A 144,179-nucleotide genomic window follows, 5' to 3' on the forward strand; every position below is an offset into this window, starting at 1 on the left:
AGAAAAGCAAAGCCACACAGGTCCTGGATGTTAAAAATATACTCATCTATAAACTGTGCATTCCTGTTGGGTCAAATACATAATCCCTTGCTGAGGTCTGGCTATCTTGTACTGTTTTGTGAGATATTTTTGCATGGAAAGAGCTGATATAAATGATACCTCAGAGAAGCAAATGAAGGAACTAAGATCCTGATCATGTTCTTCTACAAGACACCTAAGGAGATGGAGCCTTAATGAAGATCCTTAAAGTGAGAGCCAAACTTAAAAAGTATGACTTGGGAGGAGGCAAGTTGAATATATCCAGATTCTCATGGATCTGCTACATGAGATCCATATGCTTTGCTGCTGCTTCCCTGGTAGCATAGAATAACTGAGACCTCATGCAATATTCTCCTGCTACTCTCAAAACTCCACTTTTATGCAGTCCCACAGTCTGGTGCCATTCTGAAGAAGAGTCCTATTAGGCCATAATAGCAGCTCATGGTGACACATGAAAGCTTAGGGCAGCAGCATACTTGCCACAAGGCACAGTTTAGACAATTTGTACACTGTGAACATTAAATAATAACAAAACAGATTGCATGTAAAATGCAGGAATTGCACTTCTCACAGAATGGAGCATTGCTTGAGGCTTGGTAATACCAAACCCCTCAATGTGGATGTGGTGGCTAATGATTTAATACTCAGCAGTTCACCTCTGAAACAGCTTGAAAATGGAGGCATGTTCAGGAAGGGTGTTGCGCTGCTTTCTTTCACCATCTTACTCTGTAGGAGCACTCCCTTATCGTGAAAGTCATGAGTGATCTGTAAGATAAAAGAGGTGGCAAATGTGTGTGGCAAAGTAATACACTGCTACTGAAGCTTCTGCAAACATTGGAGATGTGGGAGGCAAACCTCCCCCTGCACCTCTGCCTGGCATAGGTAGGAGATCAGTAAAGACAAAGTTGTTGCCTGCAGGCAAACTGTTGCAATGACCCAGCCTGTATGCTTTGTACTAAGATTCATTAGGTTTGCTGACATTGTGTAATACTCTTCGTGTGGCAGTAAACCACTTCAATTTTCCAGCTTTGCATCCACCGAGGCTTTGAAAAATCCTGTGAATTTATCTCTAGTTGATTGCAAGGACATTTTAATGGAGGAAGAGACATCATTATAGATTTATTTACCTCAAAGAACAGGGAACCAGGGCACCCACTGGCAAACTACAAAGCCAGAAACAAGGGAAAAATTCTGTAGGGGACCAGGAAAATAGTGTTCTGCCTAGAGATAATACTTTTGATTTAAAGCTTTTATTGTCTAGGTTTTCCAACTGAGGCTTCTGCTGTGTGAGAATGGGCTACATATTATGTATGTTTAGTTTTTTGCAGTTGTTTTCTCAGGGATATTTGGCATCCTAAAAGAATATGCAAAGTACAGATGGTGCCCAAAGCAAGGAAATGTGGAATGTAGCTTGGAGTGTGTCACAAATGAAGCATCTGAAAGCCTCCTGGTCTGCTCGTGCAGACCAGGGGAGCACTGCAGGGTAGCAAGACTCTTTGCTCTTATTGTGTTATATCGAATGGTTTGCTGAAATGCTGTTCATTTACCTTTTGTTTCTCTCCATTGCCCACCCAAAAAATCTAAACATTTAAAAGCCCAGTTTGAATAATGGGATGTGTTGTACATTCTTGTCTCGTTTGATGGGACAGTGTCTGTGCCATGGGGGGTTGATGAGGTAATTCTTTATTGACCATGAGTAATTCCAGGAGCATATTGTATAAAATTCCAATGAACTGCATTGTGTCAAACTATGCCTTATTTAATATCTGATTTAATTAACTTTTTTATTCCCTATGCTGAACTATGGTAACATGGAAAGACACCTCCCAAATTGTAGCCAATGCATTTCATGGGTTATGCTTGCTCTCCAGTGGCTTAAGCTTTTTACATAATTATTTTGGGTTTGGATTTAAGAGTTTTTACATACATTTAGAGCTCACTTTTGAGCAGCAAATGCAATTTTTTTAAAAAACAGTGGTTTCTTGTATTGTTGAAGAAAAATGAAAGTCATTGTATCTTTGGGATTTAGTTATTTTTTACTTTTGCTTTCATTTGTCAAAAAAAAAAAGGTGTATTGTCTAAATGAAGACATCATAAATCGTGTGTGTGTGTGTGTGTGTGTGAGCTAGCTCTTGTCTGCAATACCATCCTGAGGCATCTGCCATTTCTTCTGTGCTAACTGTGTTTTCACCATGACTGCAACAAAACAAACAAGCACAGATGATTGGAACATAAACGCCTTATCTTGTAAAAAATATCAAGACTGTGTAGAAAAGAAACACTTTGGATCAAGATGGAAACATAGGCTCTTTAGTTATTTTTAAGAAACTAGATTCTGAAAAATACATTATTTTCTCCAAAAGTTTTTTCAACATTTTAAATAAAATCAAAACTTTCTAAGGTGAGGCATATCCAAATGGAACTTTCAGACACTTTCAAACTCAATTGTTTCTATTTCATTAAATAATTTGTTGGAAAGGATGAAATAGTCATGCAGCTATCATCACAAACCCGCTTTCAGAACCCTTCATCCTAAAACCATATAGCCTATAACATTATGCAAGATGCCGGCTTTTTTTTTTTTTTTTTCGTCAGCTGCAGTGGCAGTGGATCAAGGATAAAAAAGGTCAAATAAGGCATGTGATGTAATCCAAGCATAAATATTTTAAAAAAATTATATATTCAACTTTAGGAAAGTTGAAGCTGTGTAACACTGCTTGTATATGATTTAACACCTATGTGGTAGTAATACAATGAAAGAGGAACCAAGGGATTTAAATGCAGTCAGAACATGAGGTTGCTGATGTAGTAATGACATTCGATCGTATCTTAAAGATGTACAACTTCTGCAATACAAGTAATCAAATTTGTTAGATAATTTAATTCAGATGTTTTGTGGTTACTGGAAAACAAACAAAGACCACAAACTGAAAGAGAGGCCTAAATATCCTCTAATGATTTATTAGGAAAACTTTCAGCCTACATAAATGATCCCATAAAATTGACTTAATAACTGAGATATGGAACACAGTAAACCCAGAAATTTTTGTCTTACTGTTCAGTGTAAGCATATCCTGCAGGAACATTCTGAAAACTCAAGCAGATTTTTTTGAAGAAGTTCTTTCATGAAACATGCTGCTCTTTTCTTTTGAGAGGAAATGTTGTTTTGGTTGTGCTGTAATGGAAGATACTTTACTGACTTCAGTGGATGGCAGAAAGAATACTATAACCATATTGATCAAAGCAGACATTTTTAGTTCAAAAGCAATAGTAATAATACAATTGAAGACCTTATTGAGATGAAAATTTATTCCTTGGTAAAGCTCCATAGCTGTAACCGCAGGAACAGTAAAATGTTTGTTCTTTCTTTGGGGCAATGCAATGCAATGCACTGATCCAAAATCCCAGTCAGCATGCCGTGGCACCCAGCTGCAAGGTAAGTCAGAAAAACACTAGAGTGTGTATTCTGAGTGCTCGTCCCATTGTTAACGTGGAGTGGGTTCTCTGATAGATACTTCAGTAGGCCTGTCTTGGTACCATAGGTGGAAAGAGGGAGACTTGTTTCTCTGGATATTATCAGGGTACCATGTTACAGTAGGAGATTATGTACAAGCCTAATTTAACAAGTGTGTAAGTGAACGAAAAAGACCCCCTACTGATTTCAGTGGTCTGGTACTTTACTGAAGGATTACTTACCTTTAAAACTGAGTTACAGTGCAGAAGAAATAGCCTCAGTGAAGAGAATGATGGAATATTGACAACAGTTCCCTTAGTCAGGGACCTTTTCTTTCCACACTGATTAAGGACAACTGTATTTTACAGCAAGAATTTCACAAATGGACTGTGAGAGTACTTTATCTGCTCATAGGCTGCAACAATAGATCCACTCAACAACATTCCTTGCCTCCAGTGTTTTTTGAAAATCCTTTGTGGGCAGGTGGATTTAAGGCTGTGTCAGCTAGCTGGGTAGGAAGTCAATTTTCGAAAGCCTTTTTTCTTTTTTTACTCAAAAAGTGAAATTTTCAAAAAGTTGTACACAAAGCCTAAAGCTGCCAAGTAACCTGGGAAAAGCTCCTGGAGTTTAATGGGGATTTTGATTTAACAAATTATCAGCTTTTCAGATCTTTAAAGATCGTACCATGCTGAGATGAACAACTGATTATTTAAGCAATCAAATCTCAACTGATTTGTTGGCTATACTGATGTTCAACTCTCTTGAGAAAGACTCTTCTGTGACATGTCCTTTGGCAATGGACTGTATTCCAGGTCCTGCAGAATGCTAATGGCAGTGTTGTGATCATACAGTGGAATAGATGATAATATTAATCAGTAAAAGATCATCTGCTAGGCTGGAAATATGGGGAATACTTAATTTACTCATTAAAAGATGACGTTCACAATTATTATTAAGCAGACAATGAATATGAAAAATTTGGTGTCAGGTTGTCTGTAAAACAGAGGTGATATTTATCAGTAAGAAGATTCATTGTGTTGATGTACATAAGAAAGTGACAGATAAGAGCTATGTTATCAGAAATGTATTTTCCCTGTACAATAACAATAACTTAATTAGTACTTCAATCTAATTTTTTTGCATATGCTACTGTTTATAATAGCTATCTGCACGTGCTCCCGAATACAGCTCTATATCCTTTTCATGCATTAGTCCTATAGGTTGACTGTCAGTTCTTGCTGCAAATTCTTTTGATATTGGGACTGGGTTTTGCCTGTAAGTGTGCAAATTTCCATTTGATTTTGATTATTAAAAAAGCACAAAGATAGCTTTAAGCTCTGACCTGTTTTCTATATATTTTTCAAAGAAAACAATAGCAAAACATTTACACTCTTCTGATTGAAACACTGTAGCTATAGTTACAGAGCAGCAGCTACAGCATGTTGAAATTAGTTTTTATTACATTTGGTATTACCAGTTTCCAAAACAGGTGAAGTCCACTCTTCAGAAGTGGTGCAGAAAGCGATGAAATTCCTGTTTCTTTCTCTGCATGGAAAGCACCAGTGTAACAGCCTTACAAGAGAGTCAGTGCTTTATTTTAGCCCATCAGAGAAAAGGTATCAATGGCACCAGTAATCAGCAATATGGTTGAACTAGAGAGAAGACTCCACATAGGGTGTGTGAACACACAGATTAATTTCGCTTAAGACATTGTGTATGGGGCACAAAGAGGTTCTGGTTAAAATTCCCAGTGCGTGGGTTCACATAATGTCGCTGAGTGGGAACATGTGGCTGTAGTCTTCCACAAGTTTTGCCTCCACATTCTTTTTATTGTTCCAGTGTATGATCTCCAGTTTGTTGATGGTTGATATGATTTCCTTCTCTATCACTGGTTGGAATGAATAAGCTAAAACCTTTTGTCATTTAGTGAAATAACAGTGATTTATGTTCTCTTCTTTATGTATTGACATTCATTTCTGCCTCAGGGATGTTTTATATTTGGTACCTGATATATTTAGTTTTCAGCTCTAGGAAACCTGTTCAGTGATGTCTCTGAGCCACATGTCTGTGATGTAGGAGCATAATCATGGCATGAACATAATAATAGAGAATTTCACTGGAAACAACTGTTATTGTAGGTATAAAATGATGTAAGTTAATTGCCATCACACACTAAGGCTGCCCCTGACAAGCTGCTGGAAATATGGCAAGAAACAAGCATCTATCAACCTCTGAATTCTTGTAATGAAGGTACTTCATAAAAGTATTGGTATTCGCTTTTTACTTATGAGATGAATAGAAATTACTTGCTTGAGTTCAACTGGAATGCATGTTATAAATGATGTACCGAGCACCTGCATCTGTGCTCATTTCTGTAGTCACATATATTTTAGTGGAGGTATTCATAAATGAGGCCTTTTCTAGAAGAAAAAAATTCCACAGAGACTTTTTTTTTTAAAGTACATGCAGAAATTCAAGTGAAGAGGTTTTCAAAGACGTTCCCAATTCCTCTATGTAATAAGGTTGATAAATGGTAAATTTGTATTTAATCTTTTGAAAACAACTTATGAGAAAAAGTTCAGAAAGCTCAAAAGCCCCTAAGATTCTTTCCTCTAGAAACAATTCAGACTGTTTGGGGGAGTTGTTTGTTTAATCATCAGCATCAGACATCTCTTTTATGTGTTTGGCAAATCGTTACCATTTTTTTTTTTGCATTTCAATTTGATTAATTAGACCACAATGAAGACATTGGAATAAAATGGACTGGTTACTTCTTCCTTTGTTTGAAAAATAAACATTTGGTTAGAGATCACATTTTTCCACTTGAGTGCATGAGAATATACTTTTGTGGGCCTTGATTTTTGAAGATTTATTTGCAAAATGTCAAACACATTTCTGTTTAGCTTTCTTTATGTACACTTATTATTTCTTTTTTATTAATCTTATTTTTTGAGCCATGTTCATATTCTTTGGAATATACTGTTTAGCAACCTTCAACTATTGAGCCCTCTGTTAATAGAACATTGAGAAACTTGTCAAATTCATGAGGAAAAAAGAAAGAGAAAACATACCAATTTTTTTCAGTGATTTTAAATCTTTCCACCTCATGGCACACAACTTGCACAATCATTAAAGAATTCTGTGACATAACCATGTGAAATTATGAAAATATATGGGATGAGAGTATTACAAAGTGATGACAGCTGATTCTTAATTTCATCATTCATTATTTTTCTTGTCTTTATGAACAGTTTGAGATAAGCTGATTTTTGTGGTTAGGGTATTCATAGTTAACATGTTGCTATATTTCTCGAGACATATGTACACTGCAAAATATTTTAACCAGTGGAAGCGCCTGTCTGAACTAAATAAAGATAATTTAGGACATGATGAACCTATGCAGAAATCCCCCTTCCCCCTCTTCTGTATCTGCATAAGGAATGAGCCATGAGTCAAACCAGGAAAAACAAGTTTGACAATGCTCCATTTGAAGGCCCACGGAATAAAATGGAGAACGATGGAGTGAAATAAGGAAAAAAACCCCACCTACAAACAAAAGTTTAGATTGGTTGCCTCTTTTGTCTGGTCTGTAAGTCAGGCTAATTTAGCACTGTATATTTAAGAGCCAGAAAGGAAGAAAAGGAAAAGCCTCACCAGTGTCCTTTGACATGACATTTGCACTCCACATTAATGTAACTTGAGTATTTGTTGGTTATCAAAGTAAGGGGTAGTTCTCCAAAGCCTCATTTCAAAATGCTATCTGCTTGCTAGATTACATCTTGTTATTCAGTGATAACCTATGAAAAATTACTGAAATAACAGTTGAGAATAAGTCAGTTCTCCATTGTTAGCTTGTTCTTCTATTTTAAGATTTTTATGTATTTTATGCCGTGTAGCAACTGTTTCCATATTAACATTTAAATACTTAACTTTCTATCTCTGTAGTTTAATCTTATTCTTATATCCTTCAGCCTTTCATGACATTAGAGTTACCTGATAAATGCACAGTTCTCTGTTTCCATTGAAGCAGTGAATTATTATACAGTATGGACTAGATTATCCATAGATTATCTTCCATGCAATACAAATCATGAGATTCTCGAGAGCCTGGGCAAACACTCTACATCAAGCTGCAAGGTCTGGTTTAGTACTTGCTCCAAGATAATGGAACTGAATTTTCCTTGGCTGGTTTTAAGAATTATCTCTAGCCACAGGTGCCTGCAGGCAGCATATGAGCTAGAATCTTCACAAGAAACAGCATTTAGTTTGTTTTCTCTGAAGAGTGATTTCATCATCTGAAAGCAAAAATTGTCCCTGCTCTAAGAATACTCAGTCAGTAATAAAATGAAGTTCCAAATTCGAAAATTTTGCTTTTCAGGTCCAAGATTTGATGCTAATTATAAACCTGAGTGATGATAGTAAGGAGGAGGTAATGTCCCAAGTTCCTTGTGGTCATTTAAGAGTATTACCTTGCATCTAAAAAGAAGAAGTTTCTGTCTTGTAGTTGTAAAAGAAGGCTAAAGTCTATGAAAATCCAAAGCAAATAACCTGTGCACAACTGAATTCTGCTGCATAAACCCTCATGCAAACATGAGTATGTAATGATTTAATAACTTTTACATTTATCTCGTGATTTTTAAGATGGCTGTCATACATCAGATTTTATGGAAATGCTAGAGTTAGGACTGGAATGGTGCCCCAGCCTTCTCTGCATTCTGGTAACGTGGGTATCTGGATAGTAAGAGGTGGTCTAAATATACTAATAATTAGCTTGAGGAATACATACAAGTGAAACATACTTCATCTATACTCAAGACTACAAAATCCAAATGTGTGAAAATTAATGTTTCCTATAGCATCTCAGAATCCAATATTCTAAAATAAAGAAGGGGTGTGGGTGTGGGTGGGTGGATAAAGAAAAGGTGGGGAAGATATGTTACCATCCAGAAGTCTAAATGAAGAGGGGTGTTGTCTGAAGATTTATGAATGCTGCAATCCTGTTACTTGGGCATCATCAAACTCTGTGTTATTCACAGGAGCTGCTGTGAAAATAATTTTACAGCAAATAGCAATAACTCCACTGTACTATTCAGTTTTCTGTTTGGGGAAACTGTTCTGTCTGCATTGTACATAATACCTCTGGTTTCCTTAATGGATACCTCCAGTGGACTGATCTGTTCTTGTGCTGGACAATTGTTTATAAGCTTATGGTCCATGCCCATTTCCTAATAAGTTTTTCCACTCCACAGAGTCAGATGGTGCCCTTAAGAAATGTGTGATTCAGGCACTCCAATTCTCTTTTAATTATTAATTTCCACTCTTCATTTGTATTTCATTGAACTGCAGAAAACCTCCAGTCATCACAGTGCCATTTCCATCTCTTAACAGCCTGAAATATTTATTAAACTCATTAAGCTCCTGTCTTGGTAGCTAATTACAACAAATGTATGTTTATGGAAACAAACGTAGCCATGAAGATTAAATTTAAATGAGTGCTAAAAACTCCTTGCCTTTGGAGATTTTTGTTTTTCCTCTTTTTAATTTGTCCTGCTGATTTGTAAAGCTTCCTCGTTATTCTGATAACATTAGCACTGTTGATAATAACAGACACTGTTTGTCTTGGAGGAGTGCCAGTATTCTAAGTACATATCTAATTTGTCCAGACAGTTTTAAAGTCTCTTGAATTTAAATTATAAGTTTAACCTGAAGAGTTACAACAGCTAATTACAGATTAAAATTTAGAATGAGATTTTTTAAAACAAAACGAACTACCAGAATTCTTTGAAGTTAAGGGCACTGAACAAATTCTACCCCTTTTGTATAATGAATGTCACCCACCCATGTATACAAGCAGAGCTCTCAGAGGGTTGAGCACGTGGACTTGACGCTGTTTAAAGGCTTCAACAGACCTTGTATAGCTGATTTTGAGGCCACTGCTAGACCTAAATCTGTGTGTGTATATTTACTGGGGTAGAAAAACGCTGTGCCATTGCTGGAGGGTCTTCTGGAACACAGTCCAAGTTAGACCTCCTCTGAAGCATCCTCTGGAGGACTGTCTTCCTCTCCAGAACTGGATAGGCTACCGGAATGAGCTCTTTAGGCTGTCATAGGTGGCATTCTAGAGTAGTCTTCAATCTTTCATTGTCTTCCACAACAGAATCCTCAGTAATGTGCTATTTCAGCAAAGTCTTCCCAGGAAGATAGAAAAGTGTGTTTAGGCTGCCGTAGCAAAAGTGTTAGCTACTTGGATACTAACTCTTACTCGCTAAAAGCGATTGCCTTCATTTTTACTTATGAGCCTTTCTGGAAGCTGTCCCCAAAGGTACCTACACAGTGACTCCCCAAGAACCATTGGAATAGTTCTGTGTACATAGGCTGTATAAAGCTTTCTGTGAGAGCACTCTCCTCTCTCCTTCAACAGAAAGGGAGTAAGCTCTTTCCCTGAAGAAATTCTGGCCGTAGGATTTACTGAGTATTACAGTTTGTTTATGGATATAGACAATATGAGACATCCAGACTGGATTAGAAAACCTTTTGGATTGCTTTATATTCCCTAGACAAAATTTGTTATTGATGCAAATTGCTCCAGTTCTGTTTGATTTGTTACACTCTGAGCTGGTCTGAAATTGTGTCTAGCAATAGGTTTCAGCAATACGTGACTTCAGTTGAGCTATACTGGTTCACAGCAGCAGAGACTTTTGGGAGAATCTGACCCCTGTTCACAGGAAGGAGCCTGTGAAGTCTCACTGATGCTTTTTAGTAAACCGACACTCTGCTGTGAAGTGGTGTGAAATTCAGAGCACTGCATAAGAGTTGTCAGTTAAGTGGATTAACAGAACACAAGTCAGGAAGATTCTCCTCTGAATGAGGAAGATAGTGTAGGTATTTTTTGTTATTTATAGACTTTCATTTCAGTTTCAGTAGAGTAAAGGATCTGGAGCATGTACAAAACTGAGCCCATCGTGACTCGGATGATGGGAGTATAATGCCACCCTTCCATTTCAGTGATACAATGCTTGCCATTACAGAATTGCCATGATTCAGAGTTATATAGTAGCATGAAATATCTAAAAACCTTAGCTTATACAACATAGCAGCAGACCTAAGAAAAAAAGGCATAGAAATAGAAGTTATAGGCTGAAACAATAGTTTTAAATAGCATCTTTCAGCTTGAGAGTCAAAAGGTGGAAGCCAGAGATTCTTAAATGACAAAACGCCTCTCCAATAATCACCCTTGCAATAGAACTATTCACTTTTTTATCATTATTTTTTTTTTAAATACAGCTGTTTCCTTCTTGATGTATATGTTGATGACTTTGTCTTCTAGTGTTTGTATAAACTGAGTTCAGTAAATGCCCTTGGAGGAACTGCAGAAGAGTGTGTAACCTGAAGACGGGTGTGCAAGGCTTGCTGCCGATATCTGCAGGAAGGAATTTCAGGTTTACTGGCAAAAGGAATTTTGTCTCGACTTGCTTCTTGGCTTCAGTGGAGTCAGGATATAAAATGTTATGGTGGTGTACAGCAGAAGAATTCCTTTATACACATACTAGGTCTAGCAGATCCTTCAGATGTGCATAGCAAGTTCCACCATTTCCACACTGACTGCTTTTCAGGCTAGAGCATGCAGCATGCAAAAGTCACCAGATAAGTGCTTCAGGGTTTGTGATTGCCTGAATCCTACCCTTTGAATTTAGAAAAATTGCTTAGCATTATTTTCATACTGTTTTAAAAAATACTTGTGGGCATGCATTGAGTTAGTTTGTTTAGACAGATAAGCTTGGACTTGAACATGGAGTGTCCCTCTGATATTGTATGCTGTCATTAGACAGATTTTAGGAAAAAGTAACCCTTTTTTGTTATTTTTTTTATTCAAAGAAACAGGAGTCGGATAAGATATCGTAGCTTGATAGCCATCAGTGTACGTTGCCAAAAAAAATCAGACGTCTTAAAGCGTTTCTGTAACTGCCAGTAAGTATGTGCAGAACTCGGACCATGGTACAATGACATTAGACAGGGTTCAGAGAAGTAGGCATACAGACAGTACAGCTTTTTAAGCCATGGTTGTTCAGCCACACTAGAGTAGCAGGTTGCACTAACCATTCCAAAACCAGTAATTTCCTCTAGTATAATAAATTATTAATGGTACATTGCTGAGGGTAGAATTACTTCATCATTTGACTTTCCAGTGTTATAGTCTAAGACAGTGAATGTGTGGATGTACAGCAAGTGTACATTCTGGAGTTCCCAACATTGCAGTGACCCTGACTATGAATGAATATGAATATGAAGGACTGTCTCCCCAGCTGAGGACTGCAGAGCCTGCTTAATATACAAATAAATTGAAGTGCATTTCCAAAAGTTCTTAAAGTCCTTAAAATCTATGGTTAAGGTCAAGCTTTTTAGTGTGTATTAATCAAGCACATCTATTAGACTGGAAAAGAAATGGCTTATTGGATTTTTAATGTTCCAAGGAATATCTCTCCCTCTCAAACACCAAAACTTACTTCTGTCCCTTTTTAGACAAGGGTGGACAATGACATATTTTTCTAATCTCACTCCACTGAGCACTCAGGGCAATAAAATGGAATTCTCCATTTCAAGTATTTGTGGATTCAGTTCCTTTTTTTTTTTTTTTTTTTACCTGATACGAGTCATAACTTCAGACGTTTTTATAATGATACCATTAAGCATATCAAATGAAACTCATACTTACACAGTTTACCTAGAACTGCATCTGACTTTCTCCAGGTATGTCCTCTTTTTCTACCTAGATACTTTGTCCAGGAAAAACTGAGGTAATGTGATGCCTGTTCAGGACTCCGATGAGCTGATCAAGGCCATTTGCAGACATATCTGTTGCATATGGTCAGATCTATTCTACAGTATATGAACAATGGATCCCATGAATTCAGGGTGCATGAGATCTAATGTGTGTGCACTGAATAGGTAATCTGTGTGAGCACAGTAAATCCAATTCACACTGAATTTACTGTATAAATCAAGGATGCATCCCAGACACATTAGTCTCACTGCATTTCATTTCGTCTGGGAAAACCTGGACAGAAATATGGTAGCCCTAAGCTTCCCACATTCCACACTCCACACACACACGTAATAGGTTCAAATCTTGAACCTTTAGTCTCTCTTGGGCTTTCCATTATTGTTGATACAACACATAAATCTCAGGATAAGTGTTCTCCTGACTTAGCAGTTCTTTGTGATTTTCCTATAGGCCCAACAGTCTTTAAATCCTTCCGAGCTGCTTATTAGATTTTTAGGTGGGAAATAACAGGCGACCCTTGATTTAGCTCTGAGGATGTTACTCTCTCTGGGTAATGTCCTGATATCTGACAACCCACTGCAAGTGATTTCTGCAGACATGGGCATTGTTCTTTCTGTTTAATGTTCTCTGTTGTTTTCTTAACCAAGTTGCTTTGGTATTTATTAATTGAGAGTTGTAAGTAATTCAGTTAATCTAACACTTGATCAGCTATTTCAAATCTACATTTGAGGGGGAATATGCCCTAAGGCAGTTGCTATTTATTCTGGTCAGGCAATTCTTTTCTGGGTTGTTTAAACACCAACATGTTTTCTGTAACAGTGAGGCTACCCAACTTAGGAAAGGAGTTTGCAAAAGTCTGCCTTTCTGTTTCTTTAGAAGTTTAGCTAAGTACACTGCTTAGTGTGATATTGATAATCAAGTATTAAGATGGGCAGACAGCAGCATCATTAAGAATATGCAACACTGCAATATGAAGTCCAGGCATCTGGTAAGGATTAGATTTGCTGGTTATACAAAATCATGAAGATACAAACCGTTTTGACAGATCTGATAGGGAGAAGAAAGATGAATACATTACCATTTAAGCTGCCCTTGTAGCACTGAGAAATCCTGTAGTGCTTTCCACATAAAATATTTCAACATCCAAAGCTAAACATTTGGTTCACAGGGAAAAGTTCTCATATTTACGTGTATCACACACTGCTAAATTCTCCCTTAAGTATTTTAAGTATTTTTATTCCTCTGTGGAGGAAATATCGACTATACTGCTCACATTTGGATTTTAAGAGATTTCTTTTCTCCTTTTGGAGTATTAAAAAGTCTGACTTGCTGTTCCAAGAAAGTCCAGTAGTCATGAAGATCCATAGTAGAGTTGCTTCAAGGCACCCCATAAGAAAGAAGTTAGAATAATCTCACTGAAATATGAAAGACTGAGCTGTAATAAAAGCACTGTGATAATTCAGGGGCTAGCATATACAAGCCACATTTGTAGTTGATAAACAACCGAGCTTTAATCGCTGCAAGCAGATTGCTCCCTTTATAGCTATAAAAAAGTGCTTTGGCAGTTAAGCAGCACAGGCATTTAGTGAAAACTCTGATATTACAAAGGTTATACGTTGTCATATTTATCGGCAAGGAAAAGACACAGCACAAGCCCCCATTCTTCCTTTTCTTCCTTCTCCCAAGAACAACAACCTGCACACTACCAAAGCACTGAGCTCTATTTAGTGAACTGTTAGAGTAGGGTTTTCCTGGACCTAGTAAGGCAAGTGTCTGCAGCTCCAGAATAAAGTGGGAAACTGAAGAAAGCTTTGAATTTCAAACATCTTTCAGTAAGGAATTAGTTTTAAAAGACATACAACAATAAGCCATGAAATAAGTCCAGACACCATAATTCAGGGATAGAATATGCTATGAAACTGGCAGGCATCCAGGCCAGAGCCAGGTGCCTGTTTTGGATCAGATTCAAGTGGCCTTAGGCCACCTACAGAGCTTTCAGGTAAAATCTGGAAGCTGCTCACCTCAATATGCCCTACCTTACTTCTATTTCAGGTACTTGTGAAGGATTCCCAGATGGCTGGCCCTTGTCCAAAACAATATGCTTTCAGATTGCATTGTCTCTATACTGTGAAGAGGCAGGTTTCAGAAAAAATCTATGTGGAAAACAGAGACTTAATAAACTGCTCATTTTGCTCAGTTTGCACTCAGAAAATCTTACTTATGAGAACAGCATTTACATTGTGCTGCTTTTGACACCCTTAGCGTGTGACTGCAAATGAGCAAGCCACAAGTGCATATATATAATCAAATGGACACAAAAGGTGGATCCTGGGAAAAAAAAATATTTGCAGTTTAGATTATTATAGATTATAAAAAATAGAAGTACTTCATCAATCTAATTCATATTTTACCTGTCACATTTTTTTGCTTATTTCAGTTCTGTTTTATTCTGGATCATGAAAACAGGCCAAGGTAACTTAAGTTGTAGATGTTAGCATGTAGACTTCTGACTGCAAATAGTTTTTGCTTGACTGTGACTAAATCCTAGACATGCGATGCCTTCCGTAGTCATCTGAAAGATCCTGTGCATATCCCGGTACACATCATGCGGTGTGGGACTCCAATTTCACACTATGAGGGCAGCAGGCAGCGCTAGCTGGCCTGGCAGAGCTGAAGTCAGCGCATTTCTTCCTGCTAGATGCAACTCAGTAAAATTATCCTGCGAGCATGGGTAAAAAATAATCAGGTTACCCTCAAACAGACTAATCAGTTTCAGTTTCTGGTTATGAAGCTGTAGCACAATGTTGCAGTGTCTGTGTTGCCAAGGCAGGTTAAATCTCATTTAAATTCAAGCTAAAAACCCCTGCTCTCATTAACAGTAAAATGATTGAAAAGGCCATGAAATCACTTTTATTAATGTTACACTGTTGAAGAGTTCATCCATGGAGCAAAACAACACCACTTCCACAGTATTTGGTATTTCTTAAAGGAGAGGAAGGGTAGGATTTTGATTATAAGGCACCTCCCAGTCAGCATGAACATACCTGGCATTAGACTCATAAATAAGGGTTGGCTGAGTAAAGCTTCAACCTGCAAGAATCTGATTTTCATGAATATTCTGTGTTACGTTTCTCTTATTGTAATATGCCTAAAAATGACCTCTTCTTTAAATCTACCAGATACCTTTACATTTGTGCTCCACTAGAATGCTTGTGCAAGTTCAGAATTGCCACCATAAATATCCAACTCTACCTTTATTGAATTCAGCTGAAGAGGGGCTGTTAATTTCAATGTTACAGGCGTACAGCCTAAAATGATTTCATTCCTTTTTCTTCCCAACATCCATCTCTACTGAAAATAGACAAAAATCAAACACTTTCCACTCAGTACACACTCACAGTAAGATATTATTAAATGTTGTCACAGCAACCAATGCAACACTGAGTTTGTAAAACAACTGTTTGACTCCTCAACATGCTGAAATCACTTTGGAAATCAACACCACAGTCAGGGAATAGTTTTGTTTGCAAATTAGGAATGCAAAGAAGGCTGTGGTAAATTAAAAACTGTAAGCTGAGCTCTTGGGATAGGGACCAATTTTCTGTTCTGCATGTGTTCAGCACCTAGCTCAAGGGATCCTGTACAACTAGTGCTACCATATTCTTCATCTGTTATCATCATCTTTTGGTAAGAAAAATAGTGGTAAAAACACCCTTCATTGCAGAAAATAAAAGGTAAGTCATGAGGGCCTTGTTTTCCTCGGGAAAGAGTATAAAGCAAGTTAAATATTTAGAGTTAATACCCTTACACAAAGCAGGGAAGTGATTGCTCACCGCCATTGTGGTGCAAAATAGCCTACAAAAAATGAGAATCTGTCCCTCAAAAGATATAGCTAGCTTTCCAATGTCTAACACAAATCCCACTCTTGTTATGGTACAAGAGTTTGAAGTCTTTCAGTACACAGCAAATAGAGTATCTATGCAGATTTATTGGACAACGCTGCCTTTGTATAGTATTGCATGGTGCTGTAAGCTCTTTCTTATAGAAGCAAATATGGAACAGCTCCATAATTCTTTGGGAGACATTCTCCTGTTTGATTGCCAAGCTGTAGTTAAAATTCCCACTGAGAGGTCCATTTTGAGTAAGAAAGAGATGAAGGTGGTGGGTCTGGGCAGCCAACAACAAAGGGAAGATGAACACACACTGAACCAGAAGTAAAAGCACCTAATTTTCATAGGGAATGGGCTGATACTTAATTGAAAATGGTAAAACAAACTATTTGTGGGGAAACTGCAACTGTTACACAGAAGGGACTGAAAAGGCTCCTGAACTTCTATGCAATCTATGTTCCCAGCGAGAAGGCTGAAGTAACAAAGGCTCATTGATGTGAAAAGGGAGGGAAGTTTTTAATAGAGGAATCCCAGGAGCCAGCCAAAGAAGCATTATCTTGTATTAAAAAAATCTGCAAATAATGAAATTCAGAGGAGAGAGAAGCCAATTTTCTTCTTTGCTTGGCCCATGGAATTAATGGCAAATAAAAGAAGAAACACATGTAAAAGGGACTGAAGACTAAATCTTCCCAGCAATATTCTTTTTAGGGTATGTTGTTCAAAAGAGTATGGGGTTCATGTTCAGAAATACTGAGCAGGTTCAGTTCCTCCTGATTTCAGCTGGAGCTGTGAATTTGTGGTACTTTGGAAAATTGAGCCCCAAGAGTGCACTTGAAACTTTCATCCCAGAACTCAGACTTCCACCCTGAAATGAACTGGGTACAAGCAAGAAAATTTTCATCAGTGATCTTATCTTACAAAGCAACGCAAAGTGATGCTAGCACTTGTGGGAACAAGTCACATCAGCAGAAGTTACCTTTCCAGTCCAGAAATAAAATTAAAAGGGAAGATAATATTACAGGCTTAGGTGAGATGAAGCAGTGCTGCTAGGAATAGGGGGGGAAAAGAACAACTTGTAGGCTCCATTGAATGAAACAAGTATGTTTTGTTCACAGAGATGAAAAGAGGAACCAATAAGAAATAAGTAAGATACCATTTCATCCCAATGCCATTTGGGAGTGGAGTAACTTCATGCATTCCTATTATGGAAGACAGAGGTTGAAACTTCCACATGGATTTTCTTTCTTGGCCTGGTTTTTCCTTTTCTGGGGTGCAGATGCTGGCTGGCTGTAACAGAGACTGGGCTTTCCTTCCTGCACGTGATGCCAAAGTCTGTCTGAAACCAATACTAGTGTCTTAGAAGTAATTTTCAGAGGTTTTAAATATGTCTTTGTGACTCCATAGGCTACACAGCCTTCCGGGTATAGTGCAAATCAGTATTTATAAAAAGCATTTTTAAAGTGGATCTTTGAACCTGCTGGACTGCATGGTTTCTCCTGTGCCATTTTTGATCCATTGTATAAATACAAATTTTGGCACGTGCACAACATTATAAACTGCATAATTGTTTTTATTAGAGTTCTGTGAGTTTGGAGGTACCTGTGCTTTAATTACTCTTGGCAATTTTCCAGGAAAACTCTTCTAAAATGTAGTGCTTGCAAAGCCTTAGTTGGGCCACCCACAATGACAGCTTTTATTTTTCTTCTATTAGTGATGGACATTTTCATTTAATTTTGGTCTGGGTGTGACAGAGCCCCCATGTACTGAGCTGCAGCTTCGCCCTGTTCACTTTTCAGCCACAGAGTGTGTCTGGACACTGTGGCAGCAACTTGTGACATTTGGATCCAAGCCAAATGAATGCTATTTGTCAAGTTTTTAGGTTCTCTTTCTTGCTTTCTTGGTCTCCCCCCTGCCCCCCCATCCCTTTAAAAATTGCTGGTGACACTAGAAACGCAAGTCAGTTAATCTCTTCTAAAATCTAAGCATTAGCCTACAGCACCAACTGCAAGAGAAATGCAGAACATTGCTCTGTGAAGTTTCTGTATGTCAGCCGTAAGCACCCAGCATGGAGGTGGTTTTAGTTCCGCTCCTGAGCCCAAATCTCGTGTGTCGCAGGATAGAGCAAGTACAATGGTAACAAGTCAGCAGGATAGCTGGAACTTCATACTCCATGCCAGAAAGTAGGATGTCCAGCTAGCACAAATAAATGTGTAGAACTAATCAAATTAGGATGGACATGCTGTGCAATACAGAGAAATGCATGTAAGCAGAAAATTGTGTTTAATATTTGTAATCAAAAGCGTTTATTTGGGACTATAACAGCCCAGTGCTACGTGCAAATTGGGTGAGGAAAAAATGTAAACAGTGTTTCTTTGATTTCGTTGGGAGTTAGGCTACAGCAGGAATGCTGGATCAAGCTCCTTTTCCAGTGGCTGTGATTAAAAAGCTATGTGAAATGAATTTAGGGGCTTATTGACAGAAAATATTACTGTAAATGGTGGTGAAAACCTATTCCACAGAGATTACTCTTTATTGCATGGATTTCACCAGAATTTATACGATGCAAACTGAAAACTGTGGGTTTAGAGACTATGTGAGGACATAACTTTAGTCCTAACACCACATTTTGAGGCTTCTGCAGAAAGCAGAATTTAATACAGAAACTGGTGAGACAGTGGAATTTTATTCTGTGAACTTTCAGGCCCTTAAGGAACAGGAATTAATGGAGGAACCACACTAAGTCAACCAGTAGATATTTTTGTTACACAGTTTCCCTGTCAGCTGAAATATAGTTACCCATAAACAGAATAACCAGTGACATCGTATAGCCCATGTCATGTGTCACTGAAGAATGCAATTAGCCATCATGCAGAAGCAACTTTATTATAGTAGCTCATATTATAAACTGAACACTGCTTAGAAATGCAGATGGGAACACACTAGACGAGCACTTTCCATTCCTGACAATGCTGTAGTTGGCTTCAGATTTCACAGAAGTAAACAAAGAAGTTCTTACTGTTTCTTTTTATGACAGCAGCCTTTCAAAATTTGGGGAGGGGGGAAGAATCCAGCGTAGGAGTGGATCTGCAGTTAGTAGGCATTACAATACTGTCTAGTACCTTATCAACCTTCTCTGTACAAGAAAGAGCAAGTGCTAATGCTGTTCCAGCTGCAGGGGAACCTGACCAGTGTCCTCAGACCATTAGTCTGTTAGGATGTGTTCCGTTCCAGCTGTGCCCCCGTACCATACCTGAGGTGCTCCCTATGGCAGGGAGGTATGTCACAAACTCTTCGTTTACAATCTCCTTTCCGCACAAGGGATCTTTCTGGCAGGAAGGACAGAGTAGACTATCTTCTCAGGTTTGGTAGCTCAGCCAGATAGAGGAGCTATGATCATTTATGCCAGCTGAAAGGCTTTAGCCTCTTCCTAAACTGTATGGTATTGAGCAGGTTTAGATAACCTACAGACAGCCATGCAAATGGAATTTGATACCAGATGACTGCATCCCTGAAACTATACTTAGTCTATATGAACCCTTCCATGAGTTCTTTTTCGAGTTGCTGGTATTTTGTTCAACTAGAGGTTTTGTCCTGCTACAATGGAGTAATGGTTGCTGAACTCTTTAGACAAATTATATAAACTCACAAAATACCTTGAGATAATTGAATGACAAATATAATGGGGAAGAACAGCATCCTTAGCAGTTGTGGTATGTATGGAGCATAACCAACTTTGGAGCATAACTTCACTTTGAAGCCTCTTCAACTTCGAACAAAGATGAACTTGATGGGTTTTGAAAACTACCAGCTCATTCTAAAGAGGGTCATTATCATTTGTAAAGGGGCTTCCATGAAGACTTCTCTGCAAAGAGTTTAACCCAGCATGTGGTTAATTACCACTCACTATAAATGAAGGCAAAGGGCTTCTGTCCTTCACAGGATTGAAACATTTTCATGAGGATAAACACAAAGAGAGCATAAAGATTGAGCTGGAAGAATCTTATGAAGTGCTTACATGTATCCTGAATAACCCCACAAGTATGTTGTTCTATAAGAAATAGTCACAGAAATGGTCAAGTAGGAATGGACAGTTGCAGAAACTGAATGCTGAGTTAGCAAAAAACATATCTGCTCTGATTCTACTATGCGTATTCACTCACTATGATGTGACTACCTGATTAAAACAAGCCCTCACTGCACCATTTTCCCATTGGAAGTGCTCTGCTTCCAGGTATCCAATCATATATGATTAAAATATGATATAAATTATTCACATTAATTTCTAGTACAAATATATCTGGAAAAATAATCTAGATTGACAGAGGAAGAGGTGACTGCTGTCAGACAACAGACTCCTGTGAGTCATTCACTCATCTCAGTGGTCACAAATGTCTCATATGATAAAGAATTTGCTTTAACAAAGATGGCAAAACAAACATAATGGCATTTTAATTCAGGGCTTATTTCTTCTGCATGCCTGTCAGTCATGTTACCGATAATGTGAGCTCTGCGCGGTGCTAGACTCTATCACGATGGCCACCACAGCATAGTTCTTGGGGAAAAAAACTCAGTAGAAATCCATGAGAAAAGAGGGATTCAGAATTAGAAAGAATAGAGTTATTAAAAATAGTAATCCATTTTCTCTGATAAGCTGGCAAGTGGAAACAAGAACATGCAATGTGTTTGCATCTGGACATCAAACCAATGGACACTCTGCATGCAGGTGTGATCTGTCTGGAGCGGGTGGATGAGAAACCCTGGTGAAACTGGGGCTGTGCTCTTGTGAGGTTCAGTGTGTTGATGAGGTGATAGTGAAGCAGTAACTCGCTGCTGCTGTAGGGCAACAAGCCCCCTACTATCCCTTGCAGATACGAGAAAAATCCTGACTTCCTGGGTCATGGCACACAGTGATCTCTTCATGCTGGAGATCCCTCCCCAAGAAGGGTACTGTCTGTACTGCAGAGAAGCTGCAGCTGGGTCTCCATGCTTTCTTGTATTCACTGGTAATGGAGAAATGTAGGTGGAACACAATGCCAATGGGTGGATAGAAACAAGTAAGGGAAGAAAAAGACCAACTGAAAACACAACAAAACTGGTAAGCATGAAAAGTGTTAGGAGCATCTGATCTGACAGCTTAGGGACAATCGAGAAGAGTCCAGTAGCAGACTGTACTGTGGTAATGATTATCTCTGAAGGCATATATGCTTGCTGGTCATCTGAGGTGGGAATTGCTGGGGAGTGGGGGGAGGAAAAACCCCCTCTGACTGCATTGTTTACTACACTGCTGGCTGTGGAGCTTTATTTCTCTAGTGTTTTGCATGGTAACTATGTTTGCACATGGTAACGAGCTGCCTGCAGGATTCTCTGATGTTTATGACCATCACTGCTGGGATCTTGATTGACTCAGGGAGCAAAGTTTGATGTTGTCTGAGCATATTAACTGATCAATGTTGCTGCATACAGGCCAAGAAAGACTGGGGTCCCCTGCCTAATGCCAGCTCAGATTTGGATGCATGTCATTTATAGTCATGCAAAGCAATGTCACATTCTTTTCTTGTCCTTTGATCATACTCAGAAACTATAAATCCCCAGGGTGAAAACTTAACTGCACAGAAATCAAGAGCAAAACTCCCTTCAGTGGTGCTAGGTTTATGGCGAAAGTTGTCTTCTTTCTTAAACGTTCTTGTAATTGCTAGAGAACTGTATTTATTTCCCTCCCCTCACAGCAAATAAAATGTCAGTCTACGCAGTCAGGTAGTCGACCGAAAACAGTCAAGTTCAGGGTGTTGTGGGCCAATGATAAACGTAGAGCCCAATAATTTTGTATTTTTCTCCTATTATCTGCAACGCACAGCGTGTTTTATGTGTTCTGCTCCACTGGGACCATCGTAAACTTGTTATTTCATTTGAACATACTCAGTGGGAGGTGACAGGTGCACTATTACAAAAAGATCTTGAAACTTTATCATAATATATTCAGCAAGGTGATAATGTAAAACCTACTGGGAAATAGAGAGAGGTGAAGGAGAAATTCCACACCTGGGGACTTATTTAATGTTTAAAGACAGAAAATGATTTAGAAGGGAAAATATCTCTGATCTGTCTAATCCACTGCCCCAAACCAGTTACCACGAAACCCCTGGTGCAGGAGGTAGATAGAGGAGATGACCTCCAGCTCACCTCAGCTTCCACTGCGCTCTCCAGCTTGTGTGCCAACTGGAGCAGCAAGGCACTTTAAATCGACACAGCTACCACTTATTTTCATGGTGTGACCTGGGACAAGGGAGATTTTGAGTGAGATTGGACTGACACACACACTGGAAACCCCTCTAGCACAAAAAGGGAGATCATGAGGTGAGGGACACTTCTCCAAGTGTAGCCAAACCCATCAGAAACAAGTTCTGTATTGATTTCCAGCTGGGACCAGTCCCATGCACTTTAATACTTCAGTTTCCGTATAGATTATTTAGATCTTGGATCCTTTACTGAAGCTTTCTGTAGAAGGGAAAGCATAACCAGAACCGACATTGGGGTCAAGACATGTGAGCCACTGTGTGACAGCTCCTTTACGGGCAATATTTAGTAACTGGCCATGGCTATCACAGCTGTGTTTTCTTCTCGGGCATCCTCATCTTCGTTTGATTTGTTTGCTTGCTTTCCCGCGCAGCTACCTTTAAAGATGAAGGAAAATAACCGTGTATTCTCTCCAAGTGAATGGTGCTTTGGAAGCGGAATGGCTAATGCTGGACTCTGCTCCTCCCAGCATCATCACAGAAACTCTGGCCCGCCTGATGAAGGCCCGTGGGTCACCCCCTCCCCCCACTTTTGCACCCCCCCTACCGCGGTGAGGAGTCCCCCGATCTCGGCAGATCGCCCCAGGTGTGCGAGCAGCGGCGCTGCCCGGCTCAGCCCAGCCGCTCCCTTGCTCCCCCCGCGGCCGGGGGGCCGCACGCCACCGCCTTTCCCAGGTGCTGCCCCGCCTGCGCCCGCCAGCCCCGGCCCGGCCCGGCCCCGCCGCCTCTCCATTGGTCCCGCCCGCTCCGCTCCGCTCCGCGTCGCCCCCCGGCCGGCGGCCGCGCCGAGACGCGGCGCCGGAGGCAGCGCTGCCCTGCGGCGGCGGCGGCGGCGGTGGCGGCGGCTTAAAGCGTGCGCGCCGGCGGCGGCGAGGGCGCGCTCACCTGGGCGCCGCTCCATGGGCTCCGCCGCCGCGCACGGCGGGGGCGCGGCGCTGCGAGCCGGCCGCCGGAGCTGCTGCGGGGCAGAGCCCAGGTGACCATGCGGGGGATCCGGGCTCGCCCGCCGCACGCTTCGGGGAGCAGGTAGCACGCCAGGTGCACGGCGGAACATGGACTGTCTCCTGCTTGTCGTCTGGACTTTACCTGTTGCGATTCTCAGCGGCAGATCCATGCAATTCCCGGCTCTCCTGTGGCTTGGAAGCACTGTAAAGGCAGGTCGAGAGCACTTTCTTTTGCAGTTACCTAGTGTACTTTCATACCAGGTTACTGCACAGTTTCTGGTGCCTTGTCTTTCTGCCTTCCCTTGTAAAGTAAATCTCGCCCAATACTCCTTTTTTTCTCTCTCTCTTTTTTTTTTTTTCTCTTCTCTTGCAGACCCTTCAGCTGTGCTGCCTCTGTTGCATGTCTCATGCAGCAACTTTAACCAGTGACAGCATCAGTGAATTGAACCATGGTTTGTATAGCTCTTTCTGTCTGTGTATATGAACATTTGCATGGATGCTTTTTTTGGTGGACTGAGCGTTTAAAGGGAAGAAGCCACGGTGTTCGGGGAACATAAAGTAAAAGCAAGTTGGCTGCTGTAAAATAGCTAACTATGGGCAGATATTAACTTTTTAAGCCCTGTGTGCAAAAGCTAAAAGGAACAGTATATAATAGCAAAGCAAATGAATGAGATGGTAAATACATCCCACGTTTACATGTGTGTTTAGAAAGATGAATGCGTATGTAGCCACAACAATAAAACCTCATGTTTCTGTTATGGAAGCAATGAGACTAAAGTAATGAAAAGATTTGGGTGGGAGAGCGGAAGAAGCCGTGCAGTGCACGCTAAGGGAGAGCAAACCTGGAGAGAAAAGACTCCCGAGTGAGAGCTCAGGAGCTGTTTGTTCCCAGGTTGCAGAGACTAACACTTAGATGCTGATGACCTGGGGAAGTTTGAAGTGCAGTGTATGCTTTTTATTGGGTGTGAGTGGAAACAAAGTACAACAGGGAACCACACCAGGGTGCAGAAAGGAAAACCGTCTTGCACCCTATCCTCTCCTCGCTGGGGGATTCCCTCTCTCCAGCAGCTGCTTGCATTTTTTGGCCACCAGCCTGCTTAACGTCCTCAGCTTCTGCCGTTGATTAACACCACTTGAGGAAAGTGAAAGCTCTTGATGTATTGTTTCCACTGTCTAAGGAAAAACAACCTATCACTGGTTATGTTTTTGGCTTAACGTGTGACCAATAAAGTCTGTCCAGGCAAAGAGATTGATAGTTTTTGCAACATCTGTTACAACACAAGGAGTGGGTTTTCTTCTTTAGCGGTGGTGTTTCAATTTAGGAAGATAAATGAATTCTTTTACTGTCAAATACATAGACATCTTTAAGTATTCATAGAGCAATACAGCTCAAACACTAAATGGGGCTGGGAAGCAGTTTATTCAGCATAATTACTCATGTAACCAGGAATAGGTGCAAAGTTACTACCTCAGCAAATGGTAAAATTCAGACCCAGCTTCCAGGATACAAGTAATCCCTGTATGGGTTGATCAACAACAATGGTTATATACTTTAAGCTAGGCACCTGCTTATACAACCAGCTGAATTGTGGCCTGAATCTTTTTCCTTTCTTAGGTGGTTATGAGTAGATCTTGGCCTTCTCACAAATAGTTTCGTAATTTTTCACATACTTTGTCCAAAACAGTAAACTTCCTTGACATGCAATTAGCAATGGCTGACAAAAGGTTATTGGGTAGGATGTAATCTCTTTCTGCTGAAGGTCAGTTACAATTTGAAACCCGGTCTAATCAAGTCACTACAAAGAGATGAGGTCTCACTCAGTTAAGGCATTAATAAATTAATCCTTTAATCCATTTGAGCAAGTGGTACAGTTCTACAAAGTCTCAGTCATGGTTACCCCTACAGTGATGTAATATTTGCTGATTCTTAGGGAAGCAAAAAAAAACCTCTCAGAGTGGCCTTCACATTTGACAGCAATTAATACAGGGGGAGGGGAAAAATCTACAGATCTGCTGGTGATGACAAATGTCTTCAGAAGAGCGATTGTGGGAATGTTCGCAGCTATGCTAGTTAGTCTGTACCTCTCAGTGGGGCAGAAAGGAAACAAACACAGTTTGAGAGCCTGTGTGACTTACAGGGGTAAGACTATACACACATAGCCTGCGGAGCTTTCGGGCCATTCCCTGAATGAGGAAATTGTTCCTGCCATAGTGAAAGCCTGATGCTTACCATGTTAGAATGATGCTTACCTTATTTGTTGGATACAAGAGCTGATGGCTAACTTTTTATCGTTACAGATTATGTATTTGTGACACCTGTCAAAGTGGATTCCAGTGGATCGTACATTTCACATGATGTTTTGCACAGTACTAGGAGAAAGAGATCAACTCAGAGTTCAAAGAGTTCCTTGCACTACAAATTTTCAGCATTTGGACAGGAACTTCACTTAGAACTTAAACCTTCGACCATTTTAAGCAACAGTTTTATTGTCCAGGTACTCGGGAAAGAAGGAGTCTCAAATTCTCAGGAACATGAAATTGAGCAGTGTTTCTACCAGGGATTTATAAGGAATGATAGCACCTCTTCAGTAGCAATATCTACATGTGTAGGCTTGGTAAGTGTTTCTTTAAAAAAAATCAGCATTGAAAATACTTTCATACATGGAATAGTAGCTGAAGGTATGCAATTCATACAATATCCAGGATACATAATCGTATGATATTCACCATTTGGTGATTATCGTAATGCTGCTAGTTACTGTAGCATTTAGCAGAAGAGGTTTAGTTATAGCCAATGAGCTGCATCATGCACTTTTATTTTTCTTATCACAGTCTTTCAAGGAAAGAACCCAAGAAGACTGTCTGGTAGTCCTAGTAATTATCCCATAGCAATTTTCATTTGTTATAGTTTGTGATAGTTTCTACATTTTTTGCTTGCTCTTAAGGAAATTCTCTTCCTGCCTTTGTGTATTACTATGAATAAAGAAAAAATAAATCAATCCATAAGCTTGTGAGAATAAAATATTATACCCAGGTTTGTCAACTGCTTTAAGAAAGGGTGAATTTCCTAGCTCAGCAGGAGTTATGAACCAATTTCCCTTTGTTTCCTTTGACAATTCCAGTTTTATTTGGGTTTGTAATTCTTGATTAGTTGATCTCTTATGGATGTGGTAAATGTTATAGTTGCATTTTTTCCCTTTATGGCTGTCATCCAAGTTCATGAAAAAAATTATTACTCAGAAATGTTTTTTTTCAATATACATTTGATAGTGCTTATTGCCAGCAGAGAAGTCTTTACTGATGTAATTCAGAAGAATCATCTACAGAATTAATAGTTATTGATGTTTCTTTAGGCTTAAGCCCTTGCACAGCAATCTTCTGTGGATGTAGATTAAGGCTGTGACATTTACATGTTAGGTATATGAAGCTATCTGTATGCTTTGTGGTTGACTAAGGTCCAGAGGATATGTTGGGTCACCCTCTAGAAATCTGTTTTGCAAAGGCACTTGTCCATAAGGGCTATTAAACTGTGTGACAGGACCAAAAAAGGAGTACTTGAGACACCCAGTGTTTCCTTTGAAATTATAATCAGTGACTTGAGAAGACTGTTCATTAGGGAGAGCTGCTGAATACTGATAACTAGTTGAAGTAGTCTGGATTATATTTTGAATGGTCTACTTGTTTTCTCAGCAAGTTAGAGGAATTAGTATTTTATAGTTCATTTGAACAGTTGCAAATGTGACTTTGGAGCAGGTGCCATGAAATGAAGCTTGCTTTTGTTTTTTGAGCTGTGTTTGTAGTGATGAATTGTTAGTATCAGGTGTGCTTAGTTGTTGCTGTGGATGCTTGATTTTCACAACTGCTAGCTTTTACCATATTTATTCAGAACAAAAACTGTTTTCACTTGTTGCAGTGCTTGTCTTTTCCTCTAAGAGAAGTGCTCTATCTACACACAGCAGTTACAGTTTGGGTGATCTCCCCCATTTGGTCCCGTTTTGTTTTTTAACATGCTTTATGAGCTAAGTGAAGTTGGGCTTGTTAAGTCTTGTCTGGAGAAGGAAGGTTCAAGTCTGCCTCAGGTCACAGAGAAACAATGTGGTGATCTTAACTGAGACTGAAATGGATCTTTTACCACTGTCTCGACATAGAGATTGTTATGACTGGTAAGCTTCACTTAGAAAAGATCCAGAAACTGATCAAAAGAGAGTAAGTATTGTGGCATGAACAAATTAATTATGGCAGTACTTAGATTATCACCAATTAGAATCTCTGTCTTCCTTTAAGCAGTTCCAAGGTTCAATAGATTTCACTTTAATTTGTTATTTTAAACTGATAAATGAAGTAAACTTTTACTTATAATTATCTCCTGCAGAGTAGGTATCACAAATAAAGTATAATTGTTCCTTTCTCTGTATCCATTTCTTACTTTCCGTGCACCTAATGAAGCCCAGGCAAGTTATCAATAGGATTCTTAGTCTTTGAGTTTGCAAGGCTGCCTTCTTAAAAGTGTGTCGTCAGCTGTCTGTAATGACAACTATGTCATTTTTTACTGTGATCCAAATTCAGTAATCATATGTTAAGTCTGGACGCTCTGCTCTGACCAAGAGAACCTTGTGAATAGCTTCTATATCCTCTTTGCACCAACTACTTTTGTCACTTGGTTGCCCTTCTTTCCTATTTGCTTTGTTCACTGCAATTAAACTGAAAGTGGTGTTTCTTCTATATGGTTGGTAGCACTAATCTTTCCATTGTTCCTTTCATTAGCAATAGCTTCTCTACAATAAAACTGCAGTGACCCATTCTTTCAAGCCTGGAACACCACAATGTGATTTGGAAGCAATTGCATTTCAATAGACTACAGGGACTCTTTGATCTAATTTTTTGGATGACCTAGAGTATTCAGTCATTCAGCTGTCTGTTATCTGCCATTGCCTGCAGAGTAGACTTTTGAGAGAGTCTGTATGAAATGGTTTGTTAGGCAGGATGACCTTAACTTAACACTGGAAAGGAGCAAGAATTTGTTGCTTTGGTATAGATCTATTAAGAGATGTGTGTATCTTACGTTTTAATAGCTTGGTTGACAGTAAGGCCCCACATTTTTGTGCTGATTTGTTGATTTGAGACCCAATGTTTCCATCAGTCAACACAATTTTCTTGATGTGTCAGAAGGCAAAACTGGATCTATGCTCTTTATCTGAGTAAGTACTCTAATTATATTAATATTTTAGGAGAATGTATAAGTTTGCTATGAGTACTGTCTCTTGCCTTTTCATCATCCAAGTGTTTAGGTACTTTGATTTTTGACAGGAAACTTGCTTTCTTCTGTCTTCTGCTCTCTCCTGCTTCAGTCAGCATCCTTTACTTGCTCTGGAGCATCTGTTAGGCAGCAACAAAGTGTGATTTTTTTTTTTTTTAATGAAATTAACTTCTATCTTCTATGCATGAAATCTTGTTTAGATCTTCCTAAGTGTCTGTTTCACTATCAGGCATTGAGTAATAGCATCAAACTTACTGACAGAGTATGACAGATTTATTAAAATTCAGGTTTACATTGTACATCACACAATGTGCTCAGACTTGCAAAAATTCTCAAAAGACGGATATACTTTGTACATCAATGGCTCAATGAGTTCATTTATGTTTATAAATACAAATTAGTTTCTCTCTCTGGCATCATCTTAGTGTGGCCCAAATAGAAATTAATGCAAAATTTTCAAGTCCTTTCTCCACTCATATATTCATTATTACTTTTAATAGAACTCTTCTGTTACTCCAGCATGCCTTCTTGGAGTTTCCTTCAATCCCTTGTGCTCTCCCAACTGATATATGTGGCCCACTGGTTTGTCTTGCTGCTTCGTCCTCTGCTTGCATTCTCCAAATCAAGCTGTTAATTCTTCCCAGATTCATTTTTTCCCCCAAAACTCCTGACTTGAGCTGATTCTTATTCTAATTATATGTTTTTACTACTACGATTATTTAGTAATATGTTCTTACTTATAATTGCCTTTAGCTATCTAATTGGGAGGGAGACTATGCCAAATCCACAGAATGTTGGGTTTTTTAAGTTTTTCTGAAGGAGGTGGTGCTGGCCACTGTTAGAGTAAGAAATTGTTTTCAGGACTTAGCATGGTCATATCTGTTTTCCTACCTCATTCCTTTTGCCCATTCTTATCCACATGTTGTGCTATGTCATCTTCATTAAAACCGGATGATCTATTATAGGTTCACCATCTTTAACTCCACTTTCATGATGACATTGTCTCTAAAAGCCTTACTGCTTGCTGTCTTCCTTGTCTGTGTATAAACTGTGTGTTGCCTCTCTTTATATGCTAGTTTTTGTCTCTTTTCTGTCTCCTTATGTTATGTCTATGTATACATAATCACTCTTGTATAAAGTGAGGTGTTTGCAGTCACACAGTAAATCAGGGTAAAATACAAGAGAACCCCAGAGTTCTCAGTAGTCCAGCTGTGTTTTAGAGACATTCTTAAAAGTAATTTATAACTGTGCATTTAGGAGAGGTCACATTCCCCTTGTGAACAAGAACTCTCACTTACAAAGTCAAACAAGTTCACAGTATAGTCCAATACACAACGTAGAAAATAGTGAACATAATGAATGAGTAATCTATTATATAGGATTTGTGGGGGTGATGTTGCTGTTTTATGGAGGAGACAGGTGAGGGCATATAGTAAGTGCAAAACATGTGCCCAGAGGAAAGAAACAGACATACAACAGAAAGAAACTCGTTCTACCATTACATCACAGAGGATACATGCATGTGTATTTTGGGTCAGAGAGAAAATGAGTACAGTTCAGTGGAACAGTTCAGGTCCTTTAAAACTACATGATACACAGTTTTATTGTTCAGGCCAAATTTAGCCCTAAACAACACACTACATGGAGGCCTGAGAGGCTGCACCTGCTTACGCTAGAGGTGGATGCGGGCCATTCTCTCCCTTGTATTTATGTATCTCAATTAAAAGAGTGGAGTCAGCTTCATGTACTAGCTAGTGCCCTCCTTTGTTTTTGGTAAGATGTGATTGAATCTTTCATTATAAGGGGCCTCTTTCTCTTGTCTCAAGTTCTGTTATGTTTGTTAGTGTCTAGTCAAGGGAAGAGAAAGAAGAGAGAAGGATGAATCATGTTACACTCACTGAGCTGTCAGAGGAGTCTACAACTGGAAAAAGGGTTAGATGCAGCACTGAGAGATAAACAGGAGATGCATTAATTCAATGGAAGTTGTGTGTGCATGTCTGAGGGCAGGACTTTGTGCTCAAAGTATCAAAGAAGCCACAAAATTAAAGCTTCTTAATGCAGTCTGGCCACCAAAGAGGCAGGCAGGCTAGGCAATTCATATACCCATTCTTTGTAGTCATTTAATTGCACCCTGTATTAGCATTAAGTTCATGCTAACAACAGCCTCTTATTCCTAGAGCTCACACTTTAAGTCCAATTAAATATGTTAAGACAAATCCCAAGGTTCTTATGCAGACAAACTCCCATCAAAATCAGTAAGCCAGACTGCTGGTAAAAGTACAAAATAATTGCCGTTTGCAATGAGGTTCCTTTAGAAACCTACAGCTGTAAAAATAGGACAAGATTTGGCCCACTGGGACCCTGAAGAAAAACTAAGTATAGAACTGGTGATTTGACTTATTCTCAAAACTATTTTTGGTCTGCCCACAAGCCAATATACAAATTCTACATCTTCTGCCATTATACCAGCACAACATGAACAGCATCTGGTGTATGAGTTCTTTGACTTTCTTTATATTTGCACACCATTACATCTCCATTCTTTATAAAACACAAACTGTGTTTTACAAGTTCATAATTTTTTCCACTGTTTTGATGGACATTTTGCCATAATATGGTAACGATGAAAATAAAACGAAAATACAGGAAAATGAGGTGACAATCAGGAAAAGCCATATTCTTGAAGATATTTTGAATTCTAGTAGACAGATACAAGACACTGTTTCTAGTCTCTGCATTGAATTGACTGTTGATGAATTGTGAGATTAGATTATTGATTGCCCTTCTCCATATCTGTCTGATAAGTTTTATGTTTTACTCCAACTTTAGCTCTGCAAGACATAGACAGTTTTATCCCAGGCATTTTGACCCTACTGATTCCTGAATGGGTGAGAAATGGAGTTGAAGAGGATTAATGATGGAGAAATAATCTGCTTCTGCAGACAGGAAAAGTAATAGAGGTTGCATTTCCTCCAGTTTTTATATTGAAAAATTGAAAACCTGGAACATACGTGGAGGAATTACTACGTGACTGAGAGCACTTCGGCTCCATCAGCCTGACCACAGTGGGCTGTGGATGCCAAACAGCTTACAAGAGTGCCCACAGGAGCTGGTCCTCTCAGTCATTTTCCCCTGTTCTGTTCCTGCTTAGCTGGCAGGAAGAGCATGGAAATTGTTTGCTTGTCTATTTCAAACCAGACTTCAGGCTCTTGCGAGCACCGCTCCTTGCACCCATAAAGTAGTTCCAGAAGCAGAGAGCCATCCATTTGTACATAGATCTGCAGGTCATCCTGGCCTTTCTTGTTAAGCAGCAGTGTTATCATGGTTTCTAAAGGAATTAGTGGACTCCCTCTATACTTGAAACATCAGCACTTTTCTTGCTGTAGCAAAGTCTTTCCATAAAGCTTAGTTCCCACACTTCCCCTACTCCGTAAGAGAGAAGCTTATAGTCAGATGCCTTCGTAAGGGTCAGGAGAGAATGACCTGTCTGCACAGACTTGACCTCTTCATAACGGGATGCCTTTGATGTAAATGAGGATTTTTATTTTAAGCGCCACTATTTTCATTTGGACTGTACCATCTCTGCTGCCGAGATGCAACATAGTCTCTTTTGCACAGCTGTGAACTGCTGAACGTCTGAAGTATTTCTCTTTCTAGAGGCAGATTCTAATAACTAATAGCAGCTTTTAGTCGCTAATAATTAACCTAGACAAGATTTTCTTTCTGTCATTTTCCTCTTCTTTCTCCACTTCAGAGGTGTTTGAAGAAGATACTAGGTTTGCAGACCAGGAGTGTAAAGGCTTTTATTTACCCAAAACACAATGACAGTCTGTGAAACTAGTTCAAATCCAACTCAAGCAGCCCACTCCTAGAGCTCTGTACCTGACACATAGCTGTAGAGTGGAAATCACAGGAGTGTCTTGGCTGTGCCCTGGCCCTGCTGCACAGTCCACTTAATTTGAGCAAACAGTGGTATCAGAACTGTTCTTAAACTGTTTTGGTTGTTTTTTTCCCGCCAAGCTTACTCCCTCCTTAGCCTCTCTGCAAAACCAGTGCTCTGATTATAAATGACAGCTGTATGATTTGCACACTTGTACTTGGTTGGGAACTTTGTTTCAACAAAGGCTGCCCAGTTACAACTGGTCTGAATCATCACTGGGAGTTTGTTACCAGCTCTCTAAGTCCCTCAGTCATTTTGGCACCTACTGTTTTTGTGCGTCACAGCTGTGTTTAAGTCTACAAGATATTTAAGATGATAATGTTTTCTAATTTGCAACTGTTTAGGGAAGGGTTTGTGTTTCTGATGCACGGCATGTCCCATACTCTTCGAAAGAGATGGTAGATTGATCACTGGGACTGCTGTCCAGTACTGCCAACAGTGAGAAAAGGGTGGAGGTCTGAAGACTGTTTTCAGTCAACTGTCTGTGGTTTTGAAATTTGCCATCCATGGAGGGAGGCAAGATAAAAGCTGGGACCATGCTAGACAAAGCCATCAAGAGCTGTGATGCCAATAATGTCTGTATCTGATTTCATTCCCTCCTGAGCATCAGTAATGTTGTTGGCTAATAGATATATAGCTGTCTAGGGATTTCCTAGAAAATACCTGCTTTCACTTTTTGGAAGCTGCAATGTCAAGTGATAACCCAATAGCAGCCCTACCCCCACTAAAGTCAGCAGCCTTTTCGGTCATCAGAATTGTTCCCTCTGACTTGACTCCTGACCAAATACAAAAGCTGTTAGCTCTATGTGCCTCACTTTGTAATGGCCTTCTCACAGTGAGCTGGCAGGACAGGGGTTAAACTTAGTTATCGCTGCAGTGAGAGGTAGCAGTGGAGCTACAGTGAATTTTATCAGCTGAAACTTGGACTTCAATATCTTTTTTTCTAAAACCCAGTGATTTGGTGTTAGGAAGGCTCTGAATAGTCCTTAAATGGTATCTGAATTGAACTTTAATGGATAATTACATTACAAACAAGGTTTTCCTCTGTCTTTTTTGATCATGTCACTGGGAGCAGAAATGTTGGTTCTTTCTTGCCTTTTCTTATCCTGTTTTAATCCCAGTTCTGTTGCTGCAGGTCTACCATAAATTACAGTATGCTAAAGGAATTTCCCATTGATTTGCTCTGACAGTGATTTGACCAGCTATGTGAATAGCTGATGGAAGCAGAACTTATCCTTGGTTCAGACAGTACAGCATTGACTAAAGCTTCAAGGTAAACATTTACGGAAGAAACCTGAAATCATAATGCCTTGCAGCTCAGCACAATTTACAAACATGTATTAATTAAGCATCAGTAGTGGCTTTACTGTGTGTTAGATGAGAACAGCATCCTGGCTTATAATAGGCTGACATCGGTAACCTTTTACTGTTTATCATGCTCGGAAGTCACTAAGAATGAGGGTGAAGAAATGTCAAATAATCAGGTCATATGCAAGTGAATGAGTCTTGATGGTTGAAGCTCAGTACCGTGGGAACCATTATTGTCCAGAGTAATTTCTGGAACATGCAAGTTAATTTCTTTTTTACAATGTTAGTTCATAAGCTAGGGAAATCTGCAAACAAGTTGTGTAGTCAGATGAAAGCCTTTTCCTGAATCTTGTGTATGGCTGCCCAGCTAGTTCCTGCCAAAAAATAGCAAAAGTAAAAAGTTTGATGACAAAGATAATAGGTCTTGAAGTTATTCTTGCTGGAATAACAAGGCCCAGCACAAACTTGCTTAACAGAAGAGGAAGCTGAGGCAATAAAGTGATATTTACTTGCACAGACAATAGGGCATTGCCTTTTCACTCTTCTGTGGCATTACCATTTCTAGCTGCTTCACTATGTACACAGCGCACTCATGGCTTTATTCTTTGAGGACTGGATTCTTGCTGTTCACAGTGGGATCACTTGAATACTTGTGCCTGCCTGCCTAATATATGTTAATTGAAGGACTTTTGTGTCTCAACATCTTTATTAATATTAATGATATGAGATTTTTAATGGACCTATGCAAAATATGCTTGACCTAGCTTGAGCCCTCACTTTTGTTTTTATACTCTGCAGCACAGTGTGACTTCCAACTAATTTAAGAATGTAATACTATATTCTGTGGCAGAATACACAAAATAATGAAACGTAGATTACTCTTCAGAGCTGCAGTTTCTGTGCCATGAGATATAGAATTTATATAACACCAGAATATAATTAGGTTTTTTAAATCTGGAAATTAAAAACAGATTTGCTTTTTCTTTATGCAAATTATTGCACTTCAGTAAAAAGAGTGAGCATTTTAAAATAATTCTATCTTGAGCAGGCTTGTCTTATGCCACACGCGTTCTTTTTTTAGGAAGAAGTCATCAAAACAGTTAAGTCTATTAGGCTAGACTAAACCTCAAGAAATATTTCAAGTCAATATTGTAATTGAGGTGTAAGCTGGTCATGGTAAGGGATAGGTGTAAGTGCTGTGACACAGTATTGGAGAAGAAAGTCTAAACTGTTCTAAAAATCTGGCTACCCAGTTTCATTTCCTGCTAACACTTGACAAAAGTCATGCTATTTGTTTTGTTGAATACAAGTATAAATTAGATGTTTAAATACCAATCTTGGGCTAGGGCTGAGGTGAATTTTTTGCAGCCCACTGTGAATGATTACAGTAGGGCCAAGTAAAATGCTTCTGTCACTTTTGCACTTTTTTTGCTACTTTGTCTCACAAAGGATCATTTGTTATATTCTGCTCTATGTTACATTGTTTGCAATAGATGGCTGTGAAATCACTGTACAGACCAGCCTACTACAGCAGTATCTCCAGCCTCCAGTAGGTTTTCCTGGTTTGCTGGCTTCTCTTCATGCTACAAACCACGCTGAAGGCCATATGGATATTTTTTTTTCCCACTCCCAGCATCATGTACTGATGATCAGATAGTTATCTTGCCTCTAGCAGCAAAAGCTTGAGCAAAGGGGTGGAAAAAGGACAATTTGCAGGCTGAGACTGAAGTGAGCAGCTGATGTCTACTGATTTGTGCAGCACAATATCTTCCACTCTCATTAACAGGTATTTGCTGATTCATGGGCTTCATCTAAAGCTCGTAGTGAATAAAAAGTTTTATGCTGGCTGCTTTAGATCAGAAACTGGCCTCAGGAGCCTTTTCTTCCTCCCTGCGTCATCTTGGCCTTTGAGTCAAGAGGCACACCATTTCTTTGGGAAACATTACTCCAATTACTATGTCGTTTAGAAAGACATTTTGCAAATGGAGAGTACCACTGGCTCGTCAAGAAACTGAAGCATGTCTGCTGCTACTGGCAGGCCCCAAAACACATCTTGTAAGTAATCCAAGGTGGTGCTGTATAATCAAATTTCACTGAATCAGAAGTGAGGTGGAAGAAAACAGCCTACTTGAAGGGCAAAGAAACCCATCTGCAGACTGACCCTATGCTGTTCTTATGGACCACTTGGACTAGTAGCAGCCAGGAGTGAAATGAGGCAGGAGTTCAGGCAGTTTCCCAGAGAACCAGCTGCTGCTACTACTGCTAGAAAACACACTGAAGTGCTTGGCATCTGGTGCCTGCAGCTGCCAGATACATTTCGGTGTACTAATGCCAACTGTTTTCATTCTGCTGTGCTGCCAGAGTATTATGACAATGAAGGAGTGAGTGAAGCAAGATGGCCATCAAAAAATGTGAGGTCAAGAGTAAATGTAAAGAGGTTACTTGGCCTAATCCCAATCAAGTCCTGATTAAGTCAAGTCTGATATTGGGAGTAAAAGAAGAAAGTAGCTTTTGAGGCTTGTTTCCCTTGTTAGACAGGAGATGGACTTCACAGTTTTTGATCTACAAAAATTTGTAAGGATATTATCACTTGTTATCCTGGGGACACCTGTAGGAGGCAAGACCTCGTTCATCATCTGCTCTTGGTAGGAGAGCTGAATAATTGCAGAGCGGAGAACATGTAGTCTGTTACATAGAAATAGTTAATTGAGTCCTCTGATTTCTGTGATTCCTCTGCTTACCAGAGAGTCCTGGGTGGTCATTTTAACTGCCTGAAGCACAGTGTGTCCTGCAGGTCTCAATTAATGAAGACCATGCATGAACCCAAATACCGGGTGGGAGCTGTGACAGAACAGCATACAGTTGGTGCCATGTGCATTGAACATCAGACTAATGGTATGGTGAGAAAGGCTTGCTTTCTCCATCAGCCTGTGTGACAGATGAAATACCAATGGCAAGACAATCTGGATCAGTAGCTGAATCGGAAAGAGAGGCTGATGCATAGGCAGTTGAGGCTGGGAACAAAAATGTGCCAGACTTTGGTTTGGCCCATGAATATTGCACTGGTTCTATTCACAGGTTCTCAACTTTTGGGTGCCATGAGCAGTTTATTTTTGTTGTAATTTTCCAAGTGTTTCTTGAAAACTAGCTTTCTGGTGCACAGAATAGCACCACAACACTAAATTAGTTAAAGTAGCTTGAGGGCTGAGGGAATAGTATATTTTTTGTTGTTGTTGTGGCTGTTCACATTATGTATTTAATCATTTTAAGATTAGTGTTTGGGAAAGTCAGGAAGATGCCATAATGTGAGAAACAAAATGGAAATGTTGTTCACCCAGAATGAAGGTCTGTCTTCTGCAAACTGGCATTTGTGCATAGCAAAGCTTACTCTACCTCCACACCCCACTGCTCTGTTGGGTGGTTGTGGTTTAACAGAAGATGTAGAGCATTCCCCCATGGGGCTGTGTTTCCTGCTTACTGTCAGCCTGCTCTGAATGGTGCCCATGTGCTCCAAGCTACCTCCATGGGTCTGCCACATACCCTTAATGAAAACTTAGCCTCTAGACCTGACTTTTTGCATTTTACTTGCCAATGAAAAAGGAGATAAATTTATATATACATACATATCTATACCAATGCACTGAACTGGTACCAGTCCTCTAATCTTGATTTTACAAAGGACAGTGCAAGTCAGTGTCCATTGTCTGTGAAATATTAATATATTTGTATTTCTATAAAGTTGCATAAGGCAATGCTCTTTACAGTTGTTGTCTCTTCTGCCATTCAATAACTATATTATGCGCTAGCAAAATAGTAATTATCATTTAAATTAACACCTTCATGTTTCTTCCAGGAAGGGACTTAAATTTTAAATTTTAAAGAGAAGGTTGAAGTGATTTGTCTCTTACTTTTATAGTAAGTGGATGGATGTAGGGTTATGGCAAAAAAATGTTAATGTAGAGGATGTATATCAGTCTTGCATGACTTCTGTCATTGTATGTTAGTATATGTTAAAGGAATTAGTCACTAGAAGTCTATAAATTATCTTATAAAATTTATTTACTCTTTAAAAAATCAAATTCATTTCGGATAGGTGAGATTTGGAGAATTAGTACAAATAACATGAAAAACTACGGAAGTTCCATGTCCTATTCTCATCCTTTTGAGGGGTTCAGTGGAAGTGTGTAAAGAGAAGCTCTGGACAGGGGTGATTAAATGTGGAATCTTGTGCTGAAACTATTCCAACAGGATGGGGAGTGTAGTTTAAAAGCTCTCTTATCTTACCAGCATTCTTGTGCGTGCTAGCTTTCCACAGCAAGATGTTTGATTGATTCATAGCAACTGATGGGCAGTTTAAAATTACAAAGCTTTCAATTTCTTTGTTCCTGATAGTTAAAGAGGGTGGGCATTTCCTGATTATACGGTATACATTGAAAATATTTAAGTTCCCTATGGTGCTATTTGTGACTAATTTACTTCCACAGCACATTAACACTGCTGGTTTTATGCTGTGGGAGTGTATAGTGTAACACGCTGTGAAGAGAGGAAATGTTTCACAACAAGAGGTCCTTCTGGCTTTTCCTTTCTTTACATTACCACCTGGAAAGAAGAAAAGGTGGAGTAAATGACTGATGATCCAGATGGATTGCATAGCTATGACACATTTAGCTGGGCAAGTTCACACTGAGAAGTGGCAGGATTGCACTTTAACTCCTGGAAGCGTATATAATCTTATGTAGGAAGATGTGTAGGCACAAAAAGAGCTTGCCTACCTTCATGCCAGTAGTCTTTTGGCAGGCAGTGCCCCTTTAGTGGCCACTGAGCAGCCAGATTGTTTTGTGGAAAAGTCAGGGATACACGAATGTGAGGGATAGGGGCTTGAGGACAGGGTCTAGCAGAGAAGTTAGAATCTGAGAATGATAAATCAGTGGCTCTGCGAGTGACATGGAGCTTCAGAGAGACTCGGAGTGGGAGGACCATGTTTTTCACTTTTCACGTTCGCTTTTCTAATCCTTGCCTACGAAAATAGAAAAATTATCTCTTGTATATGGGAGCTGGTGTGGTTTGATGCGCTACTTATTTGACTCATTGAGCACTTCTCGGCACACAAAGGGTATCCTGATTTCTAAGTAAGGGCTTATGATGCTACAGCAGCTAAGCTGTGCAGCACTTATTAAAGGAATGTGTCTTTGAACTCGGGTTATGCCTGGAGTCCACAGAGAGCAGCCACTGGCTGCAGTGTGGCATGGAGCAAACTCATGTCTCGTGTTCTGTGGTGTCAGGATGCAGCAGAGCGCACACTCAGGCCCTGGGACTAGGAACTACCTATGAGACTGAAGTGTCTGTAACTCACACATTTTCCTGATGTCCCAGAGCCTCTGTGACCCTGACAGCACATTCCTCTTCTTGGGGCTTTTTTCTTAACCTATGCTTAACCTGACCTTTGCTTAACCTACTGCTCAGTAGATTCATTGCAGAAAGTAGGTCAGGCTGCTTAGGAAATTTTGTCTCCTAAATCTCCTGCTACTTTTTTTTTATTATCCTTTTATAGCTGCAGTGTGATGGGCAGCCAACAAATTCTATGTAATTGTATCTTCCTTGACTTTACTGCATTTTTATTTCAATGAGAAGGCCTATAGTGTTTAACATAATGGCAGCATCTGTGGTGATAAATTTCTAGATTTCTTGGACCAATTTAATATAAATACTATCTCATAGAAGAAAATGTTGCTTTCAGGCACAACCTTCCCTTTGTCACTTTATCTTTCCTATTTCCTGGGATCTCAGAGATCATCACAGTGTTACTTAGGTTTCTGGTGCTCCACCAAATACATTTTGAGAGCTTAGTATGTAAGGTAGTGCACTGAAAACACTCTACTGTACAAATGCTTTCATGAAGAAATGCTATTAACTTTATTGAAAATCACAGCAAATGGTGCTTGCTGACCCAGCAAAGCTCTCCCTTCTTGGATCAGTTCCTGGGGGACTCTGTTGAAATGGGAACCTTTATGTCCTCTCCTCAGCTGCTGCTTTGTCCTCTGTTCTTATTTCTGATTCTCAGAGGTGTGTAATACAACTGACTTCTTCAGTGAAAAGATGTAAGAGACTGCTCCCACACCATCTTTCATACTTTTCTTAAGACTCTTTCCTGCTAAAGTGTCACATGATTGACAGGCTTATACTAAAGTCTCCTTTTGCAAAATGAGTGTAACCTTTCATGACCAGTTTAGTTCTGCAGGCCTACTCAGTAAGTACAAGTCAAACATGGATCTGAATACTTGGAAAATGTTGTGTCCACATACTGGTTTACGTCCACATACAAGGTTCTACGTTGTACCTTGACCCTGTCAGTAGACAGGATGTCAGGAGATGTAAATTGATTTATTGGGTTGAATAATGGATTTACTGTACTTATGCTGAAAATCTGGACCAATATTAAGATAGTATTACTGTTTCTGCTTTAAGACAGTCATGGCATAGTGCTTTATTTCATACCAGATCGGGACCTTTTTGTGGTAGTTTTTGCATGTCATCACAGGGTTTTTTACTACAGAGATTTCTGTAGTTAGAAAATTGTACTGAAAATTACTTCTCATCAAACTTTCATTTATAATAGTACTAAAAACTTTTCCAGTCTGGGACAAATCCACCCAAATTTCCTGCTTTTAATTTCAGTACAGTTACGTACTGAACACTAGCAGAGCAGTTATAGCATGCTCACCTTTGTGCATCATTCCCTTAAAATAGAAACATAGGCCAACTTGTGGGAGAGACAAGTGTGAATGTGCAGTTTTAAAGCAGGGCAAGGATTAATGCAGTATGTCTGAGCACTGCTGATTGGTAGCATTTGGCTACAAGTAGGAAAGCAAAGAGTCTTTGGACCTGTGTTATATTTGGCAATATAATATTCTGAAGGAAGGTTTCATGGCTTTAAATGCTACCAACAAATATGAGGCTTTTTCATGACATGCAATATAGACGTAAGTTACTACATTAATCTTAGCAAATAACTAACTTATTCAAATGCCCATTTTTAACTAAGATCTGGATGCTAAGGATGTTTGTATAGTTTGTATGGTTATCTAAATGTTACATCGAGTTGCTGTTGTACAGGTTTCTTAAAGTTCTGAAAAACAGAAAAGGATGAGGTCTTGTTTTAACTGAGTGAATCTTTGCGACGCTGCTGCCCTGTGCTTCAGGTTTAATAGTATGAATTACATTCCATGTTTTACTGAATTGCCATTTCCTGGAAAAAAAAAATGTGGTTCAGACACACCTAGGCTGCTGTCCTGTTTAGAAGAGGCAATTACAGCAAAAGAGAAGATGAAATTTATTTCCTCCTCCCCCTTTCACAGTGATGCCAAGTAGCTATGCTTTATAGGCATGTAAAAACCAGAAAGCATTATAGCAAGGGAATTCCTAGTTATGAGCAAACTTATCAACCTTCTCAGACTCCAGTAAACATGACTGCATATTTCTGGGTCACATACCATGTAGCATAGTTGTTCCTATGATGTGCCAAGGGACAGATAATGGGCAGAGACCTGTTTGCGGAATGTGTCTTTGAACAGGGCACTTTCTGGCATGGATCCCTGCCAGGTGGCACATACCTAGCTATCTTGCCACCTTCTGTGCGTAGTGCAACTGGTCACCTGATTGCAGCTCAAGCTACTGAGTGACATCCTGAAGGCCAGGCTGCAGCTTATAGTGAGGAAGATAGAGGCATTTGAATAGAACAGCCCAACTAGGATCAAATGTGAGCCTTCACAAGTCTCTCTTGAGCATTTAATGGGTTAATTACAAAATCCTGCTTATAAAACTGAGAAACAAGGCACAGAGAAGCTGACTTGCTGAAGAACCGGGAGTTTAATCCAGATAACCCAGACGCCAGCTTGACAATCTTACTCTTGGGCCATCTTTACTTCTTGTTTTCCATTCCCTTAAAGGCCTAAGCTCTTTTGTTCACCTCCCTTTCTCCTTCCCACATAGATATTTCAACATATGTATATGTCTGTGTATGTGGAATATCAGCAAAGCTGATACTTTGCTCCCTACAGAGTTCCTTGTGACCACTCTCTCATGTAACTAATCCATAGCAATGTATACTGCAACAAGGAAAATTAAAAGGTTGGGAACCACTGACCTAACTTCTTAGTAAGCAATACAGCTGGCAATCAGATGTAACCTGAGCTCCTCGTTATTGGAGCTGCCTGAGCTATTCATAGCAAAGTAAAATTGCTATGGGAATTGAGCTGGATTTATTTTGTTTGAATGCAAATTATCCCAGGTCAGACAGGCTCAGATCTTCTGCCCCCTTCAAATTCATTTGCATCAGCTCTGCCAGGGTGAAGCTGGAGGATCTTTGCTGGGGAAAAGTGGGTATGGATAGTGAACTGCCACTGCCTAGACCATTTGCTCTGGGGCTTTGATGCAGTCCATGTAAGTGACTCTGAAGCCAAGACCTCTGATCAGAGTGAAGGGTCTACCATCGGCTAGCCCTGTGTGGTGTCCAAGTGCATTAGGTAAGTCGCTCTCTCTCATGGCTGCAACTTCATCAGGGTATCTTGTAAGGAACAGGAGTCTTTCACACTTATCTGCCGCTCTCATTCATGATTCTGAAAGGTCCAGCTGCCAAAGTCCCATCATCACAGGACAAGCTGTTTTCACTAAAAAAACACCAGAAGTTTGATAAAAGGTAAAAAACTTCTATAAAACTCATTTGAAAATGGTTCAAGAAATCAGAAAGAAAATAAAACACCAAAGTCTTTTGGCATTATTTTAAAAAAAAATCTCAATTTATAGTGTTGTTTCCTGCAAGGCCTGATTCATGACTTTTAATGTTTGGAGTTGTGTGTCTGATAGGGAGGAATGTTCCTGATCAGAAACACTCAAGCAAGCATCTGTTAATGCTAAGTACCTATGGAAAAGAATTTCCAAGTACTGATTTTAGTTATCTATCATCAGTTCTCTTTTTTTTTTTTAAGCTGTTCATTTTCTGTGTCACTACGCCTTAATCTTCCTGGGTTTGCCCTTATCACAACTATAGGAGCAGAAGATTCATTAAGGAGGCATGTACTTTCCCCACAATATTAGTACATCTGAATTTCATCCACATAAAATCAATTAGCTGTACACAAATGAGGAGGAGAATCTTGCCAGAACGTTTTCATTGCACCTAATCCTTTGAGCAGCATGAATAATTCATAGGAAATCATCCTTAGGGTGAAATTCTGCCCTGTCCAAAGGTCTGTTAAAGATCTAGGCATCCTGAAGTCACATTTCAGAGATTTAAGAGGAACATAAATGGTGCTTTTGTTTTGTGCTGTTACACAGAAAGAGAGAACAGAGAGGGCTGCGTTTTCTACGCTTCAAAATTGCCAAAAAGGTTCACCTCTTCTCACGCTTTAAGGATTCTCTTAAACCATGCACTCGGTTACATGGGATGCTAGATTAGGGGACTAACTAAGCTACCTTCTGAAGTCACTTGTTCTGTTATTCTTGGTGTACCATAAGTAACTAATCAACTGGAAGACAGGAAAAGTGAAGCATAGATGCATTCATAAAACAATCCTGCAGTTTCCTGTTTACTTTGCGATGGATTTCAGAACTGTCATAAGTAATAAAGTATCATGATTTTATCTTACAGTTGCAGGGATTTGCTTAAACAGGCCATACCCAAGTGCTTGTACAGTTACCAAGCTTAAATTCAAGCTGTTGGTTTTAGCTAATTGCTTTCCAGAACCATTATAGCAAGCCAAAGAGCCATATTGATGAAATCATTAATGAAGTGATCTTGAGTGCAACTTGGTTGACTTTGGGCACTTAAATATTATTAGTGTATGGTTAGTGTCATAATGCTGTAAGTTTACATTAGTGTTTTTCTTCTGTTCATTTATCATACCTACTTCTGTTAAAAAAAAACCCAAACCCAAACAAACAAACAAAAAAACCCATGAAAAATGAGGGTGCTCACGTACTGACAAGCAAGTATTTAATCTGTGGCAAAGCAATCAAATTTGTGTTGGTTCTAGCATATCTCATTACCCTGCTATAAATACCAATCTAATACATTTAAATACTAGTGTGACTGGTTCATTTACCTTAACTGGAGGAACAAATAAGAAAATTTCCTTATTTACCATATGTTGACAGAGGGTTGCATAAAGATGTTTTAAACAAGTTCAGTCAACTGCAGAAATACAAAGGCACTATTCAGAGATAACACTGTCTTTGTTCATATAGGAATAATTAAAGACATGTAATTTTGTTACCTTGTTTTAATAATTGCTGAATGTTCTGCATAGCACTTCTTTTGAGTAACTAAACAGAGTAGTCTTTCATGACTAACTCAGGCAATTTAAACATCGTACTCTCCTTCTGTCAGATCCTCAGATAATAAAATGCTATATTGTTACGAACTCTTTAACATTTTACATTTGCAAGAAATCTATCTTATGTTAGAAAATGGAAGAAATTGAGTTATTTTTGTGAGTCACTTAGAATCTAAAGAAAAATGTGATCTGCTGTACAATTCTCAAGTCAGAATAGGCAACAATTAGTGATGCTAATGCTTCTTTCACAATAAAAATATTTTAGTGTGTATAAAGGCCATTAACTTAACCTAAACATTTGCTGTGGTACAAAGCCAGATATTCCAATCTGGTGAAAATCAGTAAAGATCTGCTGAGGTTACTCTCATCAGCCAAGGACCCAGTCCAATAAAACATCACGTTTGTACTTCCCTGACTCCAGGGTAGTCGTCAGTAACTGCCCACATACAGACTTGATACTTTTCTGAAGAATGGGTGAATTTGTTTGGCAAACATAAAAGCTAGGGAAAAGTTTAGTTAACTTAAATTCTTTCTTTCATTTAGTGTGTTTGCATGCCTTTGTGCTGCCTGGTTTGGGATAGGATCAAAAATGAACATGCTCTGAGTTTTACTCGTGGGATTTCTGACTTCAATAATACATGTGTATTATTGGAAGCCTCATGAGAGTCCATTCTCACTAGTTTCCCAGAACATTTTCTTTCCCAAATTGGTATAAATGCACTCTGGAAATGCTTGCAGAGACAATGTTCAGCTCAGTGGGAGCTCCTGGGTGCTTAACACTCTTTAAAAGTCAGTAATTTATTTAACGACATGGGTATGGATTTAGGGTCCAGCCTTGTCACTTTTTGCTGGAGAATCATGGGTCGTACCCCTGTCACTGTGTCTCAGAAGCTTGTTTCATTTACCCAGTGCTTCAGCAACGTGGGCACATCTGTGTGAAGTGCCCTTCTGAGTGGGACAAAAATAGCTTCTGGAGGTAAAACACACCTTAGCTCTGTTAGCTGCTGCTGTCCCGTTTGCAGTTACCACCCAGAAAAGGAGCTCTAGGTCATAGCGAAGAGGGAATGAACTTTAATTACCATGATTTACTGCCATTGGTTTGGCTGGTTGCTCATGATGCTTCCCAAGGGTAAAGATATCTTTCACCTCAGCAACACTTTCTGCAATTTGGCTCCTTCTTTCTGCTTTGCCAGATATGTTGCTTGTCATTTTTTCTACCTAATTTCACATCTTAATTTGCTCATTTTGATTATATTTTCCAGAGCATTGACATTTTGACCCTAACCTGAGAGGTGCTCAATAACCCATCTCTCAAAAAGTCAGTTAGTGATAACAGGTATGTACAATTCCAGGTCAGGCTGGGCTGTTCAGCTGGCTATAATTCTTGGAAGCAGTTTTTCTTATGACTGTAGTAAGGTTATAGTCTCACGTATTTTTCAGACTACCAGCTTAACCCATCTCAAGAGGTGAGTCTACTTCATTACAGATTCTCTAAAGAAACAATAATTTATTTAAACTGCTTGCATGATGCAGGATTGCTTTGGACAACCTTGTACTAGTATTGGTTGAATATCCTTGCTCTGGAGGAAAGAGGAAGCCATATGATGAATGTTGGCAAACTTACCAGGACTTTATTCTACCTGGGTTTCCTTAGCATGTGTGAGAAAACTATGTCTCTACCCCGTTTTCAAGGCTTGACCCAAACCCCATTCTGAACAGCTGGCACTTTTCCTGCTGTCTTGACCAGATTTTGTGTCAGGCTGCTGGTGTATGCAGAGGGGACTGCCATCTCCACATGATGTTCTCTGAGTATGCATTTGAAATGGGGCTGAAATCAGTCGCTGTTCTCCAAGCTGCTGGTCATGAACTAAATGCTCCAAAATACCATGTAGAGACACATAAATGTTACACTGTGCCTGAGCTAATAACCTGGTCTCTTAGCAGCTACATTGTTTCTAGTTTGAGCTGGCTTGCCACCAGCTGCCCTGGAGTATGTGCAGAATGAACGGAGGGCTGAGCGCAGACTGAAGGTCATGAGGTCATTTCTGTACTTCATGATGGAACTATCATCATCAGCTTATAAAACCTGAGGGAAGGGCCTCATCTCCCCATCAGTCTGTGGTGGAGTCTGAGTGGAGGTACAGGAGTTATGGGGAGACCTTTCCCTTCTTCTAGCACATGGTGCAGCACGTTGGCATTTGAAAATTGACATCTGCCTGATTCTAAAGGCCAGTCTGGGCCCAAAGGCAATTTCTGGCTGTTGTCAGCTGGTTCTAAGTTGTGTGAATAACTTTATGTTCTCTGGATCTCTATCGTACCCTCTTTCTGCTTCTAGGATACTCATTATTCCAGTATGGGAAACAATCTGGTAGACAAACCCACAGGTTGGACACCAGAGCTAGGGGAGTCTCTCCTCCAGCAAGGGAATTCTTCGGTGGCAGAGATGGGTCTGTTGTATTTCCTTTGTGGTGCAATGTGCCAGAGACTTAGCAGAGCATCGGGGCATAAAATAAGAGTTTGACTTTGATTAAAATGAACTGTAGCTAAGATAATTTCATTAATTTTCTCTACAAAGTGAACAAGAAAAGACTCCAATATGCTGTGGCGTGAGATGGTCCCAACAATATTGTGATGTGAGTACTAGATATAGAGACGTCTTTGCCCTCAGATAATTTTAAATAACCAGCAACCGTAGTTCTTAGGCCATCTGTTCTTCTTATTCTTTATATTTCAAGGAAGTTCTTAATTTATATTTCTATTTGTTTTAAGTAGAACTAAAACCTGTACTTTATGTCTCTGTACTTTACGTGCTGTAACTCTTGTTAAGATGTGTTTGAATCAATGATTTGTGTTTTTTAGAAGCTGGACAGTTGGGAAATAACAGAAGTCTTGGATCAATGTACACTGAAGTCTATGGAAAGCTTTATGCCAATTTCAGTTGGCCTTTTGTCAAGTCTTTTAAAACTGCATGAATTTTTGGAACTATTTTAATGGGTGTGAAACAACGTTTAACTCTTCCTTTTGAAAGATTTTTCATCTTGAGTACATACACACCGACCTAATGGTATAGACTTCATTGATTTATTTGGCCATTGTTTTAGCTGCTCTCGGTTAGAGGCACAGTTGTTTTTTAACACCTAATTTTATGTGCATGCTCATAACACTGAGTAAAGCATTCTGGGTATAAGTAGTATTCCTTAGACCATACATGCAAACTTTTTAGCACTTTATTTAGTTGAGATATTCCTGTCTTAGTACAAACTGTGATTTAACTTTGTGTCAGTCGGTATTACGTAGTTACGTTTAGCAGAGACATTGCAGTTCATTTATTCATGCTTTAATTCTCAGTTTAATTTCATTATGCTTCTTACCTCATTATTTGCATCTGGTTTATGGAACTCCTGTAACTTTAATATGTTTATGGCCAAGCTGTTGCTTTCATTTAATTAGCATGTAACGAAAATGCCTTATATGCAGAGAACCCACAGCCATGAGGCTCTTCTAGCTCAGAGCAAGGGTTTGTCTGCTACCTGAGAACTTAGCTTTGTTCAACTATAGGCAAGGAACATAAGTTTTGAAAATCCTTTGCTCACTGTCACTGCTGTTTTTTTTATTGAGGGTCTGTTTTTTGGAGATGCTGAAGCCTCAAAATGAATTGGGTTTACAGGCTGGTAATCTGCCAGAGGCTTTGCTCAGAGTCTAACACAGGAGGAGACAAATGGGAGCAGCCTTTGTGCTGTTCCAGTAAGAGGCCAGTGAGACCTGTTAGAAACAGATATGTTAGCATGTGACTCTCAAAACTGTGCTATGTGGGTCTAAAATCAGTGGAAGATTTACCTGGGTTTGTATAGCTAAGATGAACTTTCAGTGTTTTGAAGAATTCTTCTTATTTTTCAGCTTATAATCTAACTTCAATGTAAAAAAATCTTGAATCAGGTATTTTATTATCCTTTCCCTTGTCCAAATTTGATTTTGCAATTCTTCCTCCTTTTGAAACACACCAAGAAAACAGAACAAGTGCCTTACCTTGGTGATAACACCCTGATACTGAGGAATTTCACAAAGACGTAATGGATCTGAAAATTCCTTTAGCCCAGAGCTAAGCAAACATTTCCCAACAAATAACAAGTGGTAGGAATGTTGCCTTCTCATCTCTCCTCAACTTTTCTGCAAACAAACTGCAAGTTCCTCTAATTTATTGATTCGGAATTATTTGCTAACCACACAGATCAACGTATGTCTTTCTGTTTACTTTCCAGTGGCATGGAATATCCCTTACAGAAGGAAAGCAAATGTGTTGTGAGGAAAGAACAAGAGAACAGCAAATTCCAACTGAGCAATCTCTTGGGTTTTCCTTCCCACCATATTCTCACAATTACTGCTGTTATTAGTTATAGCCACAGTGGGAGAGAGAGGGAATAGAGAGGAGTCCCTGGCCTTTTTCATGCTGTGTTGTCTAGACTTGGTAAAAACGTTAGATTTTGTCATCCTGCTTCCTCTCATGGTGTTATAATTGTGGAGGATCTGAAATAAAAGTGGAGTTTTGACCTATCTGACCCTCTCTTTGATGGGTCCCAAACCCATCAAAGTTAATGGAAAGATACTGAGTTCTGATTCAAGGAAAACCACATGTATACTTAAAGTTATGCTGTAATAGGGAACCTAATGCATGAATTTCCATGACAGTTTTGACAGTATGTGTTCATCTACTGAAGTATTGGAGCTGGATAAACACAGTGCACCTAATTTACAATTAGAAAAATGTTTCATGTATTTGCAGAAAAAATTCCCAGAACCCTTTTTTTTACAAAAATAAAAACCCAACCCACCACCCTGAAACTTAGAGTGCCCATGGGTACACACTAGCCAAAATCTGGCCTTCAAGAAACTGGGATTCTTTGGCAGCTTAAAGTTAGAAAAGATGATTCTGTGCTGGTATCCTACCTCTGTGCTCTGGCATTTCTCAGCTGTTATATTTTCCAGCCAGCATGACCATAGCCATAGGCCATTTTGCTTTACCTAAGGCTAAAATTAAAGAACCTGCAAGAAAAGTCTCTGGCAGTTATTGCCCAATTGCCCCCTTTGCAGTGATCCGGAGCATCTCTGTCAGAAGCCAGGTCAGCATACTCAGCGTTACTTTGGAATTGCCAGACAGATTATTTTAATATGAGGTTTTGAAACGATCCCATACCTGGAAGAAATAGAAAATGGTCTGTGATTGAGTGAGTGTTCAGACTGCTCCGTGGCACTTTCCCTTTCTTCTTGACAACTTCATAAAACTCGATGTTATCAAAACAAAAGTATCTTTCATTTACACAACATTTTTCAATTTGGAGGATGTGTCTGATGTAAAACCCAAAGGAAAGGAGTCTTATGGGAGATTTAGAGTAATTTCTACTGGGAAGAAAGTGAATGCATTTGTAAGGCATGCAAGTCAGCTACAGGCTATGTAAAGGTGCAGCAATATACATGCAGCGCAGGGCCCAGAGTTCAGTTTACTCTCGGCCCCCCCACCCCCTGATTCTCAATCCACCCTTACAATGTTAAATATAGAAATTACATTGGGGGCTGAAACTTGGTGTACATCAGGGACAGTGTCTTACAGGAAAACGTAGAAAACCCTTTGTTCCATATGGTTTGAATCATTGACAAAATGAATCCTACAGGAATAATTTCTAGAAGCCTTTAAAATGGGGAAATAAAAACCAGATTCACTACATTTCTGTTTTCCAACTGAAAAAAAAAATCATTTAGCAGTGCCCAATTATCAGTGCACTCTAGCAGATAAAAATTGCCTCTCGGAACCACTTTTAAATTGTGTGATGACACACATCATAAAGATTTAAAATATTAGTCTTCTTCCCTACAGGAAAGTACTTTGTCATGACCAAATGCGATCTGACATTTGAAATATGCCAACTTATTGCAGTGAACAGCCAAGTTAAATTCTTGTCAATTATTTAAAGCCTGTCTCTTATTGACAGAGGCAATTTTAACCTTCATTTAGAATGTTAAGAAGATCATAGGCTGATATCGAATTATGAATTCATGTTGAAGAAAAGAGAGGAGGCAAACTTAATCAGAATGTCGTATATGTTTGTTTTCACATTATTTTGCAGGAGACAAGTAGACCCTCATAGTTCATAATATGGAATCTCTTCTATTGTCAAAATTCAGGTCACCATTTGATTTTGCAAGCACTATTATTAGGCCCCTGTGAAAGTTGCTTGTACTGGGGAGTACTGCGAAGCCACCTTTGATTTGGAAAGGCAGAAGTGAATTTCCATGAAAAGGGCATAGTGTATGACTATAGGCTGTTAAGAACCTGTATATCTCTGATAAATCTTTTCAGCTGGAATAGACTTAAAGTCAATTTTAGCATTAACTTGGTAAGTGGTTAAAGCTGTGAAGATTTCATATATAACTTTCTATTTTGACTTGCTTTTCATTTTTTGTTGACTTTTCCTCATGGGAAACAATTTTGAAAGTGCAGAAAATTCCACAAATCCTCAAGAAATACAATGCTTACATTAGGCATTCAAACTGGTCTCCTTCTGATACCCTTGGCATTCAGGTCCTAGGAGGTTAGTCTAAAGAAAAGCATCCATTTCAGGAGGGAATAGGTGTTACATGTCTAATATGTGCATTTTCAAAGAATACTTTTTGAGGAAGGAGGTGGAATCATAATCTGGGAGGACTTAAGATGTCGGGCAAGATGGTTTGCAATTGACATTTGTTTGTCTGCACATATTTTTCTGAAGCATAAGAGATATGTAGTCCTCGTGGGATGTCAGTTTTGGCAGAAGCGGTTGGCACATGGTAGAGCCTCACTGATCCAAACCAAAAATCTGTATCTAGTATTACGTATATAATGTAATAGAATTACCTGATGAAACTTCTTCTTGGTTTTTGACTTGGTAAAAAGGAGTGTTTATTACAACATGTTTTACAAAACCAAGAAATGAAATAAAATCATAACTGATTAATGAGCTGCATGGAAATACTTCCTCAGTGCCACCCACATTTCCCTGGCCCTGATCCTGGAAACACTTCATCACATGTGCAGTTTTATGCACAGATACTATGTGAAAACTACAGCGTAGTTTTCCCATACTTACTTCTGTCTTTCAGGGATCCAAGAAGGAAAACAATCAGATACTTGCTTTCACTGATCAGTTTTCTTTTGTAGGAGGGCATAAATAATAAACTGCATTTATGAAGATTAAATTGCAGGGAGTTGATTACTGAATGATAGCACTAAAATGTTCAGATGCTTCAGCTTTGTGCTGCTGTACTATAATGTGCTTACGTTTATACTTAGGGGTAACCTTGAGTCTGGGATTCCCATCTGGTAATACCTTATTCAGAAAAAAAAAAAAAAAATCAAATATATTGGTTTACTAATGTATGCATTTATTAGAAGTTGCATTTTCCAAAAGCTTTTTCTTTTTATGTGAGACTGTGTATGCTGTACACAAACACCCATAGAACCAAATCTGTACTGTGAAGAATGGATTAATATTGCATACGAAATTATTCATGGTACTGTGTGAAGGTGCTATGTTGCCAGTCCCGCAACATTCTTGTTTTGTGTGTTACCAAACGTGAAACCTCGTGATCTCCAAAGTGAAAAAATGCATATTTTAATTGAGAAGACTATCTAGATTATATCTTGAGTAAATCTAATTTAGAAGAGCACATTTTAATCTGTCTAGGCTTTGAAGAAAAAACAGTTTAAGACCTAGCATGTTCCAGCTGTGAACTTTGACAGTCTTTTCTCTAATTTCTGGTGGTGTTTCTTTTTTTAGTCAGGTTTGATAAGGACACAGAAGATCGAGTTCCTTATATCTCCGTTACCTCAGCAGCTAGCACAGGAGCACAACTACACATCGCCTGCTGGACACCATCCTCATGTATTATATAAACGAACTGCAGAAGAGAAAGTGCATCGGTACACAATAGAGTCCAATCCCAAACACTTTTCTTTTGGTCATCACAGAACTCACACTTCCCACAAGTATCATGCTCAAGCAAATGGTTACCACCATGGAAGGTTTCAAAAGCAACATTTTTGTGGACGTCGCAAGAAATGTATGTAAGGAAACTTTCTCTCCTTGTTTGAGATAGTGGCTCTTAGAGACTGTATGGTGATTCTGAAGTGTGATTCACAGTCACCTTTGTGATGGAGATATAATAACCTTAAATTATACAGTTCTAAAGTGGATTAGATATTACAGACTTGATTATTCCTTTAAATTGATGTCATAATCTATTTTATTAAGCCATTAGAATCACTGTTTAGTTTTCTTATTCTCTACCTAGATTAAAAGATCCCTTGCCTGATTTTTGTGACAATTACGTAGTTTTCAGTAAGCAGTTCTGCACAGTGATGGATGCCAAGCCCCTGATCTGCTCTCTGTTAGTTTGGGGATATATAATTAATTAGGTTTGAAGATGGAGAAAAAGTAATCAGTAATTTCTGAGAGGATAGAGAATACGTCTTTCAGAACTCACTATTTGATAATGAAATGTTTAGCAACTGAGATCTTCAAAAAGAACCTCCCATGTAAATTGTTTAAATAAGATTTTGGAGCCACCTCTTAAAAAAATATTGGAATATATTATCCTGCCAAGGTCTAGTCTGAGTCCTCATTAGACCCTCAAATTGCAGAACATTTTAGATCCCCCTTGGACCCTATATCTGTGCTTACAGCATTCAGTTGATTCTGTTTGAAAGCTGATCTGCTTTAGAGCTGAGTTTCTTAATGAGGGTCTCCAGGACTGCACACAGTATTGAAAACATTGTCTCAGTCCAGTGATATTCTTCCAACTTCCTACTTGAGTTCTTAGAAAATGAGACAGTTCCTTTTCCAAAAGGCAGGCATGTAAGGAAGAAAGAGAAAACAAACAGAAGGGAAGGAATGAGAAAGGAGGTAGTGGAAAAGGTGGCTGGCTGAGACTGAGGCCTGCCTGAGGCCTGAAAACTGCCTATTAAAAATTGACAGCTTCCTCAAAAATCCTTCTTTCTAGATTGGAAAGCTAGACCTCAAATACCAGATGCACAAGCCTATGATTCAACCTATAAACATTTGCATTCTAATGCAGTTCACAAATACCTCGTTACACACTCCCTTTCCCTCCTGTCTGGTTTTCCTGCTGCCTGCTTCAGAGCAGAGGACACTGGTGCTCATCAGCTCTACAGCATTTTATTTGCATTGTCTGCTGTGATCTTGCACTTTTTTTACTGTATGCCCTGTGACTGCTTGTCCAAATTAAGAATTATTTGTGTCCACTTGAGCTTTTACATGGTGCTTATTGCTATAATAAATGAGTACATTTTGAACACTGTATTTTCATAACCTCCTGGCATGTGAGAAGATACTGTCATTATTCTCATGGCTCAGACACAGGAGAGGTCAAAAATAACCATTGCTTCTGGGGACCAAATCAATAAACTGAGGTTTTTCTTTAAAATACTTAGCAGAATATATGCTCCTCTAATTCTATGTGTGTATCTATATATTAAATAACTTCAGTTACAGCTGTGAGTTCTTAGCTGCATATTCAAGTTGGGTTTATGTTAAATGAAGAACATGCAATTAGCATCTAGCTGTGATGAGTTTAGTATAAGTGATTTACCCATCATTGTTTAGATTGTTTCAGATGCTGTTAGGATCTGATTAAGCAAGATTGCATTTAATTACCTTAACCATGAAACTTTCTTTTCACATCCTGCAGTCTTTCAGTTCATGCAGTACATATCTGTAACCTTCCGAGAGAAATGAAGGAGTTCTAAAAAATTACAACCTATTTCTATACCCAGCTTTGGCTAATCTATAGAACAAGTCAATGTATGTTCACTGAATGAATGCAGTCCTACAAATAAAATCACTTGTGATTGTTTAATTGAGTAAAGACAGGATGTAGAAGAAAACATCTCACTTCAGTAAAGGCAACACCTCTTCTATGATTATTTGGGACATTTTTCTTGGTTTTGGTTTTTTTTTGGTGGTGGTGTTTTTTTTCTTGGTTTGTACATTGTCTTGTTCTGAGATCTGGAGTCATATCAGTTTGAAATTTTCAGCAAAGTCCAATCTGATCACCTGGAATAGAAAATTTCAGCTTGAATGAACAAAGGCATTCAGAATGCAGTCTTATGGAAGACACTCCTCTACTATTAACACCACTGAGTTGAGGTTAATTTATCCTAACCCAAGAACGACTCCAAACTTGATGAACAGTAAGAGGGAAGAGCACACTGCCACTTTTAGTGTCATAAAAGTAGCTTGTCCCACTCACCATCCTCTACAATTTCATATGCTGGCAATTTGTAAGCACTAGGACAGCCAGTTAATAATCTTTCAGACCCTTCACAATCTAAATGTTTTTAGATCCTGAGAATTAACTGGACTGTAGATCATAAATCATGCTTGAAACATTGCTGCTGCTTAGGTTTTATTAGTAACAGTGAAGTTAATTCAAGAGCAAAACACTGCTCATGGATTTATGAGTCGAATGCCTTGAAGTCGTATTGCCTTCAAAACAGTACATGGAAACTGATGTGCCTTGAACTGAATGCTTCACTCTTGGGTGAGGCATGTCTTCATGTCTTGACGTGCTTCCAGAAAAGTTCTTTGAGCTTGTAAAGGACAATTGTTTATAATGACTGATACATTTTAAAATCTTACTAGCACAGTTACTGGCATGTTAAACATAGTTCAGAGTGACTTAGTCCTTGCAAGCAGGCTGCTGTTGTGCATTCTGTGGTATTCATGATTTCCCAGTTTGGCATGGAAGGAAGTAGCATCTGTTTTAACTATGTCCTTGTGATGAGACACAGGCAGGATTTTTTTGATTACCTGAGGCTTCCTCACTTGTGTCATGTTACATCCTGTGAACAAAAAAATTCTATCGTTATCTGAATAATATGTTGAAGTGGCCTTCGAGTTAATTCTTGATTCAGAGGCAATGTAGGTTTATGCAAAAGAAGCTATGAATAACAGCAGCATTACAGGACTAGGATATAGATTTATTTTCCCATTCCTGGCTGTGAAGAAATGGAGTAGAGACCATGCTCTAACTGTGCCATTGACCATGTGACACAAGTACAGAGGGAAAAAGTGCTCCCTGGCATTGGGGTGTGTGGGCTGGATGCGCATATCCTGTTACCAAGCCCTCCTTGCTATTGCCTGACATTTCCCTATATAAATATATTCCCAGCAGGGATAATCTCAGTGGCAAATTCACATAGAAGGCTAATGTCAATCACAACAGCAGGCTGGCAGGAATCTTACTTGTGGTGTGTGTCTGCTTTCTGTACTGACGGTGGACATCTGTTGTGGAAAGGACTTTTTTACCAACTGCTATGTAAGTAGCACATGCCAAACACCTTAAGAAGTTATCAAAAGGATAGGAAAAATGTAGATATTCTGTTAAACTTCTGTATGTATTTTTTGCCACAAATACTACCATTTTGTTAGATTAATTCTTTTATTTTAAAGTGGTTATTGCATACGATTGTGGTTCTCCCATTTTCTTCTCTCCCTGTAGCCATCCTTCGCTCAGGAATGAATCAGGTCTTTATTAATAAATATAGAATAACTTAGCCATAAGTACTAGATCATGTGCTGTAAAAATAATCTAAGGCTCTAAACTTGTGATGCTTCATTTTCTGATGAAACTGTTCATGAGTGCTCTGAACCTTTTCTAAAACTGAGTTTTATTTCCTTTTAGATGCACCTAAGCCACCCACGGAAGAGACGTACATTCGCTCAGATGAATATGGGACTTCTGCAAGGTTCAAAAGATCATCTGCTAAAATTCAGAAAAATGGAAGTCTCAATGTTGAAACCCTTGTTGTGGCAGATAAAAAAATGTTGGAGAAACATGGCAAGGAAAATGTAACAACGTACATCTTAACAGTCATGAATATGGTAAGATGTGGTGTATCTGAATTATCCCTAGATTATCACAGCTCTGTCAACAGTACTGTAGGGTTCAAAAAAAAAAAAAAGGAAAATATTTAAAATGTCATATTTTAAATTACTTCTTGTGTAGTACAAAAAAGGCAGATACTCTGAAATGGAAACTTTCATTTAGTATCATGAAACTTTGTTTTGTCTGATGTCTCTCCTTGAAACAAAAATTCATTTGAGAAAGCACAAATTTATTTTGTGAAAAATCATATAATTTAACAAAAAATATATTTTGCTTTGTGGCTTTGCCCTTGTACTACAAAACTTGAATTTGAACTTGATTACGCTTAATCCAGGAAACCAAGGACAGAACAAAGCTCACTGAAGACAATAGAAAGTTTTCAAGGTTTTTGAATAAGTCTAGTGGTTTGGGGCATAATTCTGGGTTAAACTATTTTAAATTAATCTGAAAAGGTAATAACTCCATTAATTTTAAATGGAAATTGAAGCCAAATGCAGTAACTCAATACATGAGTTTAGTCTATTAAAAAAATTACACATGTAGATGATATTTCCTCTTCAATAACCATTGCAGGTCTCTAGTCTGTTTAAAGATGGAACGATTGGAAGTGATATAAACATTATCATTGTGAGCCTTCTTCTTTTGGAACAAGAGCCTGTAAGTTGGGTCAGAATTTTTGTGTGCTGTCCTTCATTTGCTGCTGTTCACAGGGAGTATTGGGTGTTCCTATGTTAGGTACATGAACTTTCATTAGAGGTTTCTTAAGACATAAAGCGTGAGAAGAAGATGAAAATCACAAAAACCTCCAAAATCACACTTTCTGCATTTCACTGCTTCTCAGTTTTGATACTAAAATCTTCGTTTCATGTAAATGTTCTTTAGAAACACTGAAATGATTTCAGTGAGATAAAACTTAACAATTTCCAGCATTTTCTTGAACAGAAATAGCTGGAATGAGAAATCTACTTAAGAAGTATTTAAATAAATAAAAAGATTGTGACCTGGACTTTCCAGGATGTGGTGATCAGAAGGGCAAGGAGTCAAAAGTCCTGAATTGAAGATAGTGTGTAACAAAAGGTGGGAGTGGTGCCAATTCTTTTGGTAAGGATGCTGACACAAAAGGAGACAAAATTTCTTCTGATGAAGACAAATTTGTGATGGGTTGATCTACTTGGATAATACTTTTCCTTCAGAGAAATCTCCAAATATTTTAATCACAAGATTGAAAACAGTTTAGCGTTCAATGTTATCAGGAATCGAAATTATTTGTACACTGTAATTCCAACCACTGACTTTGAAAATATCTGTGTCTGGGGAGAGGAGCAGTTTTATTCTACAATTGTAATTGATTCACTTATCAACAGAATTGGTCATCACAGACAGTTAACATGGGAATACATAAGTTTATGCAAAACAAATATGAAAAAGTAATACTCTTTTCCCTAACCAACTCTTATTCTTTCAATTGCCTTTCTCAAATATTGATGGAAGCACCTTATTTCTATGTCCATGAAATATCTACAGGGTGGATTACTGATTAACCACCATGCGGACCAGTCACTGAACAGCTTTTGCCAATGGCAGTCTGCTCTGGTTGGGAAGAATGGAAAGCGCCATGACCATGCCATCTTGCTTACGGGCTTTGATATCTGCTCTTGGAAAAATGAGCCCTGTGATACTTTAGGTATGACATGAAAACATGTTCTGATAAACTTGTGAGTGTCAACAGCATCATCTTGATTTATAGAGATGGGAATGTTTTAAAATCGTCTATTTTTGCGCATAATAGTAGCCTTTTTGAAGGGTAAAGAACACTATTATTTTTATATATTTGTCTCTGAGATACCTAAAAGAAAACGAGTATTTCCGGTATCATTGCCCCAGAAAAAGTGGCAAAATAAGCTTTCTGAAGACATCCTTTTGAATTGTCACCTCTTCAAGGAATATTTTTGATTTTGAGAATATTTCTGAGCCACTGATATTTTTTTACCTTTTTATGACTACTTGCCCTTTTTGAATGGGATTCCTCCCTAATTTGGGAGCAGTGAAGGCATGAAGGGGGGAAAGAATAATCTTTACAAGTAAAGTATATTTTGAGAGGTTAGGTTTGATTTATACTTCTTATACAGGATTTTCTTTATAGCTAAATAAAAGTCTGCTGTAATTCCTCCATGATAAATCCGATGAAGCAGACAATCATCTTCATGCACCACAAATAGACTGGCTTATTAGGACCAGTGCAGATGATATATGTATTTGGGATTCTGTAGGGGAACAAACTATTCTACTGCTTCCTTCCTTCAGGATTTGCACCTATCAGTGGCATGTGCAGCAAATACCGTAGTTGCACCATTAATGAAGATACAGGCCTTGGACTGGCTTTTACAATTGCTCATGAATCTGGACACAAGTAAGTTTCATGAGTCTTACGTGCTCCTTCTATAAATAAATCTGTGAGTGAATGGAAACATAGCACAAGTTAACATAAATCAGTTAAATATGGATCATTTGGATCGGATGGATGGCTGAGCCCAAATAGTGGTGGTGAATGGAGTTAAATCCAGGTGGTGGCCAGTCGCAAGTGGTGTTCCCCAGGGCTGTATTGGGGCCAGTCCTGTTTTGTATCTTTATCAACAATCTGAACAAGGGGATCAAGTGCACCCTCAGTCAGTTTGCAGATGACACGAGGTTGGGCAAGAGTGTTGATCTGCTTGAGAGCAGGAGGCTCTGCAGAGGTGCCTGGGCAGACTGGATAGATGGGCCACGGCCAGTTGTATGATGTTCAGCAAGGATCAGTACCGGGTCCTGCACTTGGGGCACAACGACTCCCCGCAGAGCAGCAGGCTGGGGGCAGGGGGCTGGTATGCTGCCTGGTGGGAAAGGAGCTGGGGGTGCTGGTTGACGGCTACTGAACGTGAGCCAGCAGTGTGCCCAGGTGGCCAAGGTGGCCAGCAGCATCCTGGCTTGTATCTGAAATGGTGTGGCTGGCAGGACCGGGGAAGTGATTGTCCCTCAGCACTGTTGATGCTGTGCCTTGAACGCTGCGTTGGGTTTTGGGCCCCTCACTACAAGAGGGATGTAGAGGTACTGGAACATGTCCAGGGAAGAGCAATGAAGCTGGTGAAGGGTCTAGAGCGCAATTCTTATAAGGAGCAGCTGAGGGAACTGGGGGTGTTTGGCCTGGAGAAAAGGAGGCTCAGGGGAAACCTTATTGCTCCCTACAACTGCCTGAAAGGAGGCTGTAGTGAGGTGCGTGTCAGTCTCTTCTCCCAAGTAACAAGTGGTAGGATGAGAGGAAATGGCCTCAAGTTGCACTAGGATTTAGACTGGATAAATAAGGAAAAATTTCTTCACCGAAAGGGTTGTCAAGCATTGAAACGGGCTGCCCAGTGAGCTGGTTGAGTCACCATCTGTGGAGGTATATAAAAGACGTGTAGATGTGGTGCTTTGGTTTTGTGGTGGACTTCGCAATGCTAGCTGAACAGTTGGACTTGATGATCTCAAAGGTCTTTTCCCACCTAAATAATTCCGTGATTCTATGATTTATAGAGTGCTGTATAATGATTAGAATACATCAAACATCCAGTTAATGTGTTGGCCATGTTAAATATCATCTCTTCAAGAAAAATAAAAATAACCACTGTTGGATTTTGATTGATTTTGCTGCCATAGGTGGAGGAACCTTATTCTGTCACAGCCACCTCACAACTGTTTCTAATTTGATGGGAAGCTATAGACAATTTTAGGCCAGAGTCAAGATTTTTCACTCAGAGGTGTGTCCTTTAGCATGAAATGATGAATCAGCTGCTCAGGGTAACTTTCCTTTTATTTTTATTTTTCAACATTTTATATATTACAGGTGATAACAAGAATAAACAGTAAAAGCTGACAACAATAATCTACAGGCTTCCCACATTGCTACCATGTTCTGGTAGACAAATTGCTTCTAGTATCAGTGTGGTTGCTCCAAAAAGAGGTAGAACACTGCAGCTCACAGTATGGAGGAGTGATCTGTCTGAATCTCTTAAAAGTCCCTTTCCCAGAAGACCCAGTGTTTCATAGCATCTGGGAGCCATTCATTCCATTCAACCTGTCCTTTGTTCTCTATAACTAATGCGTCATTTGGCTAAAAAGAGCCTTTGTGGGGGTTTCTGCCTCCCTGTCTCTACATCCATTGGATTTCCATTTGGTTTCTATCATAATAAGAATGTAATTTTCCTAAGAACCTCCTGTCTCTCAAACGAAATCAGTAATAATCTTCCATGGAGCTTCAGCTGTTCTCTGAATTGTTGAATTAAATCTGAAGATGATGATTAGGTTTTGCTCTTCTGGTTGTTTTTTTTCCCCAAATAATTTTGAATTACTTTTTCACAACTTTATTATGGTTTTGTTTTTCAGTTTTAACATAGTTCAAGCTGGAGTCTGTGTAACCACTGGCAGCATAGAGGCATAGTTTCTTTATGTGGTACAAACCTGAAATCAAGGGTCAGATAAAATCATGGGCATAGGATCTTTATTTTGTCCAGTGACATTACTGCACAGAATATCTTTGAAAAGCAGTGGTACTGTATTCTGCTGTTCGGTCAAGGCATGTGTCCTTCTGATTCTGCATGACTGAATCAGGACTATTTAGTTTTCATTGTACAAATATGCTCTACAGTATATACTATGACCTAATGTCTACATGAGTGACCCTTTCACAGGTTTTTGTACATCTGATGGGAAACGAGGGATTAAAAAATAATCCAGCTACCAGTGAAGCCCATGGGAATGGTGCCAATGCTTTCAATGGGACCAAAGATGTAAAATATATAGTTTGATCCTCCTGTCACACTAATGCAGTTTCACTGGCCTCAGTATATTTTTAATGCCCTTTGATCAGTATTAGGAGAGAATCAGGCCCACAGCTTATTTTTCAAGAAATATCCCCTTTCGTCTCTTAATGCCCTTCCTTCCTGTTTATTTTTTTATTTGCTTTGAGAGATTATGCTTGGAAATTTTTTAAGTTGGGGTTTTTTTTCTATTTCACCACTACCTTTGATTCTCCTATTATTCAGCCTTTCTTTGGTATAGTTCCATACTCCTAATTAAATGTATCTTATGTCCTGGAAAAAAATCTGTGCCAGATACGAAATGTCTTTATTATCATATGTTCGTGTTCATGTTCCTGAGACTACCTAGTATGTGATTGAGAACAACTGAATTCTGTCTCTGTGATACAGAGATTCTTGGAAGAAAAAAATACCTGTGACAGACTTGAAGGTGCTAAGGTCCACTGTGAATATATTATCCTAAGGATTTTGTAGTAGGAGAATATTGTATACTGTATAGATCACATTCTGCAATCCACCAAATACCTTCAGTTGTTACACATTTTTATGGTTTTCTTGAAGCAGTTTGTGTTTTTACCTGAAAGCTTAACTGTTCCTTTGGGAGTTCAGAGCCCGTTATGTCAGTGGGTATATAAACTCTGCATTCTTTGGCTGCAATGCATGTGAAAAAAAGTTAGCATTTTATAAACAATTCTAAAATACAAGCTCAGTTGGTACTTTTTTTGTCCACTTATAGGAGCCATATATTTTACCAAGTTTGGAGCCTCAGCTGGTGGCAACACATGCAGTAACTCTGATGAGCCTGCAATGATTTGTAACAGTAGAGGACCAGCTCCAGTAAATTAGATATTCCCTGCATGTGCACAGATTGCATTCATAAAGTTGCCAATGTACTACAACGTTGAAGTAACAGATTATGAAATTTCTATTCAAAACACATTGATTTTTACAGATGTCCCATATAGTGAGTAAATATAAAACAGTGGAAGGAAAAAACCTGAAAATTAGCTTTAAGATATCAATAAGCTCCACATAATTTATAATTTTTATGTGTTTTTTATTATTGCTTATTATTCTTTATACTATCCCAACACCTCTCCTAGTGAAAGGAGAGCCTCACGGTGCTGCAGACTGAGCAAAGCACTCAGAAAGAGGCAGTATTCCCACTAAGAGATTACAGTCAAGGCAAAGTAAGTGACAGTGTATGACAAAGGTGAGGAAAAGAAAGTGATTTGCTGAGATAATATAGCAAGTTAGTAGCCAAAATTCAAAAAAAATAAATCACATTTTTATATTCATACCTTGTATTCTATTCATTCAGTCGCACTTCTTTTGCTAAAGATTGAATACAGCTATGTAGTTCTTGCCTCCTGTTATGAGGACAGTTATATTCTTACAGCTGTGTAACACTGCTGTTTCCCTGGATTCTGATCTCCACACCATTCATGTTAGCAGGCATTATTGCTAGGCAGAGAAAGGCTCAGACTGCACGCATGTTTTAGGCTGATGGATTTATAGGCAAGTACAAGTATGGCTGAAAATAAGATCCACCATTTCCATCCATCCCACCACAGAACATTTCTCGTTCAGGAAAAAGAAGCGGTTAAACTGTAAAACTGACACAGTTGGCAGCTCTGGTACTTATGTGGCAGCATCTTGTCATCAGCTCACATTGCAGAGCTCCTTTGCCTCACCAGTATGGGCCTTTTGTGAAACCTGACAAACTTTTTCTCATCAGACAAGTGTATGGTGACAATAAAATTTGAATGGTATTAATTGGAGCTTGTTTCATACTAATAGTATTAGTATGGTGCATCTGTTTTCATCCCTTTGGAACGAAAGAGATGAATTCCACATTCCCTGTGGAGTTCAGGCATAGAACTTTACCCAGAAAGTGTTTCTTCTGCCCCAGATTTTGTCTTGCTTCTGATTAATCTAGATTTTCACTCTCACACATGGTTCTCTTTTCAGCTTTGGTATGATTCATGACGGAGAAGGAAATCCTTGTAGGAAAGCTGAGGGTAATATTATGTCTCCCACGCTCACGGGAAACAATGGAGTGTTTTCTTGGTCTGTATGCAGCAGGCAGTATCTCAACAAATTTCTCAGGTAGGTCAGATGTAAATCTGGGCTGGTGCCAGGGAATATATCTTTAATAACTGGGCTTGAATTCTTGAACAGACATAAAAATTACTAAAGTGTGAAATTCACCTCTTTTAAAATGTGCTCAAACCCATGTACTACGTGAGCCCACACACTTGGACTTATGAAGCGTATAGGTGGTATGGCATGTAAATGTTTTTGTCCTGCCTCGTTTCAAAAGCATGAATTTCACCCTCCATGAATATCCCGCATATCATTCTTTCCCAGGCATTCCTGTCAGCAGCTAGGTTTATTAGAGAATTAGTAGGAAGTGAACACCAAAGAGGGCAGACACAGTGGTACCAAAGTCATTACAAAATGTCAATTAACATTAGTGGCCTTTCTCATTGGAGTTTTTCTCTTGATCTAGCTCATGTCACGAGCAAGGACATTTTACATTTTTCATATAGTGTTTCTGGGGGGAATGAAAGGAAAAAGAGAAAGATACCAATTACTTCTCCGGCGTGTTGGCATTACTCAGTGATGCTTTTAAAGGAACTGGTGTTTGGGCTGTGTTTAATGTCTGTAGAATTGCAGTCCTTTCCTGTACAACTTTTCTTTTGTTTGTTGTGCGTGGGTAGACTATACATGATTACTTAAAAATGTGGAGGTGGTAATAAGACCCAGATCCAACACAGGCATTTTAGATGTTAATTCCTTAGAATGAGAATCAAGCACCTAGATAGTTTTGTGGATCTGATCCTTGAATTACAAGCTGGTATCTTAGAGCAGCGGCCAGGAAAGGTGACAGAATTCTGGTGATTTATTTTTTGCTGCCATGCTGCAACATATTCTGAGTACACAAGCAAATTGCAAATTAAAAGTCATGGAAGCCCTCCAACATGCAGTATGGTCCAAGAGACTTACACTTGGAAGATAAATCCAGCATAGAGTGACCTTCTATGTACATGGGTTCTCAAGCGTATACAAAGGGAAAAAAGTAGACTGTACGTTGGTCTTAAGCTGGACACAGCCAACCCAAAGCACACAGCGTCAGCAGCCTCCTGTTTGTAAGTCCACACAAAGCGAATGCTGAAATGAGACAGTGTGCCCGCTGGTTCTGTTGATTCCTTTTGGGTAATCCATTTAGGGGAAAGAAGCAGACTAGATCACCTTGCTCTTGGCTACACAGGAATAAAGGGAGGAAAATAATTTGACATCATTCTTGTTGTCACAACAGTCTGAAAGCCTGGAAAGTCCCGCTTCCTTAAAACTTTGCAGGTTAGGCTACCAACAAGATGTCAAGATCTTTTGGCTCCTACAAGCAGATATTCTAATTTCAGTGCATACCTCTAAACCTAGTTAAAGGTACTGCATACCATATTATGTGTTTTTGCTGGTCTGTAGCAAATTAAAATATTTTAATATAAAGATCATAGTAATGATTAATATACATTCTCATTATAGTACAGCTCAAGCTGCCTGCCTGATTGATGAACCTAAGCAAACAGGACAGTATAAATACCCTGACAAACTGCCAGGGCAGATCTATGATGCTGATACCCAGTGCAAATGGCAATTTGGAATGAAAGCAAAACTGTGCAACCTCAGCTTTGTAAAGGTACCTATTGATATGCTTTTGAGAAGTTAAAATTACATTAGAGAACTGCAGTACACTAAATAAGTACAAGTAATACCGTGTTCTTTGGAGGCCTGGGCTATTTCTCTACCTTATCTTGCTTGGAAATTTGCTTTGAAGGTACTGGCCTCTTTTGAGGAATACTGGAATCCCAGGGGAGTTTCAGAAGGAAATGTGTTCTTTCCAGGAGTCATAAGGAGTGCAGCTGAATACATAAGGCCCATGAGCCCTTGGCTACCGTGCTCAGGGAAATCAGCAGGCAGTAGCATTTTGATCAAAACTTGCATTGGGTGTGGGGTAACAAGGACTAAGTTATTTGTGTTTTATTTTACTCTTATGCATTGACAGTAAAGCCTGGAAAATTTATAAAGAGTTATCTTAGAACAATGAAAACATAAATTACACTCTTGACTTCATAATGAAGGATTCATTTAATTAACTCATTATTTCAGTGACTGCTACACTCCTTGCTGATCTCTTCAGAGAAGACATTTTATTAAATAATCTGAAGTGCTCATTCTAAAAAGTATTGTAATTTCTTTTACTCCTGTTAATATCATGGAGTATTTTGATTTTTTTTATATACTAACCACATTTATCAGGTGATGGCAGCTATTTCTTCTATAGCTAGTAAAGAAAGAAGAGAGAATGAACAGCACTGTGAAGAGACTCTGTTTCCAGATACCTCCTGAGTTTTAGAAAATCTAGACTCTTCACAGTATTATAGTCCTTGTAGACTTGATGTAATTTTAGCGTTCAACCTTTTAACGCTATTTTTGTTCTATTATAGTCCCACAGTCAAAACAGTTTTACAAAATACATAGTGAAATGGTGCATAAAGAAGCAGGCAGTATACAGAATGTGGCTGTGCTATGATCTTAAACCCTGGACTCTATCTAAATTCAGAAAAGGTTTTATTTATACAGCTTTTAGGGTAGCAAAGGCATGTATCTTTTGTTACTCTTTCTAAACATGAGGAAATGATGGGAATTATGAGTACTATAGATAGAGTACTTTTTTTCTTCTCAGGATATATGCAAATCGCTCTGGTGTCACAAAGTGGGTCATCGGTGTGAGACAAAGTTCATGCCAGCAGCAGAAGGAACAGCTTGTGGTATAAGTATGGTAAGTTGTTTTATAAATAGGACAATGTCATTCTAATTTGTTTTCAGACTGTATTGGGTCAAATACCACCTCCTGTCCAAACAGTTTTATCCAGATCCCTCTAGGTTTGCTCTCATGGACTTTCTGATTGCTCTGTAAATGATTGCACTGCAATACATAGTCAGGACTGGTCCCCACAGTGGCACCTATGTGACGGTAGGGAGTGATGCCTTTCGCATCGAGCTATGGAATAACATGTATCTGGCAAATCTAAATCTGTAAGAAAATCCATTAATTATATCAGAAGTTAGATCAAGGCTTCAAATTCCACTTTGATATAAACATTCCTTAAGCCATAATATTTCCTATACCGACTAAGGCCATCATGCATATTATCATCAGTGATCACTACTGAAAGAGCAGTGTTACTTATTTTAGTCAAAGCTTCTAATTTACACTCCTCTATAGTTACACGAAATGTTTCTTTTGCTGCAATGTTGTAGAATATTGTTTTGATTTTCAAATTACTGAAAAACATTCTATTTTGCTTTTTCTCTTTGTGCAGTATTTCATAAGTGAATTACAAAAGGGAAAAAAATTAGCAGAATTTTAGCAGACTATTTTTAAATTACATGGGAAGTTTTGAGATTCTGACAGCACAGGACCATAAATTAACATGGATTTTTGTGGGAAGAGTAAGCCAAAAAGACAGTCTGCAAGAGAACAGTTTTGAAAATTTGTACCTTAGAGATGTTCAGCTCATAACTTGGACAAATTTTAGGACATTACTCATCTATACCGTTGTGTGGATCAACGTCCTACTTCTGAGTCCTAGTCCTACTGTGAAATATCTCATGGAGTTTGATAGGTGACCTCATGTTTTTTATGGTTAAGCACTGGAACTTTTAAATGTGGATTTTTTCTTTTTTGCATCTACTAGGTGCCATTAACTTTGACGGGATGTTTTTTGGCATTCTTTTGGCAGTGGTGTCGAAGAGGACAGTGTGTCAAATATGGTGATCATGGACCCAAGCCTGTAAATGGCCAATGGTCTGCCTGGTCTGAGTGGTCAGAGTGTACTCGCACTTGTGGAGGTGGGGTCACATATCAAGAAAGACACTGCAATAATCCAAAGTAAGACATAGATATGAAAAGGTATTATTTTTATACTAACTATTTATGTTATTAGAACAAAAAAATAAGAGTCCGTTTCTGTAGGGAAGTAGTACATGGGAAAATGTTTCCAAGACCTTTCTTTCATGTCATGACCAGTCAGTAGGTGAAAGACAGAAGTATGTCCTGATACTAGAAAGTAGTGGTTGAGGTACCAGGGTACTAGAACACCTAGTGTCCAGCTTTCTCCATTTATTTTGTGACACAAAACTTTATCAAATACCTGCAGAACTAACAAAACGCCACAGAGTGATTCACACCTAGTGATTTAAAAGCAAGGGAAAAAGGTCTTAAAAATTCTCAAGATTTCTGATGAGATCATATTATCCAGGATAATAAACCAAAAATGTTTTAAGTCAGTATTAGAATGGTTGTAGGCAGATGCCTTTGTTTGGCTGTCATGTTCTTTGCATTCTTTTATGTTTCACAGGTCAGAATAAAGTTGCTGAGCCCAAGAATTGTATGCTAGCTCATGAAACGTTTCTGGTATTTTCCTCTAGTGAATGTCTTATCACTGTAAATACTACTGTTCCTTACAATACTGTTTCAAAGTAGAGGTAAAGTGTTATCTCACCAGCATCTTTCCCAAGTACTCAATTCACTTCAACTAACAAGAAAAAAAGGATTTCACTGTTTTTATTTCATACACAACTTCAACAAGCATAGACACATGTATTCTTCATTGCACACAATAAAAACAGCATTTAAACTGCATTAATAAAAAACAGAGAAAATATGACACAGTTCATATGGGGCTGTAAAGAAGCCTCATGCCTACTATACAGTCCTGCAGTAATAATATCCATGCTTCATATACTGTGTTATAGGAAAATGTGAGTTAGTTAAAATAGTCTTTATTACCCTCACTCAGTCAAGCCAATTTTTGCAGATCCATAGCAGGGAATTTTCTCAACCTTTTCTGTTGTTTCTCAGTGTATTTTGATAAATCAAAAAACTATTTAGCAAGAGAATGCAGAGCCTCAATTACAGGTCATACATATATTTTGGTTTTCCTACTTTGGTCCCTGTTTTGCTGCTAAATTTGTATGTATGCACATTGTTCTGTGCATTTATTCATAAGCCTTTCCTTGTTCTCCCTGTGTGACAGAAGAATGTCCACTAGTTGAAATGTTTCCATTTGCTGCACTGTTATAACTGATAATGTTTTCCAATGGTCTTCAAACAGAAGCTCTTTAACATGAAGGGTGTCCATTACTGTAGCATTATGTATTTAAACTTGCGTTCAGTGATCTGTCTGTTCTTATTAAAGTAGGAATTGATGCAAGACTTGATGTAACCAAGTAAAACTTGATACCACAACTGTTTACAAACATGTTTATACTAAATTTTATTATATTAGTGATAATTCAGTTAGAGCAGAGAGAAGGTACTATAAATGTCTCTTGGAGTTAGAGTGGCAAAATGACAGGACTATAAATAAGCACAACAGTGTACAAATATCCAGTTAGCTGTATTTCCCATCACAGCACTTTTGTATAAATGTGGAATCATTACAAAAATTATATTATCCATTTTCAATGTTACACTGCATGGAACAATTTATAACCTAGCCACTGTTCATTGTTCACCTCTAGAACTACACATAAACAAAGAATAATGACTCCTTTCTTTTTGAAACTTCTGAAATGTATTTCAGATGTTTATATATTTCAGTACATTTAGGTACATTATTTCATATGTAATATATTTATTTCACTTTTCCTAATCCAGATTTGTGTAGGAGCCAATGTTTATTATGTTCAAAGGCTTGATGGATGATTTTGGATAGCAAAATTTTGAGAATGACAAGGAACAAAATGTATTTCTATAAGAGATTAGGACAGGGGGTATGGATCTCCAAAGAACTTACTGGACTCTAAAATGAAGTTTTTAAATAAGTAGTCTGTTTTTCAAAGTAACTGACTTCTCGTGAAAGCTGAGGGAGATTTCTAGCTTTCCAGAGATTTTTAAGGTGGCACAAATTATTAGAAGCTTAAAGACAGGTGAAGAACACAAATTCAGGCTGCTGCATATGGAAATCTTGTACCCTGTGTTTGTATGTGAAATTCTCCTCTTGCAAATAATACCCAACTGATTCCATTCCCTTTCTCTTGACAATGTTAAGACAGACCTTGTGACTACACTCAAACAGCTCCAGGGATGGCTTCTGAATTGCCACCAAAGTTATGTACGAATTCCTACTAACAAACACCTGTGGGGGTCATCTGTAGAACACAGAACGATGCAGATTTGCTAAAATCATTATGTTTCTGTAAATTGTCACAGTGTAATTTTTTGGATCTGGCTTTCATACATCTCAGCATTTTACAGTTGAGGTACTTTTCCAAGATAGAAATAGATTACATAATACTTTAGCTGGAAAAGAACCTGAAGACTTTCTGCCCAAGAGATTTAAATCGTATCTGTGGGACTGCATCCTACCCACCTCACAATAGTGCATTGTTCAGTAAGAGTAGAATGGAGTTTTAGGCGTGTATGCAAGCAAAAGACTAAACCAAAATTGCTTCAACATGTCTTTTTAATCTTTTGTGTACAGTATCTGTAACAGTGATTATAGACAATGCACATGTAAACAGATGTAAAGCATGCCACTTAAAATACTAATTAAAAATGAAGACTGTGAAAGACCTTGTAGACCCTTCACATTCATGCGGAATAAAATAGTCTAGCTTTGTGATACTACCATAATATGGTCATAATGTGAGCAGAAATGTTCTCACTTGAATTTAACTGATTACAAAACATGAAAAAATAGAAATCCAGCATTTCAGAGTCTGATTCCCTTTGTAATGCATAAAATACTTTCCTTGATCAGATTAATTCCAGGATTTGTCACCTTCTGTGTTGCATTGCTGTGAATATCCATTTTACTTCCACGGTTCGTGAAGTCCATTCTTAAAAGGGTACTGCAGAATTAATTTCAGCTACTTACTTTTAAATATGTGAATACTTCACATATGAAGTGAAGTATTTACATCTTTGCACTTAAACTGCTTTTACAAATCATTCTTTGGGGACTGCCTTTTTGCTGGCCTTTCTCACCAAATTTTTCCCTTTTCCAATTATGCTCAGCAAGGCCTCAGCACTAACAGCAGCTACTCGTGCAGGCATCTTCGCCTGTGTGTGCCAACACTGGGAAGTACACAGCTGATGAGGAGGTTAGGCTATAGCTGTATTAGGGGCACTGTACCACTACAGAACTATTGAAATACCCTCGGTGCAAAGCGTTTGTTGTTAAGTGCAGTTATACTAAGAGAGCTTCTGTAGGCAGTCAACCCAAAATCTACTGGTGGTATAAACATCACCAATAAAAGCATGATTTTGTCAATGCAGATAATAGCCTTTTCTCGGAAACTTGGTTTTTCAGATTTACACCTAGTTTCCTGTGAATTACTTAATTCTCACTGACATCTTGCTGGTAAAAGGTGAAGGTGGAGAAGTTTCCATAATTCTCTGCTGACAGTTTCAGTAGCGGGAGTGTGCTGTAATACTAAAATGCTGTAACAGAGCTGGGAAACAGAATGCCTCTTCCAGTGCTCCCTTAGTTTGGTGGAATTTTATACCATCCTCAAATGCAAGACTGTGGCTAGAAATCACGATTTAGCCATAAATAATTCTATTATATTGCTTGTTTGGTGGCATTTACTTGGAAGGGGGTTGCTTCTTTTCCTTACACGAAAGCAGATTTGTTCTCTGGGGCTGAAGGAGGTCAAAAATCATACATGTGCTGAGGCTGTAAAGAAGGTCTGTGGCGAGCTGGGTAAGGACCCAACAGTTTGGCTGCCTTGGCTCAGAGCTCTCACCATTTGCACAAAGTCAGCTCCCTGACTTCACTGACGTTACATGTCCTGCCTGCCCTGCACAAACTGAACGGCCAGCAACTAGGGCATAAAATTTGACTTCATTTTAAGACCTTCACCATTATACCCAGTGCCAGTGTAGCTAGTAGGTGACGTCAAGAAAAGTCACTGGAAGTTGGGGTTTTTTTCCACAACGCATTTTGCTGGTGCTTTAACCCAGTATTAAATAGACTAGCACGTGGATTTCCACCTCATCCTTTGAAAGACTGTTTTGTAGCCCAGAATTCTGGAAGAGGCAGATATTGTGTATATTCAAAGCTGATGCAAAACATAAAAACCAAACCCCAGCTTGGTTAGAGGGTTAGACACACAAGCATTAAAATTTATAATAAAGCAAACAGAAAAAGCACCTGGATTTTCTCATCCATGTTGCACCAAGCCATCTCCATATCGCTCCAGTCAGATGCGTGCCAGGAGAAGGTGTATGGGAGGCCTGATATGGAGAATAGAAGTAGCATAGTGTTTAGGGATTTAAAAAAATATGTTGCAACTGTATCTTTTAAACTATTATTATTAAATATTATTGTTAGTCTTCTATTATTATTAAGTATCTTTTATATTATTCTATTTTTTTTCCTAATACATATGTAACATGAGCAAGCTGTCCACTGAAAGATCATGGCTTGTCTTCCAAGTATTTATATTCCCTAATTTTTAAAAATCATTATATAAATGTGTGCAATTGTAGCATTGTTACATTTCTTTTCACTTGATGCAAGAAATTGTATAATACGACAAGCAGTTCTTAGAATTTGGTGGTTTGAAGATTTGGCTCAGTACTTGCAGATGTATATCTGAGCATTGTGCAACTACAAAAATAACATCAGGGAATTCCTATATAGATCCATAAGGAATAGAAGAGTGAGTGAATACATTTCTCGGCAGCTTGTGAGACTTCTCAGTCACTTTAGAAAGAGCAAGTCTTACATTTTATGTTGTTTTACAGTTATGTGCGTAGACCAAGTAGTTAAAAAATATTATTCTGATAATGTAAGATACCAGCACAATAATCAAACATGCTCTTTTTATTCTGGCTAAAATTAAGGGAAATGCCTAGGTAAGGTTTGCTGAAGTGGATGTAACATGTTTAAAGTTATCCATGAATTCCAACATTTTCTTAAAGCAGGACAACTATGCACAGTCCTTGCTTCCTTTCACTGTTTATAAAGCACACTTTTTCAAAATTATTTACAAAACAAATGAAACCCCAAATGTAATAATTCATTCTGTTTATGTTTGAAGACTGTTATGTTATCCTTTATTAACTCTTATTGTGATAGGTAATTCTTTGCAGATGTTCATTCTTGGGTTGCAGCAGAGTAAAAGTAACTATATTATAAGATTGAAACCAACCAATACAAAATAGCCCTATAAATTTAAATTAGTGAAAACATGACTCACCTCTAGATGTTTGCATCTTTGCTGAGTTTGCAGTGATCCAAGCAGATAATTCATGGTAACTGCTTTGCTTGGGTTTAGGAACCATGAAAATTAATAGTCCATGTAAGAAATACTGATCTCCTAAGACAAAACATCCTCTCATCTTCTCTGCTTTCTCATACACGTAACATGCCAATCACACAGAAAGTAGGTTTTGCAAAATATATTTTTCTTCTTTTCTTTAGGCCACAGTATGGTGGCACATTCTGCCAAGGTTCCAGTCGTGTTTATCAACTTTGTAATACTCAGCCATGTCCAGCAAATAGCTTGGACTTCCGTGCCCAGCAGTGCGCAGAATACAACAGCAAACCTTTCCGGGGATGGTACTACAAATGGAAGCCATACACTAAAGTGGAAGGTAATTATGCCACAGCTCTGATGGACAAAGGCAATTGCAGGAAGCAAGCTATAAGCTGTAATTCATGTGTATTTCTATGGGAAAATATCACCCTGATGTAAGCAAATAGAAATTCAGTTGGCCTATTTGAGATGTGTTGGCTTTCTAGTGTAGTTGAATCTGGCTTCCTGTGTGAAACCGCTTGTATGAACACACAGAAATGATTTGGGTTGTGAATTTAAATCTTTGTCCTTAGCGTGACTCCCTGGCTGTTGCTAGCCCCTCTTTCAATTTATAGTACGTATTGGTTAGCGTCAAACCCAAACAAAACAATTTCCATGAATTTTTCAGCATGGGAAATGTGAGCTCCCACAATAACACTACCAGAATCTTCCTTCCTTTGGAATGTTCTCAGATTTCAAAACGTAACAATAATTCAACCTTTTGACTTTTCTGCTGGTACAGTCCCATGTGAATTGAAAAACCAAACAATGTACCGGCATAATTTTTTTAAAGTCATCTTTTACTAAGAGATCTTTATAAAGCTCAGGTCTCAATAATGATTTCTTGTCTTTTGTACAAGCAAAGTTTATTTTTATGTTACACATCTTAATTCTGCAAATATTTTGACTCAGTATTCATTTTTATCTGATACAACAAATATTTGCTGGAGTTTGAAAGCATGGTTTGTAGCTGCAATTGCTACTACTTGAATAAAAGTGGCTGAATTGTGTCACATTGTAGCTGCTTCATTTAGCACCTGTACAATTTTGCTTTTGATGATAATAAGTGTATAATTATTTATATATACACACATGCGCATAACTCTCATTCACAGCCTAACTATATTTTCTTCAAAAGCCTTTGCAGACATTTTTCCGGGTATTAGAAACCTATGTCCTAAAAGCCAATGTGAACAGAGGAAAGAGGAACTACGGTTTCACAGCATGGAACAGTGGATGTTGTAGAACAGGGAGAATAATGAGTCTTGTTTAATAGAAATTAAGGTAGCCGACAGTGGTCTTAAAGGTAGAGGCTGCAATTACTAAAGGAAATAGAATCTTAAAATTAGGAACAAAGGGCGAAATTTTCAAAAGCAAGACATCCCCAAGTGACTCTGAACTTGAAAATGCCTGTCCTTACTCTCTTAGGTGCTTTTTCAAAATCTCCTGCAAGATCTACATTTGTAGTCCTGAGAACACAATCGGGTTTTCAAAACTGCCACAGATGCCTTGCCTCTGTAGAAACTACTGTTGAAAATCCAGCTGCTTATTTAAGAATAAAATGATACTATTTCGAATCCAGTTTCATGTTCTTCAAAATTTTGTTATGCTGCTTTATTTCTTGTACTTACTGTTTGTATTAATATTGTGCATTTCAGCAATTGTGACAATATTTCAAATTAGATTACTGTTTTTGTCTATGTAGAATTAGTCGGCTCTTTATGAGCATAACATACGATCTGGTATAACAAGAAATCTGATTCACAATGGTTGGGGTATTTTAGAGGAAAAGTGCTTTTGATAGGGGAAAATCTGGCCCCAGGGCTAGCTTTCAGCTGAACTGACCATTTTTGCCACCTTACATCTTTTTCTAATTGTAACTGAAAATTAGATAAAATTATTGCAGTCTCCCACTTCTCTTAATAAAAAATGAAATTTGAAACTGTGAACCAGTGCAACTAATATAAGCTACTGTATCCGGCTGTATTCCTGTCTGTCATGGGGTCCTAATATGACCAGACACAATTAATCCTTGTAGTTAGGATGCAGGAAGAAACAATAGCAGGGTGCTTTCTTTTTTTCCTAAACTATGTTACAGGTCAGCTAATTATTTTTTGTTGTTGTTGGTTTTGTTTTTTCCCCCCAGAGGAAGATAGATGTAAATTATACTGCACAGCTGAAGACTTTGACTTTTTCTTTGCAATGTCCAGCAAAGTGAAGGATGGAACTTTGTGTTCTCCAAATAAATATGACATTTGCATTGACGGAATATGTGAAGTAAGATAAAACTAAGTTTCTTACAAACCTAATGTCTACTTTTTTTAAGTGGGCAATTGACTCCTTTATGGAAAATGCAGCTGTTTCTTCAAATTCCCTTGTGTCTGAGTCCTTCACTTGTGCCTTTTGGTTGCAGCAAGTAGGGTGTGATCATGGACTTGGTTCCAAAGCTGTATTGGATGCTTGTGGAGTTTGTAAAGGAGATAATTCAACATGCAAGTTCTTTAAAGGCCAATACTTGATCCAGCACAAAGCTAATGGTAAGGAAAGCTGTTCCACGTGATCATCAGCTCATTGCTCTGCTGTATCCCCATGTATTATATATGACTCCTTGCTCATTAGGGCAGTGGCTAGAAGTCCAGATGTGAACTGAAAATCACACAGAGAGTGAGAGGAGAGTTCACATTTCTCCTGTTTCTTGGTAACAAGAAAGCTATGAGCATAAGTCTTGGTTAGTTAACTTGCAAGCATTTCTCTTGTTTCTTAAGCCACATTTTCCCTTTATGTGTGAATTTCCTCCTAAATGAGATTTTAGGATTCAGGCAAGTGAAAAAATAGCTGTCAGCAGCTCTGACTGGAATAGGACATAAAAAGCGATACACAGCATAATGCCAAACATGACCATATTTTTGTGTCCATTTTCAAATTAAGTTGACTGGAAGCTGTCCAGCTGATTCAGTGGATGATCCAGCCACTGGGAGGTGGGACTTTTCTTTAGTGGACTTCAGTGGACTGGCTTCTTGTGAAATAATCTCACTATGCCGCAGTTTCTCAGGCATAAAATGCAGATAATATTTCTTTACCCATGGGGGTATTTTGAGGATCCAATTACTGTTGATCATAAGGCACGTCAATGCTACAGTTATATAGGCCAGGAAATTGTTTAGGGTATAGTCACACAGAGATACAATGCTAGAAAAATGATCTAAACTGAATGCTTTGCAAAATTAACTGTGTGCAGGGTGTGCTGGATTGTCAGCGGTGTACAATGAGTGAAATTTCTACATGCTCAGAGTGCAATGGCTCACAGCAGGGAGATCCAGTTGTATACAGGACTCTGTGAAAGCTCTCTGCATCCCAGTGCGTCCCACCTCAAAAACCATGTCTGTGATGGAAGCAGGACCTTCCAACTACTGTAGGGAACTACAGGGAAAACGTGGCAAAACAATTACAGTGACATAGCCATTAGTCTGTTCTGCATTTTACTAAGGTGAACTTGCTTTTTCTTGTCTTTAATCACAAAGAAAAATTCCAGGAATTGAAATACCTCAGAGTTACTCTGATTATAGGCTGCACAGAGGGGTTAAAATCAGAACTGGTTTCTCCTTGTGAAAACGGAGTAACTTTGGTCGATCAGAAGAGCTCTCTTAAATAACTTTTAAACTGCAAAAATTTCAGATTGGATCAAAAATGATAAACCATCTCTACCTGTATGGCAACTGCAAAAGTGTCGCTTGCTTCTTTCATTTCAGACTACTACGCCGTGGTCACTATTCCAGCCGGAGCACGCAGTATACAGCTCCATGAAATGCAGATCTCCACCAGCTACCTTGCAGTGCGCAACCTCAGCAAAAAGTATTATCTGACAGGAGACTGGACAATTGACTGGCCAGGAAAGTTTTCTTTTGCTGGAACAGTTTTTGATTATCAACGCTCTTTTAACCATCCAGAGAGTCTATATGCAGCAGGACCGACTAATGAGACGCTGGTCTTTGAAGTAAGCTTTGTTCTGTTTATTCTCTCCTTGATGTCTATTACAGAATTAGTAACGACAGCTTTAGCTCTGCACTGTAGCTCTCAGCAAGATTAAAGAATGGCGTTGAGTCATGATAGTATTCAGACTTAATTGTGTGGTCATGCTAGATTGAAAGGCCTTTCACCAGTTTATCAAGGTCTGAGGTTTAGTAAACTGTCACAAACTCAGGAAAAGGAAGGTACATAAAACACACCATATAGCATTATTTCTTAGTAATAGTAATAGATTATAAATACATTCCTTGAATGGTATACAATAAAATTCAGTGATGTAAAAATTAAATCTAATCTTATGGCAAGGCTTAACCGTAACAGTTTCAAATAATGCTTCTGAAACTGCAGGCGCATGTAGCCATTTTTATGTCTACCTTGGGACACAGAGAGTCAAGGTACCACACATAGGCTCCTGTGTAACTTCTGTTCATTCAGTTTCATTGGTGATAGCACCTAAAATAATGAATTTTATATCTGTTTATCTCCCAGTTAAATTTGTATCACCTACTCTGTCTGCTAGATGTCCCATGTTGAAACTATATTTAGTAGGAAGTAAATTAGGTACTTAGATGGTTTGTTCCAGGGTTACAATTTTGAAATTGGTCACTAGTACTTCTGTTCTAAGAAAGATCTCTTTCTGCATTAGGTTACTTTACTAGATTGTCTTTTAAAATGCATCAGAACATCTGAGAGTCAATTTCTGGCTGAATCACCAGTCTTTACTCGCCGTTAGCTACCTTAGTTTGCCTGCTTTGTCAGAAAGCTCCAGCAAATCTTTGACTTTGTGACTCACCTGTTATGTCTGCTTTGATGAACCCTTCCCTGTGAGAGGGAAGCACCCCTCCCCAGAATGGATTCAATTTCCAGCACATTTCAGCAATGCTCTGGTCAACTCGCTATCAAACGCACAGCTTTCTGTGGCGTGCACAAGAGCGAGTGCTGTACCTGTTCTCTGAGGCTGCAGCCTGCAGCTCTTTGCCCCATCATGTAACACCGCAACGGAAAATGCTCTCTGCAGAAGTTCAGCAGGGGTGGTTGGCTGAGAACTCTGCATCCCGACTCCCTTACACAGCTTTGTTCTGTTAAACTAAGAAACACAGTAAGTACAGACTGGGACATGAACTATATTCTTCAAGGATTATTTAAACTTCCACAACTATTCAGTAAAGTGTTTATTTGGAATACTGGAGAGCCTTACTGCTATTCATACTGATTGAATAACATACTTAAACATAGCTTTGAAAGCCACTGGAGTTCACGGACCAAGAACACACGTTAGAGTACTTTAGGATGAACACATGCTACAGAACAAACAGTCTGACATGGGCTAAGGGTGTGTATTTTCACAAATTACTATCACAATTTGCAGTACTTTGTTAAAACATTTTTTTTAACTGAAGAACTTTCATTTTGGGTATGCATGTTAATAGGGAAGCTTTAGTCCAAGGAAGAGTTCATTCTGCAACGTAGAGACATGCTTCCCGTCTGCATATCATCTTCAAAATAGCCTTACACCACAGAACAAGAAGTTATAAATACTATGAAATGCTAAGCTGAACTCTCAGGAATCTTATTTGTCATAATGCAAAGTAGATTGAACTGTATTATTATAGAGCTAAAGTATGAATAATAAATTGCCTGCAAGATGACTTACTTGGCTGCACATCGTGCACATACTTTGTAGAATAAAGATTAAAGAAAAAAATTTTAATGCCAAATAACACTTCTATTTTCATCCTATCAAATTATGCTAAACAGTTTTATTAAGATTTAACATTTAACTGGAGGCTATTGCTCCTTTGAGAGCTTATTTAAACTTCCCTTGTATTTTTATTGAAATACCTACACCACTGGCATTGGTAACTAGGGATTCTAACAACTGAAAATGTTATGGTTACATATTCCCCAATTATATATATCTATGAACTGAGGTCAAGATATTTTTTTCCTTTTAATAATTTAAACAACATTCAACAAGCTGAATTCTGAAAAAAATGCAAAATTTTGTGTTCAGAGATCTGCATTAGTTATCACTAACTCTAAGCAGCAAAAATGCCAATGAAAAGTAAAGAAATATGCTTTTATGAGAAAACACACATATTGCTGAAGATCTGCTTGCAACAGTAATAATGAAACAAATCTTCTTCAACTATAAATACCACAAACTGGTAGAAGGCTGAAAAAAAAGGAGTGTTTGTGTAATTTTCAAAGCAGCATGCAAAAAAAGTCCTGCCAGCAGTGTTTTATCCAATTAAGTTGGTTTTCAATAAGCAAAGGCTTTCCAGGGTTTGAATCTCAACTTCTTCCTGTAATCTTCAGGTATTTTTATCTTCACTTTTAAAACAGGTTGCATTCAAAAGAAATGTAATAATTATTTTTGAGATATTTTTTTTTTCCAAAAAGGATTCGGTGTGAGCCCTTGTAAAAAAGCACACTGCAGGTATTGAGAAATTGAATGCGTTACATCCATAAACACAGGAACTTTTATTATTCAGATAGGCAGAGAATATAAGGTTCTGTAGGTGTATTTATTGAAATTCCACTATGATCTGAAAGACAGATTAGCACAGCTTGTGCCTGTTTAATTTTGTAGTCATAGTTTTGCTAGACTTTTTGTGCGGTGACTCAAACAGTCCAGGTTTCTGACCAGGTTTCTGACTGCAAATCAGCCTGCGTGTATCCAGAAAGTTCAGCTGATGCGTGTCCTCTGAGCAGCGTTCACAGGGGAGGATGGGACCGTGCTCTCCAGGTATGGGTCCAGACAGGTCTGGCAGGTCTGTGCTCAAGGCAATCACATCCTTTGAAATGCAGTCATTCTCCAAAATATTTTCTTGAAAGAGACATCTGAAGCATGTATTAAGAGAGAAGGAGGAAACCCAAATAAGAAAAAAAAATCTTAAAATTCCCTATTGTCTTCCATATCCTTGCAGTTCTAAGAAATGTTTGGTGTCTGTATCTTGTTGTCCAGTATGTTCCTGTGCATCTGGTTTTCTGTCAGATTTTTCAGTAGTTCAGCTGCGCATGTATCATTTAATCAGACTTGGGGTGATTGTGGGTTTGTAGAAACCAATAAAAGCCAAAATTAAAAATATTCACGGATTCAAAAGGCAGTTCCCAAAATGGTCAGATTCAGGTTAGGTGAAATAACAGACAATGGTCAAAGGGGTAGAAATATGATAGTTAAATGATAATCTAGGATCAGAAATTAATAGCAGATTTTTAAAATATGATTTCTCTAGCATAATTGTCTCATCTTAAATGTCAACATGCAGGATTATTTTTTTTTTAATGTAGTTCAATATATTCCACTCATTTATCTGTTGTTTGGTCGTAGGTAATCTAAGCTCAGCACTTTCAATTTAAAGACCTTGTCAGTGTTTTTCTGTTAACTGAGAAATATGTAACTTGAGGAGAAACAAACAGTAAATTCATCATTCATTTATCTAGCTTTGCAAATAAGGGCTGCCAGTGGACACCACTAACTACTGAAAATCCTTTCCAGAAGAGCCCAGCAGAGCACAAGGGACATACAGAACTCATGTAAGGCTCACTTGTGACATCCATTTCTTGAAATATTCAGTCACTCTCCATGACTCACCATGGGAAAGTTTCTGAAAGGGCAAAAAGACCTGAACTGTTATGTGGGCATGAAAAATACTGCATGATCAGAGATTGATAAACTAGCTTAAAACCACCAAGAGTTTAATAATTCAGTTTCTCATTCTGTCAATAAATGGATGAAGAATTGACTGATTTGAGAAGTCAAATATGATTTTGAGAAAACACTGGAAAGTTTTTCAGGATGGAGCAGGATCAGTATCCTCACAGAAGTTTACCACAAACTTGGTGAAATACTGAATCAAGAAATTTTGAAATCTTTGTGGAAAAAGACAGTTTATTTTGACAGCAATAAGTAACAGATGGCAAGGATGTTTTGCAAAGAGGCAGACATTCATGGAAAGAGAAGGTGAATGGAGCTTCAAGGCAGGAATATCTCTAATTAAAACCAGTAAATTGCTTCCTCTTTACCAATAGGGGGAAAAAAAGAGAAAGGAGGCCAGGTGGAATGACTTTACTGATGATCTAGCTGCCACTGGGAGAAAGCCAAGTTGCAGTTATAAAGCATTAAATTTATTATTAGCTACTAGATGATAAATTTGTACCGATTTCCTCTAAAGAGAAAGTAAGCTAAAGAGAGCTAAGATGTGCTTATAAGATACAGATGTTGATTCAATACAACAGATAAAAGGGTTCTCCTTTAGTGAGGAGAGATTAGCTGGACAGTATCCCTGAAATTGTACATTTAGCATGTGAACAGTAAAAAAATGGAGACACAATAACAGCAGAAGATAAATTCAAAACAGCTGAAGTAGGAATGAGATCATACAGGACCTTTCAAGGATACTATTTTTTTCCCCCTTTTAATGACCTTAGTGGACTCTCTTGAAAAACAATAGTTTGTCATAAGCTTTTAGTTAACATGTTTAAAGTGACTTTAGAAATATTGACAAGATAAAAACCCCTTTTGTTTTAAGGTTTGGCTTAAGTAACCAATGGGTAATTCTTCCCTTACTGGTGCTTTCCAAACAGGTGTTTTCTCACTTTCCTTTTGAAGCTCCTGCCGTTAGCCACTGTCCAGGATCTCATCCAGTAACTGCCCACTCAAGATAACAGTCCTGTTTCAAAACTTGTTTTAAACGGCTTCTCAGCAGCACCATATATGCTGCAATACGCATGCATATTCATCCTACCGAAACCTGAGTAAATCCATAAAAGTCAATGGAATTAATCCTGACTGAACAGAGAAATCACAATCTGGCTTAGGACGTTGGATATTACGCTATTTATTAAACAGCATGTAGATTCACAGTGGATGCAAACGGCAGGCCTCACCAGCATAGCACAGCCAGGCACTAGCCTCGCACACAGGCAAGCTTCTCCGTCTGCCCTTACTGGTGTATCTGATGGCTTGCTGCAGGTGGCTTTACTCCTTACATCCACCTGAAGAAATTATGAAAGACTTACAAAGCATGGGAGTGACCCAGCAGATGTAGATGCAATCTGAAGACTCAGATCAAAGCTACCATGTATGCTGGCATTCAGGGCTTGGGCTCATGCCCATTTTGTAAATTATGCACATGTAGAATGAGTAAAGACGCAAATGCATGAAGCACATATGGGTAAACAGTAGCTAGTCCTTTACCTGGCTCCTTCTCTATGCTCAGCTTCACTCTGTAAGCGATTTGTAAATGTTCATTAGTCCTTCACAGAGATGATGAGTCCTTTTTTCAGCTTGTTACATGCCAGGCATTAGGATGCTTTTCTATGTATTGGACAGAATATTTTTGAAGAAAGAGGAGTTTCTCTTGTGTAAATTACTCTCTTAATTCGGTGTGTTGTAAGTAACTTCACAAAGACATCTGACAATGAAAAATGCCAGAAAAGCAGAGAGTCCATCATGACAAAGCAATGTGGATAGGCTCTATAAAAACTTGACCTGCAAAATGGACTGTTGTATGGGAAACTTAGGATAGCCATGGGAAAAAAAAGAATAATCTCAAACAAAGGAGCAGATGCACAGCTAGTTTAGCAAATTTATTGGTTTAGCTTTGAAATCAAAATCAGCAGCAAAAGGAAAAGGTTCTTTACTCAGGAGAATTCAATTTATCCATTGTTTTAACATTTTGTGCCCTAAGCAAAAGCCACGGTTCTTTTTCTTCAGAATAGATCTGGCAGATCCAGCCACAGAGTCTGTGGTTTTCGAACTCAAGAAGCTGTAAATTTTATAACTCTGCGCCCTGCGGTCAGAGCTGCTGAGTGTTGTGTCTGAAGTCAGGTGGTTGGTGTGTTAAAGGTAGACATTAAACAGTTCTATTGAGGAACTGGAAATGTTTAAGGAGGTTGTTCGCCAGTTGTAAATTTGGGAGCAGATGCCAGTTGGCTGAAAAGATGCTGGAATGTGTCCAGTAAGTAGACTAGCACTGGAGGTCTTTCCAAATTTGTAGGTCTGATAACTTGGCTATGTATGCAGACTTCAGTTATTGCATTGTTAAGGAAGGGCTTTATAATGAATGTTTGAAAATATGATAGAAAGCTTTTTATATGCTCATTACTTTGGCAAAATCGCAACTGTGCAATACTATTGCGTTCCTGATGAAAACTTGGTTGAACATTGTACACTATTTTTCAGCTGAGTGCTGGGGACTTCAAAGTATATGGTTTGGTGCCCTGCAACATTTTGTGTCCAATGCTTTTTCCAGAGTTTGCGTTGCCTTTTTTCTACATAGCTGGGATGATACAGGAGGGAAGAGACCTGACTGTGATGCAGCTCTTGCTTTGTAAACATTCCTTCTTGTCTGCTGGGTGGGAAGGGGCTCTGGCTTTGGCTGCTGCTCACGAAAGAAAGAGGAAGTTCACTTCATCTGCCTGTTGTAACTGTGTCTGCTTTCCAACGCGCAAGAAGGGGGTGTAGCCCAAGGTCCTAAAATGTGTATGGCTCAGCTTGCCTGGTGTGCAGGAGTTACGCCGCAGGCATTCACTTAGCTGGAGGGTGCAAGTTTCTTACATCATTGTGTGGTTGTTCTCTGAAGTGATAGATACTAACATGTCTTGTTCTGACTTGTCCGAGATAATTCCCTCTTCATTCTCTTCACTCTGTTGAAGCACCAGGAGAACATTGCTCTAACAGGAGTAAAACCGGTTGCTGCTTTTATCTTCTCATCCTCTGTCTTTTGCTTTCTGAATTCTGTTCAGAATGCATTTGTTCTGTTTCTTGCCTCTACTACTACCAAGTTCAGTCTAATACTTCAAGATATTTTTATTAGAAATGTTTAAGCTTTACTGCTTTTTTTGCCACTGACATAGCACAGTTCTATGACAGCTGTCAGAATTAAATGAGACGAGGGCTAACCCTTACACCAGGTCCTGAGGTATGGATCAAACCTCCTCCTCCTCTTTTGACACATGACTTACTAAAAGGACAGATAGAATTTCAGTCTCTGCACTTGAAGGAACACAGAGCACCCACTGAAATGGGAGAAAGTACACCCTCACGGGGGCACGGAAGAGGAAAGCTGACTGACTCTTCATACATTAGCCAGATCTTGTCTAACACAAGATGAATATAAAGCTGCTCTCTGAAATTGTTTCTGGCTGCCTAAGATGCTGAGAGCTCTGTTAATACCTTGGACTTGTAGGGCCTTCCAATAAATAAAAGCAAATTAAAGCATTTTGAGGTCTGGTGTGTAAGAAGAACCAGGAAATGAATTGTTTTAATTAAGGAATAGCTTTCCGGGGTTCAGTTCTTGTTAGGGTTAATGGCCCCTATTTTCTGAAGCACGTTCTGAAGCTTTACACATTAAGTATTTGTCTCAATTTATCCTGAAGAGGACAGTGGAGTGAACACATATTTTTGAAATGTGTTTTTTCTGGAAACCCTAATGCCCATGACTTGAGGTTCAAAATTCAAAGAGACTGTGGAACAGCTGTTGTAAACGGAGTTAGATTTTTTGCTATCAGCAGTGGCACAGCTTTCTGAAAATAATAAAAAAAAACCCTATATAGAAGAGTTATTTTCCTTCATCTGAAGGGCTGTTAATTGTTAGAAAACATTTACATCAGATAGCAATGAATAGCCAAGGAAAAAATGAGAGGTCCTGAAAAAAGTTACAGTGGTAATGGTTTAAATAGAGCATAGCAAAAAGGGCACAGACCCACCCAGTGATGAGCGAGCGTAAAGTCAAACATAGACACTTTGTAAGATGCTCATTAGTGAGCACCATGTGCTGAGAGCACTGAACATGGCAGAGGCTCTCTGGAAAGACGGTATGAGATGCAGAGTGCGCTGTGCAGGGCACTGTGAAGTTGCATGGCAGGCTGAATTCTAATGTTTGTTAATTTCAGAGTGTTTGATTTTAATCCTGTTCTTGTAAAATATTTGTGAAATATACACATACCTATATGACTCACCCCTAAAGCAGATATACTAACATTATTTCTATCACAAATATTCATTAAAAATAGAGAGGTCACTAATCACTCTCAAATCTATTTCTTCTGTAATCTCACAGGTATTCTAAGGTGAATGAATGTGAACTCATGAATTAGGCTTGGATGGGTGAGATGAAAACTTTCACATGAAATACTTTAATTTACCTGTTCTTAGAGGATCCTCTAGTCTGAATCTTCCAATGAGAAGGCACATACTCTCCAACGCTTTTGCAAGTATTTTGCCTTTGACAGTCCTAATTGCTATAGTCTCAGTTGGGGTTATTATTAAGGTTCACTGAACGAAGCAAAATCTTTGGCTAGTAAGAATGGAAAATACAGCATCTGTTTTTCTTTCTTCTAGAAAAGTAAACAGTATGCAGTCCAGATCCTTCATGTGTTCAATATTATTGAACTGCAGGCCATGTAAATTTGGTCTGAATTTTCACTGTCATGGGTAATTTCTGTTTTCCAATAGGTATATTTTCAGAATACTTTAAAAGCCTTGGGTACATTTCAAAGTGTTATTATATTTCTTGATCTTAAACAATATAAATGTAAGTTTGTTGTTATTTTATGAAACCAGTCTATACAAAGATCACTTCTACCTACATGGATTGCTTAAGTACTCAGGTTAGACATCGTGTGACCATAACCGGTATTTCATTAATATTTTGAATGGTTTGAGTCATTAACACAGACTGAACTTGCACTTGAAATGCTAGTGCTTATCAAAAAAGTATAGGTAGGAACAGAGGTTCACTGCACCTGCTCTTTATATTACTATGACCAGATCCATATTGGTGAAGAATTAAAACTTAATAGAGCTCTGAAACTGCAAACTCTTGCACTTTTTGTGTTAAGAAAGAATATAAATGCACTTTTTTGCCAAAAGTTTCTAAAATAAATGTTGTTAAATAGAAGTTTCTCCTCAAATTTAGGTATGTGTCAGATGTTCATGCATCTTGCACTGATTATAATTCAGACTTGAAATGAATATAGTGAATTTTAGAAAGTTGCCTACGTGAAAACTGAAATGTAATTCACCACTAAAATAGTACAACCCTGAGAGCTAGGCTCTGTGAGTTATACGACAAAAATTGTTATTATAGTCAGTAATCACACTTATATAAACTTTCTGACACGTTATGCTAAAATCATGAATAAAATATTTTTCCAGTCCTTTTTTCCTTGTTGACAACCAGGGATGGGTCCTTTCCTGGACTGAAGCTCTACCGGCTCCAATCATCAAAAGAAAAATCCCAGCTGAAGGTCTTCCAAACAAAATTTATCACCAGTCTGCATAGAAAATCATTTATATAGGAAAAAAAATAATCTATTTTATATGCTCAGCCTCAAGAATTTAGGAAGCCATCTCTAACCATCTCTATTCCCAGTCCCCACACAGCTATACTGTTTGCTAAAGCTTCTTTTATTAAAGCATTTGAGTCCTGCTTACCCAATGGGCAAAGGCTTCTTCATTCATGGAAGGCACTGTGGAAGGATCAGCTTGCCTGGACTTTGCTTACTAAAAGAGCGGAAACTTCTCCCACCCCCAAGATCTTTAATCCACTCATTGCACTACCACAGGCAAACTCCAGCACCTGCCAGTGGGCCCCAGTGAAGGCAGGGACCCACTTGTTAAGAGCCAGTTGCAGGAGCAGAGCGCTGAGAGCTTGGGGCAGGGACTAACACTGCATTGCCAAAAGGCTGGATGACATTTCGTGTCCACTGAAGGCATTTCTGCTTCACCAATCCAGTCAAGTGCCTTCTGATTTAAAGGGGTGTTATGCCGAACTGTGTATTTCTGCAATTTTCTGCTGTACATCCTGCAGGTGTTAGTCCAAGCAAACACTTTGCTGTTTAGGAATTACTTTGATGGTTTTAAGTTTATGCAAAAAATAAGTCTCCTGAAAATTCTTTCAGAAGCATGACATGTATAACTATCTTCTGTATCACGTTTACTTCCTCTTGCTTTAGATTGACAGAATACTTTTCTTTTTTTTTCTTTTTACCCCCTCCTTTTTTTTTTTTAATTGAACCCCAAATACCCCTCTATAGATCCTGTTACAAGGTAAAAATCCTGGGATTGCTTGGGAATATACTTTTTCCAAAACCAACAATGAAAACAAGACATCCGTCAAAACGCATAGCTACTCCTGGGTGACTGTGCAGTCAGAGTGCTCAGCTACTTGTGGTGGTGGTAGGTAACTTTCTCATTGCCAGTCCTCTTGTTCATTTTTTTAAAGCTTCTTCAGCATTTCAGCTGCCTTTAATTTTGCAAACATGTATCTGTACATACAGAGGGGTTACATTGAACACCTGGTCCTTATTTTTTTATCTAACAACTTATAACATAGGTGAAGGGCCTTCTTACTATCTTTATAGTAAAAAAAAAAAAAAATTATTCATGCCAGTCTCAATTCATGTCACTCAGAGTGACTCAGTCTTTTTTTTTTTAGGTCAGTCTGTTGATATCTTGCTGTTGAAGTAATGTGGGAATTAAATATGTGCTTTATTGTTGTAATTTGGGAATACAGAAAGATACCAAATAATGAGTAAAATTTACCTTATGTGTAGAGAGTAACTGAAGACTAAAATATTATCAAGACCTTTACTGACAGTTGCACCCTGATCTTCTCACTGTTTAATTACAAATATTTCAGTTCTGCCAGGTCCAAGTCTGAAAGTCTACGTTAGCTAAGGGGTTTTTATTACCTTATTCCTCTAGTTACTTGCTTTGCACAGACCATCTATTTGTTTTTCCAAATCCTGGATGTTCTGTCAATGAAACTGGGATGCAATGAAAGCAGAAAATTGCCAAGTGGGAAGTCCTGAAAAAAGACTTGAGAATTAAAATTTATGTGGCCGTAAAATTAGAACTGGGTGATATAAATAAGACTACATGATGGAGTTGTCTTTAATACCAAAGAATAGGACTAGGTAAGCAAGGAAATGCCATGTTATGCTCCTGTATTGGCAAAAAAGTCCAGGTGAAATGCAGCGATACCTTGCTAGTGTTTGTCAGACTTCACAGCATCTCAGTAAACAGTTCATGGAAGAAAGACCCACCAGGAGCAGCACAGACATAAAATATGACAACTGTATTTTTCTTGCTTCCCTATAAAACAAATGAAGGTTGCAGCATGAATATAAAGATGATGGGAACAACTGTGTTTCCAGACTTGGCTTGCTGTGCCCAATGAACTGTGTGTGAGGTGAATTAGACCTCTCAATTAAAAGAGAAATTACAAAATCACTTCATCTCTTGAGGCATTTGTAGCCTTCTCTGTAATCTGTCCTGATGTTGACACTAGACAAGAGTTTAGGTACAGGGCCCTGCAGAACTGAAGTCTGTGAAGATATGCTGTACAAAGTTGCAGAATGTTTTGTTGCAGTTTGCCAGTGCATGCGGAGAGCTTTAAATAAGCATTGCTAGTTTCTGCAGGGAATTAGGATTTGAAGAATTACTAATTTTTGCTGGGGGAAGATTCTGCAAATATGCTGTTTGTAACTAAAATGTTTCATCTGGCTTCAATAGTACCTGTGTTACAGAGAAGAAAGTTAATGTTAAAAACATGTTGCCAAATTAAATCCTATTTTATTTAGTTCAAGTCAGTGGAATTGTACCAAGGATGAGCTTGGACTTGTTGCGTTAAAATTCTTCCCTATTACTCTTTCTCTTATTTTTTGAGTAAACGTTTGTTTTACTGTGTTTTTTCTAATACTTCCATAGGACATATTACAGCAAAAGCAATCTGTTTAGAAGAGCATCGTGCACGAGTTAATTCCTCATTTTGCGGCCCAAGGACGAAGCCTTTAACTGAAACAAAACTATGCAATACTAATCCCTGCCCAGCATAGTAAGTGCTCTTTATTTTTTGTACCTTTTTGCTGTGCCTTACGACTGTTTGCCATGAAAGAAGTCCTCTCTGATAGGCCCACAGAACTGTATGGCCTGCCAGATGAAGCCACTTTTATTCTGTAACTTGTAGTTGTTTAACTGTAACTAAGTAATTGTTTAAAAATGTTAGTTGTGTAGGCTTCTGCCCAACGATAATAATAGAGGCGGTATTTCTAATGTTGCTAAGCAAGACCTCCTGAGGATTGCTTGCAGCTCTGTCACCATGCTGGGGTTAGCTATGTGACACTGAGTAAATCTAAGTTGCTTCGAGGCCCATTCTGCCACCTCTACTCACCTTGAATCAATAAGACCATTTCCTGAGTAAAGTGCACCTCCCCATGTGGAAGCTTGGCCCCGTGACTCAGATTCCACATATTAGATTAGGTTAAAAGAATCTTGTGAAGTGTAATTAGTGATTTTTGGACAAAATGTCCCACAGAGTATTATGATACCAAGAAGGACTATCTAAACAAAATAAATCATCAGCAATACTCTGGTGCCCACAAAAATAAATATGAAGACATTGCTGATGTGAACAATCTTATATTCTAAATAACATAAGAAAGGTGAGACGCAAAGGAAGACATTGACATATAGATAAGCATTTAGAATCCAGCTGGTCTAAATCAATAGAGCTTCTTTAAAACCAAGGGAGTTACACTGATTTATAGTAGCTGTAGTAGGGGTCCTTTGGAAAAAAAATAGTTGTGTGCTCATATAATTAGACACAGTATTATGTGGCTTTGAATATAAATGGATAGATTTAAGGACACACTGGCCATCTTTCTTCTGGGTTTTTCCTTTTGGACTCCTGACCTTGCAACCTTAGCATTATTTTAAGTTTGTACTAAAGATCAGGAAAACTATACTAAAGACATTTTGACTTTGAGAACAGGAGGTTTTCTAAAGTGGTATGTTGGAAAAATTAAGAGTGTTTCAGTGGGAAATAAAGACAGTTGAAGACACATTGAAGTGCACAGGCAGCAGAAAGCGGAGGAAAGCTCTAGACCTGGTGTCACCTGCTGGTTTTACTCTGTGGTGATAACAGCAATAGGCGGTAAAAGCAGTTGGCTAAGCCCACTGCCGTATTTCATAAAATAACGCATTTAATGAAGTTTAATGGGAAGCATTCCTCATCTCCCCCAGTCCAGAAGAGGATGATGGGGCAAAGCAGAAAGACGTATGTGTTCTGAAATGGCTTTCTTTTTTACTTACAAATCCATAGTTTGCTATATGTTGAACATGCTAAAAAATAGTCCAGTAATAGTTTGGAATTTCCTGCAAAATTTAAAGATTACAGCAGAATACACAGAATCCAAATGGCAAATTATACACTATGACCACAAAAAAATAGAGATAAGGTTTATATAATGGTAACACGTGACATGAGAGCCCCATGTTCCTGCTTCAGCAGTTTCCTTAGACTGCGTTTAGCCACATGATTTTCTCAATACCCGTTTTAAGTAATCTTTGTAGCCAAATGCAATCTTTTCCTATGTGACTTATCTTCTGCCAGAATTATTTTTATGCAATGAACTCAGCATCATGTACACAGAAACGTATTGTCTGTGATGTTCCCAGGAGCCTTTTAAAGCTGTTTATGCTTACCTTGGTTTTGATGTGGCATTGTTACACTACAAAGCTTCACCAAAATCATATTAATTTCTACAAACCATACACAAAACTTCCATTTCTATTAACCAGAGACCCTGATGTATTTTGAGCATTCACTGATAGACCTATCACTGAAAATGCTGCTTATCCATTTTGACACGCAATGCAGTGTTTTCATGCTGAAATTGCTCTGATACTTTTAGATTTACTATTTTAAAACACAATTAATGACTTGAACCCTAAGAAAGAGTACAAAAAGAAACTGTAAAAGCCCCAAGCCACTTCTAGGAAAAAAACAATTCATCTCACTAATTAATTATTTTAAAAATCCTTAGGATAAATTTTTGTATGGAGGATCTACACGTAGGACCATGTCTTAAATTAACACATTGCCATTCGGCTGAGTGAAACTATGCCAGAATATCTCTGTTGAGGAATCTGCCCAGAAAGTCACAGCATGTAGTATTTCCCATAGAACTGTGACTGCCAACATCAAAAAATGGAGTATTAATAAATACCACAGAGGAAACAAAGAATGCTTAATAGCCAGCAAATAAAGCAAAACCAAATACGGTAGATGAAACGGGCAAGGAAAGGAGGTGAATAATAGATGAGATACAAGCGTGTCAGTTTTGTGACATAAAAGAGGCTCCAGACTTACAAAGGTCAGTGAGGAATAATTACTGCATAAGAACAAAGACTTATTAGTCTGAGTAGGAGCAATCTACTGTCCCAACAGTAAGAATACAGAAAGGCATCAGTACTGTACACTGTTGTTGTTGGATTTCAGAGCTGCCAAATCTGGTCATAATTATTGAGTTATTTGAGCTAATGAAAGATACTCTTGGATCACAGCCCAGATAATCTTGGAAAATGGCAGTTTACTAGAGGACATTAAAGTGGGTTTATTGCCCTCTCCTCCGTGAAGAGGGGAACCTTCTGGGCAGTTATGGTGAATAAACTCTTAAAATGAACACTTTTGGTTGCTCTACCAGTCACCATTTTCAGAAGCATCAAGACAAAGTAATTAAAAGTTGTAAATTGATTAAAACTATAACTTTTTTCCAGAAATTTGTATTGTAATGGTGCAAATACTTATAAATCAAAGAAAAAGGAAACCTTTTACATTTTCTGAAATTACATAACTACTGACTTTTCACATTAATATTTCTTTGTCCTTAAATTAGTGCTTTTTGTATTTCCCACTAGGTTTGGCAGTTACTGAAGTTACTAGACTGAGAGTTGGGATTTCTTCTATTCCCAAAATAGGCTTGTTATGCGTTTTTTACGAATTAAAATTAGCTTTGTTTTCAGGCAGATGTGAACAGACAGGCAAATGGGATGCTGTTCATCTTTCACACAGTAAGAAAAGAAAAGAAAAAAATCTTTCTTGTCATTAAAACTGTGTGTAAGCAGCTATTCCAGTGGCCACAGGAGTGATGCTGTGAGAAACCATGGAAGTAGCATAGGCCAGGCAGTCGGATTTGAGACGAGAACCTTTTCTGTGACATAAATTATTCAAAATTTGTAAAACTGCTGTTTTAAAATCTTAATTTCACTGCTGTGTCTTTGAATAAGAGTTCTCAACTTGAGTAATCATTTAGTCATTCATAATTTTCTTTGTTTCTTCACTTCTACTTTCCTATCTAGTTGTTATTTATGTTCCTACATTGTAAGCCTTCAAGGACAGACACTTGGCTGAACGTTTGCAAAGTGTCACACAAAGGCTGGGGACTCACTCGGTGCTTCCATCATAGAAATACTGACCAGCTATTGACATTGAACTTATCCGGAGCTCTTGGCAATAATTATTTGGTTTGGGTAACTGAAGTGTGCCTGTGACTGGATTACAGATTTGCCAACAGCTTTTGCTGATTAAATTTCCTCTGTTTTATTTAATTCTTTATCATCTGTCTGCCAAATTTATTCATCTAAGGACATTTAAATCCTCAAGATACTAATGACAGGACTGCTGATTTTAGCAAGGAAGTTCTTTTTTTGTGAAAAGAGGCTGGTAAGGTTTGACATGCATACCACTGGAGAGCACCATGGCAACATTTGTTGCCCCGTGTGAGTATCTCTATGCAGAAATGCATTGGGAGGTGCATGCTCAGCTGCATTGGGCTCATTCTTTCCCTGCCATGCCAGACTTTTCCTTATATCAGCTTAGGTGATAGGAAAAAAAAGGGAAAAAATGCAACAACACAGGGCAGAACTTTCCAATAATGGAATCTCACCAATTTACAGGTCTCTCTGACTTCTTTGTTTGGCCTCAGGTCTGTTAGTCTATTCAGAGGTCTCTTCAGCAGCTGAAGTGACAAAAGTGATCATCCTACCATTTATTTTCCTGTTTTAGACAGATTTTTTCAATTAGAAGCATAGACACAGTTAAAAATGAATGGTGAATTGTTAGCCAGACCCTCAGATCTTCTAGATACTCCACCAGCCTCAATGGCAGCATCTCTCAGTCCCCATGGAATTCCAGACTCCAGGTCAGATCCATAGGCAAGCTGGTTCTGGTAGGTGAGAACTGTAAATAAGTAATACTAGTTTTTCTAGTTGTGTGACTTACATTTCATCTCTAGCAAAATGTTCTATGCTTTGAAGATAGATTGTCTAACTACTGCTTTTTGATTGCTTCAACATATATCAGGAGAGCAGGCAAAGTAGAATCCCTGAATAATTCACATTTGATAGGTGGCTCCTATGTATTGATTTTATAAAGCCAGTTGGACTCCTGTGTTTCTAACGTACATTTTCTCCTTTAAGCTGGTCAACAGGCGAATGGAGCGCGTGCAGCAAATCGTGTGGAGGAGGGCAACAAAGCCGTCTCGTTCAGTGTGTCCAGAAAAGGGCTTTCCAAAGAGAGGAGGTGGTGGCCCACTCCCTGTGTCCTGTCAGCACCCCTACACAGGTGCAGATGTGCAATAGTCAGGACTGCCCCCCTGAATGGAGCCCTGGCCTATGGTCTCAGGTAATCTGGAGAAAAACTTATGGTTTTGTTTGCTGCCATAATGAAAATATTGCCAAAAACTCTGCCTAAAAAGAACAATACTGCTGATTTTGTGAAGATCACTATTTTGCAAGCAGCTCTGTTCATTGAAAATAATATGTAAACTAGGTATATATTTCAACTAGCCTTCTTAAGTGCTCACAGGAGGGCTTGCCAGAAGTAGACATGTGGTGTCCTTTCTGGCGCATACAAATAGATGGATTTTTTTTCTGGTCTCATAACTTAAGGCTCTATGAATTCTTTAGAGCCATTAACTCCCCTCTGAGATTACTTCCCACAGCCATATTAACTTTTCTCAGAGATGACAGGCAGTCAAGGAATGAAGAAATATTTGGGGTTAGAGCTGCATATTAATGCACACACATATGTGAATTGTGGGCTGATAGATTTGTGATTTACCCATTCACTAATCACTTCTGATCACTTCTGTACTTTTGCCTTTGTTAGAGTAACTGTTCTACTGCAAGTAGAGTACTGTTGCAGTTAATTGCCATGAGGGGCATAAAGGCCCTGGGCAGATTCCTGTGTGTACACACCCTGCTTTGCAAACCTGCAAACTGCCTGACATTAGAACAGCCTGAGTTAAAACACATGCATGCTTACACAAAATCATCTCCGCTCTTTCTTTCACTACTACTGATGCTAGTATGGGCTGTTAATGTAAGGATAAACGAAGTACTGGGGAATCTGGGATTTAAGAGAGAGCTGAGAGTACACATATTAAAAGGAGCTACATGATTTTTATTTTTCCATCTTCATTTGGTGAGATTCAAGGTGGATTTAAATTTACTGAAGAATCTACTATTTCTGTGTATACTTCTTGGTACTATTACTCTTTAGGTATTCAAGTACACCTTGCTCTAAGCATTCCCAGCTGAGAAGCACAGTCTGCCTCTCCAAGGGAGCGCACTGTAATGTACAATGACAGACAAGTAACTACCCAAAAGTCTGTCAAAACAGTTTTAAAACTCAAAAAGAAACTTTTTCTTCCAGGGCGTGTAAAGAAAACCTTAGTGTGGCAGATTATAAAAGACAGGTACGATGATTAGAAACTTAAAAAGGAAGAATAAAGTCTTCAAGCACATTCACACCTTCAAACTTTCCTTCTTCTAAAATAATAATAATGATAAAAAAATCAATTTTCCTCCACTTTAGGAGGTGTACAATTCAAGTTGGGATTTTCAAATAAGCCTATGAAAAGTTCACAAGCCCTGCTGAAATGTAGTGAACAGGCTTATTGAACAAGTTAGCGAAGATTTTAAGATTCAGCTGAAAGCTGTTACATCACAGGCTCAAAAGAGTTAAGAGGAAAAAAGTGTCAAATACCCAGCCTTTCCACATAAATCAGAGTAATTTTAAATGAAAAGAATTTTTTGTTTGTTTTGGGGACAAGACTAGAACCACAGACTTTCAGCATGCAGATATTTCTGTTGCATCCTCAGTACAACTCTGCTTTCATGAAATCTTTTATTAATACAGACAGTGATAGTGCAGGATTCTGCCTTGGAATGTGCCCCATAATTGTTAGTAAAAAGAACAATTAGAGAAGGATGCAACAAGGTAGAAGGATGGCAGTGTTATTTCAGGGCTGTTGATTTCTTCATTTCATCAGAAATGGCTCCTTCATGCATTTTGTTGTATGCTAAGGCAATGAAAACTATAGAATGTCTTTTCAACTGATCCGTGGTTCAGCAACGCATACTTATTCACTGGTGGCTTGCCCTAAGCTTCAGTTGTAATCCTGGCAATTAAAATATCTTTGGTCAAACTTCTGAACATTGTCTGTATCAGATTCTGTCTTGCAGTGAGATTCATTTGGAGAAGGAGTTGTGTATAAATTCCCTGGGTAGTTTTCTCTGCCTCTATCTCATCCCTGTAGGCCAAGGTGAGGACAAAATAACAAATAGCTGAGAACATCTTGCCATGGGAGATTTGGCAATGGGAGGTTAGAACCAGCTTTCAACTATGCTGTCCAGGGGAAAAAGCATTTTGCTCACAAGTCCAACTTACCTCATCTACGGAAGAGAGATATTACTTATCTGTTCTACGTAGGGGGCTGCAAGAGTTCATAGTTTACATTAAGAAAGCACTTAGAACAATGTTTTCGAAGTGACATACAGATTTTACTGTTATTTACCAACAGAATTTTAAGTTTACTTGTATTATAACGACAGCTGCACAGCACATTAGCCATGGTTTCGATGCTCTGCTGTAAAATACAAATAATGCCAGTTTTCATTTCCTCTAGTTCAAATGAATATTTCTTTCCATCGCAGTGCTCCAAGACTTGTGGGAGAGGCGTTAAGAAACGGGATGTCTACTGCAAAAGTACCGGTTCTCCCAAGGTTCAAATCTTGCCTGAAAATATGTGCAGCAGAGACCATAAACCCGAATCCCAGCAGATGTGTGTGCTAGGACGCTGCCCCAAGAATGACCGACTCCAGTGGGTGATTTCTTCCTGGAGCGAGGTAAAGTGGCGCGGTTACATGGCTCAGCGCCTGCCTTCGCGGAGCTTGGAAATCCTGACTCAGGGACGCGCACAAACCAAGTGGGGGAAAAGCAAGCTGTGCTGTCACGTGGAAATCAGGTGTTCTAGGCAAGCTGCAACAAAGACACAGCTCTATACACCCAGATGTAGTTAGATGCACCTTGATATCATTGTTTTTGAGGACTTTCACTGACCCGGATTCGTATTTCAATTTACATTTACAGACATAGTCTTTGTGGATTTAGTTATATAATGCTTTTTTAGTTTTGCATAATTTGGGGTCTGTTTACATAGCACCTTCTCCTTTCTCTGAGTGTGTTTCTATAGATTTAAAAGGTGCGTTTTCCTTTGCAGTGCTCAACCTCCTGTGGCCCAGGTGTAAAAAAGCGAGAACTAAAATGCGGTGAGAAAAGCATCCATGGGAAATTGATCACCTTTCCTCAGAGAAGATGTAGAAACATCAAGAAACCAAATGCTGACCTGGAAGAAGCCTGTAACAAGGGAGCCTGTCCCTCACAAATGTATAACATGGTGTCTGGCTGGTACTCCTCACCCTGGCAGCAGGTAGGAACGAGAAACTTTCTCGCCTCTCTCTGCCTGTCCCAGCTAGCACTTTTTTTCCAACACTAGTTTGTGTCTTGGTTTTTATGGAGTTTACAAAAGGAGCAAGTTTCTCTACACTAACTCAAGTAGCATCCCCTAGTGCTTTTCTCTACCCAGCATTAAAGGACAAAACAACGGCAGTGTGACTGCTGACTGTTGGGCAGTGTTCCCCGTAACTAGAAGGTGTGGTTGCAGTGCGGGGCTTAGAGGGCACAAACCTGGAACAGCTGCAGTGTCACAGGCCACTGAATGAACACCAGCTGCAGTGGCCCAGACGCCCGGGAGGCGCACAGTGCTGAAGACCGCACCACTGTGCCTTTGGCAGTGCGAGTCCAAATTCCCCGGGTTTGGGGTTTTTGTATGAACTGCGGTCATATGTTGTGCTATAGTCAAATGTCCGACTGCATGGAGGAGATATCCCCAGGACCAACAGCCCACAGGTGGCTGCGGCATTCACCATTCCCTAAAGAAGGTGATGCTACTCAGCCACTGAAACGTGATGCAGCTGGTCCGTATCCATCATGTACTTTGGTGCAGCTCATTTTTTTTTGTCCTGAAACTGAAGAATGTCACCTAAAATGTTATTCATGCTCACAAGGCACTACATTCCGTGCTCATTTTCTACGGCTTTCTTCTCAGCCTTCTTCAAACTGCACTGTGGTTGAACTGTTACATATCTGTATGGACAATGTATTTGAGCATCTGCACAGATTGCCTGGAATTCCCTAAATACTATGATTAATTACAGGATCAGTCTGTATTTGTTTCTACATTCTTGCAAACAAGCTTCTGTATTTCTGGAACATATCTACTTTATGAGTCACCTATCAATGAGACGCACACTCATTTAATAACATTTACATGAAACAATGTATGCCTGACAATTGTAATCAAATGAAAATGATCACATTTATCTTACAGACAACTTTTCATGAAACACATATAAGTAAAAGGCTTACGCATTTAAAAATAGTTCATAGATCTTCCTGCAAATGCATAGTGTTTTTCCCCAGACACTGCTATAATTATGGTTCCAATGGGAGTTTTATCTCTGTTCAGACAGCAGGATTGGGCCCAGAGGCTCAGAGTTCAAAAGAAATCAGTTTAGACAATCAGGAACAGGTTTTCTAAAATGTGCAGTTTCTGTTTCGATGTAAGGAACCAAATTTTCAGCTAAGTCCTTAAATAACCAGACTTTCAGAAGGGAGAACAGATGCACACATCTTTGAAAAGTTGGTTCTGATGGGGGTTTCTGAACAGCAACACATCTGATTCTGACCTGTCTCACTTTGAAAGTCTCATGCAAAGCCCTTGAAAGTTACTCCTTTGGTTTTCATGGGCTCCAAGCGAGTTTTTATAACAAGATGGCTTTTGCTTTTTTCCTCTCTACAGTGTACAGTAACATGTGGAGGGGGAGTGCAAACCCGGAGCGTACAGTGCCTGCGCCAAGGAAGACCAGCTTCTGGGTGCTTGCCCCATCAGAAACCAGCAGTCCTGAGAGCTTGCAATACTAACTTCTGCCCCGTTCCTGTGAAAAGAGGTAAAACTGCTCTACATGCTGCAGCAGGGTTGGGTGCTTAGATCTCTATATCCAGCAAAAATCACCTTTTCCAGTTACACCCACTGAAGATTAGTGTTTGGCACATTCCTTCATAAATGATTTTTTCTCAGTCTTTCCAGCTTTACAGTTACACTCTGATACTACAGCATCTCTCTTCTCAAGGTGAACCCTATTAAAGCGGACTTGAGAGTATAACTGACATAAGAGATTATAAAAACAGGGATAGGTTTTAAAAAAAAAAAACACTTCAAAAAATTATGCCATTTGGTTCTGAGCTACATCTTTATACTACCTTGTTGAGTAACATAGAAGCATCCTATGCTGGTACTGTAATGATTAGAAATAACTTTTGAACTAAGCAGTAAGAATTTGCCTTCTAGTCTTCTGAAGCCCTAGGAGTCCAAAAATGCTTTGTCTAGAATGTACTGCCCTTCTTACTGCTTCTGATCAGCATATGTCGTGCAGTCAGGGAACATGAAATCAAGCTTTGTCCCGACTTGGATGTCTGCTGTATCCCTCTCCACCGCCTCAGTGTGCTTTGCAGTTCTAGAGGAGCAGGAGGAGCAAGAGGTTTTGTGTCACTGAACGATGGAGGGGGCTCCACGCCATACACTGACTTATAAGCTGGTGCACACGGAGGTCCAGGTCTGTCCCATATAACACTAGTTATCTAGGGATGCTAAAGCACTGTCAACGTTAAATTTCAAAACACCGCACATTAACGGTCTTGTTACCATTTCAAAACTGGGAGCTGAAAGTAACCTCTGTAAAACCCAGGCTGGATTGCACGAGAAAGGTGGTAATAATGTTGGGAGCAAAGGTCAGGCTCTGGCCCTGCATCCTGTAAACTGCCATTGGCCAACCACCCCTCATCGGTGCGATTCCCGGCACGCGCTGTGCCCGGTAACCCTGTAAAACCCAGAGGTGTCTTCACAGACCATTCTGCTGCATCAGCTCCAGACATGCAGAGTATCAAACTGATCTATCAGGGGACCCGAATCCAGACAAGGATATATGGATGAAATGGTCCTGAAAGGGATAAGTAAATAGTTCTGCTGTTTTTATAAGCAAATGTTCTTAACACTTCAAATTAACCTTCCTAAAAAAGTTCTGCTGTACTTTGGAGTTTCCGTATTACATCTTTTGTGTCACGATATAGCAAGCACTTTTCTTTCACCCCTGCTTTCCTTTGGTATATTTCATGTCTGGAGTAATGTCTGTTATTAATTTTGGCCTTGGCCTGTTTCTTTCTCTCCTCACATCTGCAGGAGCCCTTTCCCCTTTATTTTAACTGGGTCGTCAGGCTCTAGAGATCAATTATCTCTTCACTGCTCTTTAACTTTCTGTCTAAACCAGCAAAAAGAGAGAGAAGCAGCTGTGCTGGAATCACATTGAAGCAAATCAGTCTCTATTATCAGCCACGCAGCTCCAGCTCACTGATCACAGTCAAGAAATTAATGTTTCAGTGAGAGTTTACACACTTTCCTAGACAAGCTGGGTCATTTCCATCCCTCTGTTAGACGCAGTTACGGTCACCATAACTCCTAGTAAATCCAACTGCTTAAACTGAATGAAAATTTAAACAATATATAAATACTTGAGTAAATAGCAATAAGGAAATGACAGCCTGATCCACATCCATTGAAAGTTTGTGGGACTCTTTGTGTTCATTCCAATGGTTTTTGGATTAGGTTCCAAAAGTAGAGTTTTTGGCCATATCTCTAACATTAGCATTGCTCTCCGATCTTCAAAAAGAGCATAAAGATTTATTAACATTGCTTATATTTTTTTAAACAGTAGTCCTTAATTTTGGAACATTTACCCTTTGATGCCAGGAGAGCTTCTTCCGGACTCGATCAGAACAGGTTTCCTCGCTTTGTGCTGTACATGTTTTTCATCTGTTGTCTGCTCTGGGTCCTCCCAGCGGCAAATTCTGTCTGGTGGACAGTAGGTGAAGTAATGCAAAAGCTGGTCCTGAACTCCCAGTTGCATCCCTGCTGACAATTAAGAACAGAAAGGGAAAGCTGTGGAGTGGAAAGGCTGCAGTCCAGCACCGAGCTTCCTAGTTCCTAGACAACTCTTTGTTCAAGGACAGTGTTTTCTTTCCATAACATTAGCATTTACAGACAGGCTTACTTTTTTAAAAACTGAGGCATTAAAAAATGTTTTTTTAAAAAAATATTATTATTATGAAATTATTTTCTTATTCATTCAAATAAATTTGAGGGTGATAAAGGTATACAAAATCACCTTTGACATCATCTAAAAGGGAATCAAAAAAAGCAACGTGGTGACTAATTAAAGAAGTTCATACAGAGAGACAGAGATGATTCCTGGCCCACAGAATATGAAAAAGTTGCCTGTGCTATGTGTGAGGGAGCATTTGTCTTCGGTGACTCAGCTTAGCTGATCTGAGAATGCAGACAACGGTGGCTAGATTTTTCTTCACTGTCTCCTTGTAAATTCCTTTTATTGACCATGTAAACAGTAGTTCTGAGAGCTGAATGGAATCTTTTCCCATGCTCACAGGAGATTTCAGTTTAGCTATAAATTTTGCTAAACCTCATTTAAATGTCTTACTGCTCTCTCAGACATGGTGAATTTGTTTATAAATCATCTATATGAATCATCACTCTGCTCTTTTAAAGAAACATAAAGCATCCACTACAAAACTGTAGAAAGGAGCAGCTATGAAATGTTTTTAAAGTGACTGGCTGAGCGCATAATAAATATTCTGTACATAAATTTAGTGAAATAAAATCTTAATTGAAAAATATGGTTTATTTGTAGTTATAATTAAAAGCTGGGCTTTTTAGAACTAAACATTGTCAGCCTGTCTCTTTTCCCATTGCAGTTAATTAAGATTTCACCAACATGGCATAGTCAAAGTCCGATTCCTGCCACCTAACTAAAGTGTCTAAGAAGAGAGATTTCTTAGGCTCCCTGCATGGCCAAAGGGAGAGATATAAGCCCCTTTGGAAACGGTTGTACAGAGTAGGGTCCGTGCGTTCGGATCTCCGTGCATTTTGTGTGTACGTGCATGTACACTCCAAGCTGACGCTACTTTGAGGTGCGGGTAAACTGCACGTGATGTTGACAGCAACAAGCTGTGGAGCAGACTCATTTGTACAAGTAGCTGGCTTTAGAATAACATTTGTAATCAGAGATGGAAATAAAGATTAAGTTTTGTATCCTCTACAGTGGAACTTCCTCCTGTATTTCTGAACTTCAAAGTGTGTTCTAAATTTTTTAGTACCTTTAGCCTCTGACCCTCCATTCACATTAGTTCTATCTCCATCAAATTACCAAATTAAACATCTCTTAACAAATCGAAAAAGAAACCGGCATTTCTCAGATGAAAGCTAGCTCATGGTTCCTCTTCTTGGAGCCGAGTCACCCATCGTGTTTTTACTGTTACCAAATGCATGTAAGCGTGCAGAACTACTGCCCGACTTGTAGGCTTGCTAAAACACAGCCTTACCATATTGCTTGGATTTCTCTCCTTCAGATGATCCTTCTTGCGTGGATTTCTTCACTTGGTGTCATCTGGTACCCCAGCATGGTGTCTGTAACCACAAATTTTATGGCAAGCAATGTTGTAAATCATGCACCAAGAAGAACTGATAGCAGCGTGTTATCTGAACCCTTCAGTGGCAGGATTCTCTTCTTCAATTTATGTTGGAATTAACTTTGCTCTGAGGCAAGACATGGTGCCACATAAACCGCTAATGGAAGAGACTTTTTCTAAGGGAATGTCTGAGGTACAGTAATTGTTGGCTATATGTTGAAAAAGGAATGTTTCTTTCTTTTTTTTTCTTTATTTGCTGACCTCACTAAAGTACAGGGTACTATGGATCACTTGAACACTGAGACTCGAGGGGCAGTTCTTTCCTTAAAAAGTGTCATTTTGCACTGTCGTATGTTATGAGGAAGAAATCAAGGCGCAGAAGCCTTTTCTGGCTAATTTACCAGAACGCAAAGCAAAAGAGATTGGGAGCTTGAGGAGGAAGGTTACAGTGTGGCAGTATGACGAAACACACTATCAAAAGCATTTCCTTTCATATTTTTTTTTATGATACTATCGTCCCAGGGTAAGGAAGCTGTTTACTGCCACTTTCACAGAAAGACATTCAAATGGCTGTTGTCTGGAGAACGCAGCGTCACGCATGTGACCACAAGAAGTAAATAATGCACTACAAAGATATATGGTGCTTCTCTATCAGACTTGCTGCTGGAAAAGCAAGTTTTGCATCATGCTAATTTTTTTATTACTTTGAAGAATTCATCTTCTGCTTTGTGTAGAAACTCAGAGGTGGTTAACTAGTAACTTGAAATGTATTCCTAGAAATATTCAGCATTAGAATATTTGGACTTTTAGTATTGCTGTGTTTCAACTAACTCCAGGAACTCTGATTTACTGAGCTCAATGGTTATGTTTTCAACATTCTAAACTCATTAGATACGTAATTTTAAAGTTTAAACTTGATATTTTAAAGTAGTTTTTTCAGAAGCTAGGTTGTTTGAATACCAAGATACAGAAGAATGTCTTCCTTTTAATCTCAAATCTCTCTGCAAATTTTGATTCATCTGTTACTCAAAGGAAATAACAATATTACAGTCTATTAATTCATGCTAAACTTCTCTAAATAGTTATTTATTCACACAGGTTATATGAAAAAAATGAAAAGATAAGTGGATGGTTTATTCTAATCAAATAAGGTCAATTCTATTTTTATACATCCTCCTAATACTTTTATTTAGTTCAGAATCCACCAGCACACAAAAGAAATGTAAACATAATATTTGTAATCATTCAGTATCAAGATGTTCGGTGACACTATATATCAAAGGGTACAATTTTAAAAGCTTCTGCATTGAAAAAATACCCAACCTATTTGCCAAACCCGTTCTGAGACAGAGCTGTGTTCTACTGTAATTTTCTGGGGAGTGCCTATAAGGGGCATATTTATCTAATTCCACCCAATCCCACAACTTTGATGAATGTAGTTCAGTTTTACTGTTTTTTTAAAGTATCGTTTCAGCATAAGATTAGCCAGCTCAGCACTAATGCCAGACAGTGGTCACTTAAAATTAGCAGTTCCTTCTGCAACAATTTAAATTAAAAACATGTATTCTGTGATACTTTAAGAAAAGATGATTGGAAACATATCTAACCTACACCGCTCTGTCTTGATATTGGACATTGTGTAATTATAACCTTTTTTCTAGGAAAACTGCAAGGGTTTTTTGTTTTGTTTTTATAATTGTGTCCTTTTTATTATTTGATGTAAAATAATTAATTTATTAATGCATAGCTTTTCCTTTCTATTTCTTTGCTCACTTCCTTAAGTGACAACTGAGGAAAGAAAATGGTAGTGTCACAAAGTATGAATTATGGTGTAAAAAAAGCAAAAAATATAAGTGTAATATTTAATTATTTTATAAGCTTTGTAATAAAGTACTCTAACTGTTTCATTATATTTGGAATTGTAAAATTCATGAATAAAATATGGAGGCTATAAGTAAATACCAAGTAATATGAGTGGTGTATGCATTCATTTGCATTTGTGTTGATTGTCCCATAGCATCTTTCAGTAAAACATCACCCTGTTTTCTCCCGCCATGTAACTGACTCCTGTCTGTGACTCTGAGCCCACGCCAGTTCTGTAGCAAGAAAAGCTGCCCCCAAGAAAAGCCTGTTCTTTGGTGCAGTGGAAATTCAGCCACCACAGCTGTGACCTCCCTGCCTAACCGTGCCCCTACCATTCAGGTCTTCTAGGGGTTAACATTGGCAGGGAACCCTCAAAACAGTGGCTCCGGGTGTTAACAAGCCATTATGATGAATGGGATGGAGGTCATTCCTTTCAGGCACTCCATGTCAGCCTATGTGCTAAGGTCATGTGAAACTTCTCTACTTTTGAAGGTCCCATTATACTGGCAAGTGAGGAATGCACGACTGGTTATTCAACAGAGTGAACATATTGTAGTTGCCTTTTAAGAGCAGAAGATGTTTCTCATTTGAATGACTACCCTGCCGTTGTAGCAGCTGGCTTGGACTGTGCCCATTTTGGGCACAAAAAGGCAAAATGGACATAACTTCATGGTTTTATTTTCATAATAACACAAAAGCTAAAATTCACAAAAATACAGTTGCCTGTTTGCAAGACAAAACTGACCTACTGTTTCTCTCGCCAAAGACAGTGGAAACTTGTGTATCACAGAACCAGCACGACTCTTCCCTGCATGCATTTATCTGCAAGGTGTTTTGCAAGATAAGAAGCCTCACTGAACACATTAGGTTTTACAGCCTCTCCCATCTGCCTGGGGATACTTCATTTTTCTGAAAATGACTCGGCTAAGAAGTTTCCAAGCCAATCCCTAGCAGGGATTGCATCAATTCACTGGATCATTTCATTTACGTATTCTCTAACATATATTTGCTGCTTTTCCCTTCATTCACCACCGCTCAGTTCTCTGACAACAGCAAGCTATATCGAGCATCGTTGATAGGAAATACTGAGCATGCTTCTGACTTACAGTATAATCTAGTAGGCGATAATAAGCGATAGATCAGTCCGCTCCTGAAGGATTCCCAGCAAGCGCTCTTTTGAACATGATTTGGACTAGCGATTTAAATAATTAACATGCCCACACAGGAATTCAGACTCTAAACGGCTTTGTGTCCAGGGCTAGAATTTTGGAAATAAAATAAACTGACGGTTGTCACCGAATTACAGAGTTTGAGATGGATGTTGAAAGAGGAAATACTGCATAAAGATGTGCTATTGTGTGGTTGGATCAGCCCCAAGTCCACAACTGTTTTATTGCTGAGCCCTTACAACGACATTTGGTACACAAAGCTTCGCAGTTTTCTAGAAGTATATTGCTGCAAGGCTCACTTTATAAAGCAGAATGGGGTCTTTTCACAAAGGAATAGCTCCATTTCCTGTAGTCAGATTTCATCACTCAGGTAAAGGATGCATCTGCCTAAAACTGAAACAGATATTTAATGAATGGCTTGATTGTGTAAATCAAACTCAACTATCTCGGATGCCCAGAAGACATGAAATGTTGGAGACAGATGAATGTTTTTCTGCATGTGGTTTTACGGTAACATAATCCATATCCCGTATTTCCCTTATTATTCAGCAAATCCTATTCAAAACCATCAATAAAATAAATTAACATTATTATTTCTATTGCAATAGAAGTCCAACCCTACCGAGTCACTGGGATCGCGTTGTGTACCACACCGTACACATGTCATGGAAGGCTCATAGCCCCGAGTGCACAATAAGAAACAATAGGAAAAGAACGTGTTAACAGTGAGCTCCTTGTGATCAGGAGAGACAGCGCTGGGTGTGCTCACTGTCTGTCTGGACGCTGCAGAGCATTTCAAAGGCAGCTCCATGCAGATAAGATCTGAAAGAGTAATATTGAGGAACTTTATCTGGACTCTTTTGAAAGCAAACACCGAGCACTGCTGAGGTCTGAGAGGATGGCAGAGGGGAAAGGCAGAAGGGAAGCAGGGGGACAGTGGAATGAATCAAAAACGGGGTGCGGTCAATGCCGAGTCCTAACGAAGACAGCGATTACCACCAGAGGAAAGCAGTACATCTGAATCATTTAGACAGCCTGGCAGTTATCGGGGACTACAGAGATTTTGGCAAGGCCATAAGTCTACTTTCCATCAAAAGAAGTTCTGAAATAAGGAGATGCAGGTGCTAGGAAGTACCCTGAATTCCTCCCCAGCCAATAACGTACGAACAGCCTCCAAATCAGGCTGCCCTCCCTGCCTACGTCCTGCACACCGTGCACCGCTATCACAGATATCCTTCATACCTTGCTCTGCAGAACAAGTCCAGGTTAGGGCTGGGCTGGAACACACCCTTCGATGTATATCGCATCCTGAAGTTCTTTACCTCGCAGCAACACTTGCTTCACAGGAGAACAGGCAGTGACAGAGCAGCAGCGGGGTCACACGGATTCTCAGGCTCACGCTGCAAATGGTGCAGATGTGGGCGGCTATTTCCAGCATTTCTATCGCATTGCCCATGGGAAGTCACTGCCTCAGCCCTGGGCAGAGGTAATCACTGGCCAGAAAAGCTCGTCCTCTAACAGCCAACATGCGCCAGGCAGGGCTTAGAGAGGTAGTGGACTTGTTCTCCATGAGCGATACCAGTGCAGAAACAGCCTGAATGTCCCAGCTGGGCTGGACTAGAGACAAAACCTGAATTTCTCAGTTCACAGGCAATGTAGTAACACCAAACCCAGTTCTCCTCATGCTCCCTGAAGAAAAGCCTCTATTATGGAACCTATACTTCAAGCTACTAAATATTTTGTGTACTTTCTGTTCAACAATAAGAAGTTTTCAATCATGCACAGAATCTGTTTTAATTTCTGGGTTCTGCCAAGGGAGCAGGAACCTTCAGCGAAGCCCTAACTTCCAGACCTCCTTTCTAACCATCAAATCAAGCTGTGGTCACCATATATTTCAGTCTTAACACTGTTGCGTACCTACTGCAACTCAAGATAGACCTTTAGTATCCCTTAGGTGACTTGGGCTGCCCAACATTTATTTATTGTGCTGTGTTATGATAACGTTCACTAATCCTTTCATAATAAGGTAGAAGAGCTGACACAAAAACTCATTCAAAAAAGAATATGAAAGGGTTTATAATGAAAATATTTACTCATGAAGTTCTTACCTACGGAAAGCAAACAGATTTCAGACAAAAGCATACATAAGAACTCCCTCTTTGGGATCTTCACCTTCTCAAATTACCATAGTATCTGAATTAGGTCTGTCTAAGAGGAGAAACTGAAGGCATTCTGCCCAAAGCAGGAATCCCTTGCCAACACTCCTGTGCTTCCACAGAAATAACAGCCCTCTACTACCTCTGTTTAGACGATAGTTGAAGATATTCAGGATATCTGCAGAATTCAACAGCTGTACTTGCACAAAATACTTAATCCTATCTATGGTGCCCTTTCCAACCAACTGTCATAGTGCTTTTAGCGTGGTAACGTATTGCGGCCATCCCGAGTCCTCATCTCAGGATTCCTGCAGGGTTAAAGCAGAGGGGGGCACCTGGACACACAAGTGGCTACATTTTCCTTCCATAACGAAATACGAGAAAAAACGCCATTAATGTTTTCCCTGGATGCAGTTATGACTTGTCCCACAGGAAAAGCCATTCTGGTGCAGTGTGTTCCCCAGAGCATTGGATCTCACATTTCCACATTGTATATTCAACTTAACTGTTGAGCAAGTAAAAAGTAACTGAGGTCCGTATTTCCTCAAAATGCACCACCAAAAAACGATTTTTATAAGCTACTAAACAAAATATTTTGTGGCTCTCATTTTGGGGGCTTTTGATAGCTGAAATATAATTTGTGATTGAAAAAGAATAAGTTTTCTAGGTATGTTTTTAATCTCCAAACAGATAATCTCACTGATTTTTTTTCCCCAAATGATACAAATAACCCTGCAGAAAGCGCTCATAGATTATTCACTGTATTAACATCACTATTTATCCACAGGAACTGAATAAGATTCGATACACAAATCATTATTTCACCCTTCACAAAAAGATACCATTAAAGGAATTTCAGCTTTCAAAGAATTTACTTTAACTGCACAGCACCCAGTATACACAATGATAGATAATGTTTTAACGGGATCAGAATATTTTATTTCTAGCCAGAGATATTCCCTGTCAGCAGAAAGCCCATCAGCTCAGGTTTTGTAAAAACACACTGCAAATGCCAGGTTGCCCAGAACTACCATGACTTACTCATTCTTGTCTTTGCTGGTGTGTGGGGAAAAGTCAACCAACACAGACAGTAACAGGCTGTAAACACAGCTCTCTCCAATTAAATATAGTATACACTACTTCAAATTGTATCATTTACCACAATTTAATTTTCAGAGGTTTGGTGTCCACTTCCAAAATACTGGTTGCAAAACCAAAATTGTGTATAAACAAACTGGAACATCTAATTTGAAAAGCATTCAGCTATTGAGGGAGACCACCAGATGATATATGGGCTACTGCGATATACATCTACCAGATTACATGTCCTGAACTCAAATTGACGTTGTGTCTTGTGGCCACTTAACATCTAATGCTGACTTCTTTTTGTGTTTCTCAGTTGCAATGGAACTTGTCATGAAAATCATGAACTTTTATAAGCTTATTGTCCAGATAAGCATACAGCTTGCTCACGTGTCACAAACAGTCTCCTAATCTCTAGCTGTGCTAGACCTATGGTCCATCGCCCGCACGGATTCAAGAGCGTACCAATGCAACTCTCCGGTAGCTGATATAAAACGCTTTAACTCACTGACAAATTCAACATCTGGCATGCTCATCAGCAGTTTCATTTATTCGTTAGTGCGGTGATTCTACCCTAGAGCTTACACATTTTTGAGAATCCTGTTTAGTTTCAGCAGTTACATTGCTGTTTGCAATGTAGAGACAAGCCCCCCTGCCACAGTGCGGTGTTGCAGGTTGGTTGTGAGCGCTGGTGAAAAGGCTTCCTCTGGGCTAAGCAGCTGAGAGGCCAGAAGTTCACAGAACTGCTCTTATAACAGGTGAGGGTTGGGGCCAGAACTGAAAAATTAAAGTTTGGGATTACAGGGTTTCTGAGCTTTGACCTGTTGTGATCAACAGCTGCGAGGCTGAAGGGAAGCCAGACCGACTTGTGTTTGCTGCACAGCCTTTGCATTGCGTTGAATTTAACCCAGCCTCCAGTGTTTTCTGCCAGTCTTCAGCAGGGGCCAAGAAGGGGTTTTTCATGTTGAAGCGTAACTTGTGAACACAAAATAGAAGCGAATTTATCTTCTGACTGACAAAAAGCAGAGATGAGATACTGTACGGGATTTGCCAACGCTCTCTTCTTGGTTGTGTGATTTGCTCACTGTTTTTCTACACCCAGTGCTAAATCTGTGGTCGAGGAGGAGGAATTTTTTCTCACCCACTTAAGATCATCTGGACATTTTCAAATATATAACTAGTATTATTGCACATAGTTTAACCTCTTCTACAGTCTTCTGCGAATTACCAGGTTTTGAGCCTTTGAGCTTTTTTATCAAGGGTGTAAGGTGGTCGACAGTGTTTGTGCAAGTTCTTGTACTTGCACAAGGGAAGGGAGAGGGGAAGGGGAGCAGAAGAGCAGATACTCTCCTGGTTCAATCCAGACTCTACATCTCTTAACGCTGGATTTGATAAAACAAATGACCACTCTCAGCCCTTTAACCACCTCTCTCTAGCTCCCTACATCCACTATCCCCTCTTCGATTAGTTTGGTTAAATTGTTAATTTTATCTAGGGCAGGCACAACTCACACCTCATGTCTTGCATGAGGGCAAGCACAATGGGGCCCTCATGTTGACTGGTACCGATAACAGCACTGATCTGCTGAGAGATCCTGAATTAAAAGGAGATTAAAGGTCTTATTTTTCTTTTAGGTCAGAATAGGGATTCCTCTAGCAAGGCTGATTTTAGAATCTGCCATCCAAACTCTTCTTATCCACATATATACAATGTGTATTGTATAGATCTTCCAGACTGTTAATCAAGCTCTTTTTTTATATATAAGAAACTTAATTAAGGTGGAAAAACCCCCAAACTATTTCACACGTGCTATGTCTTCTTGTTCAGGCAACAGCCAGAGCACAGTAGTTCCCCGGCTTCCTAGATGACACAGTCACACTTTGCCCAGGAACAGAGTACTTCCAGAACCGCTATTCTTGGTGCTGGCTTTTGTAAATGCTCTTCCCTGAACTTCTCATTAACCTTCTGAACCTCATGCCCACTGGATGGACCCCAGCCAGCACTCTTCAAGTACCAAAGGACGCTTTGAAAGGAGAGTTTACACCTCAGTTTCCAAATTGTGTTACTGTGGCATAGTAACTATGTAGAAGAGGAAGGCAGACAGTGGATTTGCCTTTTTAAAAACAGCAGTTGATTAAAAAATAAAGTACCAATAATGTGAGAATCATACAGTCCTGAAACCTTCAGACATTTTGGCACATAGCTCTGTCTCTCTCGGACAATTGCATCCCCTTTTTCTCTGCTTCTCTCCTCCTGTTCCAAAGCTCCCCCCCGAAGCCATCGGGGGGTGGGGAGCAGAGCGGGTTGTGAAGTGTCTTGGGGTAATCCGCTCTGACAGGGAACTATGCTGATTAAAAGTTATGGCTTTGGAACAGTAAAGCTCCCACTGCTGTCCATGTACAAGTTGCTGCTTTCTATTTAAACCTTAACAGTCACATCTAATCAAGAGAAAACAAGGACATTTTTATGAATTCCATGAGAAAAATTCCCCTCAGGTGTAGGTTGCACAGTTTGATCAGCTCCAGCATCATGTTTTAGCATTTCATATTAATCCTGCAGATTCTGAGCCAAGAATGCTAGCTTTCATAGTCGCCTGACAGCCAGGCAAAAACATTTTGGCAATTTGTTATTATCCCAGATAACTTGCAACATGCAAATTAAGATTTATGGCAAACAAAGGCTTTAAACTACGCACCTATCTTCACGTGGAAAAGGTATCACGTAGTTGCAAGGTGCCAAAAAAATACCAGACCTGGGCAGAGAACAAGCGAATTACAAGTCCCAGAAGGCACTGGAGAGTTGTACATCAGCATTTTGCATCCTGATGACAGGAAACAAACTATTTCACAGTCTGAGATTTTCTGGAAGATACAGAGTTGACCCAGCCCTCAGACTAAAGTATCTCGTTTCAGTGTTTCCAACAGAAAATTGTTAAAGTGTCAGGTAAATCTAGATTTTTCAACAGGGCTAAACTAAAAGAAAAATTATTGTTTTCTGGAATGTAAGTATCCTGTTGAAAACACAGTGATGGGAAAAAAACTGATGAAGTACAGAAAACACTTCTATTCCCTTATATTCTCCCATCCTCCCCCTTGTTTCCCTGCTCATAAGCAATTAAGATCATTCCAGGCCATGTGCCGATTCAGCTTTGCTGCAGTCACTTTAAGGCAAAGAGACAAGACGCTGCCTATTCCCTGCCTCATCCTTCTGGGGTAGTACAGAGCAACACAAACCACGGAAGTAAGATTCAGAGGTGCTCTAGAGAGACGCATTCCTGTGTGGTCTTATTCCCTGCTCTGTACTCCACAGCGCTGAAGACAATAGGATGACACATGGACTGGAGATAGATCCATGCATACTTTCCTTCATAAGTCAGGGTTTCCAATGAAAAGCATTGGAAAACTAAGATACGTGCCCAAAGTTCAGCTCAGCCTGAGCCTTGGGGTCCAATTTTCATCTCAATCAGAAATAATTTCCCTTAAGTTAAAGGATTCATAACCATACAAAATCAGCATGCACAAGCCAAACTCGAGCCACATCTGGTAAAAAGGACTTTAAGAACAAGGAGGATGTTAAGTGAACAGCACTTTTTTTTTTTTTTTTTTTCTTTTTTTTCTTTCCTTCCCCTCAGTCTATCCCCTCACATACAAATCACAACTTCCAGATTCTGGAAGCTGCTTTGCCCCACTCCTGTAGCTTACTGGAAGAACAAACTACCCTTAGTTAGGCACAACTTACCTTATTCCCTGGTTTTACCCAACTCCTATGAATACCACATAGAATTTGAAAAAGTGGTGTTGTCAGGAAGTCCTTCAAGTGAGGCTTGGACATAACCAATATAAATACTTAACTCTGTCTTGGAGAACAAAACCGATTTAATCAAAGGGATCTAGTGTTCTGGATGCGTGGGGCTGGGTTCCCTCAGCCCGACCTTGCAGCTGGTACCTGGTACCTGCTGTGTCTGATGAGAGGGTGCTCTCCAGCGTGAGACCAGAGAATGGCACAGCAGCGGCAGAGCTGTGTTTCAGCAAGTAGATGATTATGTGTGTTCTTAGACAGCCACCTAGTGAATCTAGTGAGGAATCAAGAGCCGGAAGAAAATTCAGTGAACTCTTAGAGACTGGAGTTAGACTAAAAATACAGGCTAAAACAGCCATAAAATTAGCAATGCATTTCATAGGGTTTTCACCTCATATTCGATGCAGTAGCACAGCCGAAGGGCTCTTGAATTTCTTAGGAACTCTGAGACAAGATTACTCATCATGATCATTCTAGGAATGAATGTTAGGGTGAGAGTTCAAGTATTAAAAAAGATGTCTGAAAGTTAAATGAATTTCAAAGCTTTGTTTAGGAACAAATATATGTTTGTGTATTTGTCTCACCTTTTTCTTAGGTATCCAGGTCTGGATCAAAACATTACTGTTGACTGAAAACCCTTACAGCCCGCAATATAAATAAAGGGGCAAAGGCAAGAGGGGGAGATCCTTAGAACTGCCCCTGGGAATTCGCACAGAGAGCCACTTCACTGGCATGTTTGTATTCTCCCATTTCTGCTAACCTAAATCTGAATGTGGTTGTGAACATAACACGAAGTCTTTTGAGTAAGACAAAGAGAACCCACAAGCCCAGCTCACATCAGGAACAGCAACTTGCATCTGCTAGCTGTGTGTGCTAACTTCTAGCTCTATGAAAGAAAAGGGGGGAAAAAAAGCCCTCGACCTAAGGGTTCACAGAAAAATATTCATGCAAAGTTATTCCAGGGAGACCTCTGACAAAGTTACACGCTTATGGGCTCATGTCTGTGCTAATGCTCTGGATGTTCGCAGAACCACAACATGCGACTTTATCCTCACGTTAGAAAGACAATGTGTGGAACCATAATGAAGCAGCCAGAGTTGGCACCTCATCAGTCCAGCGGTTACCTATTAACCAGTGCTTGCTAAATTACTTTTTGATACAAAGAGCAGCTGTGAGAAGAAAGCTCCCAGATGGTCTCTTTTTATAACTGTGATCATTGAAAATGAAAAAAAAATCAGCTGAAATAAAAAATTGAGACACTAGTGGAAAATCGTATCAAAATCATGGTTCTTCAAAGTTTCACCTAACATTAACGTGCCACAGAATAGCTGCAGAGGGGTGAGTAGGTCAAAGAAGAAACAATTAAACCCTGCTGATGAAACTGTTTGGGACACTATAGAATTTCTACTCCAGGTATTTATTGCCTCCCAAAAACAGGATACAGAGAACTGTTGTTGCTGCAGATCATGTCAATCCTGAACCATTGCTGCAGCCTGGGACATATAGTTCTTATAGATTTGCAGTGTTTGTAATCCCCAAGTCTAACAATACAATAATATACTAAAAATAGCTACGAGTGCACTTTGAATTCCTCTCAGAAACATCAGCCCTATGTGCTTAATTAAATATCCTGAACACACAAAAAATAATTGCAAGGAAAAAGAAATCTCCCTCATGAGGGCCAGATGATTTTAATTAGGTCTCACTCAAAGTCTTCCTAGCCTCACATGGCTCAGCTCACTACAAAACGCTCGGTCACACTGAGATTGCACACTGTGCTCCAGGCCTCTCCTTTCCCTTTCACACTGGCTGCTGCTCTTCTGTCCCAATTTCTGCCTGTTCCTTAAGAATTTACTGTCATCCAGTCCTCAGTGCTCCAGTTCTGAAACTCCCCAGACATGTGGAGCTGATGCCATTTGCCGTTCTTATTTTTTTTCGTACCTCAGGAAGAGCTAGCCCGCACATATGGTGTGCTTCTGTGTAGAAGCTGAGCATATGCACAAAGGCTCCACACAAAATCTGTGGAGGAGGAGAAACAGTATTTATTTATTCCAGATAAGAGTTACAGCCCCTTCACCCTCCCACAGCCACAACTAGATGTAGCTATCAGCCCAGCAACTGGAACACACACTCAGATCTCACTGCCTGCCCTAGAGGGCAAGAGGTGTTAAATCCTGATGGCAGCTCACCAGACCCTGAAGGGTGTCGCCGCAGGGAGCGTGGGCACCACCAGCAACAGAAGACATCCCAACTAATTCACACTTCTGCATTCTCCCTCCACAAACCTCACTTTTCATCTGTTTTGTACCTAGGGAGGAATTTGTGCCACAGTACCGTGCAGTTCTGTGACGGTGCCGAGACACGCGGCATAAGCACTTTTCAGTGTCCCAGTTCCCACTCAGAGATTTAAGGCTTTGCCGTTAAAGAACTGGGGCATCTCTAATGTACGGCCTTCCACCTCCTACTTTCCCAGCCAGATCTAACAGTAAGTACTAAATTTTATTCTCCAGGAGAATTGTAATTATATGAATATCCAGTTAGTACTCTAAGTAGATACTTACAATAAATACAACACTTGAATCATTTCGTCTACCTCAGTATAACAGATATTGGTTGTCACAGTTAACAAGGTCCTGTTGTTCATTCTTGCGTGAGTTTTCCACTCCCAATACTGGGAATTTTTAAGCACAGGCTTTTGGGTTAATTAAAAAAAAATAATAAAAATAATAATTATGTACTACGAGTTCAAACACATCCGGTATTAAGTATCACAAGCCTCATCCTGGCCTGAATGACTTTTGTTTACCACAAAGTTTTACCTGTCACCTCAAGGGTTCATTCTAGCTCTTGCAGTGACTTTTGAATGGTTTTGTTTGTTTGTTTTTAAATGCCAGATGAGGAAATCTGGTGAATTATAACTGACAAGATTAAATTCCAGCTGTTGGAAAGACAGAATGGAACACAGACCCCCTGAAACATCTCCACTACAGTGCCACAGTTCTCCTCCACGTGGGGTCACCTACAAGTGTTCCCCAAAAGGCCACTGCTTCCCAGCGCTCCCTTGCTGCTGGAATTCAGCACTTGCGGGTGCTGCATGGGATGTTTTGGTCTGACCTTCTGCCAGCCACTTAGGCAGCCACTGAGGTCTCCAGCTCTGCCATCAGGAGCTCTATTCCTCCATGCTGGGATTTTTGTTCATTTTTTAATCTTACTTCTGGTACTGAAATTTGTCCAAGAATTTAATCAAGAAATTTCCCTCCAGTTATTGTTCAGTTACGCACACAAACTTCTCTAAAGGGACAGTCTCCAAGATTCCTCTGTGAGCTTCTCCAGTTCAGTACAGGTATCCACACACACCTTATTAGCAAAATTTAGCAGCCTTTCTCTTTAAATATTAGAGGCTGAAGCAACAAAATTTGATTAAGAGTCATATTTAATTTGGCCAGAGAGAAAGCTGCTTACTGCTGTTGTGTTAAGGTAGTATATTAGCGATCACAGTTACAAGTACTCCAGCCTGAAGCAGTTCCTTGAGCTGCTGCACCTATACTGAGCTTCCTACTTACATGTATAATTCTTGCTTTTATGCATCTCTCACCTGAAGTACGAGTAAAAATCAACCCCATCAGATTAGCCAGCAGGTATTACTTCTTAACACTTGAGAATGTATAAAATACATTTTCTTTATGTTAGACATGTAAAATTATAGCATATATTCTTCTTTTAGGATTACCTGTATGACACTAATTTCTACATTATGTGGTTAAAATCTTTTCAGTGACAATCCTTAAGAACTGTCCTTCAGAATACGAGTTCCCTGGAGTAGTTTGGCTGTGTGTTCCCATCATACGTCTAGAAGTCTTTTTCTGAGAGTATTTGACCGCTGTTCCTGCGAAGTCGATGGGTACTGCATGGTTATAGACATCTGCTATGGAGGAACATCTCTCTTGTGAAGCCTGATTCAGAGTCTGAGGTATTTTGCCTCCATGACCTTTTGTTCTGCCACAACCTTGTAACCAGGATCACCCCATGAGGTACCAATTAATAGCCCCAAGACGCTGCAGAATTTAAGCTTGTAGACAACAATGTGGACAACTTCTGAACCTACAGATAGGTTAAGGTACAGCCTGCAATTTTGTTCTAGGACTTCTGTTCATTCATTTGACAATTTGTTCAATATTGTTGTTCTGCCCTGTTAAGTGAAAAGTCTAGACAGGAACTGAAAGGATCCAAGGAACTGAGAGCAGACCAACATTCTGTGGCCCCTGGAAAAATATCTGACTTCTCATATGAATGACCATTAAGCTGCATCCATTTTTCTGTGGTTTGAAAATAAGGGCAGGACTTGACTGAATATCTTTGTGATCATGGGTTTAACCTTTAGTGATTCAGGGCAAAAATCTCTCTCCAGGGTTTTCTAATTTCAAAAGAAATGCTACCATTCTCTCTGTTGAGCCACCCCCATAAATGGAAATTTGGTATCCCCGAAAGCCTCTGGAAAATACTCTGAGTAGACTGGCAAAATTAGAACCATGAATTCTCTTGCAGAGAACAGTTTGGTGGATTTTTATTGCTTCCCAGATCTTTAATTACAGAACCATTCCCTTTAAAATTTCATAAACTTTCATAAAACAGTGTTTGGATTATTTTATTGTTTCTATCCCTGATTTACAAACTGGAGATTTTCTTTTTAAAGTTTTGAAAGCAGGTAAGAACTTTAAATTACAGCTGAAGGCGGTGAGAACTTGAAGTATGGAACTACTAAAAGCTCACCTCTGATGTTCTGACATCAGAAATGTAAAGCCATTTTACAGAAGTAACACTGTACATCAACATAATACTCTCAACAGAACACTCTCAAGCATATGAAATTAAACATATATTGGAAATTATTTTACTGTGGTTTTGTTTTTTTCAAATCTGACATGCTGACATAGAATATGGCAGAGTAAACCACCATACCGGGAAAGCATATGTTTAGATCTCCTGTGTATTTTATATAAAATTGCATTATCCTGTGAACATGAGATACACAAGAACATAAACCTAACGAGTAAAATTTGCTTGAGTTTTATGGTGAGTTCAGCTGAGCTGCAATCAACCGAACTAGTGCAGTACGTGCTTCCAAAAGATGCTCTGCACTCATGACTTGCCTGAGATTCTTTGCAGGTAGCAAAATTTCAGTCACATTAGAATTATGAGAAAAAAACCTTACATTTGCTGGATGACTTGCTTGCAAAAACTTATTTGTTCCATTTTAGTGAAAACAAGCTCAGAGATACAAAGTTGTCACACTTTCCGTAAAACAGAGGAAATGTTGACCCATCTGAGAAACTACGATATACCTAGTGGTTTAACGACATTACATGGATTAACAACGTGCTTGCGTTGATAATAGCACAGGGCTCAGAAGACAGAGCCAAAAGAAACACACTGCTGAGCTTGGAGATAGCTTTTCTCTCTTGTCAGCGTTGCTCAATGCTGAGCCTATCTAGTTTTGGAGAAAGTCTCATAGTTTGGATCTGAAAGAAATAAAAAAATAAAAATCCCTCTCTGCTTTCACAGATTTAGGAGATTTAAATTCAGGCAGTTTGTGAAACTTCATAGAAGCAAAAACTTCCTACGGCTCATCTAGAACTTAAAAGAAATGTTTGCTCATTCTGTTTGATGTTTTACACTCTTCATGTGAGACAATTCCCTCCACTGATCTCCCCTAGTGGTCTTAATCTCAGAACAGAAGCGTTGTATCATAGAAGTAGACTGCATGGTGAGATGGTAGAATAAGTTGTAAAGAAACTCTTATGTCATCTAGGAAAACTTTGAAAGCAAGTTATAGGTGTTTAGATTATTACAAAATGAATGATAAATCCTTCCTTTATAAACTTTTTGGACATTATTAGAAGAAATGCTGAAACAACCACCCCCAGCAATGTGCTATTCTTGCTGTTCCATATCAGTAAGACCTGAAAACTTTTTACCTTTTTTTTTATCCCCTTGTTCCTGTATCTACACATCAAGAAGGCTGTGGAACAAAACTGCAAAGAGGCTACCATGAACAGGCTCCGAAAACATGGGAAGAAAGAGCTTGTAGAGGTCCCAGACTACAGCTTGTTGCTATATAAACATAAAAGGAATTGACCAAAGATCAGTACGAGATTTGGAAGAGCACATCATGCGACACGGGAAAGGTATGGAATAACAAGACAGCTGTTCCGGTAGATCTGACTGGCTTGGCCGGCTTGCTAGATTAAAGTGCGTCCAGGTTAAACCTAACCGGTATAAAGTCTATGTTACACTGCTCGGAACACACCCGAAGGGCTGGCTCCTTACAGTTACAGGTCTGAAACGGTATGGTCAGACAGGTCTGGCAAGTCTGTGCTTAAGGGCATTGCCCACCTTCAAAGTACAGACCCCCAAAGTACCTTTGGCTTAATTCAGATCATGGTAAAATCATCAAAATGGTACATAGGGGAAACCTTGCACGTAGAATGGCACAATTCTTACTTTAATGACTTTCTATTTCTTTCTGTGATTTCACTGTAGCTCTTCTCTCTACCCTTCTGAAAGCACTGTATAGAAGTACATGGCAAAACAGCTGCCTGCTACAAGAAGCAGGATCCTTGCTCCTTGCATGAGGAAAGCCTGTACATAAATACAGTTCAAATGTTTCCAGCAAGTGACAAAACTCAAGGAAACTCTGAACTTCACTCTTTCATGTTCCACCTATCTATTTCCAAGCTGCTTTTGCCAGTTGCACTCTCTCGGAGTGGACAACAATTGAAGCAAGTTTATTAATGTTACACCTGTTCCTTTAACATACACCTCCAAAAAGGTGTTTAATGAGAGTGCCTTTCATAGCATGTAACCAAGATTGCAACTTCACGAGCCTACTTCACTGAACCAGGCACTGAAAACAATGCATAAATGAGCAACTGCATTCATATTGGTTGCCTGAAGGTTTTGCACATATGTGCATCTACTCATATGCTTTAAGAAAAAATACTCCTGAAAGTAAAAGCATGAATACGTCCTTAAAATTGCCCTTCTGGAAATAGCTTAGCCTATTTGTAAGAATTCCTGCAACTTAGCACATGCTTCATCTTTAGCTCAGAGTGTTAGCCAAGTAATAATCAGCACTCAGCAAGAATTAGAAAGCCAGTTTGTCACAGTGAGGTCATGGGGAAGATTATTCCTGCTTTATGTCTCCATTTATAATAAATATTCCATAGCCTGTCATGGACAGGATGTAGAACATTATACTTCCAACCTCCCTTTTCACATACAATTCATCAACTTGTTCTGGTAAATTCAATAGAAGCCTATTCCCTTTTGTCATTTTTTACATGCCTCCTGGCTCAGAAGAACCAATAATCTACCTTACAGTGCAAAGGATATAGTGTGTATCTTTGAAAGTCAATGTGGTACAGATCTAGATTAGCAAAGGAATTTAGGTAATTCCTTTTAAGGCAGAACATCACTGTGTAAATCACCTTCTCAGAGTCAAGTCAAACATATGATGCATTCACCTCATATGTAGGCTGCTTATGACCATCTGTTGAGATGTGATTCAATTTCACAACTTCATCTTACTCCTATCCAAGTATTTATTGCCAGATAACTGTGGGGTTGGAAAAGCAGCCTACATGACACTGTAATGGCTCTGTCTTCCTCTTTCATAAACACTTTAAGGAAAATCTAGTGCATTTCTCAGAACAGCAACATCCTCCTCTCTGAAAAAGGCTACAGGAATTATGAGCAATGTCTCACTACGTGGCAATGAGCTATTGGAATAACTTGTGGTAGTCATCAAGGAATTAATCCTACCCTAAGGGATCCTGCTAGAACACCCTAGATAGTGCAGTTACCTCTGCGTCGGCACATAGAGGTGCCAAGGAAAGTGGTGATGAAGGTGGCTATTGTACAGCTTGATGGGAGCGCTACATGAAAACACTTTCTGCAGATGGGATTGACTATTTTGGGGAAATAGTAACCCACTTACAGTGTCTTAATAGTCAGGAAAGCCAGAGCAACTAGTCTAATCTATAATGGGTGGCTTCCAACACATCATCTCCCATACCCAGATGGTCAGAGTTCAGCAGACATTAGACACAATTTTCCTATGTCCTCATATTCTCTAAGGGAATACAGCAAAGGAGCTGGTTGTTGTATTTTTACACAGGCTCAAGACTCCTCACACCAGGAAATTCCTTTAAGAATATTTGGAGAACACCACGTTCCAACACCAATTTGCAACTTGGTGCTGCCAAGTTTGCAGAGCAGGTTGAAGAAAAACTCTAGGTTCTTTTCTTTTCACCCTGAACATCTTAGCATCACTGGAGTGACCATGCATTTACAAATAAAACCACAAAATAAATCAGATTGAGGAATGTATTATAATTTAGGTCCCAAACCACTGACGTATTATTAAAGGCAGGAAAAAACGCATGTCAGCTAAGATTTCAACAGGACGGTATCTCAGAAAGGCTTATAGCATGAAATTGGCCAGCAAACAGAAAAAAACCCCATTTATTTATAAGCATGAAGACACAGAGAATCATAGAATCATTTATGTTGGAAAAGACCTTTGAGGTCATCAAGTCCAGCCATTAATGTATGTATCTGTGTGCACTATAAATATATAACAGATAATTGAATACATACTGTTGAAGCAAATTGAGTACAGACAGCTCGTTCTTTTTATAAAACATGTGGGAATGATCACGATGGAATTACCGTTTTCAGAAAGTCAGGCATGAAATTTTGGGGAACTTCCAGTTGTACTCCAATAAAATAATTGCTCAGAGAGAAAACAATTTTTTCTATTTATAAATTTTCTCATCCTGCATTTCTTAACCCTATAATTCTTACCCAAATGGCTTTCACTGAAGTCTACTGCATAAAGAAGTAGTTCAAGTGAGTGCAAAATAATAATGAAAAAACTAGTAACATGTTTAAAGCTTCACAAAGAAATAGATGTTTGTCTTGAGACAAACTTGAGAAACAACTTGTATATGAGCTTTTTTTTTTCCACCACAGCATAGCAACTGCTGATAGGGTTGTGTGGCATCAGTGAGCTGATTCTGCATTGATATTCAATGCCTAGCAGCATTTAACTATTTCACAAATATAGCTAACAAGAAATGAGTGCACCTATCCTTAAGAGGAAAGGGGATAAGAAGCCTGGAAATAGAGAGGAAGAAAGAATTTTTTTCTCCCCCTTAAGGCTAAGAATCTATTAAGAATTTATGTAACTTCAAGGAGTTTTTCAGCCAATTCACACATGTTATTTCAGGACAAAAAGTCAGAGAAAGGATGACTAAATAAATGAATGAATAGTTGAAGAAGAACTACACTGAGAACAAACCAGCAACCACATCTAGGTTTTGAAAAATATCAGAATATGTATTTTAAGTCTTTAAAATTAGCATCTTGCTCTAACGATCTGAAAGCAAGTACCCTTACCTCTATCTCCTGCTCTTCTCTTCAAAACTTACATCCCCTCACAGCTGCAGGTCTGACCTGGGTCATTTTCCCTCGCCCCTCCTTAAAAGCTCCTGACATCAACACCTGGTCATTAGTTCTGGCTGTCTAACTTTACAGTAGCCATATCTCGTTTTCCATATCCAGGAATTGTTAACATTGCATCATTCAGTTCACTGGATATTTCCATCATTATTCTAAGCAGGATTCTATGACATTTTAGCAGTTTGTTTTGGGTCATTTCAGTTCTCTAACCTAAAGCTGTTAGCAATTCAAACAACAGCCTTTGCATTCTGATAAACACATACACAGATTTTCATGTTACATGGAAAATACGGGTGTTTATCTGAACAAGATGTCAAGTAGGCTTAAAACCACCGGCTTTGTGAGTCTTTCAGAGGCTGCAGCATTTTAAAACTATCAGCATGGTGGATAAAGCAGTCAGTAGTTAACACTGTTTAACTATCCTTTTCAACCAGCAGCTGAGAGCGTCATTAGCATCTCCACGCTCCAGCTGGGGAGACAGAGGCGAGAAGTTTATTTCCCTTCTAAAGTGACACCTACCATTAGGACCAGACCTGCTTAGAATTCATGAAAGTCACCTTAAAACCTCTATACAACCCCATCTACCTCACTGAATTCTTTCCTTTCCCATGCTAACAGAACCTAAAAGTGTTTTGCTGAATACATCTTAAAGCTGGAGTGAGAATAAGGATTAAAAACTTGCAAGACAAAGATACGAACATTGAAAAAAAAAAAACCAAACCTGAAGCACATGTACTACTACATCATAGGTAAGATCTTTGGTTAAGATGGGCTACACAACAAACGTGTCAGAAAAGCCTTCTGCAGACCCATGAACAAGTATATTTTGAAAAATCCTACGAAAAATGCTGAAAGCAAACCCAATTCAGTATAACTAAATATTATTTCTTCTTGAAGTAAGCTAATGTAGCACGAGTGTGGCACTCAGTTAAATCTCTGACACTTAACAGCACTTAGAGAAATGCACAATGCAATCTTGGAAGCCAGGCAAAGACAGATGGAAACGAACAATAAATGAACGGGTGGCTAGACAGACAGAAAATCTCACCCAACACTTTATCTTCCATCTGCTTCTCCTTGTAACTATACGTTTACAGATCAATTCAAGCCCCAGATTTCCCTTCCTGACACTGGAAATGGCACAAGCAGTGTTTATGACAGAGTGGAATGTGTTTATACACAAAAAGCAAACAACAAAATTAAAATCTGAAGGTAAGCGTTTGAGAGTAGAGACTCTTGAGAAAGGTTTCTTTAAAATAAAACATTCTTGTTATTTCCTTTGTTTTACCGTGTTGTTCTTTAATCTTCCTCCTAGAGGGTGGTCTGAACAACAAGAGATAAGCAGGGGAGAGATGAAAGAAGGGAAGATGCAGCTTTGCAAAAGTAAAATCTGTTTCTTTTTGTCTAACTCTCTAGTATCACCTGCAGCGATATGGAAAAGCAGTAGGAAATGTGCTGGGGTGGGAGTTTTGCTGCAAGCTTGTGTTACAAACCGTATGTTTTTGTATGGCACAGAATACAGTGTTTTTCATCCTTCTCATCAGGACTAATGATATTTGACACTTACAAGTTAACATATACCATGTTATTTTAAAACATTGTAAATCATCTTTCATTTTAAATTACATTGCTCCTGTGGGGCAGAAGGGAGAACAAAAACCCCACGTGGTTAAAAGCTAGGTAGTTACTGAGCAAGTTTCCAGGCTCAATAAACTACAAGAGTTAGTGAAATTCTTAAACGGGTTTTCTATAGGAGGATTGGCAGCTGTGATGCTATGTACCATATCACCACAGATAATTTAAAGATACTTATGGTTAGTATTTTCTTTTGTCATTGAGTGTGCAGTGATAGTATGAGACAGAAACTTTCTCTTCTTCTGCATAGGAAGAACTGCTTTGCTGCCTAATATAAAGTTAGTTCTTCAAGAAATAAGTGACAAACAAAGCATACTTAGGGCTGAAGGTACATTTATAACGACACCCTATATTACTTCTTCAAACAAAATACCCCAAATATGCTGGACTTCAGGAGTTCTGACTCACCATCTACATCATACTGCATCTATTGTAACTATAACTCTTCATTCCCATTTACTTGACTCAGAGAGAGTGCGATAAAACCATTTTCAACAGGATTAGCAAATTTAGAATCAATTGGTTTCATTGATGCAAAGGACAGAGGGATATCTGGTATCATAATATAAAGGAAACATACACCTCCACTTGAAGTTTCCACTAATTTAGATTACTTACTTAAAAGTAACAATACACTTCTGAGTTGTCCCTGGTGCCCAGTGCCCAGTAATGGGGTTGGCATGGAGCACTAAATCAGCGCAACAAAGGACACTGTTCCCTGGCACTGATGTCGTGTGTTTTTATGGCAAAACCATACTGATTTCAGGCCATTCTGTAGTTAAGCATTTCAGAATGCTGCAAAGACTTTTCAAGAGTTGCAGCACTGAATTTTATCAGTTGTGTCAGTTTGATTGGGTTGTATTCTAGCTTCAGAGATGCCGCTATATAGTAGTATTTTATTGCTTGTACCTCTGACAAAGACTGTATTATCTAGCTCTAGAAATGTACTTAGAAGGCTGTAAATAAAAAGCAAAATTTTGCAGGACCAAGACTCCAGGTTGTGACTGGCAAGAGAGCACATTCACAACAGAACACTAGTAGCATTTTCTGGCCCCTAGTTAAGTGTTATTGTTATTTTAGCAACTGAATAATGATGGAGAAAGCTACAGCAACTTTGCCTTGGGTCACAAGGGAAATCAGTGTATAGGTTCAGAAAAAAATTCTGCATTTTCATCTCCCTGGGTGTTAGTTCCCTATCTTAGGGAAAGCTCTTTGTTGAGTAACTATAAAATACAATTTTGATTCAATATCAAAATTAAGTACAGAAAAGATTAATTCTGTTGAGCAGAAATACTGCATAATGCACCACATAGCATGTATACAGCCCAGAGATGGAGCTTCTGAAGATAAGTACTAACCTGCACCTAGTGCCTATCACTACCTTCTAGCATACGGCTCATTCTGCAGAATTGCTTACGTGTTCAGTATTGCAGATGACAATACCAGCTCTGCTAATGGAGAGTTTACTTCAGCTGACATAGTGGAGAGCTCCTCTGAGAGCAAGGGCTGCAGAGTTTGCATTTCAGCGTTGTGTTGAACCTGATCCAACATCCATTCCAGCTGATGGAAAGACTCCTGTTGACTTCAGCATGCATTATATTAGGCCCTTGGTGCAGTTAGTTACAGTGACAGTGTTTGAATGCTGAAGTTCTTGAACCCTTATGCTACGTGGATATTTCACAACTTAAGGAACACATATAAGACAAAGCTAGAGAAAGTTCTTTTCCCTCCCTTTCAGTACTCATTTTGCAGTCTACCACAAAAAATACCAATTTCTCCACACCACTGAGCAACTTGCTTGCTTTTACATGCTTTTATTCTTGGGGGGGGGGCAGGAATCAGACAAAAGTATCAGCTGCATTGTCTCAATATTAAACAGCTACTTCAGAGCAATGACTGTTATTTTTTCCAATACTTAGCAGTTCAGAAGTGGATTGTGTTAAGTTGAAAAGAACCAGCCATTTCATTTAGTGAACTACAAAATCCTAGTTAAAACCTTCTTCCATTTCAGGCATGTCCTGACATCACACAAGGCCATGCGCTGCCTTGATCACGGACCAAGAGAAGCAGTTGTCTGAAGACTCTCAGCTGAAAACTTCTCAAATATCACCTCATGCTAAATACTTTTAAACTTCCTAAATGCTAAATACTTTAAAAACAGCCTCAACAATCTGATTTCCCACCTCTACCACTTGCTTCTAAAATTGCTGTTGCTTCTAAAATCTGCATTTCAGGGAATGATTCCTTTTGTAACTCTAGTTATCTGATGTTTTGTCATACTATTAGTGTGATGAAATGTATTAGTTCTCAGCAGGAAATCCTACTGACAGATCATCAGAAACTGAAAATGCTTAGGAGAAAAGAGGCTGTATATGTAAACAGGACTTTCCTTGTCTTCCATAAGTGCCTCCATAATGAGTTGTCACAGCTAACATCAGAAATTTAGGTTACTTAATGTTCTTACACCTTACTCTTTGTCCCTTCTAGCAGTGAACCCTTTCCCTTTGTCTAACAGAACAATGCCTACACTTGGTGACAGTGCTGTGACCGAGGCTTACCAAGTTACAACCCCCCGAGATTTGAAATCAAGGTGAATTCTATTATTATAAGAACATATTTTGTTTTGTGCTTGTTTTTTCTTTTCTTTTTTTTTTTAACTTAACATAAAATAGCATCATCAGGAGAATGACATAACCTGTAAATTTGTTTCAGAAGAATGAGGATTACAGGCTATCCATAGAAACAATCTACTTGAGGTACTTCCTAGAGATCCTATCACTCTCATAGTAAAATTTCAATGTGTGAGGCAGATAAATATGGATGGCAACTGAGCTGTAAATTGACCTTGTAGGTTTGGGATAGATTTAGTCACTGCTGCCAAAAAAATTTTCAGGTACATCAGAGATTTGTGCCCAGGGGTCCTCGTCTTACCCAACTAACTTGTAATCACAACTGTCAGTTTCAGAACATTTATATGACCCTGTGGAGTGTAATGTGACTCAACCATCTGAATGTGAAATTTGTTAGACAACTGCAGCATGCTCAGTGGGAGCAGACTGTGAGACAACAGTGATGTATAAGAGAAGATGAAAGAACAGGTTAAAGGGTTCCTGCAGTGGTTTTGCAGGTATGGGAATAGGTGTGCACATATTATGTGCCAACGTGTCTTCTCACACACCTCAAAAGAGATCACTTGGATGCTGAGAAAACTTCAGCAGTAACAGAACCTGACACCTATCTCTTCCGGTATCAGGGTATAATAATGACTGGACTACACTTTTACTATTGCCATTCCTTCTACATCAAGGACATCAGGCTTTGAAAGCATAACTTGCTGGATTATAATTTTGATGTAAGAAGTGTAAGCAGCCCTCCCTGCACCACTCTACCCATTACCCACAGCACCTTTTAGCCTATCCCAATCACTCATCTGTAAATCATTCTAATTTTATAAAGGGGTTTTGAATACTACTAACTTGTGTCTAGTACAAGCAGTGTTGATTTATTACTCCTCTCCCACTTCTACTTGTTTCAGCCTTCAGTAGTCCAAAAGGAATCTATTGATGCCATTAAGGGCTTTATGTAAAACTGAACCCTTAGGCAATGAGAGACTACTTGGCAGGCTCTCACTGAGTTATCAGTTACATATTTTTTTCATGTAAGTCTAATTTTACTTCCCACTTCTATTTTCCCCCATAATTTCTTATTGCTGAGGTGGGCACTTACAGAGAAAAGCAGTACTGCTATTAAAAGAATCAATACTTACATTGCACAATACTTAACACTGCTTCATTCAGTTTGCATCCTGTGCCCTTCATATGTCAGGAATAGTGATCAATTATGAAGATCTGTCAGGTTTGTTATTACATGAGATCATTTACTCTGTTAAGAGGATAAAGCAAGGTCAGCAAGCCAAGAACATATCAAGTCAACTAACATTTCAAAGCCTACAGTTAAAGCCTGTTAGAAAGACAAGTATATTTACTATATTCTAAACCCAGAGCTTAAGAACAAAGGGACAATTCTCTTCAGCCTGACCGCTAAAGAAATCTAATTGATAACCAAAACATACAGCTTAAAATTTTTGGAAAACTTTTTCTAATAGTGTCTTTGCCTAAAGACTTTCCCCTAAAGGCCTCCCCTCCATCATAAAAACAGCCAACCAGAACAGCACTTACCGTATCCTTTTTATACTGGACCAAGGGAATTACTTCATTTTCCATAGCCAGCCCAGCTCAGGTTCTCTGGGAATTACAATTAAGGCATGCAGCTGTGGTCTTCTCTCCCTCTCTAAGACAATGTCAACTTGAATTTGCCGAAAGTAGCAGATGCCCAAGTGCACTGTAACAGGTAAAAAGAAAAGTAGCAAGTATGAGCAGAATATGGCTTCCAGTTGTCTAAGAGCTTGCTATTACAGCGATTAAGCTCTACTATTGTAATTGAAGAAGTTGGACACTGTATCATTAAACTTGCAAACACATTCAGTTGCTGACTAAAGCCTCTGGCTCCATACATGTTAATGCCCGATCCAAGCAAGTGTAAGGTCAAAGGCAGATTTTGTTTCTTTTAAAGTTTTATGGTTTTGCTTTTCTTAACAAGATAAAAGACACAGACAAGCAGAATTTCTTATAGTGCCTTGAAGGGGAATTTTTGAATATTTAAATTTTTCCTCACAGCGGGAATTCTGATATTTGTAGCCACTACTAAGGAAGGATCTTTTACTACTAAACTGGTTGAAACTGAACATACTTCAGAGTCCGGGAGAGACACCAGAACTGTGAGTTCTCTGTGTAGCTACAGAACAGGTAGATTGCAAGTACAACATGTTGAAGCAAACATCCTAATTTGGAAAGGACTCTGTTGAGGGTAAAAAGTTTTTCATTCTGTGCTTTCATTCAGCAGTGATTTAAGGAACTAATTAGTGCCAACATACGAGATACAGATCCTAAATAAGCTTAAGCACCCATTATCTGTTGCATGTCATGCCAAACTCTGTTACAACAGGTACAGCCCTACATGTTGAACCTTCTGTTGCTCTTCCGTTAGAGGAAACCCAGGCGCATGGAGACCAGTTCACACTTGTGCTCAGGCCTTGCAGACAGGAAGAACAGATATGACTCAGAACATGAAGAAGAACATGACCCCAGGTACCAAACCCAGTAAGATTTAAGCTACCTGGATCCTCAAAACCCTATATGAGATATCACTCAACATCTTAAGACTTGGATCAAATTGTTTCCATTAAAACGCATTAGATGCTAAGTACCTGCTTGGAGGTACACATAACACCAACACCCTTAAGATGTCAGCTCCCGAGCTAACAACTGATGCTTAAAATGGGCTTTTCTCTGTCATTCTGCTTTATGGGGCTCAAGGCCAAAACTAAGGTCTTAAACTACATAGACCCATTTCTCCTTCTAGTTCATCCTGCTCCTAGCTAAACCTACACAATGTAGTCTGCGCTACCTCCAGGGCCAAGTTTTCTTCTCGGTACAGATTTTAAACTCTACAGAATGCAGTGGAGATTTTCCAGACATAGTGGTAGGAATGCATTTAAAGCTGAACTTCTCTTGTTTCTTGTTATTCTTCCATATAGCTCACATACAGCTTTATTTTAAAATATGAACAGTCTTAAAATATGTATTTGCATATGTGAAACCAGAGTTTGTATGCTAATCTAAATGTGGCCTGATGACACTTGTGTTACTGTGTCTGTCCTGAGTCTGCTGGTACATTACACAAGCAATGACAAGCTGCAGAGAAACAATTTAGAAGAAAAGAAATGAAATTCTAAATGTGTTATGCTTATCTACATTTGTAATTCCAGTCATGGATCCTATCTGTTTGTAAATTTCAAAGCAGAATATCTCTGAACTTGCTAAGTCAGTATGGATATGCTCATCTTTTTCTTGCTGCATAAAATTAGACACATACCAGGCAACTGTGAACTGATTAAAAGAGTCTCTCCAGCAAAAAAAGGAAGATAGGTCTTGTTATCAACTTGGTTGCTGACTCTTGACAGAGGTAAGAATGTAAGGTGCATTGAGATGCTTATGAGATTCCTATTGACTATTATGAGAACTTTAAGAAGTGGTTATATGCTGAAAAGTGTCTCTGAATAAATAGCATTGTGAAGTTCCAAATTTATTTTCTCTCAAAGTCTTACAGAATAAATTTGCCCACTTTAAAGGTAAAGATACATTCTTCTCTTGCTGACAGCCCTGCAAACTCTGAAAGTCACAGCTGTGTTCTCCTTGACTTGTGCATCTCATTACTGCTCTTCTGAAGTGGGATCTTAGTTAAAACTCAATTGTTAATGTAAGAAAGAAAAAAATATCCAAACTACTTCCCTACTGCTCTGTTGATTCTACAGTGCTAACACGAATAAAAAGACCCTGGAAATTGGTTTTGCCATGTAAAAGGAAAAAGGCACACAGGGAACAAATCTATTGATTGTGAAGGGAACAGTATATGTAGCTGCATGTTTGACCAGAAGGAGAAGGAACACGGGGACAGGCAGGTGCAACCAATGACCTGTAGGTTTTCTGAACTCAGAAGAATTATCTCACATTCTTTGGCAGCCCACCTGCCAGTCTAGGTTGCTTATGCAAAAAATAAGGACTAAATGCCCCCCACATTAAACCCTGGCATTCTGTCCACAAAATATCCTGCTCGTCTGCACTTCAATTTAGATGTAAAGGTGCAGTCTTCCTTACATATACTACTACTGTGACTGGCTCAATAGTAAATCTAGAGTACAACAAATTCAGTCATGGCCCAAAGGCAGCTGTGTCCCAGGGCCAGAGGATGAAGGTAGCTTATGCACCACACGCACTTCCTTTGCTCAGAGATGGCAGCTGGCCCTTTCATTAGGATCAGCCAGTACAGCTGTGCTGCTCAGAACAGAAAGTGAATAGCCAGAGCTTATTTCCACACTGTATCTTTTGCTGAGTTGTGTGGAGCCTCCTCTTATGTTGTTACAAATACGTTTAACGCATATGAAGAGCTATGCTGAGTGTCCCTACCCCGACAGATTCCTCTGTGGATACAAGCGTTTATAACCGTGATGGCTGCAGTTGCTGTGGGCTATCGAGTAAATCTTTTTGCTGCTGCTGGGAAGTCTTCCCTGCCTCTAAGTGGAACTTCTCTCTAGAAAACCTCAGCCACATACGTGAAGGCAATTGGCCTCATGATGTACTAGGAACCTGTGCAACCTGCAGTACATTTACCCTTTTAGCTTCAGATATAAATCCCTTAACAGGCCTTGAACATAAAAAACAACTAGTACAAATTCTAGGATTACTATAAAGCTATAACCATGCTAAGGGGCACACAAATCACTCTGAGATTTGATTTCTCTGAATCATAAAGATTCACCATAAAAATATAGTTATGAGCATCGTTAAAAAAATGAGCTTCAGAGCATGAAATGTTAGAGACATTTGCAATCTTTTAGAAAAATAGGTTCTTGTTTAAGATCAGTTTTTAAATCACCCTAAACTGTCCGAATGCAAACTTTTTGCAGGCAGGTCAAGGAGATGTGTAAAAATAATGGGAAAGTGTGTTTTAAAAGCGTCCACTTTAAACACATCCACTACTGGGATGCCATGGTCTGTTCTTCTCAGGGATTAGGGTCACATTTTGAAAGATATTTCCTTTCTGAAGATGTAAATAAATTAGTATTGACAGTTCGGAAAAATTGTAGTATCTCACTCCTGTCAAAATCCTTTACATCCAGAAGAATCTCAGCTGTTTTGAAATTTCTGGGAGGTAATGAGCATGGCAAGTGCCCAAATGACTTCGAAAGTCTAATCAGTGCCTTTAAATGGCTGGCAAAAGAACATATAGAGCAGCCCCCCTTACAAATTTAAAGCAACAGATAAACAGATCACAAAATATGATGGGATATTTAACATTGCTCTGATTCTGTTCCTTTTATTAGGATAGGCCACATTATGTCATAAAAGTTAACTGCAGTATACAGCTGTAAAATCAGTATGAGATAAAAATCGTGCCCAATATGAATACGTAAAAAGCATGGTAACAATTCTTGTTTGTAAACAGCTAGGATGTCATGATTCACATTGCGTTGGGGACTTCAGAATTTTGAGTAAGAAATGGGCAGAGTTCTTTGCTGCATTTTCTCAGCATGTTCCCAGCAAAATCTTTTCCAGTGGTGCACATGAGGTTCTGTGTGAGTGCAGGATGAAAGTACCTGTGAGAAAGCTCAGAGCTGTACTTTCTATGGATCACTTGGGACTCTTGAGTTGAGTCCTCTGGATAGTTCCTTCAAACTGCCCCCTAAATGGCAGCAAAATGAATATGATGCATGGTTTGAGGAAAGTGCATTTACCTGCTGATCTGTGTTCAAAACTTTCAGGAAGTTTAGAGATTTTTTAAAAAAAACACTATTGTGAGTTTGGAGAGAATGAAAAAAAATCTAGTAATTTATCCTATTATGTTTAGAGCTTTCAGAGGAAGTCTGGATATGATCTAGTAAAATCCCAGCTACGGAAAGAATTCTACATAAGAGAATTATTTCATTATCCTACTTTCTAGATGCTTGATACTATTGATGCTATCTTGATGCTATTTTCTAGATGGGAAAAATGATGCACAGGAAAGTAATATGATGCAGGAAATCCAGAATTTGAACTCTTAGCATCTCACCGGTGGTAACTTTACCCACTAAGCCACATGATACACTTTCCAGCAGGCCCCCATGAAATGAGGAAATATGCAGTATTTAATGCTTATCTGGCAATAACACTGAACACACTATTTAAACACCAACAAAAACATGATTTAGAAGTCTAATTTTCAGAGAAACTGACTGTTCCTGTTGATTGCTTTTACTTAAAATTGCAACTAGCCAGTATGTTATTAGACCAGGTTTAATGAGTTACCTAAATAGTGATGCAAGGTCATAATTTTCAGCACCCACTCTAGCTAATTGCTAGTAGCCTGTCTACTAATACACACCTTTTCTCTGGCAGGAGGGTAGTAGGTATTTTATTCCTACTTTCATGGAGAGGGCAGATCTGGATCCACACTCCCTTACAGTCTGGGGTTGTCGGCATCAAGAATTTGCTTTAGACATGAGGAAAGAACTCTGACTTAGAGTAATTTTCTTCCCATTTCAACTTGTAAATTTCCCTGGGAATTGGAAAGTCTTAGAATATTTCCATAGAAAATTATAATTATTTACTTTTTCCCCATTCTTTGATGCACACCTAAGTCTCATGAACCAAACATGGTAACAGATCGCAAGCCGATTTGTTCATGTCATTCTACAACAATGCTGTTTTCAGCTTACACTGTTGTGTTTGTTTATTTTATTTATATTGGCCCACCGCTAAACCAAGCATTTTAAACTCCCTGAGAAACTTTCAGCCACAGGAAAGCTGGGATTAGATCAAAATGCCCATGTGGCACCACTGGCATGCTCTCAGGAGTATGGAGATGTGGAGAACAAGGTAAAGATCCCTGTGCTTTCCCCACTCCCTTTGTATAGAAATTAATATTCAAAGCGCTGGTTCTTAGTAAAGACCACAGATAACTGTCGCAATGGAAATCAAAACACCTCTTTTCATGGATATATTGTCACTTCTTCTCAGGTTCAGATCTGGCCCTGTCTCTTCGAAACATGCATTTGTTGTTCAATTTTACAGATGGAATCTTCTACATACATTCCGAAGTTACACTAGAGGGCAACAATGCACGAGATATTCAGAATTTCTGACCCTGAGAATATTCGAGATAGGTGGTCTTCATTCGGTAACAGTTATGCACAATTCATAATTTGCTTCATGTGTTTGCTTTAATTTGGAAAGTACTTCTGCAGGGATAGGAAAGGAGGAAGAAAAAGCTTCACAGAAGACTCGAAATGTAAAAAAAATCAGTTCCTTTCACATTGCTGTGATACTCTTAAAACAAACTGAGAAACTCTTTTGGGAAAGATATCTGCATACAGGGAAGGAGTGTCTCTTCCAAACAAAATTTTAAAGGACATTTTAAGATCCCTTTGTATTTTGTGAACTCACTTTGTATTTTGGTGAAGCACTGACAGAGAAAAATCTCTTGGAAAGGAGAGAATAGGAAAAAGGAAAAAGAGAAGGAAAAAGGGAAAGAGAAGAGAAAAAAGAAAAAGTTTGTATAGGTAGGCAGAATTAAAAAAAAAAAAAATTATCTCTTCATTAAAGGTACCTTACCTGCACAACCCAACTTACCGTTAACTCTCAAGTCTGTCTGTAAGTTTTATTTTTAAAGCCAGTTGTTCTGTAAACCAACAGTTCAACAAAGGACAGTAGGAAGGGTTTGATTTGGTTCTCTTTGCTCCTGAATCTAACTTATCACCCTTTCATACAGTGTCTTGGGCCATATATTGTATTAAACAACTCTTCTTACTCAGATTGCTATTAATAAAAGATACTGTCTAAAGCCTGGACATTGTATGGTGCTGGAAAATAAAACAAAAATCTTCACATCTTACTGCTTTCAAGTCTCAGTAAATTCAAGGTACCTGGCTGGCTTTTTGTCTGGAATTTATGGCTCTGGTGATTAACACCTTCAGGGTGCATTCAGACATCAAGAGAAGGTTTTGCTTCAAAAAAGCTTTCTTTTACGAATGTCAAGTGCAAAATTAATGATTCAGGATTCAATCTGGAAGAAAAAGATATGTGTGAAGTGAACCTTTAATGGTCTGTAAGAGGGAGTGACTGCTTAGAAGAGTTTTTGTAGCCCTGCATTTCCTGCTAATTTAATAATAATAATAACAGTAACAGTAATAATGCCTACCTCTTGTATTTCACTTCCCATTAGCAGAACTCAAGTAATTATGTTCATTTCTTATCTTAAAAGTGTTATCAAAGAAAGAAATGTGACAATGCAGTATGTGTTTTCTACTACCTGTGTTTTTTAGCAACACAGCAAGACCGGTTTTGTCTCTTCTACTGAGGCAGGATGCAGAGACAGACTAAATAGCAGATAAAACTCTTTTTGAGCACCCACATTTTAGACAGATCACTGTAATTTCATTAAAGGTGAGAAAGGGATCATGTCATGGCCACACAGGATGTCTGGCTCCTTTGAGTAGAAAAAGAATATGTTTGTTACATTTAAAAGCCTCACCATTTCTGCTTTCAAATATATTGCGCACAACTAGCAGGAGGCCACGTTAGTATGGCATGTTATTGATGGTTGATGCTACCTATTGGTTCAAACCAGGCAGTTTAAAACTCAAAGATTATGTTATTTTTATGAAAAGTAATTAAAGAGAAGTCTTGAAATGCTCATCAGTCTGAGCACACTTCATTTTTTTTCTTCCTACAGCTAATAGAAAATTATCATGACATATGAAATTAATTTAGGTCATGATAGTGGAGCTGTATAATCAAGGACAATTCATAGACATTGCCCAGAACAGACTCTCTCTTTTCCTGTTGCATTTAATGAGCTTTTGGTTGAAAAATGTTATGATGCACTTTGTTTTCAGTATAAGATGAATATGGCTTCTCTGGTTTTGAGTGTCTCCAAGATAATTACTGAGATTCAACTGTTTCTACTTTAGGTACTTCTGTTCTGTTGGTCTACATTCACTTTGTCATTGGCAGGGTATGAAAAGGAACAAAAAGGATATTCACGTAGGTCAGGTTTCCCTGAAGAGATCTTGCCTCTCATACCGGTATTCTTTCTGCTAATCCAAACTTAAAGATGAATAGTAACAATTCATTTCATCTATATATCATTGATTTTAAGCAGTCTAGTTTTTCTTTCAGCCACTTCATATTACCCACATGTAATGACCCTTGCCCACATAAATTAGCCAGGAAGATTTAATTTGCGTACTGATGAATCCAGTTCTGTTCATTTCCAGCCTCTTCCTGCAAAACTCTGAACACATAAAGCTCACCTTTTTCTTAGTCTTCTTGAAGAAGTAATGCATAACTAAACCCCTTCAGTGAAACCTGGAAAATCGCCCTTCAGCTCCCAAATGCTGCCTATTAACTGCAGGAATTTTGTTTCGCTCTGTTGTATTTAGCTCTACTGTGCTAGATTATCCTTGATTTTTGCACTGTCCATTTTTGTTGAATGAGGTGATAATTAAACACATGCAGACTATAGAACAGAAAGTGTTATTCAAAACTAACCAGTAAAGGTCACAGAATAAATACATTGACAACTTGCTAAGAAAGGAGATTATCCAAAGTCTTGACTTGGTGTTATTTCAAATCCCAAGACACAAGAGAGTTTTTATTCCCTCTCAATTCCTTTGTTGTTTGGGGATTTCTATGTATTGCTTAGCTTTATTTTCTGCCAAAGCCATCCAATCAACTCTGTTGACTGCTTGGTAAAATTCCATTCTACACTTGGGTCGGTTTGTACTGAAGAAGAAGGTTATCTGCACTATTAAACCTTTGACTTCTTGTCTTTTGAAGAAATCATTTTGCATTTTGCTATGGCAGAGCTGTAATTAGATCTGTTAATTAAGGACAAAATGAACTTTTTAAAAACTCTAAACCCCTTTGCATTTTTGATAAGTTTGCTTAGGTTGCTACTGACCTTCGTACAGGGTTTGCCACTGCTTATTAATTGTTAAATTTTAATTAGGCATACTGATGAATGTGCTAGCCTTTGCAATAAATAAAAGGTAGCTTCATTTATAATTGGATATTTACCAGTCTACAGTGAAATTATCTGCTTTCCTAGAACACAGTTAATTTAACATATTTTGATAACAGTAATTGGTGGTATATAAAACCCAGACCCAAACAGATAAATATAATGACTCCCTGGTTCAAAGATTGGATTACCAGTGCCAGCTGAGCTAGGACACTGTATTTTAAAAGCATTCCACGGGCACTTGAACTAAATGACTTTAACAGCTGGTCAGATATTCATGGTCTTTTTACTGAAATTATTTCAAAACGTGTTTCCCAGAGAAGAATCAACCCTTCTTACAGAAAAAGAAGGTCAGACTGGGGAGATAGATAAGCGAGGGGATGAAGAGGAGGATCATCTTTCATGCCTAGGGGAAATGAAAATTTGCAGCATTAGCAAGCAATGTGCTTTTTTCTTTGCCAGTAATAAATACATAGCCTGTACCTGTGCCTGTGTGACCCATCCAGGGACTCCACAGACTAACCGACTGACAAGGTTGTGTCGTAAAACAATGGGAATCTGTCCCAAAGTCCCTCAAAATCAAAGGGTACCAGGAATCAAAATAATTCTTCTAGATTGACCAATAGCCCCATATCTCAGCGAAACAGCATGTATCTATCCCCTTTGATTACTCTAGTAGAATTAGTAACCATACTGTTTAAATTGGACCTCCTGCCACTCTCATCTCTTGCCTCTGTGAAGGGTCATAAGAGAATCTTCTCATGATGAATGAGATAGTCAATTAGCCATATCCATTACCATGAAGACAGAGTTAACCATCACCAGCTTCTGACACAGCACACTCACGTATGTACCTTTATCCCCCGTTTCAGTGCCATAACTCTAAGCTGTGCAGCAAACTGTGAGAATAATAGACACAGTGACTGAAGTCCTGGTTCAGGTAGAGGCAAGTGGCAAAAGTCACCCGTAATTCCCACACAGTCCCTGCCAAACTTCAGAGATCAACAGCCAAATGCTCTGCACTGCTCTTATCAGGACCCACCACATACATAATGAAATGCTACTGCAGCCAGTGCTGATTTTCCAGCCGTTCCACCGCTTGCCTTGAAGAACAAACATGTATGATTCACTTTTTGCTAGGAAGTTTATTAAGTATCTCTTCCCAAGGACTGGATAATTAGATAATTATCATGTTGTCTGTATTACTACTGATTAAATGCTACCTAAGTTTCATTAGGGATGGTCCAAACAGGTTTTGAAAGCTGGTGAAGTGCACTGCTCAGAACTGTGAGTGTAATGCCAGGGGTTCCTGTCCTCTGACCATCTCAAAGCGTGTGGTCACTGCTGTTTGGTTTGATGCCAGTCCTTCAAGTGCCGAGCGCTGCTTTCAAGATTCACACTGCAAGCAGCAGGGCTGATGATTGACTTGCCAGGGTGATTTCAGGCAGTCATGAAAGTACTACTTTTCAAAGACTGGTGCTTTGGGAGCATTCTACCATACTGTGGGAATATTTTGCTAGTGGTATACCTAGTTGCTAACTGGACTTGGTGAGAATTCATTTTCTGGGTCCTAATATGTATGTGTCCCCATAAAACAAGTTTCAACAGACTCATTACGTGGGACTCAGTGATATGTGTTTGATTATCTCCTGACTTTGAAAAAGAGACATAAGCCAATTTTCAGAGAGTGTTCAAGTGACCTGTCTGCTGTTAACCCTGTTTTATCCACAGATGTTCCTGGCAAGTCTGCTGAGAATCAATTCTTTTTCTTTTGAAATCAGTTACGATTGCATGCCTGGCTTCACTCTTCCCTGAAATGAAAAAGCAAGAGAAATATCTGAAAGCTTTCCCCCTTACGGACATAAAAATGACATTACATCTTCAGCACAGGGTGGGGCATGCTTCTTCTGATACTTCAAGACACAGGCTAATACATCTTATGCAGTGCTGTTGATTTAAGTGAAGAACAAGACCCTAGAAATACAATTGTTACTGCAACAGGAAAAGGGGCATGAAATAGAGGCTGCATATCGGTCTTTTTAATAATGATCTCCTTGGAGCTGTATTAACGAGCTGGAAGAGAGGAATTATGGTTGAGCAGAATTTCTTCCCCTTGAACTTAGAATAGCAGCAGGACATGAAGGAGCTGTAATAGAATGTTATTTTACAAGAAGTAAATAATGTAATAGAGTCTATAAGGATGTCAGCAGGAGAGTTAGAACTGTCATAGCGTAATCCTGACTTGAGCAGCAATGTGTGAAAAAGTAGCCTGCAGCAGTTTTTCCAGTACTTCAATAATTTCTGCTTTCTCACTGATCTTTGTTTACTCTACTTACCTTGTCAAAAAAATGTTTTACCTTATGTTAAAATGCAAACTAAAAGAGCAAAATGTATTCCCAGAAATCCCAACTTTTCAAGCATACACATTTTCTTTTCTGTTTGAGTTGTGGCTGTGGAAAAGATGGAAGAATTGTATTCCCTTCACTTAAAAAATATGAAGAGTAGTAAAACCATAAATAAAAAGAAGGCTGTGTCTTTGCTGCTTCTTTTCCCTTCCAACTAATGAATAATTCAAAAAATTGGCAGTATTACACTTCACATCCTTGTGATATGATGGCAGCTTTTCCAATGAGTCCTCAAACATAAGCTCAGGAGGGTCATGAAACTACACAGTTATCATTATTGGACTACAACAACATCTTCCAAGATACTGCAGCACCTTTATATCATTACTGAAGGAAGGCATAGAGGACAAGTTTGCAAATAAATAAAATGCCAAGTATTAAACTGAAGTTACAAAAAAAGGGGAGGGGGGCCGAGTCTCTTTGTCATTTCTGTTTTCATACGACACCTGTTTAAATTTTCTTAAACCATTATTACAGTCATGTAGTAAAGGCTGGGGGACAAACTAAACCAAACTTGCAGGATGGCTCTGCTCCTGCCTTGACACCATTCAGAGTATGTGCCCCCAGAAGAATACTTGCAGAAGCCTTCCCTGGCACAAATTCAGTCTGACTTTCCACAGGATCTAGGTACCTCTACTTTCAAAAAGCGTTGCTTCTGTTGCTACTTCTTTAACTGCTGCTCTTGCAGAACCCAAGATCCTATGTAATTCTCTCACCCCATCCTAGTCACAGCCTCAGGAATACTATGCCATGCTTTTAATACAAATTGTATTGGCTTCTCTAAGTTTGAGACAGACCTTTAACATCAGTTTGGTGTAATGTGTTTGTATGGAATATTTGTCTTGGTTTTAAAGAAATACATTAGAAACCTTTCACTGAGTATATGAGATACTGCATTGTCCTTGAAATCGTGTTAGGTCCTTCAAAGCCATTTAATCTCAATTAAACCAGAGCATACAAGATAAGGTGCTCTGAAGATGCATTAAAGCGTGTTATAGTGCCAAGCCTCCATGCACTTTGACACATCCTAAAAGCACTGTGGCATCGGTTTAAAGGTACGGTTCAAAAATCTCCTTGCGACCCATTATCCATGGATCATTAGCATAATTCAGAACTATTACAGTGTATCGTGCCAATGCGTGCTAACAAGAACTGTTAATGTATGAAGTCTTGACATGATAGATTGTAATGACTCTGGCTCTGTCATGTCAATGGAAGTTTATGCATTAAATAAAACACACCAGGGGATTAGATAGTTAAGGGATTGGAAAGGCACTATAAAGCCTTTTAATTCAAAATCACCGTTTGTAATCTGTACTGGAACTGCAAAGTACAACCAGCAGTTTGACCCCAGATGGATGGTCAGAAAATTATTTGAAATGAGTTTAGTGTTCTCAGTACAGTCCTTCCACCACAGGACGGCATCCTTCTGGGATCCTAAGGACTGTTGGCGAAATGAAGCCCAGGCTACCCTCACAGCTGAGTGAGCACAAGACATTTCAGGGTGACATGAGCAAGTTTATGCTGCCATTGATTTTGCTGCACTAATTCAGAGGATAAACAGAGGACTCAATTCTCCAGAGTTATCAATCTGGCACCTTTCAAGCACATTTAGATTGGCATGGGCCTTTGTTTTCTGTTTTCTTTTTTTTCCCTTCCAAATTACATGTTAAGTGCAGCAGTGTTAAACAGATGTCACTAGAATATAATTCCCAAGGATTTCAAGAGCAAATAACACTAGGAAAAAATTGATTCAGAAAGAAATGTTTAGCTATCATGACAATTGAGTATAAAGTACTGTATTTGCTTAAATGCCTAGTTCAAATACTAGTTTTAGAGTTATTTTGTCATAAGACTTTGCCAAAGTTACCAGTGTGGAATGACAACCACAGAGGAAGAAGATGGTGCAACAGTAAGACTTCACCAGTCACAAAGATGAAAGGCATTGCATCGTGTTTTTTACAGTGGTCTAACCTCCACACCTATAATATGTACATATTGCCAAATCCTACTGTGGCAGAAAACGTATTTACATTTGTAACATGCTAAAAAATACCACTGGAGTACCATGATACCCTGGCTCTACTTCCTACTTGCTTTTTGGGCTTAGAAAACCATTTTTGTATTTCTGTCCTCCTTAATTTGTTAACTGATCTTTTTTATTAAGCAGCTCACCTACTACATAAGTCTGTTGTTAATAAATTTACAGCTGGTTCGATGGATAATTTTTTTTAAAAAAAGAATTATGTAGGAACCTGCACTAATTACTATAGCAGAATGCCTGTTTAGATTCCTACAAAATAATGATCTCAGAAGCACAGAGTTCCCACAGCTTCCAAAGAAGGTGGTAAAAGCTGCAAAGACTGTCTCTCTGAAAGCAGTGTTCTAATACATCTGCCCACATGTGGACATACATGCTATAACTGATGCCCACAAATATACCCTCTGTCATAATGATTACTCATTAGTAGTTAAACTTCTTTTTGGAGTTCATTACCATTGCCTTTTTATTTTACACTAATACTTGTTAGTAATTTTTAATATGTATCTATTTTGGACATGGCAAAGCAGGTCACAAACAGACGAGCACACTCACATAAAAATACTCAACACAGATATTCTCTGTGATTTGTGTACACGGACTCTATGTTTAATGCTACCCAGGTCTAATGCCACAAGTAGCGCTGATAAAAGTAGAAGAATAATCTGTGAAAACTGATTTCTATGTAAGATGGGAATGTCCCTGACCCTTATCAGAAACTCTGTTGTTCATCTTATGCTGGGCCACACCACCTGGAGCTGTACCGGCACGTCAGGTTCAGATGAGTCTCTTCAGCATGTCCTGAGCTGGCGGGCAGTGGAGTCATGCAGCCAGGCCAACCAACAGCCAGCTGAAACCTGACCAGAAAGAAACTAGCTTGTCTGGCCAGCTCAAACTGTGGGGGAAGCAGATGTGTATGTCTGCATCTGATCACAGCTTTTTTCACTTTTTTCCCCTCCAACTTCGACCTTGGACTTTTGGATGTGACCTGCTCATTTGGCCATCCTGAGCATGGCCTCAGGGTGTTACTGCCCCACTCAGAGAAAGCCCCTTAGCACCCTTCCCACTGACATCTGCCCACAGACCCTGAAGTCTCTAACACCAAAACAGAAACTGGCCAACATCCATTGCAGAATAGCTTCAACTGTATGCTAACACTTCTTCTACTCTGAGCCATGGAAAAAGCAGTTCCAGCAAAACACATCAAAATTTTGCACTTTCACCCTTACGCTAGCATGTTCTCCTCACTTAGTCCATTGTATAAAATGCGAACAGCATCTGGATTTTATCTTATTAGTGACCTGGTTCAGGCTCTTATTTCCAATACTTCTGGAACTATTTCAGCAATGAACTGTAGATGGAGTTATTAACCCACCGGAAACATCTGACAGAGGGAAAAGGGAAAGCCTCTCAACTCATTCTTCTCTGAAACATTTGCAGTCTTGGCAATTGTTTGCTCATTTACTAAAAATAGTACATTTAAAAGCATGGAATGGCAGAAGGCTGGAGTTATTGAGGCATATGACAGATATGACAGATACCTGGTTTGGAAATGTCACATGACTTCTTGTCCATGTACCATTATCCACCACTTAACGCATTCTAGACCTGCAGAGAAAGAATAAAAGCCATAAACACAACAAGAACAGGAGAGAGATCAAGATTAAAAAAAAAAAAAAACCTAACCCACAACAAAACCACAAGAAAACACATCCTTAGAAACACAAAGAGCCAAATGTGCTTGACTAATTTTAGGAGAAGCAATAGCTCCTCACTGTTCCCCAGCTATCAGTTAACATCACAGGTCACTATCTCTGTGTTTCAGTCTTGTTTTCAGCTGGGTTTCACTAGTTTTCTAACTTGGGCAATAGACAAACCCGTTCAGTAACATCACCATTGCACTAATACAAACAAAACCATCTTCACTTTCCAAGACATGACAATTGCCTATTGAAAATATTAGGATGACATTCTCCTTGTTTGTAATAGAGTATCTTCTCTCAGTTGCTATAATACTCGCACATTTCTAAGGCAGCAGAACACCCAGTCAGCAGCAGTTAAGAAAATCCCCTGGAACTCCATCATAAGCAAGTTTTATTCCTGTTCAGTGATTTATTTAAATGCAGTTATCTCTGAAGGATAAGAAACAAATTCTTAGGGTGTTCACAGAAGCATGGAGTTAGGGCTCAGAGGGATTTTCACCTTCAGATAGAATTAACTGACTTTATTCTAAAATGAGGATGGTCAACTGGAATGGTCAACCAAGCATTTGTTCGAGACTACAGAACATGACTAACAGAGGAACTCCGCTGACCTGAAGGTTTTTTGAGTAATCGGAAACCTCAGCTGTGGGAGCAAGTGAATTAGCAGAGACTACTGAAGCTGAAAACTAACAGCCAGTCCTAAACAGCAGCTTGGAAAACTGTTTGCTTTTAAGACACTCCTCACCTCCTCTTCCTCTAACTGTTTTACAAGGGGTTTGGTATGCATTTTCTTATCACTCTCAGCAATATGAAGCTATCAAGATACAGCTTGTACAGTTAGGAAAACTGATCTAATCTCTTCTAGCCAGCTGTTCTCAGCAACTAAATGCCCAGGCAAACATGGAAGCATCTTCTTGCACCAGGAGATCTGCAATGGAACCTCTAGAGTGAAGAAGACACAGCAGCCAGGGTACCACTGCTGACATACTGCACTAAGCAGGAGGAGACAGTGGTCCATATTTATAAGACACTCATACTCCATTGCAAAGCACATCTGTTACAGGGCCTGAAGGCGAACTGGCTTGAGGGGTCCTCTTCCTTCGGCCAGACTTCCTCTGCTCTCTCCCTGTCAACTCAGTGTAATAAACAAAGGCCAAGAGAAACAATTTGGTTTGAGGTCAGTCTTGCTGGTATATTTACAATATTCACACAGATTTTCCTTTATGTCTTCTGAACTGAAATAACATGTTGATCACCACAATATAACTCTCTTCTATATACATATACATACATATATACATATATACTTCCACTGTTTGCCTAATGTTAGACCTGTAATTTACACCAAAGCATTGTAGGAGGTGGATTAATTCTGAAAACTGCCAACATAGATATTCATTATTATCGATCAGAGTAAGGCAGTCCTAGTAGCTTCCATGCAAGCCTAAGTAATAGTTAAATATGCAAGTTTTCTTACACAGATAATGCCACAAGATAAATTGCACACAGAAAATTGTCCACATCTACAGGCAGTATGAAGATTAGGCCTTTCAGCTACCTGAAAAGTATGCAAAGCTACCATTTAAAAATAAAATGCTTTGAGATATGTTTGTTATAATCCTTATGATACTGCAATTACTTAAACTGAAAAAACTCCACACCTAGCAAGACAATAATTTGATGGCTTGCTAAAAGAAACAAGCCCTAATAATGTATTCATATTAAGATCTCGCATTAAATGGAAGAACTACTTGAAAAGATGTATGTATGATTCTCTGTTACCCTGGGGCTGCTTTAGACTAGTCTGATAAAACAGCCTTAGATCATCAGTGCTGTTTATGCAGTATAGCAGAAATGGGAGTTATGGTTAATATTTATATATTTGAGAATGTACAGCTATTTTTTGATGTATTGTATTAAAAACACACTGGAAATGCTAAATGAGGTTTAACAGAACTGATGATCTGGTTATGCTGAGCACTTTCGATTATTAAAAGAACAGAATTGTGCAATACGTTTTGTTTTTTTTTTTCTACGGAACACTAGAGGTCTCTCTACACCTGCACTCTTTTCATGTCATCTCACTCTTGGAGTGCTTGTGTATGAACTCTTATTTTGGACCATAGTTTCTGTTTATGCTTTAAACAATTTACCTCATACAACATGAATGCTAGTGTATAACACCGACTTATTGAATTAATTGTTTTATAGGCCAATTAGCTTCAGCTATTTCTCTATAAATGCGCAAATGAGATCATTCTCTACATAATACATCACTATTGTAATGAAAAGTTGAAGGGGATTGGATAAAACAATGTAGCATTAGTCTTTCCGGCATGATCCAAAAATTATTGCAGGCAGCGGGCCTTCTGCTATTGACCTCAGCTGCATCAGGACTTGCAAAAACCCACTTTACTATAACAAAGATGTCCATTAAACTGTGTAGTTTTAACAGATTGATGTATCACTCCACTCACTACTAATGCAGAGTTTACCTTTCAGGTTGTGTATGTGTTATCTATGCTGTCTCATATATTCTGTTTCTTTCCAGATCACTCAGCTGGTTGGTTTATTAAGCATTTTTCACACTCCTTACACATTAAGAAAACCTGACCTGTACACTCAGTTAGCACTCACTAAACAGTGTTTAGAGCCAAGCTTCTGAGGAAATGCTGCCACAGACATACTCAGGGTAGCATCTGCTCAGTGAAGCACATAAATTCCTTACTGTGTAATTCAGTGTCATTTGCTGACTCCTGTCAGAGGACCTGCACAGAGGTCCACCTCAGCATCTTCACCTCCTCTAAATTAACCTGTGCCAACTAAGGTAGTTACAGCTCCCAGCTGTTTATGCCACTCCACCGCTGGAATTCATTGCTTCATGGCAGGAACAAGAGGACCCCTTGTGTGTTCCATCAGGTCCTGATGTGCACACCTGGACTGTTCATGACAGCATAGCAAAAGACTCTCACGTCAGCAATTAGAGAGAGACCCATCCCGGTCCTCCCGCCTTTCTTCTCCCCTTATTATAGCC

General features: G+C 39.0%; 1 protein-coding gene across 2 annotated transcripts; it reads left to right on the plus strand.

Moving 5' to 3' along the window:
* Positions 1 to 23,232: 23,232 nt before the first annotated feature.
* On the plus strand, positions 23,233 to 103,097 carry ADAMTS18 (ADAM metallopeptidase with thrombospondin type 1 motif 18). Of its 2 annotated transcripts, XM_005241420.4 has the most exons (23): positions 23,233 to 23,612; positions 23,776 to 23,854; positions 25,701 to 26,017; positions 52,047 to 52,329; positions 55,972 to 56,171; positions 56,749 to 56,832; positions 57,700 to 57,859; positions 58,480 to 58,585; positions 62,979 to 63,116; positions 64,557 to 64,710; positions 65,758 to 65,853; positions 66,818 to 66,966; positions 72,512 to 72,684; positions 74,533 to 74,663; positions 74,800 to 74,923; positions 76,136 to 76,380; positions 86,460 to 86,601; positions 88,135 to 88,261; positions 92,686 to 92,890; positions 95,206 to 95,397; positions 95,772 to 95,981; positions 97,413 to 97,560; positions 101,090 to 103,097. In XM_005241420.4, the coding sequence occupies exons 1-23, from the start codon at positions 23,511 to 23,513 to the stop codon at positions 101,203 to 101,205; spliced, it is 3,681 nt and encodes a 1,226-aa protein (XP_005241477.2). In that variant the 5' UTR covers positions 23,233 to 23,510; the 3' UTR covers positions 101,206 to 103,097. The 2 variants fall into 2 exon arrangements, with proteins under 2 accessions (XP_005241477.2, XP_027648291.2); XM_027792490.2 differs by lacking the exons at positions 23,233 to 23,612; positions 23,776 to 23,854; positions 25,701 to 26,017; positions 52,047 to 52,329 and adding an exon at positions 55,266 to 55,605.
* Positions 103,098 to 144,179: the final 41,082 nt, after the last annotated feature.

This window comes from Falco peregrinus, chromosome 14, assembly GCF_023634155.1.
Source record: "Falco peregrinus isolate bFalPer1 chromosome 14, bFalPer1.pri, whole genome shotgun sequence".
NCBI lineage: Eukaryota > Metazoa > Chordata > Aves > Falconiformes > Falconidae > Falco > Falco peregrinus.

Coding starts and splice junctions, on each gene's coding strand:
- ADAMTS18 (XM_005241420.4), top strand. CDS start 23,511: ATGGACTGTCTCCTGCTTGTCGTCTGGACTTTACCTGTTGCGATTCTC. Junction 65,854..66,817: donor CAGCTTGTGGTATAAGTATG/GTAAGTTGTTTT, acceptor TTCTTTTGGCAG/TGGTGTCGAAGAGGACAGTG. Junction 95,982..97,412: donor ACTCCTCACCCTGGCAGCAG/GTAGGAACGAGA, acceptor TCCTCTCTACAG/TGTACAGTAACATGTGGAGG.